A 144,179-nucleotide genomic window follows, 5' to 3' on the forward strand; every position below is an offset into this window, starting at 1 on the left:
TACCTACATTTAGTAGTATACAAATAATGAATGTTTATGAGTTGGATGGTTAGAACAGTGTTAAATAGAGAAGTGATTCTTTCATTGAATGAAATATTCTCTCCATTTGACATACTGTATAAAACACACACACCTACTGTTCTGAAATAACGTTTTATTTATTGTAAATTATTGACAAATGCCATTAAGAAAGCGATCAGATTTCTGTGAACATTTTGATCATTGGTGCGCGCCGTCTATTACTGTTTTACTTCGTGCTGAAGTTGGAGCACAGCATTTTTAATGGCCTAGCATTCGTCAATGATTTATGATTGAATAAAAGTCACAATCAAGTTAATTATACACCTCTTTGGTTGTACTATAGTGTCTTTACTGGCGTGGGTATTAAGTCCTTGTCTACAACCGATTCTAGTACCTAGATATTCCACTATCAAAATTCCATGATGCAGCCTAAAATGGAATTATTTAAGGTTATTGTAAATACAGCATCATGTGACATTATTCCTATGATACAGGCAACACATGTGATATGTGTATGGCACTGTATTTGTTTATGATAATGGACAAATTGCAGATGCAGTACTCATACATATCTCAGAAGTGGGTTTGTACTAGAGTTAGTACGATACTTAATAGATAGAATATAACATGCAAGTAAAGCTGTTCCAATTTATGTATGTACAGTTAGTATTTTTTTCTGTGTATTTTTGTTGTTTTTGATGTTTTATGTAGACCTAATATCAAAAAGTTATATAAACATGTAAATTATGTACAAAGATTGGGCGAGACCCAACAGATGATTTGATATCTTGTAATTTAGAAGAATCTGAACTGATGTGGAAATCTTTATCAAGTTTTCGTGGTATGTTCTAGGTACATTGTCTAGAAAAGAAGGCAAAACAAATATTTTAATATGTATTAATATATCACATTGGTTGTCCTTTATGCTAATTAGAATTATGCTAAGCTCCAATCATTTATTGTCATTACTACCATATTTATTTGAATAAACGCTCCGGGGCATTTACTGTTCGGGAGGAGTTTATTGTTTTGGGTGTATAATGGGAACCTGTATAATCTACTAAATTCTCCTTACACATGAACAAATACAACACAATTAATATCAAGAAGTGATAAAAGACGGTATAAATGCTTGATCAATGTAGATCATGGAAGTCGATGAATTCCACTACAAATAGAAATGTGTTTTGATACAATATCGTGTGTATGTTCATGTGGCAAATAGGGGTGAACAGGGGCGTTTATTTGAGGGGAGTTTATTCAAAGCGGGGCTTTTATTCAAATATTTCAATTACAATATTTCCATGTTGAAAAGATAATGTTTTTCCTTACTCATCCTTGACTTTTATGGCTTCATTTGTTTTTTTTTTAATGATTTCTTTGCTTTAGTATCTGTTAACAAGAAGCTTGTGTCAATTGCAATTTATAATATATGCCCAGCATTATCAAGAATATTGACATGTAAAGTAAAGACACTTTTCTTGAGTTATCACTAGTAGCAATCCTAAAGACTTCAAGCGATTATTATTGTAGTTTTCTTGTTATTCTAGGTTCTAGATGGCGATTCAGCTTAATATTAAAATTTAGGCACATATGGCATGCCATACCTGTACTTGAACTAGAATCCCCAATCTTGTTATATCGATCTAAAATCAAAACATTCATAAAGGAATACTAAAAACGAAAAGAGTAAAACAAAACAATAGGCATATTTGACTGTTCATTCGAAAAATACCTCACAGTGAGTGAGCTACTCCCACTGCTTGCATATTAAAAGCAAGGAGTTTTTTCCGCTCATGAAAATATTCTATACTTGAGAACATGCATACACGTATATAAGTACAGTTGATGTTGATATAAAATATGTTTTTGTTGTATGTATGTTTATACTAGGCTATATTTTATTGGGATGTGCCTGGTGCATTAATACAAGCGGGAGAATTTAACAGTGTATTCTTTAATAGTTTAAATGAGGGTGTTTATTAAGTATTACCATTTTATTTTGTTGATATAAGGAGTTTATTGACCATATGTAAAGCACACAAATATATATGTTGAAAATGAAAATCTACAGAAAAAAAATGTAAAAAAAATTTAAAAAACCAAAAAAAAAAGTGAAAAAATATAAAAAAAATGTTGGACATGTAGCAGGTTATTTTAAAAAAGCAAAGTATTTTAATCATGATAAAAACTTTGCCCCAAAATGAAAATACTCTGAACTTTTCCATTGAAACTTTGATAAATATATTAGAACATAGTTTAGTGTATTGACATGGGTATAAGCATATTGTTACCATGCGTTTTTCCAAGTAGGTTTGACCCATACATACTGTTCCTTGTGACCTAATACACATTATGGGAAATTCACCGCAATAAAATGTTAATTTTGTGTTTGAGTGGGTTAAATTTATTCCCAAGTCTCTAAGATAACAACAGTATAGCGGGAACACTCCTATTCAGGTACAATTTCCCATGAAACTAATTATGGAAATATATGTTTTTTAACATAATGGACACTTTTACTATGAAACAAACAAGAGGGCCTATTCAAGGGACACTTTTACTATGAAACAAACAAGAGGGCCTATTCAAGGGACACTTAGTTGGGTCTATTCTATGAGCATGCAATGAAGTCACCTTATATTCTGACTACAAAATCAAGGCAATATACATCATTGACTAGAACTGATTTGTCATTTTAATGTTAAGTCTTATGTGCAAATATTCTGACATATATTGTATATGTATATCAAAGTTTTAATAAAGTTCTTGTTTTTTCAACATTGTTTTTTTTCTTTTATTGAAATATCATCATTGTATAAAGGCTGCGACACACTAAGATGATCGACAATGGATAAACATACATTTTATTTGCATAAAACAAAAGCAATTCACAAAAGTAATCATACTAGAACTAATAGGATAACCATTTTGTGCTGCCTTTGATAAATATATATTTTTGATTTTGATCAATAAGAACAATAAAATTGTTATATCATCACGATATTACAGTATTTCTCTTATTTATCATGACGTCATTTGATTGGACGTGTGAAAATATTATTTTCTACAAAGGCAGCATAGATTGTTATCCTATAATTCTATAGTGAAAACTTTTTAGATGTATTTTGTTTTATGTAGGAAGAATACGTATTTATTGTCGATCTTTATAGTCCTAGTAAATGGGTCTTAATGCTAACTATATTTTCTTTCCAGGTTTTATCATTGTCCAGTTACACATCAAAAGTTTGATATGTTTGGGCAGCTTTCACGTTATTACGTTTCAGAATGGTTCCAAGTTGATTTCCCGGTCCAACTTCCACTGTAACTGGAAAGTTATCCTTCGGTTTGCGTTGGTATATTTCGTGCATTGACTGTTCCCATTTGACCGGCATTATCACCTGCCGTTTCAGCTGTTTACGAATGTGCTTGGCATGTTGGTACTGTTTACCATCAACGTTTGAATGCACGGATATTACCGGTATTTCAAAGTTTATTTCGGACAATGCTGCGGCTAGTTCCTCTTGCGCTGGTTTCATCAGGTCTGTATGGAAAGCTCCGCTTACTGGGATTCTTTTGGCACTCCGGAGTGAGAATTTCTTAGAATTTGTCTGTAGAAAGTCCAAGGCCTACAAAGAAATAATTGATATTCAACTTTTTAAACTTAAAGCAAAATAATTTCTCTAACTAAAGGTATTTAATATTGTTCTCAAACCTAACTGGAAACTCATGGCAATCAGCAGTGCAGCGTCTACCAAGATTAGCAGAATAGTGTATAAAGTTCTTTTACATGCACTGTATGTACATGGGACCAACAGTTTTACGTTTCATGAGAGTAAAGCATCTTGCAACCAATATGGCAATGACAGATACATGCTAGTCTGTTATCCCACTCACCTTTGCATGACCAGCAATAACTCTAGCATTTGGGAACATGTAATTTGCAATTGAACAGACTGGATCTTGGATGCCTTCTTCACTTCTACAGTGCTCCTTTGCTTCTTGACAAGCTATTTTGTAGTTTGTGCTGTCACGGCCAACCACAGACAGCATTCCACTTTCAACGAGATTCGAAGCATATTGCATTGCTTCAGCACGCACTTTTATTAGATAGACGGCTAAATAAAACAAATACTTAAATCTTTGATTAAGCCATCCCTAATCCAGTCCTAATCCAGTGTAATGAACGACAGTACATAGTATATTACTTTAATAATAATTATAACATCCTGGATTTATATAGCGCCTAATGTTCTGAAACCTCTAAGAACTGAACATTATTATCCCAGTCATTTTTTTAATCAAACACCTATAGAAACATACTCCCATAATGCAGCTAGTAATCAACGCAAAGTTGTGTCTTGATCTAACCGGCTTCCTATTTATACACCTGGGTGGAGAGAGGGAAACGTAGGTAAAGTATCTTGCCTAAGGATACAAGAGAGAGTTGGGTTCAAACCTCGGTCTCACGATCAGTAGTCGAACGTCCACACACTGTGCCACACGCCCTTATTTTGTGTGTTGGATGGTAAAAATGGTACTATATAACATGGGTGGCATCATTTTTTTCACTCATGATGACTGGGGCTGTGACTAAAGGTATGCTATGTTGACACGGAACTGAAAGGAACACAACTGGTCGACATACAAGTGCTCTGGGCAACTCACCACAACCATATGGGTAACCATGATCAGTTCGGTGATACCATATAAGCGCTCACGCGTATTGTTTCCTATACAACTACGAATTGCATCATGCACACGTCAATTTAACCACAACTAGTTACAATCAGTTCCAGTGCTCGCACACTGGTTCCTTTCAGGTGCCTGAAATTTTACATACGCTCTCATGTGCAACTAGTTCCTTTCAGATTTAAATTCCTTTCAGTATCCGTGTCAACATAGGCTAACTACTGTTTTGGTAAATGAAAGTAAAAAGAATAGAACACAGAACCTAATAATAGGTACTGACGTAGCTTTTGATTAAAAAATCTAGGAATAATTATGTACATGTTAATGCATTGTGTGCATGCAGTGACATTGGCACATGCTTTCCATGCTCTGCGATTCCTTGACATAGTTTGCGTGAATTCTAAACCTAGACGATGACCACCATGATATGCGTAGGTTGTCGTAAATCGCAAGCTCCCTATTCAAATCTACAACATGATATGCGTAGGTTGTCATACATGGCAAGCTCCATATTCAAATCCACAACATGATATGCGTAGGTTGTCGTAAATCACAAGCTCCCTATTCAAATCTACAACATGATATGCGTAGGTTGTCATAAATCGCAAGCTCCCTATTCAAATCTACAAACCTTCTTCAAATGATAAAGCACCAGAGAAGACCAATGCAGTAATTTCACCAACACTAAACCCAGCTGCAGCTACACAATTTTCAACAAGCTGAAAACAACAAATCATAGAATCAATAAATTTGAAAAATTTATTTTGAAATTCTTGGTTTTCAATCTAAGGTGTAGGCTTTCTTACTGCCACCTGCAATGCATAAAACAAGTAGGACCACTAACATGGAGAAAATAATACACGAATACCCTTTTAAACAATTGATGGTGGTGTGTTGGGTTGCTCAGGATGGCACCATTGTCTGATGTGTTCAATCAACTGTTATGTAATTGAGCTCTCTTCTATTTATGCAAGTAAATGGAACTCACGGACCCCTTCTGTTTATTTCACTTTAGTTCCATGTGGACCTCCAATGCCCAACACAGCCTCCCACGCTCCCAGGGGGGGGGGGGGGGGGGGTTCAATAAATAAGACAATAAACTATAAACCATTGACAATCTTTATTCTTTTTACAGTTACTTAATACCTTTGGATTTTCATGTTTTAATTTTTCAACAGCTGCAAGTGATGTGATGACAACTGCAGGCTGACAATGAATGGTTTGATTCAACTTTACTTGAGGACCATTCAAACACAGCGACAATAAATCATAACCTAAAATTTCTGAGGCAACCTCAAACATTTCCTTTACATTGGGATACGATAGGAGTGCCTTTCCCATCCCGACAAGCTGTGTGCCTTGCCCGGGGAATAAGAAAACCGACATGTCTTTTGGGTCAATGAAAGTGCGTTTTCTGGCAACTGTCCTTTTATCATCTGCCGTTTCAAAATCATCTTTCAGCGTTTGTGTCTGAGCTTCTTCTAGTAGTTCTTTGACCCTTTGACCTCCAATAAGCTTGTCATATATTGGAACTCCTTTATCTTCATCATCACTTGATACATAGTCATCTTTCTCTACCTCTCTGTTTTTGTCTTTGTCATCATTAGAGAAGAATTTCCACTGCTGTAAAGATGTTTCTACTAAGCCTATACTTTTTTGGAACAACACCTGCTTTTTATGTGATTCAAAATATTTTATGATACTTGACCTAGTAGAATGATGAACTTGTCTGCTATTGTTGTGTTTCAGCTCACATTTAAACATCCTGCATGTTTGTAAGCGTGCTTCAACAACCTTTCTTGATAATGTTCTTCCAACTTCCATCTGAAAAAATTAAATTTCAAATAAAATGTTCTCTATTTATTAGCACTGCTGCATGCTGGTATTTTAAAAGGTATAATAATTTAATAAATAAAGCAAACACAATCATGAACACTATTAGTATTTAAGATCATATTATACCTAGGCTTTCAACCTTTTACCGATTTTGTTAACTCATACCGGTTATAACCCCATTCAGTTTACTTACTCCACATACTGTATTACACCTAGTTTTACCATTAGTAGTACAGTACTACCATTAGAACCGGTCTGCCTATACGGCGTACTATATACTAGCTATGTGTTATGCCATATGCAGCCTAGCTTTATATTCGTAAAAAGTAGACAATAAATCCACAATGATAATTTTTTCCCCATAATTCTTACGACTATGTATCTAATACAAGATTATGGCATAGTTATTCCCTAAATTATCTACCTGAAAATGGTGGAAATATAACATTTATTTTTTAAATAAATAAACCAAAATCCATCAATCAAAACATAAACAAAACCACATGGGTTTTTATTAGTGCGCCCTCATTTTTTCAAGCGGGTATTTTGTTGATAATTTCGATGATACGACGACGATAGATGAGAATACGCCGCGAGGAAACGATCCGAAGAGAAGACAACATTATCATCAAACAACAAATTAATTGTATTTCTCCATAACCTTGTGGAGGCACAACAACACAGCAATGGCTGCTGCTGGAGTTGCAAAGTCCGGTCTCCTTGAGGTTCTTGCCAGAGAGCAATGGTGTAGGGTTTTAGCCACATTAGAGGAGGAGGTTTTAACCATCAGCCTTGAAGATTCTCTGGACTCAAATGGGGTAACCAACGGGGGACAAGACGCTAGCCGACACGACTCTCTGCGGCGTTCGGAATACATCTCTGTGCAAGATCCGATCCCCGACGCGATAGCTAATCAAAAACGAATCGTGAAAGTAGTAAAGCAAGAAGTAGGAGGCCTAGGAATTAGCATAAAAGGAGGAAAAGAAAACAAGATGCCTATTATCATCAGTAAAATATTTAAAGGGCTAGCTGCAGATCAAACGGAAAGCCTTTATGTTGGGGATGCTATATTAGCGGTGAATGGTGAAGATTTGAGAGATGCCACTCATGATGAGGCAGTTCGAGCCTTGAAAAAAGCAGGAAAAGAAGTTGTATTGGAAGGTAAGTGAACATTATTAATGAATAACAATAGAAGTACAGTAAGAAGTATTGCGAACTAAAATAAAAATCAACAAAATATATATCATGTTTAGGCCTATTCGTATAAATAAATGCCTGCTTTTAATAAATGGAACAATTTGATAGAAAATCAAATGATTGATAAATGATAGTGATTCCTTTCAATTTGTTCATGTTTAATTAAAGAGTTGGTATCACTTTATTTCAAAATGGTAGCATAAATCAATGTTCATGAACTATTAAAAAAAATAGTACTTTAAGAATACTTACAAAATATTTTGAGGTGGTTTCCTCCAGGGGCAATGTCTACAAGTACAATTTTAAGATTATTATTTTGGAAAGCTTTCAAGGTCATTTCATAAATATTTTTATTAAATAAATATTTTGTTTGCATGTTTTAATCATAAGTAATTTTTCAAACATTACAGTACTAGTCATTAGTGTATCACATTATTATGCAAGTCGGAATCTATGCAATATATAGAAAAAAAGATTTTAAATATTGTCATTGATATTGATAAATAAAAGTTTAATTGACGACAATGAAAAGAAATGTCAACTCAATAGACACGTTTCGCGCTCGCGACCAATCAGAAATAGTGGGTATAGATTTGTAAACAAACCGAACACCTCTCGCCTTGTGCGTGTTGAAGCATAGCGAAATGGCGACTGCCGAGTGCTTTTGTTGCAAGGTGCATCATAAATGTTGTATATGTTGGATAAATCGTGAATTTAACTACACAAAATCACTGAATAATATTCCTGTTTTTAATTTTCAAACACTTGCTGAGTGGTTTGCGTCGGCTCCGAAGGATAGTGGCGCAAAATCTTGGAAATTTTTCAAGGAAAGGTACGTCCACGATTTGCTCGAGTCTCTCCGCCCGGCCCGGTGGCGTTGCCTGATGCGGTACTTCGTCTACTACTAGGCCTAGGAGGCTTGGGTGTCTGTTTAAGCGCCGAAGAACATCACATAATACATGGAAGATGCAATAGGAGCATGAAGAAGAATGAAAGATAATAATTAATATATTTACGCAACATTTGTAAATAAAATCAACAGTTAACATGTATTAAATGCACCGTAATTACTAATATATATGTGTCAAACCAAAAATGACAATACATTACATAAATAAAGTCGATGATTCCGAACCAAATGCCCAAATAATTCTACAGTGAATATAAAACATAAGTTTAGAAAATAAATAACATCCTTACCATGCCATTCCATCAAAGACTAGTTTTGACGATTGCTTTTTAAGACGATCATCTCTCAGTTCTCCCATGCTTTAACATACCTCTCGCTGTGTTTGTTTACCATTGTATACCCACTAAAAGGTCAAACTGACGGTGACCTCGCGAGCGCGAAACGTGTCTATTGCACACCATCCAAACAAACGGACCGGACCTTACTGATACTAGTTTACATTGCCAGTAGAGAACTGGCATCTATTGAGTCTTGATTGGTTTGTATGCATGCCCATTTTCACAGCAATCTGACTCGTTTGACAAGCCTAGTGATAATGATGCGGTCAGTGATCTGGATGATTGTCGGTTCTTCAATCTCCTGGACAAATTTTGACATTTTTATTTTTTACTCTTTCAATTCATCGTCTTGAGGACAAAGGTTAGGCAGGATTTACATAGAGTTTTTTTTTAAAGGATAACCAAATCAAAAAAGTATTAAAGTCTTGAATGGTGGGGATTTTTTAACTACAGTGCAGTATCCAAAAGATATGGTTTTAGTACAGTACATTCTTTCCAAGCATGATTGAACAGTAAACCACTAATTTGCAGTAGTTTTGAGATCAGTGGTTTTTCACTGGTGTCAGTCAGTGTAAAGATTAAACAAATATAAATTATTGACTGTGAAAATATACAGAACATCTATACTGTTGCAAAACAATTTAAGAGCTTTTCTTTTACTTAACAGTGAATCTTATGAAACTTGTTTACATGTACAATCTAAAGTAGTTTGATTTGGTCATTATTAATGATAATATTATCACAGGCATTATTACGCAAATTTTGACCTTAAAAAATTGCATTACAAAAATATTAACTGCTTTTGAGTATGTTTTAAGATCAAAGAGAAGTTTGTTAATGTTATAATATGTAATGCATTCAATCTGAAACACCATATTTAGAATGAAAAGAGTGTTTATCCAATCCTCTAAAGAGTTCTAACTAACTGTATATCAAGCATATTAAGCAACAAAAGAGCTGCAGACTTCTTTTAAAGGTTTATCAAGACTAGTAATATCAATTTCGTTTATACTGATTTGGTAGATTCGTACTCACTGTACCTTTTACCTTTTTTTTAATTATTAATTATTTGCAATTTGTTTTTTTCTGGTTTAAAAACCTTGTACAGTAGACGCATTTTCCATATGCTACATATAATAGGTTTCATTATCATACTATTATCACTAAATAACTGAAAACGACTCGAGAAACAGTATTTTTAGTCGTGATTAGTGATTATACTGTATCATGTTTCTGTAGTTTGGTATAAAATGACAGAATTATACCTACAGTAGCAATTATGCCTAGTAATTGATAATTAGTTTTAAAATGCAATATCGTTATTGGGAGATTTTCAATTTAAACCAAATATTACAGTAATATATAATAATTACAATATGCTATTTGACAAAATTAATAAATTGAATAAAAATAAATAAAATATATCAGTTGATAAAGCATAAAATATTTTCCATTTTTTTTAAAGCTTGAACACTTTTATTGTATGCAGGTTTCCTCCAGGCAATTTCTACAATTTTAAGATTATTGTTTTAGAAAGCAAATTTCAAGGTCATTTTATGAATATTATTTATTATTGTAAATAGTTTTAGGTTATCATTGTTTTGCATGTTTTGATAAAATAATACATTTTTCTGTTTTGTCATATTACATGGGAATCTGATCATTCCATGCAGATCATGATTTTATGACATTGTTTTTTAATTACTGTATACATGAGACAGTGGGTATAAAATTTGGCCAAAATTGGACTGTGAGATCATGGAGATAGCTCCATGGTAAGATTAATACTCAGATTGTATTTTGTAATCTACCAATGACACACTGTATCAGTGTTCTCCCCAGGATTCATATCAAGCGTCACGCTTCGGCATTCCGACACTAAGTACTTGAGCCACAGCCCCACCATGGTTGGGCGATTTTTGGTAATTTACACCCTAGATGGCCGGAAATGGTACTCTCTCTGGTTTGGCCGGAAATAACACTTATAGCGCGCTAGCAAACAACAAAACGATCGTAGCCAACTTTTTCCGCCGGTAAACATACGCGAAGAAACATTTTTTGCGTTCATTACGAACGTCAGGGGGAAGCCCCAATGAAAAAAATAGGCCTAATCTATTAGCCTTCTCATCAGTAGGACAACTCTAGTTGGCCGAAAACGAAACTTTATAGCGCACTAGCAAACAGTAAAACCATCGTAGCATACTTTTTCCGCCAGTAAACATACGCGATAAAAAAATGTTTTGCGTTCAATACGAACGTCAAGGGGAATTCCCCGATGAAATAAAACTAGGCCTACTCATGAGTAGGACAACTCTGTAGTTGGCCGGAAAAACACATAGCGCGCTAGCAAACCGCACGATCGTAGCCTGCTTTTTCCGCCGGTAAACATACGCGATAAGAAACATTTTTTGCGTTCATTACGAACGTCAAGGGGAATTCCCCGATGAAATAAAAAATGCCTACTCATCAGTATAGTTGGCCGGAAAGGACACTTCATAGCGTGCTAGCAAACAGCCCGATTGAGCCTACTTTTCCGCAGGTAAACACTGTATGCGATATATGAAAATAAAAATATGCCTACTCATCAGTAGGCACCTCATAGCGCGTTAGAAAACATTAAAACGATCGTAGCCTACTTTTTTTTTTCGCCGGCGGGTAAACATATGCGATAAAAAAACATTTTTTGCGTTCAAATACAAACATCGGGGGCAAGTCCCGATGAAATAAAACTAGGCCTACTCATTAGTAAGACACCTCTAGTTGCCCGGAATTAAGACTTCATAGCGTACTAGGAAATAGGAAAACATTCGAAAGAGAGACATGGCAGTAACAAAACTCGTGCTTACATCTCTCGGCCGGTGAAAGCACCATGTGACATACAGTATCGCAGTACTGATATCACAATACCATGTGACATCCCTTGTCACTCGACTTTCTCACGAAGTAGGGCCTAAAACATTCTAGCACCGATGTACAAATGTACCTTAAGTTAAGTGAAATAAGACTTTAGCGCACTAGCAAATAGGAAAACGATCGTAGCCTTCTTGAATGTATTATACGACCAAAGCAGCTAGCATTGAATTGCCCCTAGAAATTATTTGATGACGTGCGTATGTTACCGACGAAAGAGTAAATCCCACCGATAGAGTCGATTAATTCAGTGTGATATTGAAAATAATAATATCATCGATATTTATTTTTAATACATATAACATTTTTACAAGAAAAACAATACAATCAATCATTTACTTTATTTACAATATACAAGTTACTACATTTTAGACAACAGCCAAATACTAGAGATCGAAAGAGAGACATGGCAGTAACAAAACACGTGTTTACATCTCTCTCGGCGGCGGCCGGTGAAAGCGAGTCTCCGTTGTTTAACACTTTGTTACGCAGCCTTTTGTTTTTCGTCTAGTGGTCATGTCACGTGTCTCGTATGCATTAGGCTCTTTATGCATGCCGCGCCTCAGCTCTAGAGAAAAAGTACCGTACCTGCCTGTTAATCTATTTTTAGATTGTTGTGGTTGATATTTTTAAGCGTCACGGATAAGGTTTTAAGCGTCACGGCCAACCATAAAGCGTCACGGTAGAGAACCCAAGCGTCACGGTACCGTGACGCTTCAAAGGCCTGGGGAGAACACTGTGTATGTTCAAATGCAGCCTGTTATAGGAGTGGAGAGAAGGGGTGTTATTACTTGTGAGTTTGCATCAGTGGAATTCAAAATTTGTAGATTGGTATAGTAGACAAGTTTTAGTGTATAATTTGTATTGTTTTTCGATGTATGCGTTAGTTTTGTTCTCTTGTTAAATTCTGCTGCTTACTTTTTTTCTTTAATGTCTTTTACTCGTGTTTTTAACACAGTACTAGAGCAACTTAGGCCCTGTTCAGACCCATGGCGTTAGACCGTTTTAGCGTACGACGCTAAAAGAATGTGTGTCTGAACAGTTGGGGATTAGCGTACAACGCGTCGTACAACGGTTGTAGCGTTGTAGTGGAAAACGGTTGATAGTACCGTTTTAGCGTACGACGCTACTGTAAGTCAACGTTGTATCCAATCAGAACGTTTCCTGTTATGACGCGATACAAGGTTTGACCTAGGCTGACATCTTGTATCGTCAATGTGTGAGATGGATTTCAATAACAAAAAGGCCAGAATAAATAAGGCCTAACTACACTACAAATACAACTGTTACAAAGGCTACAAACTACTATCAACTGATTACCATTATATTTTCTAACAAATGACATAAATACATGCACCTTGTATTTAAACATAGGGACTACGATCCCATCCGCTTTTAGGCCTAGCTAGGCCTAGAGTCATTCACGGATTTCATTCAAGCTAAAAACTAGCGTGGGACATCAAGTCACTCATTCATATACAAGGCAGACTAGACTGGACAAGTTTAATGCTGAAAACCCCCTAACTCCTAAAAAAATCAGTAAACAAACAAGGGGAGCTGTGTCCCTTTTATTTAGCAAGTTAAGGGTTATTTAAAACCTACTGGAACAAAGAATATATATCTTTGACTGGACTGGATAGACTAATCACAATCAATTTCTTCATCATTAGGAGGCCTGCTTTATTTTCGTAACACAAGAACCTGGGGAAAATGTTTTTTAATACAAAATAAAAACAATAGAAACAGAAATTTGGCTTTACTATATTTTTCTTAAATAAATGCTGAGGTATGTTGTTTTATTTACGGCAAATTTTGTCATAATTGTAGGGCTGAGATCTAGGCCTATACACAGTGGAAATAATGATGAAAACACTTGGGTAAGAGCACATGAATATGCAACTAGAAACAACCTGAATGACGTACTTCCGTTGTAACGATAATCGTACGCTATGGGTCTGAACACCTCGTTTTTTTCTCTGCGGTTTGTAACGTGACCTTGCTAGTAACGTTGTACGCTAAAACGGTCTAACGCCATGGGTCTGAACAGGGCCTTAAAAAAAAAATCTGTCACGTTATAGAATTATTATTAATGCAAATTTAATGTATGAATAAATATGTGTGAAATGGGAATTACTAATTCTCTTTACTAATTAACATTTAATGCTGCTGGTGGTATTGGTAATGACATTGTACAAGTATTAATTTCTTTGCGTAATCACTTTTTACACAAGAAAAAAAATGCTATTGAGAATGATCAGTTGACAGGTTTACTTTTACAATATGTTTTACACCGGAACATGTTGCTGGCATCAGAGAAATTCTTGAATCTAGTCAGCCGTTCATGAAAATTGGACGGCACCACCAGAAAACAAATTGAATCGCTACAAAATCCCAAAGGACCAGTGTGCAAATTTGCCGGGTCAACTCCCACCTCCGAAGCCCCGCTAAATTCACACTGACAGCCATTAAGAACTTGTTCTGATTAACTATACAGTATACTACAGTAGAACACAGCAAAAATACAGCAGTCATGTACTGTCCACTTCTATGCAGAAGCCTATGTACAGTAACTCATGTCGGACAAATTTGTGTCCGTAGTTAGACCCCGCAATCCTTTTTTTGCCTCTATTTTTTGTTGGTGGGTGGTAAAGAAACCCCCTTTGAAATCAAATCACCTACACAGTAATATAAACATACACTTAAACACTTCATAGACAACATTTCAATCAAGATTTCCCTTCCTTCCGACGAAGCCCAGCATCTTTAAAAAAAATTGTCTACTCTGAATCTCATCATCATTCTTAGAACCGTGTTTCCGATCATCGTTGCGCTCAATTTGATCTTGATTCACTGTTACCTGACAAAAATTACAGAATTGCGTCGTTGCTATCATTTCAGTCTGAAGTTGAGCTATGTGATTAGTAGTGTTTGTTTCGTTTGGAATTCATTTCCTTTCCTCGTGTTCTCCTGGGAAACTCTAAATGTCAAGCATAGCATACTGTATGGTGTTTGCATGCCTCTTCTCTACAGTACTAGAGCCTAGGTAAATTCTACTGTTTACCGATATAATGGTAACTGTACCTATTCCCTGAGAGACAGACAGTTTGCCAATTTGTTGCTAAATGTAGTCAACAGCAAATAACAATGCACTTTGACCTGAATATTAAAGAATGTTGGTAAAAATAAGGTTGAAAATGTTATTGTAATGTAAATTGTTGAAATTACTGTAGATGAAAGAAAATAATTATAAGATAGAATGAAGTACTGTGATTAAAGAAACAAACAGGGCTCTGTCATCCTTAAGATTATTTTTAACTGGCCCCCTCTGAGTTAGTAAACTTATTTTTTTCAGGCCTGAATTTTACTGACCATAATAAATTGAACACAAGACATTTTCTTTCAAATTGACTGGCCAAAATGGACAGTTGCTAGAAAGTTGTGCAGTAAACCTAAATCGAATTCTGTTGTTTTGGTTTCTGGTTAAGCTTATTTTCCACTAGGCGAATTTGTTCGCGCGAATTGAAAGCGTCATGCTCTGCGCATGCGTATTCGAGTTTCTGTCTGTCATACTTCCTTCTGCGACGAATTCTAGTTCCTTGATTTTTTGCTGCAGCGAAATTTACTAGTTGGAATTGTTTCTACTTTTTGCGAAGCGAAATATTGCGCAACCAATCACAGCTCAGGAAATGAGCTATGACGCTTTCATGAGCAGTCATGCGAATCGAAATGCTCAGCAACCACGCTAGGAACATGAACGTCGCAGCTATTCGCCCATGTAGTGGAAAGAGAGTAGGCGATTTTTTTCTCTTCGAAACGTTTGATTCGCGCGAACAAATTCGCCTAGTGGAAAATCGGCTTTTAAAGCTCAGGTACAGGCATGAATTTTAAATATAATATCTGGTTAATTGTACATAAATCAAATATTTGTAACAGAAATCAAGATGAAAAACCATGAATTTTCCCTAATATGGTCAAATACAAAATTTGGCAAAACCAGGAAGACTTTTTTTTCAGTAGTTAGGTAGTTAACATAATGTAATAACATGTTTGGTGACTCCCTAGAAGGTGAAAAAAGATGGTGGATATACGGTGGATAATTTTTGCTATAGCATGTAAATAAAATTCTGAAGTTGAATACAAATAACAGAAATGTAAAATTCAAGTTATATTACCTATATTTAGTCATCTGATAACATTTTTTACCACACCGTTTATTTTTCATAGCTTTTTAAAATGCCTCTCTATTTTCAAAATTTGTGTAAAAAAGAATAGAGATTTTACTGTGTAATTTGAACTATCCCCCCACTGATATGAAAGTGCTAATTTTCAAAAAGCTCCTGCAACACAAATAAAATCCCAAAAATTATGAAACATAGGGGAAATTATAGATCGATAATTATTGGAATGTATGGTCAATAGAAATTTTTTGCCCGCACCTGGCCTTTAAGCCAGCAAAACTTTCCTCAGTATTTATAATGTAAATGGAGTATTACTGTACTATAGTAGAAGTTTGTGTCCCAAAAAGGGAAAACTGTAGGAAATGTTCAGAATATCTTCGTAATGACGGAAAATGTTGAAATCATGTTCAGATACTGTTATACTGTCGTAAAATATTGTTGAAATAAATAATAAAGAAATCTTTTGCACTTCTGTATTCAGAACAAATTGTGATTGAAAACAAGGATTCTACTATTTGTATTTATTCTTATTTTCGGACAGTTTATTTATAATCTAGAATTTCATCATGATCCATTAACATCAGAAGTAAAGCATGTACTTTATTGACATTTTGGCGTGGACCTGCAGGCCTTTAAATTAATTCAGGTATCACTTTGAGTCATAATATCCGTTTATGCTGTCACATATTGGCTTTTACCTACTGGTATCAATACTCCCAGGTTTGACGAGCAATTCACCTTTAGAAATTATAAATAGTTTGAACGCTATCTATTGATCGCCTATCATAACATCTATGCGTGTAATTAAGTCCCGGGGTGACAGCCTGAAACCAGACTGAAGCCGTATTCAATTTGGTTTAATACCTTTGTTTATGATTTTAAAATATAAATGAAAATGAAAAACAATAATATTGTGATAATATTTAATTACGATTTAATCATATTGATTCTAAAAATAAAATACCATCTGATGGTATTTTATTTTTAAAATTAGTTTTAAAGTAAATAAACTAAAATCATTACATTTTTATTTTTCAATTACAGCTCAAAGTGTAAGTATGAACTGATTTTTTTTTCAAATGTAATTATTTTTTTCCTGAATTTTCAATTACTTTTTCTTTATTCTTATTTTGGTTTGAAAATAATATAATAATAGGGATTTATCCTAAAATGCAAAGTAAGAATCTTTTCACTGTCACTAGCTTTTACAAAAAGCGGTCCCTTGATTACCTACTTACTTATCTGTACTATCGTATGTTTATTTTAGATACTAGGTTCAGATTGTAAGTTTATTCATCGATAATTTTAAGGCCAATCGAGAATTAAATATTGGTTCAACGTCACTATCGGACAACCAAACCAGTAAAGATAATAGCATGGTTTAATTGAATATTGCATTTCGTTTCTGCAAAATACTTTGATTTACAAAAGGTATTTAGATCGTTATATATTTAACATAAAACATTGCAATTCCCTCAGGTTTGAACTTAGCAAATACTGTACAGAGTTTTTATTTCAATTTAATTTAACAGATTTAAAAGAAATTAATAAATACTAGTGGAAATTTTGAATTACTGTACAATTAGGAGGTCGTAGGTTTAATTCACAAAAGGCATGCCATACTTTTGTTATGTTTTGAAATCAACCTGATATACATACATGATCCAAATTATGTTATTTAAAGTCAACTATAAAATTATATTATCGCCACGAACGCTGGACATAGCGTCCTTAACAAAAGGACCAAAGTGTGCAACACTTTACGCTGGACATAGCGTCCTTAACAAGACCTAAGTGTGCAACACTTTACGCTGGACATAGCGTCCTTAACAAGACCTAAGTGTGCAACACTTTACGCTGGACATAGCGTCCTTAACAAGACCTAAGTGTGCAACACTTTACGCTGGACATAGCGTCCTTAACAAGACCAAAGTGTGCAACACTTTACGCTGGACATAGCGTCCTTAACAAGACCTAAGTGTGCAACACTTTACGCTGGACATAGCGTCCTTAACAAGACCAAAGTGTGCAACACTTTACGCTGGACATAGCGTCCTTAACAAGACCTAAGTGTGCAACACTTTACGCTGGACATAGCGTCCTTAACAAGACCAAAGTGTGCAACACTTTATTTTTTTTCATATAATATCATTCTCTATTTTTATCCTATCATTCTCTATTTTTATCCTATCATTCTTTACTTTTATCCTATCATTCTCTATTTTTATCCTATCATTCTCTATTTTTATCCTATCATTCTCTATTTTTATCCATGTTATTTTTGGTGGTCCTCTTGGTCTCTTGATTTTTTTCTTACTTGGATATCTGAGTCTAGACGAAGAAGGTGACCACACTGCTCCACCTTCCCTCGTTTGTGCTGGTATATAAATTAATAATAGATTAAATTTGAATTCATTTGATTTCTGCTTCTCTAAAAAGAACACTCCGAAATAATGTACTGCCCTACTGTACAAAAAGTGTAAACTTTAATTTGCCAGAATGCCAGAAAGAAATGTCAAATGTAATTTGTTGCTCTCGATTTAAATTGCAATTCGTTTGCGAGATTGCAGTTAATGAGCATATCATATTTGATTTTAAATAGATATTACATAGCATGATATTTGCAATGAGAATATCAGAAATGTTATACAGATTATATTATAATGCTACTATAGTCACGGCCATGATAAAATTCCTACTCATATTGTGTGTATATGTACTATAATGCTGTTTTGAAAAATTTATCCTTTCATTTTCTACTTTTAAAAGTACCATTGAACTTTATATCATATGAATATATAATTCACAGGACACACCTATTCATCGGACACACCTATTCATAGGATACACATATTCATAGGATACCCCTATTGAAGTCTGTCACACTTTCCTGTGGAATGAACGACAGACAACATATATTGTACAGAGGTCAAGTTCAATATTGAATATCGAAATGTGGCAGGCTATAGGCGCTTGACCTTTGACAACATCGCCTAAAATTTATAAATTAAACTTACGATACTTATTATTGTATATTCAGGAATAGCCGCTCCATAATCTCTTTGCTTTTCTTCTTTATATCTATATTTTATTTTTTAATTTATACTAACAAATATATTTTTATTAATATTATAATCATAACAATAAATATTTTAAAAATATATACCATATAAAATATTATTTATCGCATAACATACAGTCTAGGATAATTATTTGATATACAAAATCATTACACCCAACTACTATCTTCATCTCCTATATGCGGAACATCATTTGGATAATGGAACAAATCACACATCTACACATAATCAAACATCGTATGCTCTATCTCTAACAATATTTCAATCTTCTATCGACTAAAGCTGAAGTATAGTCGTTATCTCGGGACCGTTCTATGGTCACCACCAGGTAGGCTTGCTTCATCAAGGCTTCTATGAATGGATGTACTGGTTGGGAGCAGAAAAGCTAGTAGACCATACCCAGTACCGTTTTGATTACGATCAATCGGGAAATTACCTCACGATGTACAGAAGCCAACCCCTATTCAAAAGTATCCCCTTATTATGGGTTTTTGTACTATGTAGTGATATAAATGATTAATAATATTACCGTATATCCTCCGGTATAATCCCACCCTCTACTTTATGTCTGATTTCACAAACAGGCAGGTCCCTGGGTATAGTCCCAGTGTTGACTTTTGGTCTGGATTTCAGGTCAATCTACACATTGTATGACTCACACTTACCGTTTCGTGTAAGCTTTTCAACTGTATATAGTGGGGAACCTAATGTTCCAAAAATCAGTTCCGTGAGATTTTAATGCTCAAGTTGAGTTCTTGGCAGTTTTAGAATCCTTGGGACCAGCAGAATTCATTGCAACTGGGGGCCAATTTTTTCAGACCCTATTTTGGCCGCCATCTTGACTATAAAATGCATACATTATATACGTTTTTAATGGCGGCCATCTTGGAATTCAATATGGCTGCCATATGCTATTATTATAAATTGTACCATTGGACTGATTTATCATAATATTGTAAGATTTATCACACAAATTACGTTCGTCCGTGGTTTAAAATAGGAGCTACTGTCAGTTTTGAGTAAAAAATGGGGGCCATTTTGAAATCCAAGATGGCGGCCAAAATGGGGTCGGGAAAAATTGGCCCCCAATTGAAATGAATTCTGCTGGTCCTAAGGATTCCAAAACTGCCAAGAACTCAACTTGAGCATTAAAATCTCACGGAATTACATTAGGTTCCCCACTAATACCAAAACATTTTTAGCAGAATTTATTTTATCAGATTTTGAAAAGTCAATCAAACATGATTAAAATATCAATGATTAATTTTGCTCTTGAATTGGTGGTGAACGTGTACAAGAATTATTTACTACATACATTACTAATAGTAGTAATCCCATAGTATTAGTATTAATCCCATAGTAGTAATCCCATAGTACATAGTAATGCGATCATTAACAGTTGTGTGTTTTTTATCATTTTAAATTCATATTGAAGATTGAAACACAGTGTGAAAATGACAATGTTCAACTCGTGCCAGTTAGTTTTCAAGTTAATGCACTCTGATAGGAATAAATCTTGGTTCCTGCCGGCATTATCCATGGGTGTTGAGAATCTCTTTTCCGGTTTTATTCTATTCCAAATTCTTGGGAAATATTAGTTATATCATAAAGTTTGTACCTCACCAGACTTGGTTATCCTTGAATACTCAACTTGGGAGGCAAGACAAGAGAGCTTGTACAGTACTAGTAGAGAGGAGTGAGATCAGGAATAGAGTTGTCAATGATGGCCAATGACTTTAGTAATGCACTTTATCAATGGCTTTTCTTGCAATATCTTGGCATTGCATGCATTGATAGCAAGAAGTTAATTATATAAATTATGTTATTAATATTGTATAAAAAAAGCATTGTTGGAATATTTCCCATAAATATATTAGGTAGTCCAGTGAATAGAAATACTGTAATATTACTGTACAGGTATACAACCCTTTTTTGCATTAAAATTGTTAATTATTGTTAGTTTTCCATGAAGAGAATAGTAACAAAAGTATTAATTTTATCAAATTACTTGCAGAAGACTGATTTACTGCATAACTGCTTTATTAGTATTTTTTGTTTCCCTGTCTTTTGATTTTTCTTAAAAATTTGAACTTTGAAAATGTGCTTACTTTTCAGTTACAAGTATTTCTATACTTTATTAAAGATTAACTATTATAGAAAAATAAACACAATACATCACACATTTTCAGTAGCTGACACGTTCGGATCATTGGATACTGTTTGCCAATGTATTGTTGGGAAAACTGTGAAACTGTTTTGTGTCGGTTTAGTGTTCTTAGATGAATAACTGTAATCATGAGTAATTTTATTACTTGTTCTTCTGAATTCTTGTAGATAAATGTATTTTGTAGCCTTTTGCTTTTAGTTTCCTTATTTACAGTATAACAATATCTCCATTGTAGGGATAAGGCCAGGGGAAATACATGTGGTTCTCTTGATGTCAGTAAACTGCAGTGGCATTATAATGCAGGGGACAAAGACCCCTAGTTTAGCAATCCTAAGAGGCCCTCCAATTCTGATGCTGCTCATGCTCATAACACAATTACATGATGTACTTGGTAATGCATATTAAAACATAAATAATTCATTAGGTTGTTAATGTTATGTACAGTATGCAAATTACTTTGCTCGCAGGAGTATATAAGTATAGTACAGTTAGTGTGATGCATATTAATATCTCATGGCCTGTTTCTGCCGCTTAAAGCCAAATAAGGTTTTTTAACGGATTTAAACATGAATTTATGTAGTTACATTGGCTGCATTTCTCACAAATTTGTGATCCCAAAAAATGTTTTAATCATTGCAAAATAATTGAAGTAAGGTTAATGACAGAGTTTTTTGGCTTTTAGCTATATATATTTATATATATTACATAATACAAAACACACAAACGATTGTCTGTTTTATTGCCAATTGCCAATTAATCAGTTTTTGAAAATTTGCCTGTTTCTGCTGCCAAAATTGTAATTTATTCACATCGATTTATATGCTCATTTTTTTGTTCAACAGCAGAAACAGATCCTAATAAAAGTTTATCTAAAGTACCGTATGACTAAAATTTGATTTACATAGTCGTTACCAGAGCATTATTTCTTGTACCAATTTGTTCCACAACAGCTTCTATCCACTGCTATAGGGCACTAAACGTTTTGGTTGGTTTTCTTTCCTTCGATTTTTATTTTTATACTATGTTTTATTTATATTATGTATTGTTTCTAATAGAACAAACAAACACAGTCTTTATCTATTTTGTGCCAGTTTACCTGGATAAACCAACATTTGTTCTTTTCTTTGGAGTGAGAGAACAATACCAAAGGAAGAATATTTTTTATTGCAAACATTACCCTTTTTAGTTGGAATATCCCACAAGCATATCACTGTCATCATTTCTTTTTTTACTGATGAATGAATACATTTTTACATTAAACTACTAATAATACAGATTGTGGGTGGTAATAAAAAAAAAGAATTTCCAATTATTACAGTATTTATATCAAAATATCACCCCACATGTTTATCTTAGTTTAAGACCAATGTGATGCAAGTTGTTTTGCAATCACCTGAAATATGGCAGTACAGTACTGTACAATAGTATGACAGTAGCCTACAGCAAATTCATTGATACAAACAGGAATTTCAATGCTAGTGGCTTGACTAACAAATTATGGCATTCCACGAATTTCATGCTGTTATTCCTACCGTTCTCGGACCTAGGCTCACTCATTCATTGCTTTCATATCACTGCTAACGTTGAAAGCACAAGGCAATGTTAGAGTAAAATAAATAATTTAAAAAATCATTAAGAGTTTTGCCCGCTGGAAGGCAAAATATTTCTGTGTCGGTCCAAAATGTTGTTATACTGTTCAGTTCTCAAGCCTCTAGAAAATCTTATTTTTATATTAATAATTATTTGTGACTGATCTAAGAAAATTAGTATAATTTGCATGCAAGAATTTAGTTGATGTTAATTGTTATAAATAGAAATCGTAAAATATTTATATTTAAAACTATCAAACTATCAAGAAATAAGTAATTTTTATTTGAAAAAACCCTAAATATGTAAATTGTAATCATAATCATCCTAAAGCTGTAACTAACAGGAAAGTGATGACATTTTGATTAGGCTCTCTAAGGACGGTCCCACATGAGGAAATGTTTTACGGCCTTGTCCATTGTGGTACGCAGGTGCTTTTAACTTTTTGTGTAAGCCATCCCTGGAGAGATTTGTCTATTATCGGTTTTTCCAAGTAAGAGGCACTGATCATATACCATCAACACCACTTTTGGTTTGTGTATTAAGGCATGAGGTGGAGAAGCATAATTAATAGAAGTATTCACATTTTTTCTAAGTTTGTCATTTATGTTTCATTAAGATAGAGGTAATTGAATCCAATCTTTTCTGTACAGTAGCTTTCTAAATTTTGTTTTAAAATCTTTTAAAATAAAATGTTGATCTTGGTACAAGATATGTATCAACCTTTTCTTTAATTCCAAGCTTTATTTTTGGAACACCATGATGCAGATAGTAATTTTTAAAAATAAAATATATCAAAGGTTCTTGTTATGTTCTGTATCGCCACTCTGAAACGAAAGCCTGCCAATATTTATTTGCATATCTTACAATTCAGTGCTATACAGTAGTACATTGCTAATTTGTTTATGGGGAATTTGTATATATTACCTAAACAGCCCCTCACTTCAATCACAAGAGTATGTAAAGATTGGGTAAAACTTGTCAGACTGTTTCAACGTTATTCAAGTAGAGTCATGGGTGCCATGTATAATACGTTAATGTTTAATTCATGGTTATTGATTGCAACTGTTGAAGACAGATGGAGAAAGCATAAAATAGGTAGTTTCACTGTATAGACAGATGGGTGCATACAAAATTTGTTTAACTGATGACAAATTTGTTTTTTTGCAAAACCAATAAAAACTTTTTTTTTAAACTGTAGGCATATCTATCACTATAAACTTTGTTTATTTTTCTTTTTAGCCTTGCATCAACATTGTTATTGTATTAATAATGTTGATTATTAATACTGATAATACTGTACGAGTGCCCCTATACAAGACATCCCAGTTAGAGCCTCTCAGTTCAAGCTAACGAAATACAATGTTAATATCACTAGACTAGTTTGTTTTTTAAATTGAGTTATAATTTTCATGGCACTGTCCTATTTCTTTGCTATAAAACATGCCAGTAGTCTAGGAAATTTGTACTGTAGTAGAAAAAAGTTTTAAAAAATAAGAGTGTGAATCTCCAATCAGAATTTTCAGTTACAACTTCTATTAAGGGGACGCATTCATTTAACAGGAAAGTGTCCCGTTAACGCCACAGTAAAACCTACAATACTACTATAATACTACTGTAATATACTACTGTATTACTTTGTAATGCTTTCTTGAGCCACATGCCTTGTATAGCACTGTAGCAGTTTCCGCAGAGCCCCTCCCTCCCTTCCTTATTTTCAAATTCTTTGATTCGCAAAATTACTGCTATATTTCAATTACAAAAATGAATTTCATTGTAGAGTTGTTGTTGGCCCAAACTACTACCCTTGTATAACTTAACTGTGTTTGATTACAGTATTCCCAAACAAACTGTTAAACCCCCTTTTCAGCTGACTTATTCCTGTGTCATTTCTAGTTCGCTTGTGTCTGTTTATAGATTGACAGCCTGTCACCTCACCGATATAAATGTGTTTTCATTCATTCATTATTAATATGACTAGAATTCCATTCTTACGTTTGTTTTTTTACCGGATTATTCACTATTCATTCATTTTTCAATTTAATGTTTGCTATTGGATAACCAACTTCATTTTAAAGCTGTTGCTGGTACAGTTTAATTAATAAAGTTGATTTCATGTCTAGTATACAGTGTTATATAATTATAGTAATAATCTTCAATGTCATGTAAAGGTCAATCATTAGATAGGCTGTTTATCCATTGAGGTGAAAATTAATCTGATATATTAGCCAAAAATATACATAGATACAGAATATTGACTACAGTACTTGCTCTACTGGTATAAATAAGATTATTGGCCCATTCCTCTTGATAAAAAGGATTTGAAGCTATAACTGATCTACTAAAGCTCTGTCTACACTATTAAGTATTTAGAGCTTTAGTTTCCAAAAACCCCAAATTTATTTGGCAAAAGATTTTCTGTGGAGCAATCTAAATGTGACCAGATGTTGTTACTGTGGAATAAAGATTTGTTCTTTGTGGATAACAACGACCACCAAACTGAGAAAGCAATTTTATTTAGTAAATATTCAGCTGAAATCAGCATCATCAGGAACAGGTCCTTTTCACCACACTACCATTAGGTGCAATAATATACCTACATACCCCGGCCTGGTTGTTGAAATCCATGCCCCTACCCCCGAGTGCCACCGAGTCAATTAATTTATAATTAAAACATTGTAAAAATTATTCTGTAAATTATATCTTTAATGCTGATTTAAATAATCTTAGTTTCATACAGTATCTCCTCTCTCACCAAATTTTAGAGCCTGATTAGATTGAATGCATCATCTTACAGTATTCAGTAAAAAGAAATTGAAAGATCATAATAACTTGCCAAGCTTTCCAAGCCCCGCATCAAAAACAATTTTAAATCCCAAGTATGAAAGTTGGCAGTTTATAATTGTGTTGCTCTCTGCATAACCATGTTCTGTATGCTAATTGCTATGAAGTATACCTTTCATTCTGTTTACCTAACAACTTAATAAGATTACTTTAAATTCTATACAGTACAATGATTGCAAAGAAAATATGAAGCCAATTTAATAGTGACTGACATTGATTGTGTTAGGTCATATCACTTTAATGCTAACTGTCGAGCTTAGGTAATGTAATTTAGTTACATTATTTCTCTAAGCGTTGATATAGAAAATTATAATGTTGACATTTAAATGTAGAATAAATATTTAGCATATCATTATTATTAGTACTGTCGTCGCCACTGGTGTCATTAATTGCTCATACTGTAGTATTTTCAGTTTGTAGATACAGTATTGTTTCTTGCCATCAATGCCAATATTATTGTTTTCAAAGGTTTGCATGAAGGATAAAAACTAGTAAAGTAAAGCTTGGTTCATACTAGGACGCAACTAAAGTATTTCTTGAACTATCATCATTGGTCAACTGTCTTGCGTCACATACTTCTTGTGTTCCATCCTAGTGGAAACCAAACTTTAGGTTTGCCGCGGTACACCATGCTTTTCTGATGTTATGATGCAATCATCTTCTAAAGTGACTTATTATTGTCAATATCATATTCAATTCTCCATTGAGTAGTTAACATTGTTTTCCAATGTTGCGTAAATACATATTAAATATAATAGTTATTTTATATTTAATAGAAAAAAAAAGTACAGATTTTTTATTGAGTACAAAAGTTCTTGAGTTGAGTATGCAAATTAGTATTAGTAGTAATCAATATTAATATTAATAAATTATCAGTAAAAAATGTCATTATGGGTATTTCTCTAGTGAACTATTGCCTTTTATCCTAATGTTGCAGTCTTCTATCCTAATGTTGCTTCTTCTATAACACCAAGAATGCATGTATAATGGACTAACCTTCATACAAAGCTTGGCAGACTAGATAATGCCACAATATACTGTAATAACTCATCTCCTGCTTGATCCCGAACTGCGATCAAACAGCGCTCATTCATCTCTTCACGATAATCGATCTTTTTCAAAATTACAGAATCAGAATTACAACTACAGTAACTCTTCTGATTGATATCCATGTTTATCTCGCACAAAGAAAGTACATTTACTTCATAATTGAATACCTATCTTTAGACTAATGACTTGGGTAAATGAGGAGTAGATATTATTAAGCATGGTTTCAATTTTAATGTATTAACAGATAATACTTTAGCTTTCGTTGTAAAGTCATCTGAGACTAATTCACGATTTTCTGGATTACCAACTATCTTCTATTTTGAGTAACTCTACGACAAAGACACTTAAGGATGCCTTTAATTATTTATAAAACTTTAGCATCTGAAAAAGCAATTTGTTGCTGGTATAAAGATAGATGGTTTTTTTTTTAGATTTTGATATCAATCAAGATTGAAATCAAAGTAATAATATTATTATAAGTTATTTTTACTGATAGATTGATTTTATTTGAAATAGAAGCACAGGAGAAAAAATCTTTTGAAACTGCATTTTGTGAGACAAGTACATTTAGTAGTAGAGTTTTAGTGCTGGACAAATCCTAGTAGTACCTAGAGAATAGAACCCACAACTTGTCCTGGAAAGAAAACACTAACCACAGTACCACTGTAATAAAATGCAAGCTGAGTAAATAAAGACAAATAAAAGAAAATGTTGGTTCATGTCAGGGATTTGAAATGTTGTTTTTATGAGGGCTTTTATTAATACAATATTAGCTATATATGAATTATTTATATGGATATTAAAAAAATACTTTTACTTTATACGAATTTTATCTTTTTAGTAAAGTACCTACGAGAAGTAACGCCATACTTTAGGAGGAGTACAATTATAGGAGAAGTAGGTTGGGAAAACACATCACCGTACGTTATCAAGGAACCTGGTGCGAATCCTCGAGCAACTCGTAATAATTGGACCGAAATGAAAACAATACCTTTGAAGCTTTCTTATGTTACCACAAACTTAACAATGCCCGATCCTGAACATAGAACAATTGAGTTACATTCCCCAGACGGTCGTAGCTCATGCATTCTTCGTTGCAAAGACAATCAAAGCGCCATTGAGTGGTGCACCGCCATCCAGGCAAACGTGTCTCTGTTAAATTGTAATGCGATATCAGAAGCAAACACGCTGTTAAGAACGTTACCGGGAGAATTGGAAATACATCATATGGGATGGTTAAGTGAACAGGTAAGGAATTTAATGAGTTTTTGAATCAAAGAGAAATGGTTTCCGCATCATTAGGATCTCGCGGCATAATTAACGATAAATGCATTAAAAAGTACCTGGTGTATACAACAACCATTTCCCTTATGAGAGCCCAGATGTTATTTTGAACATTTTGTTCACTTAAACGTTCATTTAACCATCGTGTACCTGCGATATGAAATACTAGAGCGTCTAATGTGCAATAGAGCGGTTATAATAGGTTAAATAAGGAATTAAGAGTTTAACTACCCTAATCAATAGAGCATGAGCAAACAGAACAATTTGCATTGACGTAAAGTCGTTTAAGAAAGTTGGTTAAATGAATTAATGTAAATGTACAATGAAGTAAAAAAACAAAAACATTAATCATGAATTTTATTTTTAGAAACAAGAACATAACAAATAATGAATCATTGTCTATAGTAAATCTAAATATGTAAATTTTAAAATGTCTTGTGGGTAAAAAGGAATTTAATATTACTGTATACTTATTGACAAAGGGCACATCAGGCTTATTAATTAACCCAGGTAAGTTGGTGTCCTACCCATCAAAGTTAGCAAGAACTGTGTCCATGAAACCAACTTAGCAGGTAAATTAACTTATCCTTAATCTTGACATCAGTGAATACAGTAGCTTGACATCAATTGTGTGAAATAGAAACCTACAATTTTATTTCTCATTCTGTGTCTGAACATACCCTTAAGCTTGACATCAGTGGATACAGTAGCTTGACATCAATTGTGTGAAATAGAAACCTACAATTTTATTTCTCATTCTGTGTCTGAACATACCCTTAAGCTTGACATCAGTGGATACAGTAGCTTGACATCAATTGTGTGAAATAGAAACCTACAATTTTATTTCTCATTCTGTGTCTGAACATACCCTTAAGCTTGACATCAGTGGATACAGTAGCTTGACATCAATTGTGTGAAATAGAAACCTACAATTTTATTTCTCATTCTGTGTCTGAACATACCCTTAAGCTTGACATCAGTGGATACAGTAGCTTGACATCAATTGTGTGAAATAGAAACCTACAATTTTATTTCTCATTCTGTGTCTGAACATACCCTTAAGCTTGACATCAGTGGATACAGTAGCTTGACATCAATTGTGTGAAATAGAAACCTACAATTTTATTTCTCATTCTGTGTCTGAACATACCCTTAAGCTTGACATCAGTGGATACAGTAGCTTGACATCAATTGTGTGAAATAGAAACCTACAATTTTATTTCTCATTCTGTGTCTGAACATACCCTTAAGCTTGACATCAGTGGATACGGTTGCTTGACAACAATTGTGTAAAGTATAAGCTATAAATTTCATTTCTCAGTCTGTGTCAAATCCCGAAGTATGAGTCTTGCAAAACATTGCACTTGAATCATCTTTAATACAGAATAGCTAAGATAAAAAGGTGATTAATTGAGATAAGATGTAGCTATAGCATCAACATGCTTCATTACACCATTGAGTTTAATACTCGTCAAGTGATCAAACCCAAATTGAATTCTCACCTCACTTGCGTGACTCTTGCATTCACGTTGTGAACATCAACAGCAATGTGACAAACACAGTTCACATATGGCTAGAATGTGATTAACTGTCATTTACAGTTACACTAATATGTTTATTATTATCATTTTCAAATCAATTTATAGTACATAAAAGAATTGAAATTTTATGTTTTTTTATTTTTTAGGAGAAAATTATAATTGCATAGGCAAATAAACAGTTTTTATTTAATTAAACAGAATTGATTTAATAATACAGTACTTTTTTCCGTCTTTTGAATACCAAATTTGAAGTTTAATTCCTTAATTTTGTACACATAATTTTGGGTTTTGTTGCGCCAATAAATGCAAAAAGAAATTACGTACTAAAGTAGAAGTACTCCCAGGTTTGTCCCCAATATTTATGGATGAATAGGCATGAGACTATCCTCTTGGTTGTATTGAAGTCAAGCCTCCAGAGTCAATGCAAGGGTATCCAGACAACCCCACTAAAATATAATAAATTAAAATATTAATTCATAATTTTCCTTTAAAATGGACCTGAAATGGAATTTCGATTTTCAAGAAATTCACACATGTTATTTAAATGTATCAAATTAACACAAACCCACACAAATAAAAACAAAATGTATAGTATTTTGAGTAAAAACGAAATTTTAAGATACCATGATAAATTAGCGAAAATTACTCACGCCATTGCAATATTCTATTTCAACGGCCGTCGGAAGCCTCTATATTCACGACGTCACATACATACGATGATATCGAGAGCGTGTATGCCGCCCGATAGTCAGTGAATGATCGACGGCCTGGAAAGATACGCGAAGCGTTGACACTAATACTAATTTATTCAATATCTAATGATGTTGAAATATAGGTCCCTAAAATGTACTTCGTTTGTTCTAAAACCCGAATTTAGAAGGCCTACCTCCCAAACCTTTACTAGGCCTAGGCCCCCAATCCAGAGCGCGGAGTCGATCCACCACCCACATCATGCGGCGAGGCTCCGTTTCATGTGTATCCAAGGACCAAGCGATATCAACAACTTGCTGCGCTCATTGTCAAGCCAAAGTAAAATATGAATAAAATTCGTTTTCGAACTGCCTGATTCGTGACAAATAAATTATCATCTCATATTACTAATTTAATTCTGCTAAACTAAAAACTAAAGAAACTAACAAATTTTAGCAGTATAAATTACGAACGATATACAAAATACACGAACGGAAAATATGGATACGCATCATTGCGCACGGAGCTGTATCCCGGACAATGTTGCCAGGCCAGAAAAAAACCGTTGATTTTTAGATTTTAAATCGTCATTTACTCGATGAATAACCGTTTATACGGTAATAATTTTATCTAAAAAAATTCTAAATACGTTTCTGCAAATGCACAAGCATTTTTTAGAAAATACTCCATAGATTTCAAGAGTTATAGCCAAAAAACTGCAAATTTTCCATTGGAGGGATAGGAATATATTCGCAAAGTGACGTCACCCGCGAATTTTTTTGATTTTCAAATGGGGCTTTCCCCAAAAGGGCCAATTTATATTTTGTAACAATATACATTCTAGCAACACCTAATAGCCCCCAAACATCATTCTAAAATGAAAAAAATCGAAAATCCATTTCAGGTCCATTTTAAAAATGTTGGGCACCAGAAAAAGTGAATGAGTGGCCGAGCGGTTAAGTCAGTGGAACTTGCTCCATGGTTCTGGTGGTAGAACAAGTCTTCTCGGATAAGGACTATAAACCGTAATTCCAGTGTACACATAGCTCATGTGCACTTTAAAAAACTTAGTACATCTTTCGAGACGAGTAGGGGGTTACCCCGGTGTACTAGTACACCACAGCCACTGTCACACACAGTCACTGTGCAATTGGGACTGGAACGTTTTTAGAGGTGTTTACCACCTGTTGGTCCCTATCCTTTACTAACAGTGTTAGTGAGAAGTTAAATATAAATTCTTATTTAAAAAATTAAAAAATGATCTTGACTGGTAGCGCCAATAAAACAAATTCAGAAATTGAATTGGTGACTAAATCGGTTCTTCTGTTACATTCTCAAAAAATTTCATCTGGTTTCAATGGATATTAAATAATTAAATGTTAACTTTTAGCTAAACCAGTTGACAAGTACTAACTTGATACGTTTTTATTTATCTTCTGTTACAGTTCCATACTGCTGCCTACATTTTAATGTACACTGTGTGCTTGCTCAAAGATGAAATCATATGAACAAACCTACAACAAATTAAACATTGATGGCGAATACATTCTAATCTAACCAACAAAAAAGAAAACAAAAAACAAGGCCATATACATGGCTGCAGTCGCGTGCTTAAGTTAATGTTTACCAACCGACCGACTGACATAGTAAGCTGTAGAGTCGTGTTGCACACGACTAAAATGATAAAACATTAACGGCAAAATACCTTTTAACCAACAAAAAATAAAACATTGACGGCCAAAATACATTTTTTGATCTATTTGAATACACCCTTTTTTTTCACTATAAGAAGTATTCATCCATCTCTAACACAATTACAGCTCTAAAAATTATTCACTGATATTCCTGTAAGCAGTCAAGCATGGTTCCCACTAGCGACGCAACCTACGCAACATAAGAAAATGCCCTTCCAATAATTGTGTTTTCCCCCGCCTACGTGAAATCAAACCTGCTTGCGCATCAACTATGACCTGGTTCAGCCTGCGTATTTGACTACGCGCTGTTTTCCAGTGTTCTTTTACCTTGCGTTGTTGCATGAAATCTAACCTTAGCGATGTTTTCAGCACTGTTGCGTCGTCGGTTCCCATCGATACGTCGCTACATTGCGTTCTAGTGCGAACCATGCTTTAGTTGTTCACTGCTATGCCTTTTCCCAAAATGTTGAGCATATCAAAACGAAAAAATCTGTCTATATGGGCCAACATTTAAAGGTATCAAAAATGTTATTGACTTCGTTGTCATTAACATTAAATACAGTTAATTTTATAAACAAACATACCCGTCCTTTTAAACACTGATTCTTTATGTGGTTGTTTATACTATATATTTTGGAGTAATCTAAATAATATTTTAGATCTCATAGAGTGTCCATTTTGCCTGCTCTGTTGGCAGCACTTCTAGAGATTTCTAGTTCTTATAGTACAGCCCTACCAAAGCTGAATGCCTTCACTTACCAAGAATTTTATTGACTTTGTTGTCAAATACAGTTAATTTTATAAATGTCTAGAGATTTCTAGTTCTTATAGTACAGTATGTCTATGGTTGGATATTGATCAATATAAATACTAACGTGGCAGAATTATTTTCCTCTTCTAAAAGTATGGATGCACAGTACAGTATGCAACTGATCAATGCAATTAATAATTACTATAATTAATCAACAATAGATGTGCATTCAAGCGTACTACAATTATACATACACAGTCTTTATTGTCTGGATAATTTATGCTTGAATGCTTTGCTTATGACAATTAATTGTTTTAATTTAACAATGTGTATCATACAATTGGTTTTACAGTTAGTATTGATAATATAATAGTAGTTAAGTTAGAATTCCTTTAGTTATCAATAGCAGGGAGTTGTTATTATTATTATTCTAATAACATTAACAACTCCCTGCCAATAGTACTATTAGTATGAATTATGAAATATTCAACATAGTTATATCAGGGAGTTGTAAACCTGGTTATATCTCCCTGGTTTTATTTATATATGACTCAAAAGTTTCTCTATATTTATCATATAACAATTTCAACTTATAATATATACTTAAAATATTATACAGTACTCTTTTTTATTTTCATGAGGAATTTCAATTTTAGAAAAAATGAATTATCTTTATTCTACTATCTAAAGAAATGTAAATAATTTCATGATAACAATTTTTTTTAAATCGTTTTATTTTGTACTGTAGGCATTTACGCTAATTGCGAGTGATGTGTGTGTATGTGAAAAGAGTCATTTTAATCCAATCATTCATTTATTGTTGTTTTTATGAACTGTGTAGTCAATAATGTTAATCGTATGAGTAAAACCTATAATTTTCTAATAGAAAAATCATTAATACACTTCTGAATGTTATATAATAACAGCTGCATTAGACATTAAAGACAGATTATATTGAACCGAATAATGATAAGTGACCATGATGATAATTAACGTAAAATTAGCAATAAGGACGTCATTGTTAAGATCTCAATAACATTCCCACACAATATCTTTGCTTTTTTTTTTTAAAGGGACAAATATTTTCACTATAATAATGTGAATACAGAAAATAAATTTAGGAAAATTGTATTTTATTGGTAAAAATCATAATCACACTGGAAGTAATGTGTTGTACTAAAATTGCTCTACAGAAACCATTGCCAAGAAACACAATTTTTCTTTTTTAAATACTACGTTTTTTACAAATAAAGCATCTATATCTCTATATTTCTTAATCCAAAGCAAAGGCAAATTACTGAAAAATAACAATGCTGTGGATATCAGTGGCTGGATCTCAATGGAGATACAAAATGACAATGCTGTGGGTATCAGTGGCTGGATCTCAATGGAGATACAAAATAACAATGCTGTGGGTATCAGTGGCTGGATCTCAATGGAGATACAAAATGACAATGCTGTGGATATCAGTGGCTGGATCTCAATGGAGATACAAAATAACAATGCTGTGGGTATCAGTGGCTGAATCTCAATGGAGATACAAAATAACAATGCTGTGGGTATCAGTGGCTGGATCTCAATGGAGATACAAAATGACAATGCTGTGGGTATCAGTGGCTGGATCTCAATGGAGATACAAAATAACAATGCTGTGGGTATCAGTGGCTGGATCTCAATGGAGATACAAAATGACAATGCTGTGGATATCAGTGGCTGGATCTCAATGGAGATACAAAATGACAATGCTGTGGGTATCAGTGGCTGAATCTCAATGGAGATACAAAATAACAATGCTGTGGGTATCAGTGGCTGAATCTCAATGGAGATACAAAATAACAATGCTGTGGGTATCAGTGGCTGAATCTCAATGGAGATACAAAATAACAATGCTGTGGGTATCAGTGGCTGAATCTCAATGGAGATACAAAATAACAATGCTGTGGGTGTCAGTGGCTGAATCTCAATGGAGATACAAAATAAAAATGTGCAGAGCTTTCAGGAAACACTAACCCTTCATCAGTGGAAGTGAGAGACAAAATTGAGAATATTAAGTCTAAAATACAGTATGGTTTTTACCAAAATCAATGGAAGAAGATGTTAATAAATCAATTCTTTCATCAGAATTAGAAACAAGCAAGCAGCTTTTCACATTGAAATGGACCTGAAATGGATTTTCGATTTTTTTCATTTTAGAATGATGTTTTGGGGGCTATTAGGTGTTGCTAGAATGTATATTGTTACAAAATATAAATTGGCCCTTTTGGGGAAAGCCCCATTTGAAAATCAAAAAAATTCGCGGGTGACGTCACTTTGCGAATATATTCCTATCCCTCCAATGGACAATTTGCAGTTTTTTGGCTATAACTCTTGAAATCTATGGAGTATTTTCTAAAAAATGCTTGTGCATTTGCAGAAACGTATTTAGAATTTTTTTAGATAAAATTATTACCGTATAAACGGTTATTCATCGAGTAAATGACGATTTAAAATCTTAAAATCAACGGTTTTTTTCTGGCAATACCGAAGTTGGCCTGGCAACGTTGTCCGGGATACAGCTCCGTGCGCAATGATGCGTATCCATATTTTCCGTTCGTGTATTTTGTATCGTTCGTAATTTATACTGCTAAAATGTGTTAGTTTCTTTAGTTTTTAGTTTAGCAGAATTAAATTAGTAATATGAGATATAATTTATTTGTCACGAATCAGGCAGTTCAAAAACGAATTTTATTCATATTTTACTTTGGCTTGACAATGAGCGCAGCAAGTTGTTGATATCGCTTTGGTCCTTGGATGATGCACATGAAACGGTGCCTCGCCGCATGATGTGGGTGGTAGATCGACTCCGCGCACTGGATTGGGGGCCTAGGCCTAGTAAAGGTTTGGGAGGTAGGCCTTCTAAATTCGGGTTTTAGAACAAACGAAGTACATTTTAGGGACCTATATTTCAACAACATTAGATATTGAATAAATTAGTATTAGTGTCAACGCTTCGCGTATCTTTCCAGGCCGTCGATCATTCACTGACTATCGGGCGGCATACACGCTCTCGATATCATCGTGTGTATATGTGACGTCGTGAATATAGAGGCTTCCGACGGCCGTTGAAATAGAATATTGCAATGGCGTGAGTAATTTTCGCTAATTTACCATGGTATCTTAAAATTTCGTTTTTACTCAAAATACTATACATTTTGTTTTTATTTGTATGGGTTTGTGTTAATTTGATACATTTAAATAACATGTGTGAATTTCTTGAAAATCGAAATTCCATTTCAGGTCCATTTTAACTAATGGCAATATTTGTTTTCTCCAGCAAAGTCAATCTGAACCAAGGGGTGGAGTATGGAAGGCAATCTTCATGGCAATTTCAGATGAAGATGTTCTTATGTACGACAATGTACCCTTCACAAAGGATGAGTGGCTGAAGCCTTACAGGTCCTTACCGTTAATATCAACAAGGTAATGTACAACATGTTACATTTGTGGTATCAAAACTTCGCAGGTAGACTTTCAGACATACCATCAATGTAAAAATAACTCCTTTAACCCCTATGTAACCATATGAGACTTTTTTGGTCAGAACAACGCATAAGATGCTTACCGTTGTGAACAAGATTGGTTAAAAGTGTGTAGGAGAAGTTTGGTAGGTTGTGAGAAGGTAACAATATTTTTTTTTAAATAGCGCTTATTGCACAATTTTTCTTCCCTGGTCGTTTTTTGGATGAAACACGTATGGAAAAATACTCCCATAATGCAGCTAGCAATCATTGCAAAGTTGTGTCTTGACCTAACCAGGTAGCCATCTATACACCTGGGTGGAGAGAGGCAAATGTAAGATTCTGACGATCAGTAATCCAACGTCCAACACATTTCACCATACGCCTTTAGACAGAGGGAATGGCAAGAACACAGTAAGTTCCACGGTTAAGTTCCACGGTTCCTGCATAACTTAATTATACAATTGTCAAGGGCATCAATTACAATATTTCCTTCAAATCATTATGATAGGTATTATAGTTTAATATTTATGCAAGGCTGTGTAATCTGTCAACTATTGGATAGGAAGCAGAAGATGTTAATGCTTAGATGGATCGGATCAAAATAAAATATATCTGAATGTTAATAATGTGCTCAAGCAAAAAATAATTTCTCTGCAAAGAATGCAGTCATCTGTAGTGCAATTTATATATTATTACTTTTAAAAATTAAATAAACAACTCGGGGACAAGTGGAACTTCCCATTGGATCTAATAATTGTGGGGGTTTTTCAGAAAGTCAAGTTGCCAGATGCATTTTAACTAAAGGACAACTTGACTGAGGACCATATTTTAACAACATATAGGGATGTACATATGATTTCAAAACCATCGCGAAATTAAGGATATCGCCGCACACGCTCGCTGTACAGCCGTCGCTGTAAATTGCTGTGACGTCACAGGCGCATCGCAAAATTTACGTAATGAGTGCAGCGATATCCTTAATCTCGCGATTGTTCTGAAATTATATGTAGGATTCCTAATACGTTGTAAAAATATGGTCCTCGGTCAAGTTGTCCTTTAAGAGTATCCAATAATCTAGAGCCTATAATAAGAAAGTTGAATGTAATTGCTACAGTACAGATTGTTAGTGCGAGGAATTTGTTTGTGGAAAACATTTTATGAATATTTGAGGATTTCGACTTACTGATTTCTTACAAGAATAATGAAAAGCGAAAACATGTACTACAAATGGAGAGAGGCATTATATACCAATAGATAAAAGTTTTGGTCCTCTCTCCTTCATCTTTTTTTTTGTGTAATGTATTATATGGACAATTGTCTGAAAAAAAAGTTGAATTGAAAATTACATGGAAACACATGCAATAATACATACTTTAAATTAAAATTTCTTTTTACATCTTTCTTTTCAAATGTTTACCATATTCTTGATGTTTACTTTTTTTTTATTTTACAAATAGAAGTTTTAACAAATGGAAAAGATATAGTTTAAATAATAAAAATCATTCATTCGTAGAATCTGTATTTCAATTTACTACTTGAATGAACTTTTGCTTTTTTATAATTGCCTTCAGCGCTTTAAGATTACTGTTAGTAAAAACAGTTTAAATCATTTAATAACCTTTTAAAGTTAAAAAAAAATTCCAATCCCTGACGTGAAACTAAAAAAGAAAATGTTAATTTGACCTTATAGTTTCTCATTCTCAAGTACATAAAAAATATGGGTATGGCTACTTCACTATCAATACTTTATCATAAAATGTTTACATTTTTAAACGGTTGAAATTAATCAGGCCTTGATACAAGATTGTTGGCATTTAAGGAATTACTTATCAAGAGATTATAGTATTTAAAGCTGATGTTATGAATCATCCCTCTCTCAGTCTCATCATGTGATCCTGTTTCTTGTGTGAGCAGTGATAACTGATGTATGCAATGGGAGGCCCGTGTTCATCCAGGTTAAGATATCAACGTCCTGCGACCCATTTCTGTTTAAATTCTGCTGAAATTTATGACTAATAATCTATATTCATCTAATAAAGTTATAAATGAAAACATCCTGACCTATTTCAGGTTCTTATAATGTGTGATTATTAATTTAATAGTCATGAATATCAATTAATGTTGAATGGCAGAGGTGGCAAAAGCATAGCCATTAAACATCTGCAAATTTGCAGCAAGCAAGCTTCATAAGAACATGTACTAGAGCGAGTCAAAAACAAAAGGTCCATCAGAAGTGCATGCATATGTAGTAAAGTGACGGACACCATACTAAAGGCAACTGGACAGGTTTGACTGGATGTACAGAGCTGTTTATTCCTCAATAAAACATAAATAATCATCAAGTCCATCTTACGGTATGGATGTATACAATCTACAGTAAGAAATGAAACACAGAAGACTTAAATTTCTCTTTAGAAATAGACAATATCTAACACCAAAATCTCTAAAATTGCTTGCCTCCTCACTTATTCAGTGTTATTATGACTGTTTACTGTATATGGTTCAAAATCTTAAAAACAAATTCCAAACATCCCAAAATAAGGATCAGATGTGTTTTAGGACTGGATCCTCGACCTCATGCCAGTAAACATGCCAGTCATCATCAAACATTTTAGAAATTAATTATGCCACCACTAGAAATGGTGTTTGTCCTAAAATTAAATTCTTTTTAGATAAAACCTATTATAAAGCTTGATCAAATACGTGGTAATGGTATGTACTGTACATGAAAAACCCAGTTCATTTTTCAAGACAATAAGGGGGCTGACCCCAGCGTACTCGTCCATATAACGTCGTGGCTGTATGGACATGACCCTTTTAGAAATGGAAAATTACATGACTCATTTAGCAAGGGGACATGACATGACACTTTTAGGAAGAGGACATGACATGACCCTTTTGAGAAGTGATCATGACCCATTTAGCTAGGGGACATGACCCTTTTAGGAAGGGGAAATAACATGACCCTCTTAATAAAGGGACATGACATGATGCTTTCAGGAAGGGAACATGACATGACCCTTTTAGAAAGGGGACATGACATGACCCTCTTAATAAAGGGACATGACATGACCCTTTTAGGAAGAGAAAAAAAGCAGTTATGATAGATAATGTTCTACAAACTTTAGGATTTCCTGGCAACCGCTTATAAAAGGCACTTTCTAATCATAAAGTAATCATTCTACAATATTCCATTCTCTAACGATGCAAACATTCTGTTGATGTTTTTGAAAATGTCTGCACTCTATTTTAAGTGAATGTAATTATGTAAAGTGAACATGCATCTATTAGTAAACGCATCAGATGCATACTGTTGCATTTTATGAGTTGGAATTTGGAATGTTATACATCAAAATGAAATTCCAATATTGACAAAGCTCAACAACAACTAATACATTAACTTTGCATTATCTTGTATGTAAAAGCATAAATTCTAAATGTCATTCTCTGTGTTTTTGTGGCTGCGATATTTCTTGGTTGTTTTAGCTCATTGTTAATCCTTGCGGGATGGTGTTGTGTGAGCCTAGCTTTCATCTTGGTTTGAATATCAAGTGGCTGGGGATTACAATGAACAGCTGATGTTGATCGTAATAAACGACTACATTTACAAAGGTTTGTCACTAACCTACATTAAGTTTCATTATTCAAAGGAAGTTACACATTCTGAATTCATTCTACAAAAGTACAGTAGTAAATACCAAAAGATCAAATAATTATTTTTTAGGATGAGAGTGTTAATGTTATTATGATAATTTTACAGTATTCTATATAATTGTCAAAACGTTTCTCAAGATGTTTAAATTTAAAGAAATTATAGCATCCTCCTAATTCTCCTGATATTTACTGTCATTTTCCCAAGTATCAGCATTATAAACATACAGTACTGTTCTTTAGGATTTAATGTGCAATCAGATGTTCTAAAAATAAACACAACATTTTATGATGAAACTGTCGGGAGAAATTATACAAAGCTATAGAAGATGATTAGATTCTCAACCATGCATACAATTGAACGAAACATAATAAATATGAAGCCTACAATATTCAAACTGTGTGTATATAGATAGGTATTCTATTCTTAAGCCTTGTCTACACTATCAAACTTTATGTGTCAAAAAAGTTTGATGTGCCTATATATGGTAGTGCTATGCTTAAATATGGTAGTGATATGACATCATCATGTCCATATATGGGCACATCACATTTTTTTGACACATAAAGTTTGATAGTGTAGACAACGCCTTACTTGGAATTAAGGACATTGTTATCATGAGATTCAGCCTGCCGTATTTATACAATAAACTATATTACTGTACTAAAGAGTAAGTAAGACTAGAGTAAGTTTATATTCAATGACATTTAGGACATTGTCAATGTCATGATGTTAACATAATATTATGATGAAAGATTGAATTGACAACATAATTGGTTTTCATTGCATCTGGGTCGATCTCCCTACTAAACCGCAACCGTAAATTATATCTTGAAATTTATTTTTAATAACATTTTCATGATATCTGTGTCATTTATTAAATTAGAGTACTATTGCCGGTACCAAATCGATTCCACAACATCTCCCCATAAAGCACACAAATGAATATCATAGTTTTCATTATAATTAATCGGCTAAGAAATCTGACTGATGTACAGTAATGTCAGTTACTGTACATGATTACCAGTTTCCTCAGTTTTTAATGTCTTACAAAGTGAGGGCAGTATTTTGTCAAGTACTGTTACAATTTTAACATAATACATAAACAGATAGATAATCTAACATTTCTGTATTTGTCATATTAATTAATTCTTTAATTTCATTATTTTTATTTCCTTTGATTTCATTATGTATCCATGCCATTTGATTGGTTACTTTAGTATAATTCTATTCAATTGTAAAAGTGATTTTAATGGTTTCTATTCAATGATAGTGTTATTTAATGGTTCTATTCAATGGTAAAAGTGATATTTAATGGTTCTATTCTACAAAGTTATATTTGATCCTAATCAATTGTAATAGTGGTATTTAATGATTCTATTCAATGGTAAAAAGTGGTATTTAATGGATCCATTCAATTGTAATAGTGGTATTTAATGATTCTATTCAATGGTAAAAAGTGGTATTTAATGGATCCATTCAATTGTAATAGTGGTATTTAATGATTCTATTCTGTTTGAACATAACTGATCTACTCTCCACGGCCAAAGCTGGAGCGTTGTCTTTAAATGGTGTAACCTTGAGTATAGCCTTTGACATCGATTCAAGATAGAAATATACCTATTGTTTTTTTTCCTAAAGTCCTTTGAATTCTTTTTATTCAATTCAGTTTCTTTGAAAACAGATTTAATTAATTATTTACAATAATCAAACCTTTTAATGATGTGTGGACGGTCTTAGAATCTAACGATCGATTTTTGTTTACAAAGTGCTAAATGTCAACGAACTGCATTAGGTGTTCATTTATTGGCTCAACTGTTCATTCTCATTAAATCATGATAAGTGTGCTCTTCGAGTTGCCTATGTGACAGGTATAACAGTCAGCACCTTTAGGGGACGTGAGATGACCGATTGATATTCAATAATGTTATCATCTACTTTGAGATCAATAGTTGAATGGTTAGCTATTAGGTTTTGAAGTTTTTGCTGTTGTCAGTTTGTCATGGCTGGATTAAAGATGTTCCACCATTCGAATGCATAATACTTGAACTTGGAATTTTAATAATGTATTCAAATGTAAAGTTAAAATTTTCAATTAAAAAAGATTGAACAAAAACAATTTTTCGTTAATTAAAACCCAAATTAGACACTGCAAACTGTCCTACTTTGTAGCTATAATTATCTAATCCTCATGATATTCCTTTATAACTATCCAATGTATTACCTGTTTCAACTTGAACTCATATCATGACCATACTAAATGGGGCCAACATCTGACTACTCTGTGTAAATAATAATGACACCATTATATAAACCAACCACAATTTTTCACTAAATGAGAAACCGGTTTTGGTTTGAGTTGAAATTAGGCTGCATTAACACATCACTAAAAACTGGTTTCCATTCAATAAACCTATTCTTTTGAATTTTTTCTATAGAAACAGGCCCTGAGACTCTGAGTAAAATGAACAAAAACTTGATGAATTATAATAAACTATATTAAATCGTTGTCAGTTGTCGTATTGGATTGAACTATATGTGGCAATAGACAAAGTGAATCTAACAGGCAACAATCTGTAAATGAATGCATTGAATCTGCTAACTGAATACATTCAATTAACAGAACCTGACACATATAATAATATCAATGATAAAGAAAAAGCCTCCTTCAGTCAACAGACATCTCATCTTTCAAGTATTGACATTCATACTGCACTATCACTGCCTACTTAAGTAATGCATTGTAACAGTCAATTCATTGTCATTCGTTACGGACAATTATGGATTATTGCTATCTTGTGTTATGTACACATTAAATTAAGCTGTGTTCGTACACACTAGATTAAGCTGTTTTCACAAAATCTAGATTTAGTTGCGTTCACACTCTAGATTTAGCTGTGTTCACACACTCTAGATTACACACATTAGAGTTACCTCAGTTCTATTCATGCTTAAGCTGATCCAAATCAATCCTGACATTGAAATGCTTGTGTGATTCATTAACTGTCTTATGCCTTCATGTTATTATTCTTGTCACTACAATAGGTTTTATGTACATCTCATATAACTTTAACTTTGACAGGTTTCAGACAAGCGCTTCACATTGGGGTATATCGGATCTTCTGTAAAACAGTGTAATATTTGCATTTGAACAAGCTATACCGTAACGTTACTTTGATGGAAGCTCATTTTTAAATGAGTTAAAACTCTGATAGAGAAAATATGTCAACAAAGCAGTAGTGTAGTGTAGTGGCTGGCATAGGCCAATGGTAAATAGTAAATAGAACCTCTCCTTTGGGACATTCCTATTTAAAAGACAACCCTAGAGTACACTATATACTGTATAGTGTATCTTATACCTTTAGTAATACTTTCAGATACACAAGTTAATATATTATATAATGCTTCATTCTATTGTATATTAAATATACAATAAACTATTACAATTATTAAATTGATCTGGCAGGTTGTTGTATTCCGGCAATCAAAAGGGTATGACAAGTAATAAAGGTGTGGAGTTAACGTTTGGAACAAGAACAGGAACACCACAAGGAATAGAAGCCCACCTGTTTAAGGTCGATTCCAGGCGTGATTTGGCTATGTGGACCAGACAGTTTGTGCAAGGGGCGCATCATGCAGCTGTTTCTAAAAAAGAGATTAGCTGTTGTAAGTGAAAGAGTTACCCATCATACCTAGAAACTAAATAGATCCAAATATATATAAAATCGGAAAAGCCTTTAACACCACCTAAGATTTACCTACATGCCCAACATGAAAGTCAGCCTATGTTTTCGGGATGGCTATGGATAAACCTACCTGGATAAACCAACAATGGCCTTTCTCTACGGAAAGAAATATAACTATAACTATACCCCTATTTATAAATGGTATACTCTTATTAAAGATAAATTAGAGCAATAACAAATTGTTCCTATTTTGGTATATCGGCAGTTATACTGTAGTAATTATTTCTATTTCATCTTTTATGGGTAGCTGTGAAATGGCAAGGAAGAGAGGCTAAGCTTGTGATACACTACGAAAACGGTTTTACCTTGACAACTAGCCAGAATGGTAACAAGCCAGAGGTCATGTGGTATTACCCATTTGATAAGTTACGGTTTTCATCAGATGATGGCAAGAAATTTCTTCTACTAGACTTTGGAGCAAATGAAGGGGAATATGTAAGTTCACCATCAATAAAGGAAATAATCATGACATGTTTGGTTAGAGCCAATCAATACATCTTTTATTTAAATGCTGCATCTATATTTTGAAGATCAAAGTGCTTGTGGATTAGTTTTTAATCCATTCTATAGTATGCTGCTTCCCCAAGGGTCTTGTGTTATACAGGCACCGATTTCCTATCCACAACAAAGTTAATATAAATATATCTACACATACAAACAGAACAATGAAGTCAGTCGCAAACCCATGCCGTCATGACACTCAGCTATTGACATGTTCCAGGCTGTTTACAAATTTCTTAAACACGCACATCCTAAATCTGTAGTACGCACTACATCAAACGGCACTCATTTAATGTGCTGCTGCTGTATTGTTAGTGCTCTTTGTACATTTATTTTATGTCTTGTGTGTTTTCTTTTAGGAACTTGATGTTCAAGAATGTCCAAAACCAACAGTATTCATCTTACATACGTTTCTCAGTGCAAAGGTCACAAGAATGGGTCTTTTTGCATGACATGTATTCAAAGGATTGGACCATATCAAAATAATTCTACTGCAGCTACTTCAGTAATCATTCCTGCTGCAGTAAAAGTCCCTCGGTTGCTGCAATTTTTTAATCAGGTTTTTTTTTACTGTATTCAGTTTTGCTTTGTGGGCTCTAAATGTTACCGAGTTTCGCTACAGACAATAAACAGATACAACCATATAGCTAGCACTATTAGCATTTTGTTGTGTCTATAACGACACTGATTGGCACAAAACATTCTGTTACATTTCTTGTTAAATGCAGAACAAGAGGTAGATAAGAGAATGTGTAGGTTGACAATGAATACTGTACACCATTCCTCTCTTTGAAGAAATGCATTGTCGATTCACAATGTGCCACCAAGGAAGGAATATTTTTCCTACATGAGGATATAAATTGCGTTGGCTGAATTCTTGTTAGATTAACAGTGATTATAGGAAACCATGCAGAGCTGTACAGTTGTTAAGAAAGAAATAATATGTTTGGCAGCTGTGAAGAAAATTTGTCACTGTCTTTCATCCAAAAGATCCAAAAACAGAAGAATGTTAAAATGACATTACATACACTTCATATACAGTAAAATACTGTACTACTAAAATTAAGATATGGTATCTACCTAACAGCAGTAGATTTGATGAAATTCTGTTATGATTTTGATTTGATAAATAGAGATCTGTATATAAATAAACTAAACTAGTAATGCATAAATGTATATTAAATTTGTAAATATGTATATAAACATACATAGAAATATACATGTATTTGTGAATATTAATTCAAATCTGTATGCTATCTTCTGTGACTTTCTTTTTATATAGAACTGTTTCAATTTACAACATATTTACTTTTAAGTTTTATTGTTTTACTTAGATAACAACACACATAACCAACTTGTTACAGAGAAGTAGATTTCTAGATATTAAATTATATTATGAGTCAAAGTCTTTTTTGCATGCTGAGAAATAATGAAGAGACTTTTCACCTCAAAAGCTACATAAACACATTATTACATGAATCCCTTCAATCAACAATTGTAAAATTTTATTCGTCAGATCAACAGGCAACCATTGATTTAACAACAAAAAATTATGACATTCTAGCCAGATTTTCCACATATATTACAGCTTAAGTATAATTTATATTAGGCATAATAGTGTATTACATATTATATTATTATACTGTCTAATTGTTTAATAGTATATTTTCAACTTTAGCCACAGAATAGTTTATCAGGATGTGGTTATAGCTTACCATACATACTTTTCTAACATCAATATTTGTAATAACTACAGTATTATGGTTTAATTTTGTAAATATGAAATGCAATTTAATATTTTGACATTTTAAAATTGTAAAACAATAATGAATGCAATTTAAATGAATATGTTATGTTTACGTTTACTGTATTTGTTTATAAAATTAGATTAGGTATTATTATTATTATTACAGTATTATTATTATTATTATTATTATTTAGATTAGATATTAAATTTCAGTAATTTTAAATTAAAAAAGACCAAATAATTACCCAAAATGAATAAGAACCACAGTCAAAATTATTTCTATAAGTTTAACTAGCTTAAAACTGCACAAAAAAGTAACATTATGAGAAAAAAAAACTATTGTAATGTTTATTACAAAGGTAATTCAAAATACAGTAATAATAGGACCTTCATTTTACGTACCTAAAACATGGGATTTGTAAAATCCAGGTTGACTTAAATTGACCCCCAAATACTATAGCTAATGTATTCTAGGGAACGTAAAATCAGAGTACATAAAACCATTTTATAGTGAACTATGATATCACTGCTAAAACAAAGGATCTACTGTAAAGTATAATTCAGGAATGTATTAGTTATAGTAATTGCTTACCATTTTAAAGTTTATTTGGCTCTTCCATAGGTATGAAAATGTAAACAAAATAATTTAAAAATATTTCTCAGATACATGACAATGAAAATCATTTAAACTTTTAAAAATATTTGCCAATTTTATACGAAATGACCAAGGTAGTTTATTTTTATATTTAGCTATTGTTTATCATTCTAGAAATAGATTATTATTATTTCAAACATTAAAGGGTCCAATAAGAACCAACATCTTTATTATCACTATGTAATCTTGTTATATTCTCAGTTTTTTTTAAATTATTTACATAATTCAATACAAATTGTGAATATTCATTGTAATTTTTTATGTAGAAATATACAATTAACAGTGTAAACATTACTAGTTTTGCAAACAACGATATTTAGCCAAACTCTGACATAATTTGTACCAAATTCTCATTAGTATGCATATAGTACTTAGCACTATACTTTTTTGGTAAAGCTCTGTCTACACTATCAAATGTTATGTGACAACAAATGTGATGTGCCCATATATAGACACAATGATGTCATATCACTGTCATATTTGGGCACAGATTGATAGTGTAGAGCTTTAGACTTTCCAACCAGGTAAGTTTACTATGTGAACAAGAGCCAATTAACTTTCCTGACAGCAACTTCACTAGCCTGATACATCATTACATACATAGTCTGCCCATTGTGATTTACAAACTTGTGATGGTTACCTATAGACAAAAATTAATTTTGCTGATAACTAATAATAGTAATTTATAAAGATTTTGTTAAGCGTACATATCCTAAGGAAACCTAAAAAAACAACCAAATTCAGAAACAAAATCAAAACCATTACACCAAGTTGAACAGTGAACCCAAATAAGCAGCAAATACTGCACGGACATGATGACAATTTTCTACTTAATAAAAATGGTTACTGCCTTAAAATAATCAACACAAAAACAAGACAAAACATCTTATCAGTTATAGATAATTTTGTGAATGCTCATATAATATATCAAACGTTAGATTAGTTGATTAATTATGCAATTAATAAAGTAACACTTTATACCCAACTGTATTGAATTCATAATTTATAATATTGAATTGAGAAAAATTGAATATTAATTCAAGATGTAGCCTCAAGCTGTTCCTTAATTTGATTCAGTAGAAGCCTCCATTGGTATACTTGTATTCAGAGGACGCCTTTATTAAGGGGACACAAGGGGATATAATATTGCGGAAAACCCCTTTAAGGAGTCCCCACATTTTAAAACTCTATGCAAGTTGACCCATTAAGAAAAAAATATCTTTCCTGGTTAAAATCATTTTAACGTGCAGGGCCCTGAATTAGACACATGTATGTCCGTGTACTAATACGACCAGTGTCTCCTGAAAATGGGTTGATTGTTGATTGAAACCTATTTTGCCCTCATTCTTTGACCAGGAAAGTGTACCCTGAATAGGGGTGTCCCAAAGGAGCTGCTCTATTTCTACTGTGTACTTTTGTTAAAATATCAACAAAGGCAGGATCATATTTGATGCAATGATAGTCATTTATGTTATTGTCTACAATAAAATGGCATGGAATGTTGGAATAATTTGATATCGGCTCTTGTTAGTTTTATATTTTTTGTTTTCTCCTACTAAATCTATAAGATCTAAATTTCTTCATTGTTTTCCTCATCCGTTACCACTAGTAAACGATCTCTCCACTTCTTGTTCTTCATTGTTTTCCTCCAATCCTTACAAAAGATCCCACTAATAGTTACTCATCCTTTACTACCACACTGGTAAACTATCTCTCCACTTCCTTGTTGGGTGCATTGTTCCTCCAATCTTTAAAAAAGTTCCCTTTAACAGTCAATCATCATTTAGCCTACCTACCGACAGACTATTCACTGACCGGACATTTTGCCAACAGGAAATTTCGTCAAAAATAATTTTGCCGACAATTGACCGACAGAACATTTTGTCGACTGACAATTAGCTGACAAGGCACTTTTCTGCCATTTATACGGTTGGCCGACATACAATTGATTGGCAGATAATAGATTTACAGGCTACATTTTTCCAACTTTTCCAATAATATCTATGGTCATAATCAATACTCGAAAACGTTTTACATGTTACAAACACCGGCAACCTATACATTATAAAGCCTTAACTTAACAATGTCATGGAATGTCCTGTCGACTAAATATGTCCTGTAGGCGAAATATCCTGTCGGGTAATTGTGCTGTTGGTGAAATGGCATTTGGCAAAATTTTATAACCCTGGACGGTATACTTTCTACTATCTCCAATTTTTCCTATTTCTTCATTGTTTTCTTTGAATGTATTCATCATTCGCGGTACTATATACGTACCATTTATTTGTATCAACAACAAAATAATACAGTATTTCTTTCACAAGAATATTTCTATAAACTTATTTGATACAAAACGGGTATGCAATGAGCCGAAGCTCTTAAACGCATTACCCTATAATACAGATATCTAATTAGCAAATAAAACAATAAAAGTACAAATAGAAATAAAAAGTAAAAGTAACAAAAGTGAACTCTACATGAGTGAGTATTTATTTATTAATAGTTGTTGTATTTCCTTTTTAAATTTTCCGATTTTAGTTTCACACTTTATGTTTTCAGGTAAACGGTTCCAAATATTTGCCCCTCTATAGGCAATACTTCTTTGTCCTATATTTGTTCTTTTTAGAGGAATACGGAAATCACTCTTCTTCCGCGTACCATACTCATGTACAGATTCCATTTTTGTAAAAAAAGAGTTAAATGAAACTGGTAAATTGCCCATACGGAATTGAAACATAAATACAGCAGTGTACTTTTCATACAAGTCAAAAATATTCAATAGGTTTTTGTTATAGAATAAATTTGCTGATGGATGCTGATAATGCACTTTACATATAATTCTGATCGCTCGTTTTTGAAGTATATGTATTCTCTGTAGCTTTGTTGCCCCCGCAACTCCCCAAATAGTTATTGCATATATTAGGTGAGGTAAAATTAACGAGTTGTACATTATTAACAAAACATCTGATTGAACAATATATTTAAGTTTGTTCATTACACCAATGACCCTTGCAATTTTCATAGTAATGATATCTATGTGATCATGGAATGTTACAAACTCATCAAGAATGACACCTAAGAACTTAATTTTACTAACTCTTTCAATTTCAACATCATTAATAAATAAAGTATAGTTATTGGTATCTTTTTTCTTATACATGCTTCTAAATTCGATAAACTTGGTCTTCTTTGTATTCAGACTCAATTTGTTTGCAGTAAACCAATCACTTAATTTACTTAATTCTGTATTTAAAGTGTTAATTAAAAGGTTTATATCTTTGTGCTTAAAAAATACGTTAGTATCGTCAGCAAAAATGACAAATTCTAAATATTTACTACTTTCAACAATGTCATTTGTATAAATTATAAAAAGTAACGGCCCAAGAATTGAGCCTTGTGGTACTCCATATTCAATCAGTTTTAATTCTGATTTACAATTTCCCATGTGAACATATTGTTTTCTCATATATAAGTAGCTCTTAAACCATTCAAGAACAATGCCCCGAATACCATAAAATTTGAGTTTTTGTAAGAGAATCTCATGATCTATCGTATCAAATGCCTTAGAAAGGTCTAGGAAGACGCCGATACTTATCATTTGTTCATCTATTGCTGAAGTAATTTTTTCTATTGTTTGTGAAAGTGCATGACTCGTAGAGTGGTTTTTTCGAAAACCAAACTGTGATTTATTAATGATGTTAAGTTTGTCAAGGTATTGAGTCGTTTGATCATACACAACCCTTTCATAAATTTTAGAAATACAAGGCAAGACTGAAACAGGTCTATAATTTGTTATGTCATTTTCATCGCCACCCTTAAATATAGGCACAGTTCTGGCAATCTTTAATTCATCTGGAAAGCAACCAGTTGTCAATGATATATTAACAATATGTTTAATCGGTATTGTTAGGCATTGCGAAAATGGTTTAATATAACGAGCACCAATTCCATCATTACCAGGTGACTTACTTATATCTAGATTATCAATATATTTCTTAATGTCATGTTCATTTACTGGCCTAATAAACATAGAATTGGCGTAATTGCCAGACATTAACGTTAGTGGATCTATTCTATTACTTCTTTTATTTTTTATATCAGTTGCTATATTTTTGCCAATATTAATAAAATATGAATTCATTGCTTCCGCTTGATCTTGTTCATTGTTGTAATAGTTTGTATTTAAGAACATCTTTGACGGTTTTCCCGAATTGTAATTTTTTCCTAATAAATTGTTAATATTTCGCCATGTTTTTTTAGAGTTATTTTTATTTTTCTCAAATTCTTCATTCAGGTAATTAGTTTTTCTTAGTCGTATTAGTTTAGTTAATTTATTTCTGTAGTTAGTGTATTTAGATTTTCTATAAAGTGTCGGATTTTTTCTATACAAACTGTATAGTTTTTCTTTCTTACGAATTGATATTGCAATACCTTCAGTGATCCACGGAGATTTATTTATATTTGCTCTCACGTGTATATTTTTTAAGGGAAAGCATTTATCTATCAGTCTATTTAGTGTGTTATGAAAGTTAACGTACGACTCATTTGCATAACAGCTGCTAATTACATTCTCCCAGTCTTGCCGTTCTAGTTCAGTTCTGAATAGTTCTTGATTGCGACGGGAGTAGCTACGCTGTAACTTATATTTGTGTACATGTTTTGTTGGAGTCTTAACCGATTTATTTATGCAAAAGATAGGATAGTGGTCTGAAATATCCGTATAAATTATTCCTGATTCTATCTGATGATATTGCTGTGAATTCGTAAGAATATTGTTGATTATTGAAGCTGTGTTTGCTGTTACACGCGTTGGCTTGTTTATGATAGGGATAAAAGAATGTGAGAAAAGGGTATCTGTATGCATCTGTACGTTACTTTCTGTGTGATTAGCTAAATCAATATTATAATCTCCTACGAGATATGAATCTTTATTTTCACTATTAATAATGTCCATAACTGTACCCAATTGTTCGTTAAACTTTTTAGAACATTTATCCGGGGGTCTGTATATGACTCCATATACAATGTTCTTATTTTGATGTTCAACTTCAACAAATAGTGATTCTGATTGATCCATCATAGCCGAGAGATCTTCTCTTATAGCATAGTATGCATTGTCAGGTAAGTATAATCCAATTCCGCCACCCCTTTTATTATGTCTGTTTTTGTAGATAAATCTGTAACTTGGTAGGCTATACATATTAGGTATATCATTTTTCGTTAGCCATGTTTCAACTAGAGCTATACAAGAAAATTCTCGGTTTAATGAGGATATAAACTCACTTATGCTATCAAACTTGTTTACAATACTCCGACAATTCAGACATAGTATTGAAATAAAATTTTCTCTATCAATATTAAATTTGGAGACAAAATCGTTAACAAGATAGTAATTAGTTTCTGTAGTTCCTATTGTTTCATTTTCGTACTCATGTAGACTATTATAAAACATAACTTAGATGATTATTCCTACTCTATATAATTGTATAGTGAATAACCTTCTCTGTGATGTATTTAGTCTCGAAAAGACAAGTTAAACGGTAAGTACAAGGTAATAAGAGGTAAGTATAAACATAATACATACATACATACATACGTACGTAACCCGTAAAGATACATATACATACATACATACATACATATACAAACACTCATATATTCTCTGATTGGTCAATTGCTGCAGCAATATTCGATAGTATTGACCTTTTTTGAACTTTGATTCTAGTGTCCACACTATCAAACTTTATGTGACAAAAAGTAATGTGCCCATACATGAACATGATGATGTCATATCACTACCATTTAAACATAGCACAACACTACTATCAGTTAGTCCTGGCTGGGCTGGATTATTGACCAATCAGATTTGTGCACCAATCAATCAATAACTATGTTATCTACATTGCTACATTAAGTAAATTGAAATAAAAGTGGGTTGGGGGTTTTTAGTAATAAGCTGTGTTTATCAGCTGATTTTATTTTATTTTATACACTTTTACTATATCTTGTTTTGTATTCATTGTGTAAAGTAATGATCTACTGTATATATCGATGTAAATTGGGGGGGGGGGGGGGTAGGATATGATAGTTGCTTTTGCCTTTTATTACTTTTCTGTTAATTGTTATATTTTATATTGTGAAGGATGCACCTTTGTGCTAAGTGTGCCACCGATCTAAAGGTGTAATTCCAAATAAATAAATAAATAAACATACCGCCCTCTATATGTGACCCTTAATTGACCTAGTTGACGTCATCGTTATTTATTTTTGTTGCGGGGTGAAGTGACTAATTTTTTTCATGTGATTTTGACAACTTATTTTGAGAATTGTCTGGAGTTTCCCAAAATAATATTATCAACAATTTAAACTTGAGTACTTAAACATTTATACAGGTACTAGTAGACAATCATGAGTTTTACCAAATTCTTCGGAGGAAAGAAAAAAGAGGCCTTGCCTAGCACCGGAGATGCGATACAAAAACTGCGTCAGACAGAGGAAATGTTAACCAAAAAACAAGTATTTCTCGAGAAGAAAATTAATCAAGAACTAAAAATAGCGAAAGAAAAGGGAACAAAAGACAAAAGAGGTATATTATGTTACATTTGTATTGTATATTTATTAAGGCGTACACATTTATACGTTAGTTAGGCCTAGACTTATTAGCTAGGCCTAGGCTATATGTTCAAGTCAATGTTGCCTGGGCAAATTATTACATTTTTGCCGGAAGTGTGATTAGTTGGACGTTTGGTCCATATTTTTACATAACAATGATTGTGTTACAGTACCTACAAACTGTTTTATGATATAAATTGATATCAAGTATAAATATTAGACATGCTCTAGGCCTAGATAAAGTTGTAAAATAACTTATAATTATAATAGGCCTATATTATTGTTATCAAATTAAAATATTCGTATTTTTCATTACATAGCTTCAATGCTTTCACAGAGGGTGCTTTTAGCCTTTTTGGAATAAACGTACAATTAACATTGTACACTGTAAAATATCGTCATTAAATATAATGTTAGCATGTACTTATGCACTTGTCAATTGTATGACCCACTATACGACCCCCGGGAGAGGTGCGTCATTTGTCCGATGTGCGTCGACCTTTGAATACCATGACGCACCCGTGCGTCAAAAATGTGACTTGCTTTTAGGTGACCATGACGCACCCATTTTGACGCACTGTGAACATGTTGTTTATGATATGGTGGGTGGTAAAGTGAAGGACATTGACACACCTTGTTCATTGATGTGACGTACCATCTAGGTTTTTTGACGCACCCCTGCGTCAGTAATTATTTGTAAATAACGCACCTCTCCCGGGGGTCGTATAGTGGGTCATACAATTGACAAGTGCATTAATAACATTGTAATTATTGTAAATGTAATTCATAAGACCCCTATTATTGGGCGATATCGTTCATAGATTAGTATGACCCAACGATACATACCAATACAATTTTTTATTTATATTTATTTTTCTTGGAAATTGAGCTAGAAAAAGTGTTGTTGTTGTCTTTTAGCTGCCTTGAATGCATTAAAAAGAAAGAAACGTCTAGAGAAACAACTTCAGCAAATTGATGGTACATTATCTACAATTGAGTTCCAAAGAGAAGCACTAGAAAATGCCAACACAAACTCAGAAGTATTGAATACAATGACATATGCAGCAAAAGCTCTGAAGTCAGCACACAAGTCCTTGTAAGTTTTACACCAGGCCTAGACCTAGATTTCTTGAAAAGTATGTTTCAACCCTTGTCGATAGAGCAGCCATTTGACACACATTTTATGTGTTTTTTCGTTTGTTTTCATTTTTCTCTGCAGAGATGTGGATCAAGTTCATGATATGATGGATGATATTTCTGAACAGATGGAATTGAGTAATGAAATTGGTGAAGCAATTTCTAGTCCGTCTCAATATGATGACGTTGATGAGGTAGGTGTGATAACAAAAACATGTTATCTTATTCCTTCACATAGAGCAGTCTGGAGTATCGGTAAAGGATATCTGATTATCATGTGAAAGGCATGGGTTTGAAACCTGTCTATGCCATATTACTTGTATCCTTAGGCAAGGCACTGTACTTTCATTGCCTCATCCTGGGACATATGACTGTTGGTCCAGGGTAAATACACACTTTGTACACTATTTTTTAAATATTAGGGGATGGTCTCTCAGTTTTTGGTAATTAATTTAATTAGTTTACTATTATACTAAAAAAGTTTAGTTAATTACTTTGTAAAATATAAAGTAATTTTGGTACAGGGTACTTAGTTATTTTCCAACAGAGCATTTTCCGGAAAATTGATATATTGGTGCCGAATTCTTAAATAGCGCTCCCTCTCTTTCGGTCATTTTGTCAGGTATTTCCGTCAGTTTCTGATCGCTCAGTTAATTTATTTCTGTACAGTAATTAGTTAATATTATAAATTCTTTTTTAGGATGACTTATTAGCTGAATTAGAAGAACTTGAACAAGAAGAATTAGATGAAAAGTTATTAGATGTTGGACCATCAGTAACTGATAGATTACCTGACGTACCTTCAGAAGTACCACAACCTCGTAAGTTTTATTTATTTTAGTAATTGAGAAGAGGCAGAGAGCAAGTGGGGTTACTATAATGTTTATTAAACCAATTGACTGGTAATTATATCCCCTTTGATTCTAGGCCACTAATTATCATTCTCCCCCTGAAGACAACTACTATGTGAGGGTAGCATTCCTAAGGGGTAGTTGTCTGGGGAGTAATTATCCAGGGAGTAGTTACAATATCTGGTTTTGGTCCTTGTGGTAGAAAAATATACACATTTGAGTAGTATGAATTTGTTTAATGAGTAATAGCTCAGACTTTTGTGTCATATTAATAGGGAGCTTTAATTTCCAACAACTATGTATATGGGAATATTGCGATGTGTGTCCTCTCTACCCACCTAGACACAATTTTAAGGATTTTTAGGTCCAGACGACCAACGACACATAGATTCACCTGGCCCAGTAGTTAGGTCATCGCAAATTGAAAGCTCCTTATTATTGATGAGAATAGACAGTGATATGTGCAGGGTTACATCTGTTTTCAGGCTTTGTGGATTCAAGCAAACAGTGGTTGAGCCTCTACAAATTCTACAGCACACTGCTCTCTCATTCATTATTAATTAAATTAAACCGTCAATCAAGTGTATAACCTAGACTATTTTTTTTTTTTTTTTTTTTTAACCATATTTAATGAGGGTGATCCATCCAGCTATTGCTGATCATTAGGAACCCTCAGAGCTTCACAAGACAAACATATACACAAGATGCTCTACATAAACAAAGTCTTATTACAAGTCTTTGGGAGTGGAGTAATTTGGCCCTTAGAAAAAATCCTGACATGTGACGGGACTTGAACCCAGGACCCTTGGAGTGGTAGACAAGCATCATAACCACCAAGCCACAACTCCACTCCACTCTGGTAACTTATTATTATATGTTCTTTTATTATTATTTTCTTTTTTTTATCCTCAGAAAAATCAAAGAAAGTGGTTGAAGATGAGGATGATATGGCTGAGTTGGCAGCCTGGGCATCATAGACATTGAAACATTTCATATATAAATCACTACAAACTAATATCTCACAAATGCCACATTGGTTTCGTATGATAGATATTTATCTTTTGTCTGTACCAATGGGATCATAATTATATATTAGCTATCTAATTATAATTAGTTGTGATTGTTTCTTTTTTTATTATAATATAAATATTTGATATGTAAATATTCCTAGTAATGTAGTCGACACATTTAGAGGAACACTTATTTCTTATTCACACTTGATGTATGAAATGTTGGCTGCACAGTATGAACATTTTTTAGGGCCTGTTCAGAATTACAAGTTACAGGTTTCATATTACATGGAAAAACAACTAGGAAAAGATTAGTGGAAGCCACCTCTTATGACACTGAACTTTCATTACTTACGGCCGAAAGCTCAAGGTACAAAATGACGGTATGATGCTTACGATATAAAAACATGCATCAACGATTTTGATCTCCAACCAATAAAATTTACTCTTGCTTACTGAATGTTCTCCCCAATCTTTAACAGTTTGTAACAAAATCGTTAAAATCGTGTATGAATGTTTAGCTGTTTCGCAACTATTTATAATGGTAAGACGCTACAAAAGCTTAATCTTCATATAGAGTGTGAATAGACCACTAGAGCGTGACAGACTGGAGGATTTAGTTCATCATGTTATTCCTGTGCTAATAGCTAGCAAATATGGTCAGCCGAAAAAATCTAAAGTATTTGCTGATCAACATTTGATTTGAACTCTGTGTTTAATTTGGTATTTTTTCCCATTAGAGAGGGTTAGATATAATGTGGTGAGATTTTGTATTTTTAGTACAATCCTAAAAGTTTTAAATGAATAGAATCTATTGTAAAAATAAATATCTATTCTACGACAAAGGAGAGTTGACAACAAATGATGTCACATGATGAGTTAGTAAACTGGTTGACAGAGAGAGCATGGAAATAAATAATTTCTTTGAGTTTCGTTGAATGATGATCTTTTTTTCAGAATGTCTCAAAACTTTATGTGATTTATTAACAATAACTAAACTTTAAATTGTTAGAAATTGTACACTTTACAAAAAATATTTAAATTTGAAATAGCAAATCAATATAGGCCTAATAATAGCTACAAAAGCAAAGGTTTATATTTGTCCATACCGCAAGCAAATGAGAAGTCTGTGTGAAACGTAGGTATGCATGATTGAGCAACTGTAAAAAAATATAAGAATTATAAAAATTTGTTTACTGGCTGCTTTAGGGTGGGTACAGTGTGCCATATTTAATACTGTCTGGAATTTTGTGTATTTAATTTTGTAATACCAGTTCTACAGTTGATCCTTTTTTTTTTTTTTAAATATGATGGTTCAAATCATGCTCTTTTTACATTTAACTTTATGTAGATTTACAATAATCGTACATCTGACTTTTTACGGGTGTACCATATATCAGGTTTCCTCTGGAAATAAATGACTATTATTAATTATGCACTCGACTTCCTATCATTAGGGTTTAACCATATCTATTTGTTATTGTTAATAATATTAGTAGTACTGTAGGCCTATTAGATATTGAGTTGGCCTCTACAGCTTTTATTTGCGTACAAAACGGGCCATTGTCCTTTATTCTCATCCCAGTTTATTAGGCAGTAATTATACATGACATGATGTCATATCACTGCCATATTTGTCTCTAGCATTACCATATTTGGGCACATCACAGTTTATTTGTCAGTTCGAAGTGTTGAAAGATTTTTAGAACTTGTAAAACGAAGACGAATAGATCTGTTGAACAATACACTGTTTTGTGTTCTATATTCTTTCAAATATATGTGTACTAACTTGGAAAGTAGGACGTGTTTTGAAAGTTGTTTTTGAATTATATGTCATCATCGTCTTTAGTATAGTATAGGTCATGTTGGCGACTCATCGATGTAGTATACTACTACTCTACTATACACCGAGTAGATTCACTAATGCCTCTACCTCATATTTCGTGTTGTACAACCCTAAAAACGTAACACAAAAAAGACAAAAGTAATTGAAATATGTTTTCTTTCTGCCTTCCATTGGAATAACGTTGGACAAATCATTTTTTAATCCGGATGTATGCACCGTCATCGACTATAGTATGCTATTTATATTGATCAGCATAAGTACATGTAGGCCCTATTTACAATATATATATTATAAGCTACATTGAAGTATAGGCATGCTTAGTGATCGTCGAGGAGTTATATAGGTCCTACATCGTCAACAAAGACATTTTGACTCGCAAAACTAGAATTATAAGTATGCCTTTCATTTTATAAACTCAACTGTGATATGTTATGGAGGATCGACGTGGACTCGATTTAACTCTTCCAAGCAAATCACCTTCTCACCTGAAGTATTATGTAAACGTGTTACCTAACTAAGCTTTGAAATGTCTACTGGTCCACAAAAGTCACTAAATTTACAGGTGGACAAGAAATCAAACAATTAAATTTATTTAATAGCCTAATTAAACATGGAATTTTTTTTGTATGTATTTCACTGAAATATTATTTGAAAGATTTCATTTCTGATCTTTTATATTACAATTGATACATAAAAATATCTTATCTCCCTTGGAATTGTCGGTTGACACACGGGCCCCTTATAAATTGTTCTTTACAAATCTAAATTGTAGGTAGCACTCAGTGACGTTTAAAGAGGGTCAGGTGGATTTGGTTAAAATAGTCATTCAGTTTTTTTTTCGCGCATTTTTATTCATTTTAGTTTATTTCGTCTCATAGGCCTACCACTGGTAGTCTACTACCTACTCTCTATAGACGCGCCAGACCGAACACAATCCGCAGAAAACCCCTGATTAATATTTTGGTGTCCCTACAGCTTCTGCCATAATAAAAATGCTGAGAAAATTAAGCCTTATCGTTACCTTACAGATGGAAAATCGTATTATTTAAGATTTGTTCGATTTTTGCAATCTTTTAGTCCATTTTAATTGTAATGAATCGTCTTTCTCTAAAATGCCGCGAGATGTTTTGCTTGTTCGTCTACAATCGAAGGCGGAGATAAAAATCAAATTTTTAAAATTCAGATGGCCCTTATAATAAAGTCAAAAAATAAATTTTACATGAATTCACATCTACAACTCATTACTCTTTATAATATTAATAAGTGAACAAAAAAATAGGGGGTCACCAGCCATCTCGGAGAGCTATAATCGATTCAAAATAGCCATATTTTTTCACAAATTTGCCTAAAATATTAACCATTTTTAAGCGCATGATTTCAAAGTTTGACGTGCACGTGTGTCATTATTTTACATTCATAATTCATCACAGAAACTTATCATAAAAGGTATACAGAACAACAAAGTGCAAAAATGGTCTGTCTAAAAGCAAAAGCGCGGGAGATTTTTTTTTTTAATGTGAAATGCTTAAAATGTCCTGCATGAAACGTGTAGAAAGTTGATTTGAAATTGATTTTGAGCATTTTTAACTTTCAAAGCACGCGTACGCGCGAAAATACCAATGTTCAAAATGTTGCTGATAATACAGGAAGATGACCCTTGACGACACGAAGCATCCGTATTTCCAAGTTTCATTTGAAAAATGCTGTTAGTTTTGAATTTATAGTCAATTTAAGAATTTCAGAAAATCGCGCTACAGAGCGATAGCCAAAAAATACACTTTTTCCTCAATGTAAACAAACACTCATTTCGACAAAACAGTCTTACTGTAATTTTGTAGCCAGTGACTCCAAAGAACCTCGGCCCTCGCAATGTCTGGTTTCTGAAAACAATACTATGCGGGGATCGAGGTTCTCGTACATAATGGGTTAGACACCTCGTATACCAATTTTATTTATTCGACCCAACGACCTTAAACTCACTTCGAAACGAACGCGATACACCTATACTAAGAAACTAAATCAACAGTTGTTGAATGCAACCGGCAAAAATAAACCGGGAAAAATTGAACAGTGAGACACTCTGTTCATTCTAATTCTCGTTTGTGTTGTCTCACACTAGGCATTATTCGTACATAAGATAGCGAATGATTTGCTTTGGTAGAGTGGAAGCGAACTCAACTTTGATAAGTCTTTTCGGTCAAAATAGTCGCGAATAAACAACCTAGAGAGATGTTTCAAAGACCGGGGAGTATCGTTCATTAATCAGGTGTGATCTTAGAGGCTCAGCTGCCATTGCTGTCATAAAGACAAACAACAATTGATCCTTTAATCACAACACTCGCTGTCTCTGATATGTATGATGGCAAACCAATCAGAAGTGGTAGGAGGGTAAATGGGTCATCTCGACTGAAACCTAATGTCCAGACGGCTCCATTGCTAATCAGAATCCTCAATTTCTCGCTACACATGCTGTCTGGCTTCCAAATCGTTATTGAAGAAGCCTTACAACTTCAACAAGACGTATTGCATAGGTGTTTCCCCACTTTCTGTCTGCGCATTTGGGTTCGCTCCATATTTAAACCATTTCCGAATCGCACTGTGGCACACGCGCGCACACATTGTTTCCGATTTGTGTTGGTACGCTCGCGTTTTACTAGTGAATGCGGGTCAAATTGTACTATGGAAACGGCAATAATAAACATTCAATTGAACAGTTAAAACGAACAAAATCGTTATACTGACCACATCTGCTATTATTAACTAGAAATCTAAAGAGAATTAATAAATGGATATGCCAAATGGTAAGATAATTTACTTATGTAATTTATTATATTATGGTATTGTAATTACATTGCTTTTTTTTTGTAATTTATACTGTGCAACAAGTCATCTTAAATGTTCTTTTTTTTTTTTTATTAAGGTCCTGTGCATAAGTCTAGGACCCGCCGTAGAGTGCATAAGTCTGGGACTCGTCGTAGACACGAACCGAACAACCGAGAGCGCTCTCTCGAATTACCGTCATCGTTTAGAAGACCTAAACAAGTTCCAGTAAATTCAACAAATGATTCTGATGCTGGAACAATCAGAAACTCGCTAGAAAATGCCCGTTCTGAGATTCAACGGTTTACTGATCTGATGTCCGATTACGTCGACTTAGCCGATAGACGAGTTAAAAATGTACAAGAACCACCGGCTGGTGCATTCCCCGGAGGAACGATAGATGAAAAAATACAATATTATGAAAATAGACGTCGGATGTATGCACACGCATACGAAATGAGTTTGAAATCAAGAAAACTTGATGAAAATGCGAAGAAGAATTTACAGATTTTCCCAGATGACGATTTTAGAGAGAGATATTTTCGGAGAAAAGAAATTAGGATGAAAATGAAACACGAAGCGGAGGAAGAATTTGCACAGCTATGCGAATATATAGTTGAAATCAGGCAACGTAAATTTAATCGTGCTAATAGTATAGCCGATGTTCAAGAAGTAGGAAATTCCCGCCAAAATGATGAATCACAAGCGTTACTGACTAGACGACAGTTAGTTGGGAGCGAACATAGAAATAGAGTAATGAATCATAGTGCTGGTGATGGAGCAACGAACCAACACCAAGGAGATGTAATGGCACATCGTGACGAGACCACGACACCAGCCATCGATGGTGATAACGCAACAGTAGGCATGAGTAATCAACAGGAAAGTACTATTGCCCAACCTCGCCGCCGCCGTTGGCGAATTCGTGTGCCGTGGCTTCGACGGATCTGGCGATGGGCACGCAAGCATCGACGGCGAAACAGCAGAACTATCTCGGATGCTGCACCAGACAATCAATAGTGGTTTTTTTTCAACTTTTATATTTTATATTTTATATATGTTTGTATTTCAAAATGTGAATTAAACAATATTTCATAGCAAAACGAGTTTTATTGTTCAGAAACAAGAAGCTGGAAATAATTCCAAAATCAAATGCTTAACATTTCTTTTTCAAAAAACTCCTATAATAAATAGAATGGTATATAACATATCCCCATACAATACAAACTAGATTTGAACTCGTCACGGTGACGAGTTAAACTATCGCGCAACGCATCGTAACATGCACATTCTATTTATTAGGCTTACAGAAGGCTACACTACTGCGCTGCGCTACACAACGATTGTACAAACAGCATAGCATCGATCAAAATCATTCAACAAGCGTCAACAGTTGACGGTATTGGCATTGTAAACGGTTTAGTTGACGGTTATTTTTTGTTTTACACCACTCATGTTTATTTAATTGTTTGAATATGATGACCTTTTCAAATTAAAAATAAAGTTCATATGTCTGAAGGAGAATGGTTTGAGTAATATAACAATATTGAAAATTGGAAGAAAATTGATAACGATTATGCGATATTCGTGTCGAAAGAGATAAAAATCCAATTTTTAAAATTCAGATGGCCATATGATGACGTCAAAACATACCTACGGTGTAAATTTCATATGAATTCATATTTACAACTGATTACTCTTTTATAATAGGCCTAAGTGAAAAAAAATAGTGCGTCACCTGCCAGTCAACCCGGAGAATTTGACGTGCGCGTGTGTCATTATTTTACATTCATTTTACAAGTCATCAAAAATTAAAGGAACTTATCATAAAAGGTATATACGTGCATCTGCTGGCCAAGTTACAACATAACTGCTATCGCCGTTTTCGAGATCTGCGATCAACAAAAAATGAGCCGAAAAAATGAAATTTTTGACAATAACAATAGGCTAATACACGGTTAGATTCAACAAAAAAACCATTGGCTGGCAGCCAATTTGACAATTTTTTTGCTTTAAATTACATATTTTCAGGTAAATATTTTTTTCCCATCCAATTTTTGGTTAAAAGTGAATAACTATGTGACAATAAAATGGCATATTTAAAATATTATCTGTAAAAACATTTGAAACTGTCACCCGAACAGTACTGTCATGATGTAGCGTAACAAATACCTTGCGCATGCTTGAGGTAACTACTGACCAATTAGAAACGGTATTCAATCAATCCATATCTCTCGCTCTCGAACTTGAATCTCAACACGCGGCGGATATCCGCACATCGCGACGACCGAGCAGCAGCTGCACAACATCAAAATGGAAATAAATACAATTAATAACGAAACTAAAATTGTAAGTTCAATTATAATTTGTCATACTGTAATTATAAAATATCAGGACGACTGACCTACGGACCTACTAACGTTGCTATCATGTTTATAACTCAGTATCTCTAGCCTAGATTTAGGACTGAGTTGGCCTAGGAATAGGCTAGGCTTGTTGTATGAAGATGATGGGTGTTTACACTCCTAGGGGAGGGAGCGAGAGCGTCGCCTACAAAATTTGTCTTCGTTTGCAGGCCGATTTTGTAGTTCATTATTAAAGATCTTCAAGATTTTCATGCTGGATTTTCCTCTCATTTATACTTCCTTGTCTAGGGGCCATAAAGGCATTTTTCCTCGTACATATTGAATTGTATGTTTTTGAGTGTAATTAGCCCTTTCAGGTAGTGAGTTAATTTAATACTCTGGTTATTACGTTAGTTAATTTCCATTTAGGCTTTTAAATTTTATTGATAAATCATGAGTGATTTAAACCGGATTCAGATGTCAAGGTGTAAAAAAATAAAAAGCAGTTTGGTTATTGATAAACAAATTGTTAATGGATAGGGATGATACAACATTGTATGTACTGTACTTTCTTGTAATTGTCTTCTAATCCTATAATTGTGTCTGGGCTCGGCCTTTATATTTTATTTTTTGTGATTGGTCAAATTGCCTACATTGCATGTACGTTCTTGTGCCAAGTCTTTTGGGACCCCTCAGGATACAAACCTCCGGGTTTAGAGGGTTATCCTTTGCTCCTACTCGTTTTTTGTTGTTGTCTTTGTTCTGATTTTGTTGTTTGTTAAGTCTGCAACTTTTGATGTATATATATATTTCTGTACCAAAGTTATTTTTATATGAGCAAGAAATAAAAACAAACAAACAATTTGTGATAAGCAAGATTCACCAACCAATAAAAAAGTATCTTCAATTTGTTAAAATCTGATTTCAGTACTTTATTTACAAACAACATAAATATATACAATAGCAGTAGCACAATCCAATAAAACCATTGAATTGAACACATTATATAAACAGCAAAATATAAAAACTCTAAAAAAAATTAATACTACAATTATATACAGTATGTACATTTTCTACGATATTAAATTGATATTTACTGTATTAAATTATTGTATATACCGTAATTTAAAAATATCAATAAAGTTGTATTCGTTACAATACATTGAAATGTTTATTAGTATCGTACACAATTTACAGTATTATTCACGTTTTTTTTAAGGAACTAAATATAAAATTATGTTGATACATGATGAAAAGTTAAAAATAATCTACATACATTTTAAAAACATATTTTTGGAAATGGAAATCATAAAAAAAAAATTGTATTATTGAGTTTCAAGTTTTAAATTTTTGATATTTTGTTTTTATAAACAGAAATTCATTAAAAATGTATTGGAGTACTTTTTTCATTCATTCATACCAATATTTATTACATATTAGTAATTGATAAATTTTTTGTTCTACCGTAGACAAATTAAATAAATAATGTGACCTTTACAACATACAGGTAAAAGGACACTTTGTTGTTCAAGGAAACTAAAATAACAACTATATACAGTACACTAATAACAACTTGTCAAGCGCTGCCTGACCAACTCAAAATCTGATCAATTCTATCGATTGTTGACATTGCACACATAAGTGAATAGTATAGTGCCCCTTTTAAAATGTTAGTACAGCAGAATTTTTTTAAATAAATAGATATTAATAAATCAGCTAAAATTAGGATAAAAATGTTGCACAAGCCTGACAAAGTACATACACATTAATAATGATTCTAATGTGGTTTTAGTTGTTGATTTAATTCATTTTCTTTTTAGGAATTTTAATTTTGGCCCAGTTTTATTTTCTAGCAAGATACTGTACATAACCCGGTAAAATTACTGACTGACCCTGTACTTTTTAGAAGTTGGGAGCTTGCTGGGCTTATACATTTTGAGGTTGGTCTGTACTCGAGTACATAGTACAACGGTATAAGTTATTGTTACTATTATTAGGATTGCACTTTTATTAGGTGATCATAATTTAATATTTTAGCATCATCTTTGAAATAAATTTCTTCCATCTGTTCCAACGATTGATCTGCATCCACTACCTAGAAGAAAAAAAAACAAGATTTGTTATTTTATTTTTCTCCTTTCCAAGCCCTTCATCCAATAGCAACCATTTGAAGATTTGTTGCATACATTTAGATCAATATATGCCCATTACTGTAGCTGATGCGGTCAGTCTAAAATTACCGAAAACAAATTTGTATAATTTTTTTTTAATATCACCCTCTACTTATGGGTGTTTCTAGACTGAACCCATGACACGAGAACATTATTCAAATTTAGTCCACATAAAATTTTAATTTGCAAACATAGATTGTCAGATCTGAATATGAACCAAAGCACCCTGCAGTGCTCTGATTCTAGGTCACAGTACAACATTTTGAACAGAAAGGCCAGAGTGATGCTGCATATGTATGCACAATACCATTGTCTTAAAGTGATGTTCAAAGTTTCAATATGTTCTCTACTAAATTAGAAAGGCCTATTTGTTTATACAGGTAAGGTGATGAATTGACTGCAGTTTGTATGTCAGTTTTTACAATGTATTGTACTGTACTTACTATAACGTTTGAATTGGTGTTTATTGTAGAACCCTCTATTAGCCATTCCTCGTGCAAGTCATGGATCTGTTGTAGGTATTCCAACGGGATGCAGTTTTCCTCATTCCGGCAACGCTTTTTGATTCTTTCATAACATTTCTGGGGTGAAGTTCTCAAGTAGACTAAGTAAAACATACAACAATTAAATATTATTATTATTACTCTGCAAAAACTTTATTTGAACTGGTTAAGTAATCAGGCTAGGCCTATAACTGACTAATGAACTTGCACAGAAAATTATAAAATTTGATTAATTTAATCAGAAAAAACAGTATAGGAAATGAAAGTGTAATTTTCATCAGTTTTTTTAGTCATTTGAGCACAGAACTGTGCATTATATTATGTTATATATACTGTAAATAAATCAGCTTACTTTTTCAATTCAAGTTTAACATTAAGAATCATATTCGGAAGCCCTAATGATACACATCTGCTGAAATGATACATTATTGTATTCATATTTTCCAAACTTACTTATTTGGTCAACATTAAGGTTCAAGTTTACAAAGATCCAATCAAACCATTCATTGATTATGGCATATTCCGCATCTGACATTTTATTGCTACAAAATAAGAAAAATTATGTTATTATAATTAATGATAAAATTATAGTTGGTCAAGCAAAGGAAAGACGCTGCAAACCATAGCCATTTTGGCTCAGGTTCAAGGTACTGTACTCATCAAAAATAGTTTTCTCATAAGGAATTTAAAACTGGAGGTCCAATTATATAGGTCTGGCTTGTGTCTGTGGAAAAATCGAGTGCATCTTTCAAGAGGTGGTGTTCTGGTACAAAAATGATTTGTATTATATTTTGTAAAATGTATCTTTTATCTGATTAAATAATATAATAATAATATAATAATCACTTTCTTGTAAGTATCTTTTAGCTTACCTTCTGTACAAGTTCTCTACAAACACATGTCTAGCACTAAACAGTGACCGTTCCATTAGTTTCAGTGGTTGCTTTGTTGGACATGTGTGGTTTTGTAACATGGTTAATTGTAAGTATGACTGAAATGCAAAACTCCAACGCGCTGGATCTTCGTACATCAAACCCTATATAAAATGTTCAAATTTTGTATTAATTTACTTAAAATATAAAATTTTAGCCATTTAAATTAAAAATGTTAGGCTACACACAACTCAAATTTAAATCAAGCATATCAATTTATTTTATAAAAATGTTATGCACTTGTCAATCCCCTATACAACCGCCGGGAGCTGGTGCGTCATATGTCCAATTTGCGTCATACTGTACCTTATGAATACCATGACACTGCCTTAAGGTGACTATGACGCACCCATTGTGATGCATTGTGACCATGTTGTTCATGATGGTGGGTGGTAAAGTGACAAACCATCATTGTTCATTGATGTGACGTACATCTAGGTTTTTTTGACACACCCCTGTGTCAATAATTATATTTAAATGACATTCCTCTCCCAGGGTTGTATGGTGTATAGTATTGACAATTGCATTATATTAAGCAGGATGTTTAGTTATTTACCAATGTATTATGGCCTCTGACATTTTGCCATTTGGACACAGGTTCAGTCAGAACTTCTACACCATAGGGAACTTGCTCTTGGAACATTTCTAACATTGTGGTCTTGCCGCAACCGATGTTTCCCTCAACACATATCTTAGTTTTAAAAAGAAATAATCAAATGTCATTATTTATGTCTGCTGTACCTGTACACTCATCATTATGAAATGTAGGCTTCAACAAATAAAATCCACCACCACATGCATACACAATATTGTATTAACAATTTGTTAAATCTATTTGTAGCTGAAAGAACTTACTCATATATTGACAATGACATGTATCTACAATTTACCAAACATTTTTATACAATTGTCACTTCTTGATATTAATTGTATTTGATTATATCATAATAATTATCATTACTAACAATTAAACGTCTCACAGTCACATGCCAGGGCATTTAATATTCGATTACGGTAATAAAATTTATAAACTGGCTAATGTCTACTGCTGCTGTTAGTTTTAATGTGCTGTTTTGCATCATGGAGCTACTGTATCTAATTTATAGACCCATGGTTGCATCTTTTTAAATTATATTATAAAACAGTTGAACCTCCCGTCAGCAGCCACCTTCGGGACAGGGAAAAGTGGCCGCTTACAGGAGGTGCCCGTTTATGGGAGGTTCTGCCGACATATTATGTTTTGCACAATATTTTCGTTTTTACGCAACATGCCTCTAAATTCTCCATCATATCGTATTAGTTATTACAGTATTTATGATTTTCGGACAAATTTAAATTTTTGTAGTTTTCTCATCTCAAATATCTAAAAAACACAGGAATGTTCTTCACAGAAATGCTATTAAAACCACTTCAAAACAAACTATACTAATAGGCTATATAAAGCACAATAGTTTTAGTAAGTATCAAAATTGTATTTTTGTTGTCAAAAGTAAAAAAAACACAAATTTTTCGGGTGGCCACTTACGGTGGGAGGTAATTTACCACACAAAAAAATCTAATTTTTAGTAAAAAAGTGTTTGCAGCCGCTTTTACGGGAGGTGGTCGCTTTATGGGAGGTGTACTAATTGCACCCTATATAGCCTACTACTACTACTACTTTACTACTAGGCCTATATAGAGGAGGTGGTGAAAACTGAGCAAAATGTTTAAAAATATGCACACACATAGGCCTAGCCTAGGCCTTTTTAGCATCCTAGCCTACCTACGGTACCTACACATCATATCATATTCATACGTAGCCTACAGTACGTGCCATCATAATTATTGTCATGTAAAAAAAAACCTGTAAATAATAAATTCATTTTATGACTTCCAATAAAAAAAGACACAACATGTTTTGATTATCCTACTTACTGTTGCTTTTGAGTTTCTAGAATCTGACATGTTGGCTAGATAAAATATTGAACAAAAACGTTACATACAGGAGGATCGAAGGCGCAAAAGAAAAACACACCCAGCTGCTGGCGATTCGATTATCGACTGCTGACAAAAACAAAATACGAATTTCGCGCCTGTGACAGTGGTTGCCGCGATAAATAAATTGTTTACCCTTTCTGTACAATTATTAACAGTGGAGATTATATTTCACGCACAAACAAGCCCCGTCGTCTGCTCTTTGCATGCTTTATAAAAAGTAGACAAATGACATGCATGTTGTTGTTGGCTCAAATTTGTTAATTTTAATTCTAAAATTTATGTTTATCCTCTGCTAAAATGACCTCTTCAAACATGATAAATCAAGGTGCAGAAGCTAGAGTTTATGAGGGCGAATTTGGTGGCCGTTCTGTTATTGTGAAAGAACGTTTTTCAAAGAAGTATCGACATCCGACTCTAGATGAAAAGCTAACCAAGAAGAGGATGACACAGGAAGCAAGGGCCATAATGCGGTGCAAGAAGGCTGGTGAGAATCTAGGCCTAGGCCTAGCTTTTTTTTTTGTAGAAAACTTTGTTGTGTTGTAAAATATAATAATAATATAATATGTATAATTTAAACTGCAGTAGCGCCTTTTTGGCGCTACTGCAGTTTCGCACCACACCGTTATATCTTCAATTTCTCACCTAAACTTTCGTTTTTTACACTCACAACATAATATTATGTAACATGTTTATACGATTCGACCACTTACGAAGTAATTTTTTTCAAATAACAATACTTTTCAAAACATTTTAAACAATACTGAACTCGCTGTCAACACACTGCGAAATGTTCGCCGTCTTATATTTATCACTTAATTGCCAGAATTTATGCTTCATTTTACCCCAAAAATTGTAGAAACTATAGAGGGCAGTGTTATAAAATCCGATTACACATATAGGCCTACCCTATTTAGTTTTGAAAAGCAAGAAATGTTTTCAGCTGGCGAAATAAAGGTTAAATTAATATTTAATTATTAGTATTACTATTATTATTTATATTAATGGTTCCTATCAATGTTTTATGTACGGACTCATATCGTCGCCGTTTTGATATGTACAGTTGGTTCTTTATAAAACCACTCTTTGCAGTTTAAAAATAAAAACAGAAAATAAAACATACATTGATTTCTGGCAATTTTCTGAATCTAAAATGGCCACAGTTCAATCGAAGTTTTCGCGAAAAAAGGAGCTGTTTTGAAAGGCATTTTTTATTGTGATAAAGGTAATATAACGGTGGCTAAATCATGGGAACATGTTACATAATGGCCCAAAATTGTATGATGTGAGTGCGAGAAAAAAATGAAGCAAGAAATCCAAGATATAACAGTGTGGTGCGAAACTGCAGTAGCGCCAAATTTTTAGGATCAGGTGCCGTTTTAGGCCACCTCGACTTATATGGACTATACGATAGTTAGTATACCATTAATTATTATGATAGTAGGGTGGTAGGGGTGTGGTGTATTATATTATGTTATGTAGGCATGTTATTATTATTAGGCACTGTGTTACGGAATACCAAGATTTTGTAACAAGATTACTACAGTATATTAACTAGGCCTATATATACAGTACTTACTATATATAAAAACTAACCTAAAAACTATAGTATAACTATAATCAAAATTAAAACATTAAATACTATGTAACATTGTTAGTTATGCCTATCTTGATTTCAACACATTAAATTGTAGTACAATCGGATTCGAAATTAGAAAATCTTAAATACTACAGTACAATCAGAATCAAAACATATTAAAAAATACAGTACAATCGGACTTAAAACATCCTAAATACTAGGCCTACAATACAATCGGAATTAAAACATGTTAAACTACAAAACAACTAAACTAAATATCACAATCGGAATTAAAAAATCTTGCAAAGGATAAATCTCAACATCGTTGATTTGAACCTAAGACCCTGGTATCGGTAGACGAACATAATTGAAGATTCATTAACATAATTATATGTTTTTTGTTTGTTTTACCTCACCAGATACATTTACATTTAATGCTAAGTGTAAAACAAATTGTAGATAGAAACAAAATGGTAACAGATTCATTGACATAATTATATGTTTACAGTATTTGTTTTACTGATACTACTGATAAATTTACATTTAATGTTAAATGTAAATAAATGGAACGGATGTAGACAGAAACAAAATGGTAACAGATTCATTAACGCAATTATAATGTATGTTTGCTTTAGGCCTACTGATCACCTGATACATTTACATTTAATGTTAAATGTAAATAAATGAAACGATTGTAGATACAGAAACAAAATGGTAACACTAACAGATTCATTGACGACATATGTATTTTTGTTTTACGACGACTCGGCTATAGTTGGATACGATTATGCTCTGTACCTTTTCTGAGATTATTCGATTTACCGATTATGGCAACAATTTTCTTGAAATAAACATAAATAAAACGAAAGAAATAAGAATTGATTTTCGAAAACATAATTGGTCTGACAGTATACATAAAAGGAAAGGAAGCAGAGATTGTTAACAATTATAAGTATCTGGGAGTAGTGTTTGACTAAAGCTTAAATATGTAGGTGGACATATTGATCATATAGTTAAGAAGTTAAATACAAGGCTGTACTGCTTGAGGAAACTCGGTTCTTTGGGGTAAAGCAGGATATTTGTACTATAGAATGTTTCTATTTGAGGATATTGTATGTTGGGCTTGGAAAATTTAGTAAGGGAATGTGTGGATCACCGAATTGCGAAGGTGCTTGGTAGAGCGGGGAAAGTATAAATTGGTTTGTCTATGCAAATGCTTGACTCGTTCTACAACGGCTTGCCGATGTATTCCATGCTATATTGGAAGACATGAATCATCCTCCTCATGGCGACATTATCAGCCCCTATTTTCCAATCTTTTTATAATGGTATAGTCCATTCAAGTCGAGGTGGCCAAAATCGGCACCTGATCCATTAATAATAAAAATACTTGGCCTAGGGCCTGGGTCTAGCCTAAACGTACAAACAATTTACATTCAAATAAAAAATGAATCCATGTATGATTGACACATTTCATTTTAATTTTTAATTCCGTGTTCTTTCCATTTTTTTAGACTGATTTGTTTTATATTAAAATAATACACAGTCACAGTTTTCTATCAGCATGTGGTCGACGCTGCATATTTTTCATTGACATACATAAAACGCATGCACATAAATTATGTTTAAAGAACAATTAGGCCTATATATTATATTTAATATTATATATTATAAGAAAAATAACTGCAGAAAAGGAGGAACGATAACAAACATATGCTATACTTAAATGAGGTTCTGCACAGTATAGGATGTCAATGATCAGATGATGAACTTGTTTTTTTTTCCCACAGGTATTGCTACTCCGGCTATTTATTTTGTAAATTATGAGACCAATCAGATTTATATGGAGAACATTAAGGATTCATTAACTGTAAAAGAGTACATTCAGGCTCTACAAAGAGAAGGTGGAAAGGATGAAGAATTAAATAAATTGGCAGACAAAATTGGCAACATCCTGGCAACCATGCATAACATTGATGTAATCCATGGTGACCTGACGACGTCGAATATAATGATAAAAAGACCTTTCGAAGAATTGGGCCTTGTACTTATTGATTTTGGTCTCAGTCATGTGTCTAGGCTTTTGGAAGATAAGGGCGTTGATTTGTATGTCCTAGAGAGGGCGTTGTTAAGTACACATCCAAATACAGAGGTATTATTTGAACGTATGTTGCATAATTATAGCAAGAAATCAAGGCAATCAAAGGAAGTTCTTGCTAAGTTAGAGGAGGTTCGAATGAGAGGAAGAAAGCGTCTTATGGTTGGATGAATTCTTATTGCACATTACAAACTGTGCGCCCTCATTCTATTTAAGCTTGGTTCCCACTTGAACCCAATGCAAGGATGTAAACCCACTGCAATTATTTTGACCAATCAAGCAATAGATCAGATCATCTGTCACTTGTGATTGGTTAATTCACTTGTGTTGACAAATGACAACCAAGTTTTAAACATGACAGCTCAAATTCAAAGTGTGGAAATGATTAGTAGTCTAGTTTCTACATATCTTAATTTTGGCACACATGGCATGTCATAAAAATGCTTGCTGGTGGTGCCACATAAAACTGCAGAGACATGTTGCAAGTCTATGAAATTATTAATGTAGCCAGGCTGCCTATTAAAATAAAATGTATCATACAAAACAAAGTGACTTTTACAGTTTTGTTTTATTTGTTATATTTTGCATAATATAAAGTTTAAATTATTCAAATAATGTCATTAGTTTCTAAAATTACTTTTAATAATTATGTGAACTAAAATTAAATTGTAGATATTGCAGATTCAGCTATTTCAGAACCTAAATCAAGTACTGTATTTTTTGTTGTATCCGGTGATACTACTGGTTGTTCCTCCAGATAGGACCATTAATTGTCCTGTTATTACATAACTATTATTAGCCTAGCTGTTATTCTGCCGGATAGGACCATGTAATGTATTGTAACATTATAGCCTAGCTGTCATTCCTCCAGCTACGATCATTGTTTCTCCCGTAATGTATGTACTATCATCAGAACAAAGAAATGCTACAGCTCCAGCACATTCATCAGGCAAACCAATTCTAATAAAAAAGAACAATTTTGATAATTATCAGTTGTTTAGATGGTAAAAACAGTAGCTCCTGTTAAAGCTCTATTGTAAAGTGTCTGCTCCCAGTGCCGCAGCCATGAGAAATAAAGTGGTGTGGTGGTCGTAAGAAAAGGGAACAATTGCTGTGTGGGTCGCAGGGTTGTCAAGTGCCTTGAAACCTTGCCAACTGAACTTTAGACAATCAACATGAAACATACAGTAAAAATGAAGTACTGTCAATATTCATCAAACTCGGGCAGCTAATTTTAGTATTAATGTACAACTTGCCTTGCTATCGGTAACATCTTGGTAGACTGTTTTAAAGCTTTCTCATTACTCCATAGCTACAAAATATTTAGTTTACAAAGAAGAAATATCAACACTACTCATACATTTCAAACTTCCGTCCTCAACCCCCAAAATTTGCCAGAAATTTCCCAACCAACAGGTCGAATTGTCTTCTCGGAGTGATTCATTATACTGTACTTCATAACATATTATTAATCAGTATGCAAAGTTTGAACAAGACAGTAACCTAGAGCATGTGAACTGTGATGTGACCTTTAAGGTGTGCAGAACACTGCTTGCTGCCGTGGGTTCGTAGAGTGCATATTAAATCTCAATTTCCTTAGTTTCCAGTTAAGCTTAAGAGGACCAGTATAGCTAGCTAGGGCTCCTTCTAAATTTTCTATAATGGATTTTTAAAATAGCTTACTGCTTCGCTAAACTTGGTTTTGATAAGTCCAGGTGCAAGACCGTTGACTCGTATTCCAAGACGAGCATGTAATGATAGCATATAGTTAAGGCTATGGTATTGTAAGTATAGAGTGAGCCCTCTATAGTTAGTGTACAGTTGAGTGAGCAATGCCTCATGGCATCACTTGATGTAGGAGAACCAAGATGGTTGAGATGTAATAAATGAAACACTAATCAAGTCACGACTACTACCTATCTTTATTAAATAAACAAGTAACATTACATGGTGTCAGAAGTGGGATTAAAACCTCCAGAATCTTTGAAAGTAAGTGTCAGTAATAATATGGCAGAAGAATGGAGAAAATGGAGTCAACGTTTTGGGTTGTACATTACAGCTAGTGGCCTAGATAGAAAGCCAGCAAAGGTAAAGTGTAGTACACTATTGCATGTAATAGGCGAGGAGGCACTAGACATATTCAACACATTTGTATTTACAGCTGACGAAGATGCTGAAGATGTAGAGGTAATTCTTCAGAAATTTAAAGCACATTTTGAGCCCCAAAGGAACATAACGTATGAAAGGCATAAGTTTAATACAAGAATACAAAAGGAAGGTGAAGGGTTTGATCAATTCATAACTGATTTAAGAAGTAAAGCAAGAACGTGTGAATTTGATAATTTACATGATAGCTTAATAAAGGACAGAATAGTAGTAGGAATTCGAAGTGATACTGTAAGAGAGAGGTTACTTCGTGAAAATGATTTAACGCTACAGAAAGCAGTAGAAATATGCCAAGCTGCAGAGATTAGCCGCAAACAAAGATGTGTAATGAAAGATGCATCAAAAACGGGCAACAGTGAAGTGATAGAAGAGAGTGAAATAAATAAGCTTAAAACAGAATATAAGTACAAAAAAGCTAGTAGTAGTGCTGCTAGTAGTTCATACAATAAAACTGGTGTTATAAGGGATTGTAGGCAATGTGGTAAAACTCATGAGTATAAGAATTGTCCAGCATATGGCAAACAATGTAAAGCATGTGGAAGAAATAATCATTTTGCTATAAAATGTAGGAGTAAAGATAAAAGAAAGCCATATAGGCCTAAGAAAAAAAAAATAGAAGTACTAGAAGAAATAGATAGTGATAGTACAAATAGTGATGAAGAGTTCCTAATGGATACATTAGAGAATAAAGATAACACCAAAGAATGGTCTGTAAATTTAAAGATCTATAACCGTGATAGCAAACATAAGGTAGTAAAGTTGAAAATTGATACTGGAGCTCAGTGTAATGTGATAACAGAAAGTATAGTACAAGAATTAAAGATTCCAGTAAATAAAACAAATGCAAGGCTTATAACATATTCTGGTGAAAAGATAAGACCAGTTGGTAAAGTAACACTACTCTGTGAAAACAAACATAAATACTATGAATTAGAGTTCCAAGTCATGAATAAAGCAGTTCATCCTGTATTGGGACTGCAGGCTTGTGAAAGACTAAACTTGGTGAAGAGAGTAGAAAGAATAGAAACTAATAGTGACTACAATGATTTGAAATCTAAATACGATGTATTTAAAGGTTTAGGTTGTATTGGGGGTGTACAAAAGTTGCATGTAAAAGAAGATGCAAAACCGGTAATTCATCCGCCAAGATCAGTACCTATTCCAATAAGAAAGAAAGTATTAAAGGAGTTGAATAATATGGAAAGTAAAGGGGTAATAGTGAAACAAAATGACCCTACCCAATGGGTGAGCAGTATGGTAGTAGTTAAAAAAAAAAATAAAGATAGTGTACGTATATGTATAGATCCAAAAAATTTGAACGACGCTCTTGAAAGACAGCATTACCCAATGAAAACGATAGAAGAAGTAATAACTAAGCTACCTAATGCAAAAGTGTTCAGCACTTTAGATGCCAGTAGTGGGTATTGGCAAATACAGTTAGATGAGGATAGTTCAAGGTTGTGTACGTTTAATAGTCCTAATGGAAGGTATAGATACACTAGATTACCTTTTGGTATTAAGTCAGCCCCTGAGATTTTTCAAAGAGTAATGACCCAAATGTTTGAAGATTTGGAAGGTACAGAAGTCATAATGGATGATATTTTAGTATGGGGTATAGATAAGAAACAACATGACGAACGACTTGAGAAAGTTCTCAATCGAGCAAAAGAAAGAAATTTAAAATTAAACCCAGAAAAATGTAAATTTGGATTAGATGAAGTAAAATACATTGGTCACACATTAACATCTGAAGGTTTAAAAACAGATGAGAGAAAAGTTAAAGCAGTACAAGAAATGCACAAACCTAATAATAAGAAAGAGTTACAACAGTTTCTTGGAATGATAAATTATCTTGGTAAATTTATACCAAATTTAAGTAATGTAACCAAACCATTAAGACAACTGTTAGAGAAAAATACTATGTGGCAATGGCAAGCAGAACATGATATTAGTTTTGGACAGTTGCAGCGCTTAGTAACAGAGGCGCCAGTTTTACAATATTATGATGTAGAGAAACCGGTGACAGTAAGTGTTGACGCATCAAGCACAGGTATAGGCGCAGTATTATTGCAAGATGGACATCCGATAGCGTTTGCATCAAAAGCGTTTACAGAGCCTCAAACAAGATATGCACAGATAGAGAAAGAATTAGCAGCTGTAGTTTTTGGATGTGAGCGTTTCCATCAATATTTGTATGGCAAAGAATTTATCGTAGAAAGCGACCATAAACCCTTAGAATCGATAATGAAAAAAGCACTAGCACTAACACCACCAAGACTACAGAAAATGTTATTAAAGCTACAGAAATACAAGCTGGAACTAGTTTATAAGAGAGGCAAAGAGTTGTATATAGCAGATGCATTGAGTAGAAATCATCTACCAGATATAGAAACAGAACAGTTTAGCATTCCGCTTTACATGATTAACAACCTACAAATGACAAAAGAAAGACTAGTAGAAATAAAGAATGAAACAGTAAAGGATACAGCTTTAAGTAAATTAAAGGACGTAGTAATAAATGGATGGCCAGAGAACAAAGCTATCCTAGAACCAGATGTTAAACCATATTGGGATTATAGAGATGAAATCTTAGTAGAAGGAGATATGCTATTCAAAAATAACAGATTAATCATACCAGCGACACAACGTAAACTGATGTTGAGTAAATTGCATGCTAGTCACCAAGGTATTGAAAAAACAAAGAAACTTGCACGAGATTTAATCTTCTGGCCAGGAATAAATGCCCAAGTGACAGACACAGTAGGAAAATGTGAAATATGCCTAAAACACCGAATGAAAAACCAAAAAGAACCAATGGTAGCCCATCAAATACCATCAAGACCATGGCAGAAAGTGGGCATGGACCTATTCACACTAGAAGCTGAGGAATACCTAATAATCGTAGACTATTATTCAGGATATTTCGAAATAAACATGTTAAAAAGCACGAAATCTAGCTCAGTTATAAAATTTTGCAAGCAACAATTTGCTAGACATGGGATACCAGAAGAAGTAATTTCTGATAATGGACCACAATTTGCGTCAATGGAATTTCAAAATTTTGGCAAAGTGTATGATTTTAAACATACAACAGCATCCCCATTTTATCCGCAAGCAAATGGAAGAGCCGAAAAAGCAGTTCAAACCGCGAAAATGATACTCAAAAAAGCGAGAGAAGATAAACAAGATCCATATTTAGCGCTATTAAGTTACCGCAATACACCTAGAGATGGATTACCATCACCAGTACAAATGCTAATGGGCCGTAGAACAAAAACACATTTACCAACGTCTACGAAACTGCTGAAACCAAAAGTAACAAACAACATGAGACAATTAAAACAAAACAAAGCAAAACAAAAGAACTATTACGACAAAGGAACAAAACCGCTAAAGACACTTAAAGTTGGAGATAGAATTTATGTGCGAAAAGATTGTCAGTGGAAACCAGCAACAATCGTTGAGAGACAAGAAAGTCCACGATCATACACAGTTGAAAGCGATGGAAAATATTATAGACGCAATCGCAGAGATATCATTAAAGTAACAAGTTCGCAGGATTCACAGACATCACATATAATAGAACCAAACACCACACAAGAAACACGTCGCTACCCTAAACGCAACAGAAAACAATTGATAAAACTAGATTTGTGAACTAAGGGCAGAATAACCCCTAAATTGTGTGCCAGAATAGTCTACCTCTGAGCACAACATAAACAGCATTATATGTAATGTACTGTATGTATGTTAGGAAAGAGCTTTTGCCTGTTGAGGTTTTGTAAATAAAGATTGTTAGGATATATGTAAGAGAAGAAAGATGTAATAGTTTTTGTTTTGTGAACAAAGGAAAAGATATTGTTAGAGTGTTGTTAGTTAGTAGATTTAGATGAACAGTAATTAACTTTATAATTTAAAAAAAAAGGGAGATGTAATGATAGCATATAGTTAAGGCTATGGTATTGTAAGTATAGAGTGAGCCCTCTATAGTTAGTGTACAGTTGAGTGAGCAATGCCTCATGGCATCACTTGATGTAGGAGAACCAAGATGGTTGAGATGTAATAAATGAAACACTAATCAAGTCACGACTACTACCTATCTTTATTAAATAAACAAGTAACATTACAGAGCACACTGCGGGGCTAAAGCTTTGGTTAAACCAAAGAGAGCGGTCTTGCTCACTGAATAAGCACCTATTAACTGATGAAAATAAAAGATAAGAATTCTTAACCAAACTGTATTCAAAGTTTGCAAATGAGTAAGGCTTTAGTTGAGCCACAAACAAATTTAAATGAAGAAATCTGGATAGCACTATGGTAATAGTTAGCTGTCGGTTTTCCATTAAGTGAATTTATTCACAAGAATCATCAGTGTTGATTAATGCATTACGTATTCATATTTCCATCTAATTGTTGTAAACTGGTGTTAGATGCCTGTGTGTAAATATAGCCTCAGTGGAATTATATTGATCATAAAGAATGAAATGGTAATATTATATTAAAGAAAGGTATAGTATATCAATGACACTACAGTGTTTACTGTATATACCTCCGAAGGAACATATCCACCAACAGATGAAACTATCACTATAGAACCACTACTATGAACAAATATAAAAATATGTATTTAGAAACAATTACGTTTTATGACACATACTAATTTATTACCTGGCCGCTTAAAAAAGGAAATTGTTTGGAGTGGATTTGTATAGTAGTAAATTGCCTCTATCTACTGTTTTTGATTTTCCCATACCAGGCATGTTTTTTGTTCTTACCCTCTCTTCTTCATGTGAGTTACAGCATCCTTAATCAAAAGAAATGTTGCTTTTACATTCACATCAAATATCTAAAAAATAATGATAAAATAATCATACATATAATCAAATTTGTGTGATCTGAATGAACTTCTATAGTTTTTTTTTTAAAAACTGTCTGCCCTAAGCGAGGTATTTCTCTTGCTAATTATTTCACTTAAGTCAATATAGATTTAAGGATTAATATAGGAGAATTGCTAAAGTATTTCCTTAGAAGGGTGAATATGACCACTGGAGTTTCTAAGATTTTGTAATAATCTGTCAGCCAGGGCATTCTCCTAGGCTTCATTTCATGACTTTCTAATGTGTGAATCATTTAAAAAGCCTACCTTATCCCACGCTTCCTCAGGAGTCTGTAAAAAAAAAAGAATTTAAATCATGAATTTAATTATTATAATGTATATCATACAAGGCTGCAGCGAGAGGTTAAAAACAGAGCAGGCAAAGATGCTATAAATATATTAATGACGATCTGTGCTGGAGAATTTCAGACGTGGCAAGTGTCTCGTCTGCCTCATGCTGGCTACGGCCCTTTTATATTTAAGAAAGACTAATTCAGAATGTTATTATTCAAAGCTATCCCAAAAACCAGATTTGCTTTTGGTTCAAATAGTCCTAATAGTCCTAGATTGATTACAACTTGACTTGACCAGAGTGTTTCATTTACAATTGAAACTTACATCAAGTATTGGACCATACACAGGATTAACAGCAGCATTAGATACAAATATATCAATTCCACCTTGTTGTTCTACTGTCTGCAAAAGAAAACAACTTGTCACTGAATTACTTAAAGGAAAAAAATAGTGCAAATACTGAAATGGTATTAAATTATAGGGGCAGACATTGTTTAGTCTTAGTCTAGCCTGAATTAGTAAGATTGTTGTTTTCACTTAGTTTAGTAGATAGAATCTAGTCCGACTCTTTGAAACTCAGAGGCTGTCCATCTGAGGATCACATGACTAGTAACTGTAGAAGGCTGTCCATTAGGAGCGCATAACTACTGCAGCCTGGCTGTCCACCTTAAGATCACATAGCTAGTGTAGACTAGTCTTCAGAGTCAAGTCCTCCTGATCTAACTCTCTTTTGACAATGACAATATGAGATAATGTAGATAATTAATATTCTAAGCATACTGAATTTATAAGGCGTTTTCGATGCTCTTCTTTTGCAACATGGCACACCATTCCAGAAACTTTAATGCCCTCTGATTTCAATTGATTTACTGCTTTGTTTACATTGTTTTCTTTCCTACTGCTCACAACAACATGTGCTCCTTCTTGACCAAGGCGTCTTGCTATTGAAAACCCAATTCTTTTTTTCATTTTGAAAGAAAATGAGGATTTATATTATAATTATTATATTATACTAAAATGCATTGCTGGAGTTCTGATATGGGTTGTGTTTGCCAAAATCAATGATTGCCTTTTTCTTGTGTAGTTTTTTTTTTGCATTTGTGTTGTGATAATATTTGATTTGATTGTGAAGTAGTTGAGAGTATTGCAAACAGTTTAGATACAACAGGCTAATATAAATAGTAAAAAATATCCTGAAACTTAACAATTCGATGTGACCACTGGGAAGCGAAGTGCTTTTTAAAACCTTATGATAATTAACTGCTTGTAAATAGCCTGACTGAAAAACAGCCAACTCATGTTTCCAATTTGCATGATGTCATCACATGGGGTGTAGGAGAGGTAGCACAAACTTCTTGCTGGAAAAGCCTAGTAATAATATCTACTGTATTATTAATATTAACAACATTATAAGCATACCCATCTGTTGAAGCCGTTACAATGGCCACTTTCCCTTCTAGTCTTCTAGCCTTTGGAGCTGCAGCCATGCTTGATGCAAAATTATACCAGCACTTTTAGGCGTTACTGCAGTCAGTGCAAAGATAAGGCATATTGTAAACAGCAAATATAAACAGTGTATAGACAGTAAACTATGTTAGCCATTATATAGGTTGATTGATAAGGCATAGAGATGATTGAGGGCACTGTTTGGTTTAAAATTTAGGGGCCTGCATAATCTATACTTAGGCCTACAGAATATTGATATAATTTGCATACTGTAACACACACATGCATATGAAATGAATTGATGCCAAGTAAGGCAGCAACAACACTTGATTTAGGTCTGTCTGACATAATATATGTCGGCCAACATATACATGGCAAATAATTTGAGCATGCTAATCAAAAGATTGAATTTTATTTAGAATATTTGTGTCAAACAAAAAAATATAAACAAAGCGGTTCATATGTTTATTTTATTTAGTATTTCTTTATAAATTATATAAACTTTTTAAAAATGAATGGTAATGAAGCACTATAAATAGCAATCAGTTATAGTTTTAAGATGGTATATGAAGAGGACGTTAATTTATGGGTATTTATTTTCATTTTCCATACAAAATCTCATATAGTAGGCGTTGTCCTCAAATATCCAAACCAATGGTCATAGTTATTACTCTTGAGCACTGTATACTGTAAAATAACCTTAAATTAGTTTAACAATTTCACATTTAGGTTTCTCTATATTTCCCTGAGATTTATGCCAGTAATGAAAATCTCTTTAGTATTAATCTCACATATTCAGTGAATGTATTTCTTGCATTTTAAAAATCTAATTGTCATTCTTTCAGCTTGGACCACTGATGGTCCTATATTATATACATTACTACAACTATGCCATTCTGCCAGCTAGGACCATATTGTAACATTATAGCCTATCTGTCACTCTGCCAGCTAGGACTGCCTGGCTGTCATTCTGCCAGCTAGGACTGCCTAGCTGTCATTCTGCCAGCTAGGACCATATTGTAACATTATAGCCTATCTGTCATTCCTCCAGCTAGGACTGCCTGGCTGTCATTCTGCCAGCTAGGACCATATTGTAACATTATAGCCTAGCTGTAATTCTGCCAGCTAGGACTGCCTAGCTGGCATTCTGCCAGCTAGGACTGCCTCGCTATCATTCTGCCAGCTAGGACTGCCTCGCTGTCATTCTGCCAGCTAGGACCATGTAATATATTGTAACATTATAGCCTAGCTGTCATTCCTCCAGCTACGATCATTGTTTCTCCCGTAATGTATGAACTATCATCAGAACAAAGAAATGCTACAGTTCCGGAACATTCATCAGGCAAACCAATCCTAAAACAAAAAACCAGAAAATGTAACTTTTTAGATGTTTGCTGAAGAGGTCTCTGTCTTACCATGTGCTAGTTCCTACAGTAATTAATACACCTATGTTGGTTCTAATACTACTAGGCTCTTATTTGTTGCGTGGCATTTTCTGCCTTTAACACATTTACATCTGGTATGCATTGTTTATAAATATCAAAACATTTTTAAATAGCATCTTTTATTGTTTGATGTATATCTATAAATCTTCATAAAGTTCCCCAATATTTAATTTCTTGTTGCTGTTTTTTATTGAATGGTAATTAATGAATAAATATGACCTTACCTTCCAATTGGAATCATTTTGTTGGTCTCTTCTAAAGCTTCTTTATTATTCCATAGCTGCAAAATTCAAGAGACATTTTTAATTCACAGTATGAATATATTAACTTAAGTTGGTGTAACCTAATGACTTGCTGTTCCTCCTGGCCTAGCTTAAACATCAATCAAGCACTATTAAGTGGTTGATAATTTAAGGTGGCGGCGCTGCAAGCCATAAAATGGAATACTGTTCAAGAATCTCCTTGATCAAGTCTTCTTGGATAAGGACTTATCCAGTGACACGCACCTGGCTTGTGTACTGTACATTTTATAGAACCCAGTGCATCTTTCGATTTATTGCTGTGGACAGAAGAAGTGTCGCTTGGTGCCAGCTCAAAACACAAGGGACTGTTATTTAGGGAAGTTAAAAGTTATTGTATGAACATCTAGTTCATTGATCTTTGAGACGGGTTCATATAATAAAGCGCAATATAATATAAACATCCAATCCATATCTTGATTCATACAGTACTTACTGCTTCGCTGAATTTTGTTTTGATGATGCCAGGTGCAAGAGCATTGACTCGTATTCCAAGACGAGCACACTGTGGAGCCAAAGCTTTGGTTAAACCAAAGAGGGCAGTCTTGCTTACTGAATAAGGTCCTAGTAGCTATAGAAATAAAAATAAATTCAACATTTATTTGGTCACTCACATAAAAAATTAAAAAGATATATTGTTCCCCTGAAAAATATTTTTTTTAAATGTTTTTGCTGAATATGCCATTTTAATTTAATATATTTTATTACTTTGATCAAAATTGGATCAGCAAAACAAATATTTACATGAAAAAACTAATTTAGAGCAATAACAAGTTTAATTGTCTGCTAGACAATGACTTTTTGGGCTAAATTTTACTGTTTATTTTGTCTTTTTATAAGTGAAAACTTTAATGGCCTATTCAAGTCGTTTTTGTAATTAATCATCATTTTTCATGTTTTTGGGGATAATAAATCTTTAATATTTTTGTAGGAAAACAAAATTATGTAAAATTCACATACCTCAAAAGGAACATATCCACCAATAGATGACACTATAACTATAGAACCACCACTATGAATAAATAAAATACAATAACAATAATAAATAAATAACAATATTTATCACATTCAAGCTGGGGCCCACTGTGAAAGGTCATGCCAAATTCAATGAACCCTAACAAAGGAACTGAATGTGGGTGGAGTTATGAGTTCTTCAAGTTTTCTTACCCTCTCTTCTCCATCTGAGTTACAGCATCCTTGATCAAAAGAAATGTGGCCTTTACATTCACATCAAAAATCTATAAAAAAAAACATTTTTTAAATAAATATGGATGGGAGGTCAGTCCGGACAAATTACACCAGGTTGCAAGTTGATCAAATGCCACGTTAGGAACTACTGTAGTAGGCTTTTTCCCAATTGAAACAGAAAGTTGTTCGGAAAACAGAACCTGACTAGGTAATGCACGTTGATAGTCTCCAGGATCTTGATACATCTTCTGAGCCCCATTCTGCCTAAGAATTCTTTTGACAGGCCCTGGATTCCAACACTCAGTATTTTCTTAAGGATTTCTTGATACAAAATAGGCTTGGCTCAACAGCTACTTAGATTCAATTATATTTTGAACTGTTTTGCACCATTTGATAAAATATTTTTGGCTCAATTAATTGAAACACTTACCTTATCCCATGCTTCCTCGGTGGTCTGCAAAATAATTATAATATTTTAAGATAAATGAAAATAGCTTATAATCTAAATCAAGCTACAGTCACAACATCAGTTGCTTTTTAATGAAAATTCAGATCTATGGTATTTTTAATATATTACTTACATCAAGTATTGGTCCAAAAACAGGATTAACAGCAGCATTAGATACAAATATGTCAATTCCACCTTGTTGTTCTACTGTCTGCAAGGGAACAAATTTAAGGACAGTAACAATTTAATATATTGCATAGCATATTTGCTATATTTTTAATGACCATAGATATATATCGATCAGGATTTTAAATGATTACAGAACATTCTAGGCCACTTTTAAAATTTAAAAGCCTAGTTAAAAAATGTGTATTATGTAGGAAAGGAGTACCCATGTTCATGAGAGCATAATTAAATACACTTGTTAAGTGATAATAGAACCCACGATCTCCAGATCACTAGTCTGGCGTTCGTACCTCTAAACCACCAAGCTTGCACTGATGGCTAGGGTTGGGATTCAAGCCCAATATAAGAGAGAAGATTTCTGGATGGTGCAGGTTTAAATTTTTTTATTTCAATGCATACTGAATTTATAAGGCGTTTTCGATGCTCTTCTTTTGCAACATGGCACACCATTCCAGAAACTTTAATGTTTTCCGATTTCAGTTGATTTACTGCTTTGTCTACATTGTTTTCTTTCCTACTGCTCACAACAACATGTGCTCCTTCTTGACCAAGGCGTCTTGCTATTGAAAACCCAATTCTTTTAAAGAAAAAACATAGTTTATAAATTTGTATATGATTATAATGTATGACTGTGACACCTAGGCTATGATGTCAGTAGACTTGTCACCCGCCGGAACCTATAGAGGAAGAGACCACCACTTTTTAAAAAACAAATTGGGATTGATCTTTGAACTAGTGACATATGGGACACATCTTGCAATTCAATTCAATTTAATTCAATTCAACTTTATTTCAGACAAACTGTCCATATGAAATATATAAATACAATAAAAAATAATACAAAGCATTATGTGACAACCGTCATGGAGAGAGGACTAATAATTATTTGTTGACATTATAGTGCCTCTTATTCTTAAAATGTGGATTATGTTTTGGCAATGATTGGCATTACTACATTTTTGCACCTACCGAGATTATCTTTAAGTTAAGCCAATTTTCCAATTACTGTGTCAGTAATTATTTGTAAATGACGCACCCATGATGCAACTCTCCCGGAGGGTCGTATAGTGGGTCATACAATTGAGTACATTAATATGCATGCGCACAGAGGGATTTAAAAGATCAAAACATGAATGGATGCATATATAAGCTGATGCTTGCGATTCGCGCAAACATATTCCCCAGATTCGGCTTTAGGTTCAGGTCTCAACAAACACTGTACTAATTTATTTAGAGTTGCCGTTACCTGTACTTCTAAAGCTAAACCCTAAAATAAAAAGCGATAATTAATAAAAAGTGAATTGCCATGGCAATAGCACCAACATATCAAGCAGTATCAGACACTAACAAAGTTTTTGCTGAAAGGCTTGGTATAAATTGTTTAGGATTTTAGATAGTTTCATACAAATAAAAGCCATACATGGCCTAGGCCCTAGGCCTAGCTCATAATATAGGAGGCCTATCTATGGAGTTTGATGCACACCCACCCATCTGTTGAAGCCGTGACAATAGCTACTTTTCCTTCTAGCCTCCTCGCCTTTGGAACTGCGGTCATATTTGATGTGTACCGTGTACAGATAATACCAGCGCTTTTGGGTAGATTTGCTGCAGTTCGTGAAAACATAAGGGCAGCTTGTCTCATCATGTTTATAAATTGTTCAGCAGTTTTTGTTTTAAAATATTGTTAATGATTACGATTAATCACGTTTCGAAGATGTCCAAAAATAAATAAATCCAGGCACCCGATATTAGGATTGAGGGCGCTGCTCTATGTTTTTATTTTTAGATCGTGTTTTTTTGTTCGCCGTGGTTAGGATTCCGGCACCGGAACTCAACTTCCCAGCGTTAGGGATTCCGACACGCTATTGCGCATGCCCAGAGCGAGGTAATCGGCAGCGATGGATTATTTCATAGCTGCGCCACACGGCGAACTAGCCTAGATGCCTTCTAATATGGGATCCACTAATCTAGGCTAGGGCTACCAGTTAGACTACGTGACCAGTGGGCCTATAGTATTTATTTTGTAATTAAAAAGTGGTTGCTTCATTCATATATAAAATTCATATCATTATGAATTATATAAATACATGACTAGTTTTATGATTTTTCATAACGCATTATACTGTACATATACAACATGCAATCACAAGTTGATTTGTTGACGGCAGCCACCGCGTGGATGTGAAAAAACTGTTCGGGAAGTCAGGGTCGCAACGCTAAAAACAGCATTACGATTCTTAGATAGATACTGATACTTATTAATATCATAATTATTTTAACGCGTGGCGTAGTCATATTTTAATTATTAATTCATGTATGGCATAGGCCAAGTTTCATCCATCGCTCTCTCGCTCGCGCAACGACTATCTAGGCTACAGTAAATCCCTATAACACTCCGACTCTCCGTGGTGTGGCACTATTATTAGTGCAAGCTATAATTCACTTCCCAGAGCTCTGGGCATGCGCAATAGCGTGTCGGATTCCCTAACGCGACGGTGGGCAGTTGAGTTCCGGTGCCGGAATCCTAACCACGGCGTTTTTTGTTTACATGTTCGGACTTGCGGCGTGCGGAGATTATTATAATTGAAATGATTTTATTTTTATCTATTCCACAGTTTAGTGAGCCATTAACTCACTTACTATCTGGTCGTGTATTTACAACTTTAATAAACGGTGGTTTTTCCCAAAGAAAAAGGCTTTTATCGAATATTTCTAGTGTAGGCCCTCAATATTTGTGGAATCGTCAACAATATCATTTTTCTCCCCGACTTTATTGTCATCTTTCTGCAACATCCAGACACACAAGGCTGGGCCTATTATCAAAATATAGTAAGACGCAATTTTACTCAACTAGGCCTAGTAGTACTAAAGGAAGTAATATGTTTGAAAAACCAATTGTTGTAAGTATTATTCATTATTGACAATTGTATTATTTGAAACAAATTTAATTTTAATTATAAATTATATTATTATGTTATTATTTAGTTTATAATAAATAAGCTTCTTTTTCAGGAATCGAACAAGATGAATTTTATAATAATATTAAGGAGCTTTCGATTTGTGGAAGCAAACTAGGCCTATTATAATATTATGTCATGTTAATTTATTGTGCGCCGGGATATTAGTACCGGTATGTGATTCCTCGCTCCACGCGTCAACACATTTTTGATGGTTTCTATAGGTTCAGGTGACAATCAACGACATATCGATATCACAATAAGCTAACAGTGAACTTATGAGAAAGAAACTATACATGCGAAAGGATCATTAATTAATGTACTTTCACACACATGTAGATAGTCTTAGTAGACGAGGTAAATCGGCGCTCTGTGCATTAGCGCCAAACTGTCGCATCTGGTCCGATATTTGATGCACTGTTTTATGAAATTGAATTATCTGGTATTGTTTTCTGGTGTAACCCTTGTAACAAATCATGTTCACTACGTAGCTGTAGAGTACAAAAGTCTTTTTTTTAGCATGCGTAAACTGACTCATTACCACTTAAAAGAAATATTTATTGAGGCAGAAAATTACTACTTTGCTTAGGCCTTGGCAGAACACAAAATGTACTGAAAAAACAACAAATTTGGAAACCCAATTAAAACTGTTGGAATCAAATATAAATTTAAAAATATGTGGAAGTGTCAAATTTTATGTTTATTTGACAGCAACTTTCCTGGGAATTTCCAGTGGAAAATCCAAATATATGCTAAACTATGAAATGTACATTAGTAAACGTTATTTTCACTTTGGTTGTATATCCAACTTGGAATTTCCGGAATAACAATGCCCTTGATTTACAGAAGCTTTCCTGGGAATTTCCAGTGGAAATTCCAAATCTATGCTGAGTCAACTATGTACATTTTAATATTTGAACTTGATTTTTAACTTGAGCAAGTATCTAAATTGGAAATTACAAAGTTGGATGACTAATTAGATTATTGAACAAGATTATAAATGTCATTGATTTCCTGTGTGTTCCTAACTTGAAAATTCCAATGTGTGATGATGAACTACTTTATTTAAACAATTTAGATAAAATACTGTTTAGATAAAAACATAGTGTTGAACTTGATTTTAAGGGCTATATGAGGACAAAAAAATTCTATTGATCAGACATTCCCAATCATTTTCGATCTATAGTTTCCCCTATGTTTCATAATTTTTGGGATTTTATTTGTTTTACACGATCTTGCTGAAAACAAGCACTTTCTTATCAGTGGGGAGATAGTTCAAATTACACATTACATCCTTCACTAAATGTGTGTACATCATGTACATCTTATGGAAAATTTAATAAAAAATAAATAGTAATAGTGTTTACCCTCTAAAAGTTTTAAAAATAATAATAGTTAATAAACATAAAGATTATTACTGAAATTTCTTTCCAGGTTGCCGTTGAAGGGAACATTGGTAGCGGTAAAACTGTTATGCTGGATTTCTTTGAGAAAAATGTTCCAGAAGTTGAAATATTGATGGAACCAGTACACAAATGGCGTAACTACAATGGACACAATTTACTAGTAATAAATACTTTCCATATAATTACCACCATCACAATACACAAAACGTTTCATACATAAAATGAGATCAAAGGTAGCAACTCCTAGGCCCACTCGACCCCAGGCCTTACAAACATGTTTCTCTTTACATAAATTTGCGTAAATCTGGGAAGAGATAAAAAGTTATTTTAACATGCTCCACAAGGCAATGAATGTTCCTTCCCATTTTTTGATGTTGATAAGGGTTAAACTTTATATGCAAAATCATACTATGTTAACATTTTCTGGTGCAATATTTTGTTTGGGGATGAACCTTTCGCATAAAAAAAGCATTTATATTACTCTAGGCTGTAGGTAATAATCAGTAATACTGCACCCAAATTGTATTTAGTGTCATTTAATTTCTTTGTATCAGGGCATGATGTACAAAGACCCTGAAAGATGGAGTTTTACCTTCCAATCGTATGTTCAGTTAACAATGGCGGAAAGCCACCAGACAAAACAAACCAAACCAGTTCTGATGAGAGAACGCTCTATCTTTGGTGCCAAGTACTGCTTTGTAGAAAACTTATATGAATGGTGAGTATATACTGCCAAAGCTACACACCTAACTTCTAAAGAGTAGGTAGAGGGTTACCCGATGTACTGGTCTATCAGCTCTTAATTCATAATAGGTGTTGCACTCTGGCTGCAGTGGGTCTATAGAGGACCTAATCCAAATATGATGAAACAAAAAAAAGAAGATCCATATCAATAAATATGTTGCGTACTATAAATTGAATATAATTGATAATTTTTTTTTCAGTAAAAAGATGTCTAAAGCAGAATATGATGTGTTAACAGGCTGGTTTGATTGGATAATTGAAAATCAAAAACCAAAAATTGATAGAATAAGTATGTATTGATTTGTTCACCCTTTATAAACATGTTACATACTGCTATAACAAGTCATTTTACTGTATTTGTATGGCAATACACCGTATACCCTAATAGAACAAAACGGTAACATGTTAAACACCATGGAATATATATATATATATATACAATTCGTACTGAACTACCCGTGTGGGTATAAAATAGATGCTTTATAGTGTGTTTTTATCACTTATCATTATTTTTTTCTTTTCAAAAGTTTACTTAAGGACAACTCCAGAAAACTGTCAGCTCCGCATTAAGGAACGTTCACGTAATGAAGAAAGTAGTATTCCCATTGAGTATTTACAAGATCTTCATCAGCTACATGAGGATTGGTTGGTGAATAAAACAAGGTTTTCATTACCAGCACCAGTTACAGTAAGTTGTTATTTATTCTTTTTATAGTTATTTGCTAATATTTGTTCTTATAGAGATGTGTTGTCTCTCAAAACATGCTCTCTTATAACTTATACCAAGCGTCCGTGACGCTTAACTAATACACTGAGTGAACAAATATGTAAGAATAGACTGTATTAGAACCCTTCGTTTCATACATCGCTATTCACTCTCCTGGGTAGCATATGAGAAGTAATATACTATTACTACGGCCTAACCCTATGGACCACCCCAAGGGACAAGCCTCTTCAAGAAACACCCCTCTTCAATGGATACCCCTCTTCAAGAAACACCTCCTCAAAAAAGACCCTCTTCAATGAACACCCCTCTTCAAGAAACACCCTCCTCAAAAAAGACCCTTCTTCAATGGATACCCCTCGTCAAGAAAAACCCCTCTTCAAAAAAGACCCCTCTTCAATGGATACCCCTCTTCAAGAAACACCCCTCTTCAAGAAACACCCTCTTCAAAAAACACCCCTCTTCAATGGATACCCCTCTTCAATGGATACCCCTCTTCAAGAAACACCCCTCCTCAAAAAAGGCCCTCTTCAATGGACACCCCTCTTCAAGAAACACCCTCTTCAATGGGTACCCCTCTTCAAGAAGAACTCCTCTTCAAAAAAGACCCTCTTCAATGGACACCCCTCTTCAGAAAACACCCCTCTTCAGAAAACACCCCTCTTCAATGAATACCCCTCTTCAAGAAACACCCCTCTTCAAAAAAGACCCTTTTCAAGGGACACCCCTCTTCAAGGGACACCCCTCTTAAAAAAACGTGTCCTACCATAGGACTCTACTTATATTTCACAATATTAAATTTGACCTTTTTGACCTTTGGTTTATGACAATTGAACCAACTGTATAGTAAACACTTTACATTTGTTTATTTATTGCCGTTAGGTATTAGATGCAAATTTACCACTTGACCAGATGTTCAAATTATACACTGATGATCAAAACGAACTCCTGACAGTCAGGTGAACATACAAATATAAACCAATGAGAGCCCCAAACTGTGGATAAGAGAAGATGTCCAGCGTTGTTAAACTTGCATATCATAATCTAGGTGTATAATAATAGACTCAATATAAGAGTTTATGTAATTTCTATTTGTGTATGTTGCATGCGCCATTTATTTACAGTGTTGGCTTTAAGAGAACATTTTACACTGGCCTGATACTTCACATATAAATGCGACAAGCTTGTCTACACAAGTCCAAGAACTTAGTTTTATTTTGACAAACAGTTTGTTTTCAGTACAATTGCGAAAAAAGCAAATTATGATGAACTATTATTTTTATTTATTTTTTTTATTTATTCGACTTTTCACTAACTCAGTTAGTGAAGGATCTGGACCAACAGGTGGTAAACACCTCTAAAACGGTCCAGTCCCAATTTGCACAGTGGTTGTGTGTGACAGTGGCTGTGTTTGTGTGGACTAGTACACCGGGGTAACCCCCTACTCATCTCGAAAGATGTACTAGGTTCTTTAAAGTGCGCATGAGCTATGTGTACACTGGACCTACGGTTTATAGTCCTTATCTGAGAAGACTATTATGATGGATGGATGGATGAATTAATTAAATTAACTTTATGTTTGCTTGTTCTATAAAGCATACTATAATGTCAATAGCACATTTTGGCAATGCATAACTTCATGTGAAAAGTGGCAATACATATTAAAGACACTTAGACCTACGTTTTTTTTTTACCTAATTTAAGGTCACACACTACATTTTATGTAAAAATAAATACTATATGGGCATATTCCGATTTTTTTAAACGGTTAAAATGTTGAAAAATAAATTGATTCTAATCATTTTAGCGGCCTGCTATAAATCCCAACATGCATTGCGCGGATTGTGATGAACCTATTTCGACTGATCGCGTGAAAGGATAAATAAATAACCAAACCGTAACTTTTCAGCAAAATTACCAGGTACAATTACAATTTGTATAAACGGATTCTTCCAAAAAAGAAAGACAATTAATTTAGCAATGATACAACATTAGGCTAGGCCTAGCTAGCGTACAATATTCGTATGTTACCTCTCTTTACCAGCTAGGCCAACCAAACTAAGCCTAACTAAGCTAGGCCTAGGTCTAGAAACGTCTTTCGACACGAGCTACTTAGGTAGTGCATTGTTATTCTCTTTTTATCATAATTAACCTTAGAATGCACATTTAAGACAAGAATAACCTGGGTTAATGTTTTTTTAAAGTTATATTTACATGTGAAAAGTGCACTGAGGTCAAATGTACATGAGATGCAATACCTTAGTCGTACTGTAGATAGTGCCAGGTCAATAGTTCATCAGTCAAATTATTAGAGCCCCCCCGCCCCCCATTTTACATGATGCAATGACATAGGACTGTTTTGGGTCAAAAAGATTGTGCTTAGTCCTTGTGTAGGTCAACAGTATACAAATAATATTTATAAATGCAATGGTACAAATAATTTCATTCAGTGATAAATTTTGAGGCCAAGTGAAAATAGATCAGTTCATCTTTCACCGAATGAAACTATTTGTGCTATTGCATGAATATTAAACATTCATGTTTTATAACACACCTACTACTTTTAATGACAGGCTAGGCCAGAACGAAACCATTCGAGAAGGCAGCAATCCAATTTTGGATGTGGAGTAGAGCGCGAGACTATGTTGATTTTTTAACAGCCTAGCCTTGTGTCACATCTTCCTCTTGCTCACTGTGTAACAAGAATATTGCACTTTGACTTGAAGGTTCAATATAGTATTTATTGAATATCATGTGAACCACAATTGTCCAATCAAATGACCAGAATCTATTCAGCTATGTTATAATACATGATGCACTGTATGATTTACATAATTTGTTATGTATAAATAAGGTGGTCAAAGACTTATGTACATTGATGAACAATATAATTCATTTAATTCAGCAACGTGTTATAATGCACACAAAATGGTAAAAAGTAGAAGGTGCTCTTAAACACCGCCCTTAAACGTGTCTTGTGTAACATAGTCTCGGCAGGGTATGCCATGGTAGCAAAGTTACTATTTGTGTAAAAATAAAGTCATTATTATAAATAATTTATTAGTTGTTGTTTTATATTTTATTCATTGGACTTGATAATGACCCCATGATGGAGTCGAAACGTCGTTATTTTTTAAGCGTTATTTTTATATTATGTATCAATATTAGTTGTACAAATGATATTGTAAAAAGTTTACAATATACATTTTAAATGAACAGTACTTTTTTGTATACAGTATAATTATTTACTCTTGTAAATGACATCATTTATTATAATTTGTTTTCATTGGTATATTCATGTGATAATTGACATCAACAGTAATATTGTCTGTTTATAATACAGTATAGTAAGATTTTGTGCTACACCATATGTTGGGAAATAAAGTATGGTTGAGAATGTCAAAATTGCAGTTGTTACGATACAACCATCTTCTGGAGAATGTGGTATTAAAAAATACAGTTCCAATGTTGTCCCTACTACAGTACTTTAAAATGCTCCAGAATGTCTCCGTTGAAAGTAGGATATGCCTTACTGTATTTGTGGCCGAGCTATGTTTTGCTAAATGAGTTATTGCCGGTAATAAAAATATATAATGTATTTTTAAATACTGTAAAAATAAAAATAATACATCAAATAATATGTGTCGCACTTCTTTTCCTTATGATTCCCTGAACAACTATTTCTGACAAGTATCTTACGTCTAGGACAACTTTCCCTTGGCTTAACTACCCACTAGGACAAATAACTACACAATAAGGAAAACCACCACTAGCAACGCGACACAACTATCCCCTCGGACAACTATCCCCTAGGACAACTATCCCCTAGGACAACTATCCCCTAGGACAACTATCCCCTAGGACAACTATCCCCTAGGACATCTATCCCCTAGGACAACTATCCCCTAGGACAACTATCCCCTAGGACAACTATCCCCTAGGACAACTATCCCCTAGGACAACAATCCCCTAGGACAACAATCCCCTAGAACAACTATCCCCTAGGACATCTATCCCCTAGGACATCTATCCCCTAGGACATCTATCCCCTAGGACAACTATCCCCTAGGACAACTATCCCCTAGGACATCTATCCCCTAGGACAACTATCCCCTAGGACAACTATCCCCTAGGACAACTATCCCCTAGGACAACTATCCCCTAGGACATCTATCCCCTAGGACAACTATCCCCTAGGACAACTCTCCCCTAGGACAACTATCTCCTAGGACAACTATCTCCTAGGACAACTATCCCCTAGGACAACTATCCCCTAGGACAACTATCCCCTAGGACAACTATCCCCTAGGACAACTATACCCTAGGACAACTATACCCTAGGACAACTGTCCCCTAGGACAACTGTCCCCTAGGACAACTGTCCCCTTGGACAACTATCCCCTTGGACAACTATTCCCTAGGACAACTATACCCTAGGACAACTGTCCCCTAGGACAACTGTCCCCTAGGACAACTATCCCCTAGGACAACTATCCCCTAGGACAACTATCCCCTAGGACAACTCTCCCCTAGGACAACTATCTCCTAGGACAACTATCTCCTAGGACAACTATCCCCTAGGACAACTATCCCCTAGGACAACTATCCCCTAGGACAACTATCCCCTAGGACAACTATACCCTAGGACAACTATACCCTAGGACAACTGTCCCCTAGGACAACTGTCCCCTAGGACAACTGTCCCCTAGGACAACTGTCCCCTTGGACAACTATCCCCTTGGACAACTATTCCCTAGGACAACTATACCCTAGGACAACTGTCCCCTAGGACAACTGTCCCCTAGGACAACTATCCCCTAGGGCAACTATCCCCTAGGACAACTATCCCCTAGGACAACTATCCCCTAGGACAACTATACCCTAGGACAACTATACCCTAGGACAACTGTCCCCTAGGACAACTGTCCCCTAGGACAACTGTCCCCTAGGACAACTGTCCCCTTGGACAACTATCCCCTTGGACAACTATTCCCTAGGACAACTATACCCTAGGACAACTGTCCCCTAGGACAACTGTCCCCTAGGACAACTATCCCCTAGGGCAACTATCCCCTTGGACAACTATTCCCTAGGACAACTATCCCCTAGGACAACTATCCCCTAGGACAACTATCCCCTTGGACAACTATTCCCTAGGACAACTATACCCTAGGACAACTGTCCCCTAGGACAACTGTCCCCTAGGACAACTATCCCCTAGGGCAACTATCCCCTTGGACAACTATCCCCTTGGACAACTATCCCCTAGGACAACTATCCCCTAGGACAACTATCCCCTAGGACAACTATCCCCTAGGACAACTGTCCCCTAGGACAACTATCCCCTTGGACAACTATTCCCTAGGACAACTATCCCCTTGGACAACTATCTCCTAGGACAACTATCCCCTTGGACAACTATTCCCTAGGACAACTATACCCTAGGACAACTGTCCCCTAGGACAACTGTCCCCTAGGACAACTATCCCCTAGGACAACTATCCCCTCGGACAAATATCCCATAGGACAACTATCCCCTAGGACAACTATCCCCTTGAACAATTACTTCTATACTTTAATGACTACTCATAGAAAACAATAATTCTCTATAGAGCAACTATCAATATAGGACAACTGCCTCTAAAACAACAACTACCACTAGGACAATTAGTATAATTATCATTAACCTATACCGCTAGAACAACCCGACAACACCGGGGCCTATAACTAAATTAAAAACTTTGAGAATGTTACGTTTAGTTACTTTCACAATTGTTCCGTTTCACGAACGGAAGCCGATACCGTTCTTTGTAATTATGATTTCTATTGTTCGTAAAGCTTGGTTCCCACTAGAACGTAACGCAAGGACGTAAACGCAACGCAAGCGTTTTAACCAATGACAAGCGAAGTTATAGACAGTTAGCAATCACAAGCGAATAAGCCATCGCTTGTAATTGGTCAATTCACTTGCGTTGCGTTACGTCCTTGTGTTGCGTCGCTAGTGGGAACCACGCTTAACAAAGCGCGTCGCCTTCTCCGTTTCGTAAAACGGAACAAAAGGTAATGTCGCCCTATGCAGTAACAAATGAAACAAAACTGATATAATTATCTGATTTACATTATTTATTTAATATAACTTTATTTATTCACCATTTATTATTTATGTTTCTATATATCTCATAATCCATGTGTTTTGCTTACGTATGTAAATTAACATATTCACTTTTTCATAGTTTACATACTAATAATAATGCATGAAAGTGTGTATAATTTAAGCAAGTAATATTTTTCTAAATTCTGTAATTATTTAAATCAAAAAGATAAATATTAGTATCCAATATTAATATAATTAAAATAATATTTACGGTCCAACCATGACGTAATTGTACTGAATACTCAGTATATATAATCTGGAGGTCGTAGGTTCGAGACTTACCGAGATATTTTTTTTTTCACAAATCCGAGTAATCGGTACACTTGTGTCAAAGTAAAATATTTTATTTGATTCCATGACACAAAAATTAGTTATTCTTGTTAATAACAATTAATAATTAACATACTACTATAAAAAATGATACTATTACTCAGACATGATACCATAATTCTCCATTCAAATCATGAATCGTTTTCACTCTATTACTACTATACTTTTACCACTACTCAAACTTAGTTAATAAGTTAACAATAAAATAAAATTTAAAAGTTTGGTTATTAACAACAAATTTGATAACTTTGTAATATAACAGCACAGTACAGTAATACTCATTCTATTTTACAATTACTTGGGTAAAAATTATATTACAATTTAATAACAACAAATTTTCTAAACCCTTGTTTTAATACATAAATTTGACAATACATATAATAATAATAATAATATAACAGCAGAGTACTACGTACGTTGACTATTATTCATTCTCCTTTCCTACTAAATATATTTGTATGTATGTAAACTTCGTTAAAAATTATAATATTACAATTTAAAATGTTAGGTATTAACAAATGTTCAAAACCCTCGTTTTAATACATAATTTAGATATTCACCAATACTTCATAAGTACAGTACAGATTACTGCAGATACGGTTAGTTAAGTCTAAACACTTCGTAATGTACTAGAACCATAGCACGTATTCAATTTTTAATAAAAACAAATGTAAACACCGAATTGTATTACATTATCTATTGATTTCAATTAAAACGGAAAATGAGAAACTATACCTTAGATTAGGCATATAACATCCCAGAGAAAAGTAGTTGTCCCAACCGGGGAATCGGGCTCGAATCCGATGAAACGTTTATGACCATCGATAATTTTTATTTGAAAATGCACTAAATAGTATTTAAAATTCACCAAAGAAAGTATAATTAGTAGTTACTTATTATTGACGTATCAATCCTATACATTTACAACGAGGAGATAATTTTATTTTTAAGTAGCCTTTATTATCATATCTGTAGGTTATACCATGGAGGTATAAAAATATTTTTAAACGTCCATGGTTAGGCCTATACCAACTATTGTATTTCATTTGTTTTTTCATTGGTTTTGCACAATTATATAGTACATTCCAAAGACATATACAGCAATATCAAACAAGAGAGTCTTTCTCCAATGACTTGTTTCTTCTGATAAACAGAATACGCTGTTTAGACGGCAATTGTATTTGGTATATTATCTGGATGAAGGACAGTGTAAGAAACAGTTCGAAGACGATTTCGTTGATCAATGATCCCGGCAACTTTCTTCAACTCGGATCTAAATCTGAAACACAAATATTTATTGAATAACTGAAAAGACCATACCAAGACCATATCAAAATGTTACCAGGCAGTTGTCAGTTATCTACATTTTGTTTACTCAACCTGTGTATACAATTGTTTGCAGTGACTGCTGCATAAACTTCAATAAAAAAAAATCAATAAAATCGAACGTTATTGCATAGAAAATGTAGTTTTTTATTTTGATCTGCCTATGCAGCTCTTTGATTTAAACCCTATGATACCAGTTGTCGTATACATAACTGTGATTTTCCTGAGTTGTCAGGTTGAAAAAACGGAATTGCCTGGGTAGTTAAGAAATATGGAATCACCAAGCATTGGTTTGATTTAAAAGTCTGATTTACCTGGGTATAATGGTTTTCAAAGACGAAAGATATGGATTGTAATTGTTGAATTTCCTTGGTACAATTTGGAAAAATGGATTAACCCGATATTAGTCTGATTAGATATGTGGAAACACGAAAGAGAATTAACAGCCATATATATTAGGGTTCGTTTGGTACCAAGCACTGGGTTGGTAAACTCAGCAAAGCCTACAGCTATTTGGAAAGACGGATTTACCCGGGAAAAGGTGCTGTGAATTTGTACCAATTAAGATAGTCCGGTGGCAGGAGGGGCGAATCACCACCCGAAAGGGGACAAATTGCCATCCAACTTTTCTAGAAGGTAATCGATCAGGATAGGAAGCGGTTTCGAGATATAAGGGTTCAAAGTTATAAATTGACCAATTACAACAATGTATTATGTTTTTTATTATAACAAATTTATTGAAGCACAATTTGGTCTTTTATTACATTATTATGATTATGGGTATCTATTCAATCACTTTATGAAAAAAAATCTCTTTGTGATTAAGGGAGGTCGGTCGGTTTGTCGGTAAACACTAACTTGAGCACGCGACTGCATCCATGTAGGAAATATGGACCATATATTATAAACAGGTTTCCTTTCTCTTCAGAAAACAACATTTGTACTACTGAAATTTTGAATTGAATTGGTGAAGTTAACCTACTTTTGCATTGTCGAAATTAAAGGTGGGGGTTGTGGTGTGGTGGGCTGGGCTGGGCCATCTGGATATGCCTATGCCCTATCCTGGTCCTGTATTTGGTATTCTCTCGTTCTGATGAATTATAGTAGTTTATTGTCCAAAAACGAATATTGTAGCGCTAATAAATGCAACTGTGTTGTGGCAAATCAGCGTAACATTTTAACATCATAACATTTTAACAGACATAATATTAATTTTAATATTTATTTTACAGTATTATAATACATTTAAAATAATGCGCACTAGAAAAAATATTAAAAATACCATAAATTCACTGATCAAATAACGTGATTACATTTATGACCATCGATCTTATACAGTACTTTGAATAACTTGCATTATTTAGTAGGGCCTATATCACTTGTTAAAATATTGACCTTTGACAACTGGTGTAATGATAGATGTCCTCCTTTGATTTTGTATGATTGATTGATGTCTTAACAGAATAATAAAACATAACATTTTGTCTTAAATGTTAGCTTTTATTTGGTTTTATAGGCAAATTTTGTGATTGGTCAATATTTACATTTGATCTTTAATTGCAAAGTATTTGTTTTATAGGTGACTGAATAGATACCTATAACCATACAAATGTATTAAAAGACCAAATTGAACTTCAATAAATTGGTTATAATTTATATGTATATAATACATTGTTATAATTGGTCAATTTTGAATTTGACCCCTTATATCTCGAAAACACTTCCTATCCTGATCCAAGTCTGATTTGATTAAATACAGTATTATAATTATATTAATCAAAATTATAATGAAATAACATATAACTATACTGATTAAATAATTTGATTACTTGTAAAACCATCGATATAATAGTTTGGACAACGTTGCATTTATTTGGTAACTAATACGTATATTAAAATGTTGACCTTTGACCTTATGTCAACTGATAAAATTGACCTTATGTCAACTGATGATGTATTCGCCCTTTTACATTGCGTATGATTGATTAACATGATGAGAAAACATCCAATTTTTTAAATTAAATATTAGTTTTTTTTTGGTTTTATAGGTACGTTCTATGATTGGTCATTATTGACATTTGACAATCACAATCACAATCACAAAAGATTTTTTTTTTCATAAGATGAGTGAATAGACACCTATAATCATAAAAATGTAATAAAAGACCAAACTGTGCTTCAATACATTTGTTATAATACATATACATAATACATTGTTGTAATTGGTCAATTTTGAACTTTGACCCTTATATCTCAAAAACGCTTCTTATCCTAATCGATTACCTTCCATATTCGTAATCTACGGAAAATATTGGTCTAGAAAAGTTGGATGGCAATTTGTCCCCTTCGGGTGGTGACTCCCCCTCCTGTCACCGGACTAAGATGGAATTTCAAGAGAGTAGGCCTTGCTGTTTTATCCAATGGATACCTATCCACAAAATAATTTAACCTTGTAATTATCCTTGCAGTAAAGAAAGAAATTAAACTTACTCTTTCAATGCATCGACACAGGCCCTGTTATACATATACTGTACATCGAAGTTCCCAAGACTGCTAGATTTGAACGTGCTTAACGCTTGAGTTAAGGTCATTATTTTCAACGTATCATCTTTAGTAGGTAGTGTTCTTATAACATCAAGTTCAGTTCGAGGTTTCTTTTCATTAAAAAGAACAATATGTATAAATATACGATATTGGAACATTCCGCTCCCCGTTTTTCTGGTTTCTGCCCCTATACTATCCCAGTAAAAACGTTCTCGTGATAATCTTCTCTGCGATTTCTAAATTTTAGTCTAACAAAAAAAAAGATGTGTACCTCCCCACATCCTTGTGGCCCTTTATATTCAATAGGAGTCTGAGCCCATTTGTGACCCCAATCTAGATCAGACGCAGCTAGTACGATTTTTCATCTCAGAAACAGTAGAGAATACCTTTACAACGTCATTGGTTGTGCTGACACAAATACGAAAAAAGTAAAAAAAATTTTAGGCCTACCTTATTGTTTGGAATACTTCCTCGTAAGTTCAATGGAAAATTTGGTGTAAAAGCGCATTGTTCATACGTCGGAAAGTTAACGGCTGCGTGGTAGGCAGAAGAAATAAATATTGTTGTGGTAAATATGTCAACAATTTGCTCCAAATCGGTTATTCCAGCATTGTCATCTCCAGGCACATCCTGTCAATGGAAATACACAGTATATCTTTTTTTATCCCTCATGGGGTAATTAACAAAAGAAGGATGGATTACATCATCTTACAATAAAAAGTACAAATTAAAACATCAAATGTAAAATATAAAACTCTTAGAAAGCTAAAATGTTTAAATTACTATAGTAAAAAGTAAAAAAATGTTACCAAAATAAAATTAATAATGGCACCCAAATGATTTAACCGTTGTCTGTCAACAAAAGCACAAATTCCTACTTAGAATGGAGAAACAAACACAACACTATTTAAAAGTTTAGAAATAGTATAAACAGGTGTCGTAGTTACTTGCCTTCAGTCCACATCCACCGCTTTCTACAGACTTTGTTAAAGTGTGTCTGAAAAGATGTAATTCGTTGTCATTTTCAATTTCTTCTTGGCTATCTAGAACAAAATAAAATCGCATATATTTATTTCCTTTATTTGTGTATTTTGCAGTCTTTTTGAGAAAACTGCATTTCGAGGATTAATAAACAATGTCAATTTTGTTTATTAGTTAGTTAGTTTGTTTATGAAGTACAGTATTTATTTCGTAAATAAAAGAAAGGTTAATCTTCCGATATAGGGTTTATATTCGATGACATGAACTTAGTATTAATACCAGATATTTTGCATCGCATCTATGTGAAGTATACCGCTATTTTTTTTATATTTTATGCTTGTCATGTTTGTCGTCTTCATAAAATCAGTTCACGATGACCGGGTCACCTTCTTGGAATATGGTGAAATAGACAAAAAATAGTATTTTAAAACCTACAAACCGTAAAAATTCTCAGCAACCCGATAAACATAGCTTCGAATGGCATTCCAGATCAGAAGACCATCGTCTCTGTAGTAGAATTTTGGCAGAATCTTTGGGTCAAACAAACCACGTTCTTTCAGGTCGTTTGGCAGCATTCCATTCTTTTTGAACGACCAGTTTGACAAGGTATGTTTAATGAGTTTTGAAGCATCTTCTGCGCCGGCTTTGAATGATTTTTCAAAGAAACCAGACTCTGGATCCAACAAGAGCTTGCGTCCAAGCCTAATACAAAGAAAAATAACAGATTTTGCTGAAACTATTTCAATGTCACATGATCGTCATCCACAACCGATCACACTTGTCAGCAACACTGTCAACTGTATTTATTAACCAGAGGCGTAGCACTAGTAACGCACACCAGAAGAAACACAGCAGAGGTATTAGGCGTAACGATAGCTGTTTCAGCAGTACCAGAGCAATAGCACCTACTTAAGAAACACTGCAATCATCCCCACCGGCGTACTAGCATGAATAGCATTTCAAAAGTAATTTTTTTTATTTCATACGCATACGAAAACTAGTAACTCGCAAATTACAGTACGGATGAACTATTGTATAATTTAATGCACGTCAACATTACCACAATGAAAAAAAAACCCTGCCAGCACCAGCAACAACAACACAAGTACGCCTACTTCTGTACATAAGTATGCTATTATATCTGAGCTGAATTGCAAAAAATTAAATAAACAACTAGCGTCACTAATAACATTTCCAACATTAACCCATCACTTCATAAAGTGCAATATCAGACTTTTTACCAGTTAGTGTTCAAGACTTTTTCAATATGCGGCTTGACGAGTCTTGAGAGAGGATGGGAAGGTGACAGATGGCGATGTATGGCAATGGTAATAGTTTCCAGGATAAAATGGGTAAACGATAAATGAGCGCATATCTCGTGGTAGTTGGAATCAACAACACCGAACCAAAGTTTAGCAATTATCCAGGTATATTCAGGATCACTCGGAACAAATACCTTAAATGAAAATGTGTGATATGAATTAGTTAATAAAATGTGACCTATTCCTTGACACAGAGCACAAGTCAATATTTGTACAGTTAAGTTTCAGTTTGAATACATTTGAAGATCTTAAACAATGATAAGTATGTCCGAATTAATGGAAAGTGTTCACTCTGGTGGTATCTCCATGAAAGATGTTCAATTTGGTGTATCTCAATGAAAGATGTTCAATTTGGTGTATCTCAATGAAAGATGTTCAATTTGGTGTATCTCCATGGAAAATGGTCAATCTTGTGGTATCTCCATCGAAAGTGTTCACTCTGGTGGTATCTCTATTGAACATTTTCACTGTGGTGGTATTTCCATTGAACATGTTCACTCTGGTGGTATCTTCCTAAAAATGTTCACTCTGGTGGTATCTCTATGGCAATTGTTAACTCTGGTGGTATCTCTATGGAAATTGTTCACTCTGGTAGTATCTCTATAAAAATTGTTCACTCTGGTAGTATCTCTATGAAAATTGTTAACTCTGGTAGTATCTCTATGAAAATTGTTAACTCTGGTAGTATCTCTATGGAAATTGTTCACTCTGGTAGTATCTCTATGGAAATTGTTAACTCTGGTAGTATCTCTATGGAAATTGTTAACTCTGGTAGTATCTCTATGGAAATTGTTAACTCTGGTAGTATCTCTATGGAAATTGTTAACTCTGGTAGTATCTCTATGGAAATTGTTAACTCTGGTAGTATGCATTTCGCGAGTTTATGTTTGTTTGACGTACACAATCCCAAAACTTTCTAGCTGAATGTTGACGACCTTTTTTAGACATCTAACTCATTTTGAAACCTAAATGATTTAATATAACAATAAACTAAACACTGAAATGTGCCTAAAACACTTTCTCTTGGAGTCTATTTTTAGAACTTACAGGATTTGTCGGCGACTTGGTGTGTCTGAGCTGAATGGCCACCGGTACCAAATCCTCGGCATCATTAACGTAGTACAGACAAATCGGAGCATGTAACTGTAAACGAAATTATTGATAAATTATACAAATAATGTAAGATAATGGACCGTGTTATTTGCCCCTTCAGGCTTTAGTTATTTACCCGGTTGGTTTATGGGCCAATGTTGGTGGGTTGGTCACAAAACTAACCAGGTGAATAACTAAGCCTGGATGGGCCCTTTTATAAATGGTATAGCCTACAGGTTTTTTTTCTCAGTACAAACTTACGTTGCTAACATTTTCGAGATCTGCGTAATCACTAATAAACAATCTTTTTTCCTGTATAGCTTTTTCCAAAGTAACATCTTTCATGGAAGGCTTTACCATGTTGTCGGTTACCCCAAAACTGTTATAGATACAAAATGATTTGTTTCACAATAAATGTCACTAATACAAACAGCGTGATTTATTACGAAGTATGAAATCTTATTATGTATGTCTTCAATGGTAATATTTGTATTATATGACCTACTTGAATATTATGCACTTTTGTTTATGGTAATAAGCTACGCTATAGGCCTAGATGCGTATGAGATTATTTCGTACACATTTTATTGTCGACTATTTAGAGGTGATTTATACTAAAAGTCCTTTTCCCACAAAACGTGCAAACGTAAGCAACTGAAGAAAAGATAGATTTAGGCATAGCCTACTAGTTGAACATAATTGTGACATTGTAGGCCCCTACTGTATTGTCATAAATTATGTTTACTAGCACTTTTGCTTCTGGTTTCTAATTTGAAAGGCACTTTCAACCCACCGCTTAAACTTTCGAAGTTTAAAAATGGAAAGAACGATCTAAAGCATAAGTTTTGGTCAGACCCTAAAAATGCCAATACAATTTGAAATACCACTGGCACATATTTGGATTAAATAATTCACACTTACTATTCTGGAATTTTGGTACACAGACGTAATCTGGTTGGATTACCACCAGTCAACTGTAGTCGGCCGAAGTAACTGTCAGATCGCCAATGGTCAAATGCCTAAAAAAAGGTAAAATAAACAATATAATTAGTATTAATTACCCCAAACGGTACGATTAAAGTTTTTTTCCTCTTTTTTGGCGCAAACACCACTATTATTCACATTTATATTATCTCATGTAATTACATGAAATCATATTATCTAACATATTTTTGTTAGTTCCAAATTTTACAATTTATCAGTAACATTTTTTACATTTTTGAATTCCGTATTACCTCCTCCTGTACGATTAAAGTTAGTTATCTCTTTTTAGTCGCGTGGACGCGACTCTATAGTTCACTATGTCGGTCGGTCGGTCTGTCTGTCGGTCCGGTATCACTATGCGTTTTAGCACGCGACTTATGGCTGTTGGCCTTGTTATCTTAGATGTCGATGATGTGTAAGTGGTGAAATAGGAATACAAATTTGTTTTTAAAGATTTATCATTTATTTTAGATCACTGTAACGTAACAGTTTGGTGACTGTTTCAGGAATACCTCATCAAGGAAAACTAGACTGATAAATTAAATAATTAGTAGAATCTCTATTAAAGAGACATCGGGGCCCAACAAAGTAATAATAGACGTGTTTCCTATTTTCAAATCAAAAATAAAAATAAAGTGATTATTAAAAAAAAATGAATATTAATAATATTATTTACAACACTTTTCTTTTCATTTGAATGGAGGATTGTGGATCACATGATATTTCATAGATACTCTATTGAACTCTATGTTTGAGCAACCGGAACGCGCGACGTGACGCAATGCTGCCTTGTCGTATGTTTTAGGCATTGGCATATCCTTTCGTTAAAAAAAATAGGTATGTTATAAAACAAATAATGAATGGTTTTTTATAATTAATTTATTTCGAAGAAACATTAAATGTTCTATTTTCACATCATGACATTATTTGTATTATTACACACATAAATTAATTATTTGTGTACTAACCGCAGGTTTTGAGTAGCAATATTTGTAAACACTATCCATTTCTGCAAGCGATGTGAACGGTTTTGTAGTACAACTGATTAGCTTAGCTGCCATTTCATTTTCAACAAGCAAGTTTTTAATCATTGACTGTAGAAGATAAAGTTTGTATATATAATTGTCCACTCGATTCTGTAGGCTAATCTAGAAAGTGAATATCGTAAAGTCATCAGCTACGCCTAACTGATGGAGACCGGCGAAATACAATAAACCTGCTACTCTGGTTTCCGGGACATTGTCTGTCGTAGGTACTGTGTTGTCTAATAACAGAGATACGGTGTATTGAAAGTATGTAATGTAGAAAGACTCGTTTCTAGACGGCTCTATCTAGTGACAGTTGCATAATCTGGTACAATGTCTATAAGAATATACGAACTGTAACATTTACCATGAGACCCCCCCCCCCCCCCCCCACACCCCGCTACAAGAAATTGATTTCAAGATTCAAGAAATTGTATTGATCCACTTAAGATATATAATAAAAGAAATTAAAACTAGAAGAAAAATTGCATTGTGAATGATTAAAAGTAGCAAGTTGCTCTAAGTTGCTCTAGGTCCTTGTCATAACATTTTACAATGGAACTTTACTTTTGCTGAAAAATCTGGAACTTTTTAGTATAGTTATACACAAAAAAGTTATTGTTAGATTAATTGACTACAAATAAAAACATTATACACCTAAATATTATAGGATACCCACCATAATAGTGTGATGCAATAAAGAAACATAACATAAACGGAAAGTGATTGTTTCAAAAACCACGGTAAACATTATAATTTGGAAAATCGGACATAAGGCTAAGCTATACGTTACCCCATCAGGTTTCTCTTCAAATGGCAGATTTTGTAACTGAAAGAAAATAATAATAATAATATGTCCACACGATGATACATATCTTTACCAGTATGCCCACACGATAATACATTAAATGTATTTCCACACTTTAATACATATCTGTAATAACTAATAGTACATATCTTTTTTACAGACTTGCAAAGAGCGACAAGTCAGTATTATGCGTACAATTTTTCGCCCATGTTAAAGATACAGATTACCCGGGAGACAGCCAGCAGACTTTATCCCATTGAGATTATACTTACCAATGGTGTGACGCCTGGAAACAGTGCGTGGAACTTGTAAGTGTCTCTCATCAAAACAAGTTCTCTTTTTCGTTGGTCAATCTCAGTATCGTGCTGAGGTAAGCAGGTATCATATCTGGCCCATCTTTAAAACAAAAACAAAAATACATTTTTTCCATGCCCTTATATTTCAACCAAATAAAAGTTCATCAAATAATGTATACATGCTTTGCATAATATTTTTTATTTGTACTGGGCATATAAGGCCATGGAGATACAATACAGAGAATCGTGTGTCAGATTTCAACAAGAGAGACAAACTACAGTAGACGTGTCTTCAATTTCATGGGTAGTTTTTCCTCTTTTACTTAACCGATTAAGATATTTTACTGTAGGCCTACTTCATTTTCCGTTAGTTTAATGTAGGCCTACTACGCATTTTATAAAAGCATCCAAAATGTCTTCGTATTTGTTATGAAGACGAAATAGAATTTCTTGTGTGAAATGTCGCTACCAATTTCTGTTCATCGAAAATTGTTTTTCGTCTTTCTTAATTAGATAATGTATTTGATTTAGGACTACCTTTTTGTTTCACCTGACACCATCCATCTGTTTACAGGGAACTCATATATCTTCCTCTCAACTTTATCAGCAATCAAAATCCACTCCAACCCCCAGTAATCTTTCCTTCCGCAAATGGCACCTATTACTGTTCTCTTCAAGGTTATTTCAATTTTCTCAATCGAACCAAAGTCATGAAATTCTGTCAACTCAAATGTGTTCCGTTGCCCTTCTTCGAAGTCATCTCGATATTGGACATCGAGATTAAAGGCTTTTGACTTTTTTCCATTTGAGTTGATCAACGTTAGTAGAATATCATCATCTGTACCAGCGAACTTTTGGTCGATTGTCTTAACAACAACTTCGTATTGGCATTGTTTTGATTCCTTGCCTCCCATCTTTGAAGAAATGCAGATACGAATAGAAACGCACCACCTAACTCACAACTGATGTGCCCGAAAGTGGTTGAACTTTTCATTTTATTTCGTTACTTATTTACAATGATTGAGATGAAATGCTGGTAGCAGCAATGCCCGTTTACAGGTTATTGTATTTATTATGGTACGATGTTTATTTTAATTATTGTTGAAGAGGATATCAAAACCTGGCAACAGATGACGTATGTCATCATTTCGTGATGTCTGCCATTATTTCACAAATAAATGATAACATTTCTTACAAATTTTGTTTAATCACAATATGATTATTTGAAAGTTGTGTAAAATAAACACGAGTCATACAGTTAATAATACTGTTACGTATAAACTGCCATTTAGTCTTTTACAATGAATTCTTGGCCTTTAGGCCTATATGTGAGCATTGATAAACTCGATATTTTTCTTGGTTTTATTCATTTTCGCAAGACAGGAATGCCCCATCCCCATCATTTTTTACTAAAATAGTGACTATAATTACTACAATTAAGAGTAAGTAACTAATTTCCCTTTATTGAACAATTCGAAATATGAATTTACATGCGCAAATCGATCAGTTCAATTCGTTCACACATTTTGTATCGCAGGCAAAATGTACTTTACTTTGAACTCCTGTGGATGTTTTGTAAACGTAATACACTTACTCAGCCTTTTCATGTTTAATTTTTTGTAGGAAAAAAAACCATTTAGTTAGTAACGAGTTTAGTGTTTCCAAACAAGAACAAAAGTAGATTCATTCACTTTGTTGAAATGTACTAAATAGGACCTAACCTACACCTGTCGTTAAGTCGAACGGAATTCATGTAGGATAATTGTTGAAGTCTACTTATAAAGCTAAAAAGTATAAACCGCGCGAGTAAGTTAATAATTGATTAAGCTTGACATCGGTTAACTCTCTCTGGGACATCCAATACAGTTTTTATAAACAATGCAAAATAAAAGAATGTGGTTTGTTGCAGAATAAAATATTCCAAAGCAGATTACGGGTCCTGGTTGATATGGTTTTAGGTACGGTGCGGTGCATTACTAGTAGGCCTGTTAAGTCCTTCAAATTGTGATAACATTCTGAAACTTTGCACAGTTATTTATTAGGATGTCAAAAATATGAAATGGAAGGGTTGCACAAAATTTGGTCAGTGGAAAGCCGCCATTTTGGATTTCAAAATGGCGGACCCCAAATGTTCACTTTTCAGGTATATCTCTGCTAAAGAGGCGCCTACAGTTCTGATTTTAGGTGCAAATTATATGGTAATGGGGTCAGCAAACATATTTCAGTGTATTTAACTAACATATTGATTGCATGGCGGCCATTTTGGATTTCAAAATGGCGGACCCCAAATTTTCACTTTTCGGGTATATCTCTGCTGCTAAAAAGGTACACAGAGTTCTGATTTTAGGTGCAAATTATATGGTAATGGGTCACCAAAAATATTGGTATTTAACTAACATTTTGATTGCATGACGGACATTTTGAATTTCAAAATGGCGAACTCAAAATGTTTCAGTACAGTACCTAAAGTTATAATTTTTGGTACAAAGTATAATATGGTATTGAGGTCAACAAACATATTGGTATAACGTCTTTGATTGCATGGCGGCCATTTTGAATGTACTGGCTTTACATTTGCTATTTACATTTACTATTTGTTTATGTTTATAGTTACATGCATTTAACACGGACACAATTATTGTAGGTCATATTTTCCCTGGCAACCACACAGCTCTGTACATCGTAAATCACTCTTTCTGCATTTACAGCGTCCAAGGTCACAATCGGTGTGTCCACAGCGAATTAAAACCTTTGTGACATCTGAAAGTTCCGGCAATGAACTCCAAACTGGACTAAATTTGTTGCCGTCCTTTCTTCATCCCCAGTTCACTGGGTCCTGTTCAACCATGAAGGCATCTAGACAGTTGTACCACTTCCTGGCTTGTAAAATAGACCGTTTCACATGTTCTCTTAATGCCGCAGATGTTGGTGGGATATTTTCAATAGTCTTTCCTCTTCTTGTAAAAAGATATCGTCTTGCATCATTTACCTTCTTTCCATTAAATATTCTGCAGTACGTAGTTACAACAAACTGTTCTAGATAATCTGTGTCTGTTTCACTAACATCCCCTACAGACAATGGAGTGTGAAGCACTGTGGCGCAGTAGTTAGAGCATTGGATTTGCAATCAAGAGTTTGCAGGTTCAAGCCCGGCCGGTCACTGCAGTGTTGAGTCCTTGAGCAAGATTCTTTATCCACATTGTTCCTCCCCACCCAGGTAATAGAAATGGATACCGGTATGTAAAAAGTACTGGAAATGTAAATCAGACTCGTTTGTGCGAGAGGAGTGTCGCACCCTCACAAACATATACACTTAGTGGAGTCTGGCCCAAAGCTAAAGAAATGGAGATGGGCACCACGTCTCAATATTACGTTATATAGGGGTCTCTGTTTTCGAGATTTTCTCGAAAACAGAGACCCCCTATATAATGTAATATTTAGACGTTTTAGTGGGGGTCTCTGTTTTCGAGATTTTCTCTAAAACAGAGACCCTGGGTCTCGGGTCTCTGTTTTCGAGACACCCGCGTAGGAAGACATACAAATCTCATGAGATGAGGTCATGAGAGGCTCAACTACAAAAACAATCTAGCGCGTACGGCCGTACGTGCTAGATGATAAAATATTTTAACCACGTGGTTGGTTAGATGTAATGAAAATTAAAAATAGTTGATCTGAAGGGAATGATATGATATGTAAATAAACAAACACTCAAAAGAATTATGTTTACAGTTCAACTATTGTCAGAATAATAGTTTATTCTTATTTGCCTAACTTTATTTTTCCCCGGCACTTTTGTTTGCCGACGGACGCGATGATGTGCCGATCCGGTGGTCTACAGGGTTGGGTAGGTTTGGCCAGTATGCGTACCTTTTTATGGCCAGCGGGCGTCCCGGATGCGATTTTTTTAAAATCTAAATAAACATGAATAATTCATCAGTTAAATTTTTTGTTCCGTGTGTACACCCAAGCGTATAGCAACAAGTAATTACAACTGCGATACGATTCTTTCTAGGCCTAGGATTCGAGGTCAATTCATGTGATTGCCTTCGCGCACTCTTCTTCAAACACCACTGGCACTATGCATAATGTGTCGAGGCTAATCGACAGCTAGGCAAGACATTCAACTAAGTAGTAATTAGACGGGTGTCACGAAACCTAAGACCACGAAAGCTAAGACCCCCTAAGACCTAAGATCACGAAAGCTAAGACCCAAGACCTAAGATTACAAATATTTATCTTTCGCACCTGCCTTGTATTTTAACTCCCAACATTTATTCTGAATACCACACCTTAGAATTGGTACTTTCATGAAAAAGAATCACATAAAAAGTAACAAATACATTTTTAAATTGATGATTTTACAGACGTTTTTCTCGCACACAAAATGACTAGCCTACAGTACAGTAGGCCTACCCCATGTTCAATGTTTTTGTTTCTATGGAACGTCAAAAGAGCAAACATTATATAGAGGGCTGAAAACTCTGTGGAGTCCATCTACAGTGTGGATGGAACAATGTAAAATTAAAATTGTAATGATAATAGTATAATCAGGCAAGTACGAGGAAATAAATACTGGCAAATAAATTTTAATTAAAAAATCATGATAAGTTTTTTTTTGTTTCGTTTTCTTTCTGTTTTTATACTTGTACTATTATTGTTGCTCTTTTGGCGCTCCATAGAAACAAAAACATTGAGCATGGGGAGCTCGAGGAGTTACATTACAGGATACAAAGTCTCAAAGAAACACATCTGTAAAATCATAAATTTAAAGGATTTATTTGTTATTATGTGTTTCTCCTTCTGAAAGTACTTATAAGTCCTAATTTTAAAGTGTGGTGTTCAGGATAAAGTTAGTCAACAAATTTGGAGTCAAAATACAAGAAAGGCAGGTGCGTAAGAAAAAAATCCTCTGAACCAACACAATGGAGTAAATATATACAAACAAACACCCCGTCAAGTTTGTTTGTTGTAAAGAAAAAATATACATTTACTCAACGGGCGAAAATAATGTGAGTTTATCTATGTTTTGCGGTGGTATTAAATTATATTTATGGTAATAAATGAAACCTACTGTGTTTAAAATTATGTATGGATAAACAAGTATTGTTTTTAAGCTGTAGTATATCTTAGAATTTGTAATCTTAGGTCTTGGGTCTTAGCTTTCGTGATCTTAGGTCTTAGGGGGTCTTAGGTTTCGTGACACCCGTAATTGGACATAGCCCATAGAAAGCTTAGACCCACAAGAAGAATGTATATAATTTGTTAATTAATTTTTTAATTCTGCTATTTTATTATCAAACAATATGCATGTACTCAAAGGAACTTTAAAAATGCGCGTATATGAACACATGAGATGGAAAGATTAGAACCACGAGAATAAAAAATGTATTTTTGTGTAATGTAATTGTTTAATTTTGCTGACTTATTTCTCGGACTGTGTCATACCTAACAGTAACACACACGTCACACCAACTACTAGCATAGACATGGGCTTTAGAGACTAATAATCAGGCCTAATAGTATTAATAGAAACTATAATTTTAACACGTAATTCTTTAGTACTGTAATACATTATATTAAAAACACTATCATAAACAAGGCTGATTATTTCGACACAGCGGAGATAGGCCCAGAATCGTATCGCAGTTGTGTCGTGTAATCACTTCTTGTTGCTATACGCTTGGGTGGACACGTAACAAGAAAATTTAACTGATGAATTATTCATGTTTATTTTGTGACGTTTCATTAAGGGGTCCCTAACTTATGTACGAAAAAAAAAATCGCCGCCCGCTGGCCATATTGCGCACAATATCCGGGACGCCCGCTGGCCATAAAAAGGTATGCATACTGGCCAAACCTACCCAACCCGTATCGATCCGGTCCCCCCACTATCCACTGGCCGGTCGTTCACTCTTACAAGACTGTCTTTTCCCACGGTTGGTGGGAGTGTTGACAAAGTGCGAGGCAGCGAGGCACGCGAGGCAAGCGGGGCATGCCAAATATTTGTGCGAGGCATCATTTTATCATTTCCAAAAGTGCGAGGCATGCAAGGCATATAGTTTACAATTTCAAAAAGGTGCGAGGCATATCTTAACGTGCTATTATGCTATATTATAGGCCTAATAATCAATCGATACAAGCGTATCTAAATAGATTCGTGTATACACTCATCATGTTGTTTATTTTTATGTAACGATTGTTTTTTTATTCAAGTCATATCGTGTCAAATTTTACTTTTACAAAAGTGCCCAAACTACGGTTCAAAAATCTGAACGACAGTCTTCAACTTTCGATAAACAATAATTGTTATAGCGACACACTCATCAAATGACTGCAATGTTTGTTGGCATTTCGAGCGTGTTCACTCACATGTCTCTCGAACATAGCAGAGTGAAAGTAATATTTTGTCACACCCCTGCGCCTAGATCGGGTAGACCCGAGAGATGGAAAATCCCTCTTTACTATTTAGCAGGTAGCGGAATGATTCAGCCCTCAGCTAGCTCAGAGGATTGTGGGGCATTCCCCTCCTATAGCACGTGGTTTCAGCAGCAACGCACAGACTTCTCTCTGAGCGGCGTGCCAAAGACATTTTTGACATTCCATTCTCTAGGAACAACACGTGTACCTCTCTCGCAAATAAGGTGAACAGCGATTGCCAGGACAAGTTCAATAACTGGCGGTGAATAAAAGGTAACTGATATGGCGATCCAATAACATGCCGCAAAGAAAAAAATTGCGACAGAATTCTGGAGCGCGTGTGAAAAAAGACTTACGTCCGACAATTGTAATACTAGGCCTAAAATTAAACTTTAGCTAATATGCTTAGCCCTAACCTAGATAAGAGGCCTATTTAGAAAATAATTTAATCAATTTTGATATAATAATAATTGGTGTAATATTTAATAATGATACACTATTCCTGTTTCAGTAAGCTAGGTATATATTACGAACGATTTTTATTTATTGTTGTCCATGTACGTACTAATAAACCTGGCGCCAGTTTCCTTCGCTTGTATTTTTACTCCAAATTTGATAACTAACTTTATCGTGTGAATACCACACCTTAGAAGTATACCTCATGAGTACTTTAATGAAAGAATCACATAAAAAGTAACAAATAAATCCTTAAATTAATGATTTTACAGGCGTGTTTCTCGCACACTGTTCGCGAATTTCACTTATTCAATGTTCAATATTTTTGTTTCTATGGAGCGCCAAAAGAGCAACGATAATAGAGGACTAAAACTCAGTGGAATGCGTCAATTTCTCATGCATTTATTGGTGAAAATTTATTTCAATATATTTGTTAATTTGTCAATAAAAATGCTGTAATATGTTACTGCTGATACTGTTCTGTTTTCAAAGAATAATAATCGATCCTAAATCAACATCACTAACTACCTAGTCTAGACCTAGGGCATCCTACTAAGGATATTATGATGAATTTTTTCTATTTTATTCTTTAAAAGGTTAACGAAACCGTGTACATTATCAACAGTAACATTTTTCCTTACTGACAGTGACAAAATCTATTGAAATTGTACTTGATTTTCACCAAATAATGCGTTAAATATAAATGGATTCCACAGAGTTTTTAGCCCTCTAATTAATTTTGCTCTTTTGGCGTTCCATAGAAACCAAAATATTGAACATTGAGTGTGCGAAATGCGAGAAAAACAACGTCTGTAAAATCACCAATTTAATGGATTTATTGTTACTTTTATGTGATTTTTCTTCATTAAAGTAGGCCTACTAATTCTAAGCTGTGGTATTCAGGATAAAGTTGGTTAAAATACAAGGCAGGTGCAAAAGGAAACTAGCCTAGCGGGCCTAGGCCTAGGCTACTTCAATTTCGGTGATTTCCTGCCTTGCAATTTTGAGAAATGATAAAATGATGCCTCGCATTTTTTGATGATGGTAAAACGATGCCTCGCAAAAATTTCTGACTTGCCTCGCATGCCTTCCCTGCCTCGCGTGCCTCGCTGCCTCGCACTTTGTTACTACCCGGTTGGTGGCTGCCTAATTATGCATCTTGCTTTTATCTTTGTGTTTAACATTTTAACCCGCCGCCGCCAACGGGACATTGACCTGGTGGTGCGCTGTCTGGTGTCAGTCACTGAAGACATTATCCGTGTTATCGAATGATTTATAATAAATCAAACATACCACTGTATAATAATTTAGGTTAGACACTGGAACAATTATATGTCACAGGTTCAATTTACCTTACCGAAAATCGTGACCGCCCCTCTTCCTCTTCAAAATTCCAAACATTTTATTGTTTCACTTAAAATGGAAATTCATTTGTTTGGGATATAACGTAAGACAATACAGGACAATACAACTTCAAGAAAAATACATCAAATTGCACAAACGCTATAGGCTAAAGTTAAAATACGGTTAATAAGCCAATGTTAAAATACCGTTAATAAAACGATTAAAAATGATTAAAATTCAAAACAAAAATTACAGTATAGAGTTACCGTTGAACATTTTAATTATACATATGAATGCTATTTACAACACAGGACTTCCTAGTTCTACATACTGTAGATTGACTTGGTCGTGGTCTAATTGTCATTATTATAATTGTCTGCTATCGATAGAAATATCTACAGAATTTGTTTCTATTAAAATCTTCTTATTATTTTATTTTAATGTTCTCTAATACAATGAACAATTAAAAAATGTATTTATCAATTTTATTTTGTGGCTTTACTAAGCTAAAGTTGATCACAAGTATAGGCCTATAAACTTAAACTTGTTATACTACAATAATAATAATCAAGAAGGGTAGAATTGTAATCGTTAGAACTATTGCCACATGTCTATGAAACGGTGTCAGTTAAAATACTAGGCCTGTTACATTTAAATGTAATTCAAGGGTGCAGCTTTTGAGCAGGGTTTGGGGTGGTGGTGGTGGAGGTGGAGTACTCACATAATGCGCGCATGTTTGCCGCCTTGGAGATTGCTCGCACACCGCACGCGCCTCACGTGTGTCCATAACAACGCTCCTTTGGTACTACTGTGACAACGAAACATAACAAACGTCCATTGAACTTCTTGGAAGCAAGTATAAATTTGTTGCTCTTCAATAAAAGTTACTTATTATACTGATTTCGAATACTGTACATCATTTGTTTTATTTAAAAAATACAATGCCCACATCTGATACAAGGTGAGCAAGACTTAAAACTAAAACTAAATATTTTGCGTCTGGGAGCTAGGTCGTTGAGTAGTCCCACCAGGACCACAGTTATTAGACAGACAGAGTAGAGCAAAACATCTGACCAATTAAGAATTTTCTGTTTGTAGGTCTAATGTTAATACTAAACGCGTATTGACATTTTAATTTCAAAGCATGTTTTAAATAAAATAATTATTTTAGAGAATATTATGATTATTACAGATCGGGACAGAACGTTGGATCACATCAGCGTAGATCCATGATTAAGCGCATTTGGACGGCTGTCCTTGCGCTATTTTGCGTCAAAGCAGATGGCGACAGCGATGTCCCTTATGAAAAGACGAAAGCTAGCAGTGCCAGCAACAGAGATGATGACAATCCGATTCGTCTGTCAACAAATCAGAAACCTGATTCTAAGTCTTCTCTCAAGCATCACAGCATTAGGCAGGACATCATACAAGACATCACCTCGAATGATTACAAAGTCTGTTCCAGTAGGTCTAGGCCTACCTCTAGAGGCATATAAGAATGGCTATTCATCAGCACCTGGACGAATGTCATTAGGAAGCAGCAACAGTAGCTGGTATTCGTCTGTTTCTGGACAATTTAGTATTCATATGGATGCCTCTTTCAAATATCTCGATTGCATTCTGCCTCAAGTACCATATATAGATTCTTCAATTATACCACCTTCTCCTTTAAAAGAACTTGGAAGCGGAAGTTATGGACGTGTGGACCTAATGGAAATAAGTCATCAAATGGTGGCTGTGAAAACTGCATATCTGAACAGCAGCTATGAAGATACACATAAAACGAGGTTGAAATTGTGTATTGAAGCACGGATCATGAAATATCTGGAGAATGATTCAACATTTCCACAAGTGTATGGAGTTTTTCGAAAGGAAGGAAAGTATATGATGGTCATGGAATATGTAGCAACACCAGGAGAAGATAAAACAACCACACTGAGAGATGCGCTGGAAACTGGCAACTTCAATGACATCGAATTAATTGACATTATACTGGTCGTAGCCCAAGGATTAAAGAAAATGCACAGTCTAGGATTACTACACAATGACCTGGCTTTAAGAAATATACTTGTGTATAATAATGGTTTTAAGACAACCGCAAAAATAATAGATTTTGGGATGGTGTCAGCCATTAAGGAGCCCAGGCCAGGAAACATGTACAACAAAGTATTTCAGCAGATGGGAGATACAGTAGAATTTGTAAACAAATATCCCGACATCGCACCAGAACGCGCACTGCATTCAGCCCATGATTCCATAGCGACGGATGCGCGCACTTGGAAACGTCATTAACCAAATTGCAAACACCATTGGCAGTGATCATAATGTCAACCCTTAGTAGTCTTTGCCAACAGCAAGACCCAACAAACACAAGACCTACAGTTGACGCCATCATTAAATATCTACATATGATTCGTCAAGTTCAAATGCTGACCCACAATCATTTCTGATGATTTTCATATTAAGCAGTTGATTTAACAAATATTTTACAATATCAATTTTAAATTTAGTTGTACTTTTAGTTTGTATGTTGTTTTCAAAAACACTTTTAAGTTTAAATGTTACAACAATACACAGGTATTTAAAACAAAGTATACACACCCTAATTTGTCCATATTAACGATCGTCACATCACCATCATGTAGTACCACCAACAATACAAGAAAATTCACTTGCACATTGTGATTGGTTATTAGTTTGTAATGACGTCATCTGGTAAGGCTCGATAGATTTGACATTTGATGACCCCTCAATGAAGAGCATACAGTGTCCTGATTGGTGCATGTGTTATGTATGGAAAGCCAAACCCGCCAAAAATACATAATACATACCATCCACCAATAATTAATTCGTACAAAATTCAAACCATCCAATATTATCTCATGCAGTTCAATGAAAACTTAAACCATTCACCTAGTATCTACACCATCCAATACAATGTGTGACCATCTACCACTAGCCCAAACGACAGTACGCCGAACAAACTACCCATAACACAAACCATCTAAAGAATGTTGAGCCCAGGCAGCAATAATTGAATTAATCTAACGTTAATACAAGTATATATTAGCCAACTCATTTATCAACATTTCATGTTGTTCATGAACATTTCAAACAAAGCATCTTAATTATAGTTCATCGAATTCTAATTCTAATACATTGCCTGTTTTATACACCGTTCGTCTGTTCAACAGTTTAAACAACTGTTTTGCACACGATACGCCCGTTCGTGAGTTCAAACCATGATATTTGAAGCATCGACTTTCCAAACAGCGATTTTTCGCACCGAACGTATTTTCTTGAGTTAAAGTGGTTGCATTTCAATCACTTACTTTTGATTGGCCAGTATTACACACCGTTCGCTTGTTCGTGATTTCAAACCATGATATTTGAAGCATCGACTTTCCAAACGGCGATTTTTCGCACCGAACTTATTTTCTTGAGTTAAAGTGGTTGCATTTCAATCACCTACTTTCGATTGGCCAGTATTACACACCGTTCGCTTGTTCGTGATTTCATGTGATAACATTTCATTCGACAACTTTTCAAACGTTAGCTTTTGGCTCCGCTTACGTATATATCAATTGATATACTATTTTTTAATTTTCATACTTTCCATACATCAGTTTTGTACATCATTCGCATTTACGCATGTAAAGTGTAGATATTCCACTCGACAAGTTTTAAAACGGTAGTTTTTTTTTTATTGTTAAATTGTAACTGTTGGCGCCGATTTTATATTGGGGGGGGGGGGGGGGAGGTGTTCGGTACTGAATGTGAACAGTACACATTTTTAAATATGGTATCTCTACATGTCCGGAAATTACACTCTCTCAAAAAAAGGGGGTGTAAGTGTGTAATATTAAATCAACCACAACCACAACCGTAAGATGAGAACATTTTAGGAACAATGGACATGTTAATTGTAACAGGCCCACAAGCTAAATTATATTATTTCATTCTGTTTTTTTTTTTCATTATTTAAGTTTGTGATAATGTGTGTAACCAGGGAGATGTAAAATAAATTTATAAATTAGTTTACATCTCCCTGTGTGTGTAACGTAGGCCTAGGCCTAAGTAAGTGTCATACAGTCGTAAAGTTGACATTCACCCCCCGCCCCTCAATATTAAATCGGCGCCAACAGTTACAATTTAACAATAAAACAATAAATGTGCGAACAACTACCGTTTAAAACTTGTCGAGTGGAATATCTACACTTTACATGCGTAAATGCGAATGATGTACAAAACTGACTATGGAAAGTATGAAAATTAAAAAATAGTATATCAACTGACATATACGTAAGCAGAGCCAAAAACTAACGTTTGAAAAGTTGTCGAATGAAATGTTATCACATGAAATCACGAACAAGCGAACGGTGTGTAATACTGGCCAATCGAAAGTAGGTGATTGAAATGCAACCACTTTAACGGGTGTGTAGAAAGCGACGACCTCGAATTGGACGACCCCAACGACCCGGGCGACCTCGAATTGGACGACCTAGAATTGGACGACCCATAACACGAAACCGACGACCCTAGCCTAGCCTATAGGCCTAAGTGTGGTATAACATCCCGAAGCCGATTAGCACACGAAATACCAGGTCAAAACGGCCCCTTTTTCAGCGGCGGGTGAGAAGGTTTGACCGTATACAATGCATGTGTGAAATGTAAAGCTTTTCTTATGGCCCTCCCCCATGCACATGTTCGCAACACGCTGCTTGGTAGGCCTATAGTGTTCGTTATAAGAAGACCAGATGTAATTATACGTCCATGATTTAACCATGTAATGTATAATATTTATTTCTTTTTAATTTATTTTTAATATGTCGAATGCAGTTTTAATGATGCACTCTTGGCGTTCCATATCTGTTCGTTTGTTCGTGTCGACACATTCAGTATGAAATGGCGATATTTCTGTATTTTTTCAATCAATTGCTTGCTTGCGAGTATAAGGTATGGTTTAAAGATCTTTGGCTATGTTCGGCTTCGGAATGTTATACCACACTTAGGCTAGGCTATAGGGGTCGTCGGTTTCGTGTTATGGGTCGTCCAATTCTAGGTCGTCCAATTCGAGGTCGCCCGGGTCGTTGGGGTCGTCCAATTCGAGGTCGTCGCTTTCTACACACCCCCACTTTAACTCAAGAAAATACGTTCGGTGTGAAAAATCGCCGTTTGGAAAGTCGATGCTTCAAATATCATGGTTTGAACACGAACAAGCGAACGGTGTGTAATACTGGCCAATCGAAAGTAAGTGATTGAAATGCAACCACTTTAACTCAAGAAAATACGTTCGGTGCGAAAAATCGCCATTTGGAAAGTCGATGCTTCAAATATCATGGTTTGAACTCACGAACGGGCGTATCGTGTGCAAAACAGTTGTTTAAACTGTTGAACAGACGAACGGTGTATAAAACAGGCAATGTATTAGAATTAGAATTCGATGAACTATAATTAAGATGCTTTGTTTGAAATGTTCATGAACTACATGAAATGTTGATAAATGAGTTGGCTAATATATACTTGTATTAACGTTAGATTAATTCAATTATTGCTGCCTGGGCTCAACATTCTTTAGATGGTTTGTGTTATGGGTAGTTTGTTCGGCGTATTGTCGTTTGGGCTAGTGGTAGATGGTCACACATTGTATTGGATGGTGTAGATACTAGGTGAATGGTTTAAGTTTTCATTGAACTGCATGAGATAATATTGGATAGTTTGAATTTTGTACGAATTAATTATTGGTGGATGGTATGTATTATGTATTTTTGGCGGGTTTGGCTTTCCATAGTTATGTTTATCTTGGGCCAAGCATGCTTTCGTCGTTCACTCGACCAGACTGTCTTTTCCCATGGTTGGTGGCCTAGTTATGCATCTTGCTTTTTTCTTTGTGTTTAACATTTTAACCCGCCGCCGCCAACAGGACACTGACCTGGTAGTGCGTTGTCTGGTGTCAGTCACTGAAGACTTATCCGTGTTATCAAACAAAATGATAATAAATGATACTTGACTTGACTTATAATAAATCAAACATACTACTGTACTGTATAATAATTTAGGTTATATATTAGACACTGGAACAATTATTTGTCACAGGCTCAATTTACCTTACCGAAAATCGTGACTGCTGCACCTCTTCCTCTTCAAAATTAAAACATTTTATTGGTTCACTTAAAATGGAAATTCATTTGCTTGGAATACAACTTCAAGAAAAAATACATCAAATTGCACAAACGCCATAGGCTAATATTAATAAGCCAATGTTAAAATACCGTTAATAAAACGATTAAAAATGATTAAAATTCAAAACAAAAATTACTGTATAGTGTTACCGTTGAACATTTTAATTACCCATACATGAATGCTATATACTGTAGATTGATTTGGTCAGTGGCGTATCCAGGATTTTGAAGTTGGGGAGGGGGGGGGGGGGGGGGCGGGAATTGCTAATTTGCCGACAAAATTAGTATCATTCCTGTACATACACCTGATCAATATATGTTCTAGGATTGCATAGTCATATTGTCTTATATATGGGATAACGATCCAAAATTAAAACCAAACCAACATTATCTGTTAGTATGTTGTATTCATATTACAATAAAGAAAGAATTCGAAATATAGGGTCTAAAACACCGCCGAAAATGATCGTTTTTAGCCACGAAAGAAGTAAAATATAAATTGTATTTGTATAATCTGTATTTAATATCAGTCACATAGTTTATTTTATTGCTAAGGTCAAGTCTGAGGGTCACTTAAATTGTATTTGTATAATCTGTATTTAATATCAGTCACATAGTTTATTTTATTGCTAAGGTCAAGTCTGAGGGTCACTTCATCAGCAAGTGAAGTGCAGTGTGAAGTATCATGGGACTCATAAATACTGTACCAGAAATGCTTTGGGATTTGTCGTTCGGACTCTTTTCCCAGACGTTTTGTGGGCCCATCAGCTGTTACCTATGAATTATAGTCGAGTATGCATTTTCGCATTTCTGTCATCCTTAGATAGATAACTTCTGCTTACTTCCGGTTTATTACTGAGTCATCCTCCTGGGACGTAGCGGGCTAAAGTAGCAGCGTGAAAAATTAATGTGTCCATATTAACAATCGTCACGAAAAACATCACATCATGTACATGGAGAAATACAGCAAAATTCACTTGCACATTGGGATTGGTTAGTAGTTTGTAATGATGTCATCTGGTAGACTGGATCATAGATTTGACATTGAAGAGAATACAGTGCACCTGATTGGTGCATCTGTTTGTTTAGCAGCTTTGCCAAGCAAGCTTCATTCCTCCCTACAATCTGTACCCATTTAAAAAATAACATGCTTGATTCGCGAGGTCAAACCACTCTGCGCGGCCGGCCGACTAACTGTGTGCAGCATGCACATGATGTGCGTTTAGTTGTTATGTTTTGTTTTTTGCGAAGTGAGAGTACTACTACTATTAATTATGAGGAGCTCCTTAGGTGTTTAGTAGAGGACTGGAAGACGGAATTCTTGGGGAAAGTCAGTTTTTGCTAGCTAGCAATAATGAATAATATTCCCTGTGTAAATCTAAGCGAGGTCCGGCCTAGATTGAGCTCGGAGAGAGTGTAAAGTTACAACAGGTGGTGGGAACAAAATGGCAAGCAAGATGAGGACGGCGGTTCGGTGTTTTGATGCTATGGAAGACATGATGGTCAGAGCTAGGCTACTATAAGTATTATCGGCCTATATGAGTCTTGTGAGTACAAAATAAACATAAACAAATGCCTCCGTAATTACTTACTGTGTAAATAATAAGGTAAGTACTGTTTGACATCATTATATTTTAGTCTGAGTTTGAAAGGCAATGTATATTTGTTGTATTTTCTTTATTTAGTTAATCCATTGACCCCTAAAAGTCTTACTAAGTTTATTTTGCTAAAAAGGGACCTAAAAAGCATAGGTTGCATAATTAATTACCCATAACTTTTGACAGAAATTTAAAAAATGAAAAAAGAAAAATAATACTAAGGACATTTTCTTGCCGCTAAAAGTTGTACAGCAATTGAATGGGTGTTTTTAACCATTATTTTTGCACTGCCATTTAACTGGTTATTAGGGAGGTTTCGCAACCTTACGAATACAATAACGAAAACGGATACGTCATACATTTGTGAAACTTTTGAGCTGATCCCCATTTCGTATTCGTATTCGTGTTGACGAATATCACCAGTCTTATTCGTACATAACTACAAAACGAGTATAGTTTTTGATCTATTTTGCACATTTTGCATTTGAATCAGAAATGATTCATGATTATAATATAATTATAAATTTATTGAAAGTAATTTACTAAAGTAATTTACTAAAATGTCAATTTTGATAAATAGCAGTTTTTAAAGTCCTCATTCGCTTTGATGTTACGCTAGGCCTAGGCAGCCAAGCACCAAGCAACACGTACCTGCGCTTCGCTCAAATTTACCGCAGTCATATTTTGGACGCGCCTCAATATTTCGCTGCTATGCGAAACAGATTTTTTTATGGCTTACGAAAGCGAATACGTGTGCGTGATGTTTTCGTTATCGTATTCGTAAGATTGCGAAACCTCTCTATTAAAAAATTCTGCTCCCAAGAAATTAGGTTAATTTATTAACACCGTTTTTAACTGGTTATTTTTAAAATGAAATTACCCTGCCCTGTTTAAACCAAATAAATGCGACAAATAATTTGGACAAATGAAGTATTGAAAGTGGTAAGAAAATACTGTAAATGAATAGATAAATAGATGGATTATCCTAGTTATTGGATACAGTACTGTTTGCTTGAAATTACATTTTTTTTCAGGTAAATACATTTTTTTTCAATCCAATTTTTGGTCAAAGTGGACAACTATTATGTTGCATTAAAATGGAATATTAAAAAAAAAAATTGTTTTCAGGGGGACAATACATCTTTAAACAAAGTAATTATTACTCAGAACATACAGTAAGCAAGTCAAAGGTGAAAAACATAAAAAACGTTCATTTTTTACTTTATTATTGCAAACAACATCTGGTCACTTCTTTGGGTTTCTATAATTTATATAGATGACCTTATTACTTTAAATTTATTTTTGCATTTTACTTTACATTTTTGCACTTTATTATTTTGTGTTTTGTTTACTTGAAGATTGATTTTGTTTAATTATGTACAGGGTGTGCTTTGCTATTTGTATTTTAACTTTAATTGTTTTCCTATGACAGACAATTTGTCTCATTGATAATGTATTATTTTTGTGTTTACCTAAATGATTGATTTTTAGGGATGCTTTGTTATTTTAACCTTCACTTTTTGGTGTTTGTTGACAATATGCTTTTTCATTTATTTCCACAATATTTTATAACATACATACAAGATAATAAATGCCAATAACAACGTAGACATTAATTGGTGTTTTACAGTGATAAAGATTAGGCATTTAAATAATGAAGAAATTAAAAAAACAAAATATGTGTAACAATAACATAATGTAACTTCTATTATAAGTTATAAATTCTAAATATTGGGACTTCTGTAAAGAACACTGTTAATATATAGGTCACCCTTTCTAAATACTGGTTTCTTTCCTTCATTGAATGCTTTAATTATGACATCCCGAAGAGCTCGCTTCTTCATTAAATCAGAAGATATTCTAACACGTGCATATATTCTTTATTCAATTGGCCTTTAAGCTTTTCACTTGAGATATTACTGCAAATTTTTCAGTTCTGTATAACAACCGTACAATAATTTGCCTCTGCTTATCCTTCATAATTTTAACAATGCGATGAGCATATTCAATATTAATATTTGTATCCTCCATTTTTAAATCTTGCTGGATTTTTAGGCGGCATTTCGAAAATATAAATATACAATAGTGTTTAAACAACAATATTAATCCAGGATTTTTTACTATTATGGAGTTAAACCAGCCAACGCAAATAATGTATCCGGAGAGGTGTGCAGATCACGTCTTAACTCAATCGTCGCCATTTTGAACTAAAATGGAATAGTTTTGAAAATTAGATTAAAATTATAGTCTAGGATAGGACTGAAAAAACAGTACACTAACTAAATACAGTCGACTCCGCCTAAGTCGAATCTAATGGGACCGGTATAAAAATTCGAGTTACGCGAACTTCGACTTACAGATTTGCCAAAAAAAATATGCTAGGCCTAGGTTCACTCACTAGCCGCCCTATGGCTAGGCCTAGTGGACCCTGCCCTGTCGCAATCGCGGCCCACGCGATGAGCCTTCTTGAATTGAGTTTGCTTAGCTAGCTAGCTAGCTAGGCCTAATAAATGCTAAGCCTCTTTATCGGCAATGATAAACTGTATTTTCTTTTATGGTTTAAGCCCGAAACAATACAAAAACGTATAATAAATACATTTCGGTTTTTATTCGAAATCGGTATCCATTGTTTATTGCCATCTGTCTAGCACAAAATAGGTACCCACAAAACGCCGCTCAAGTTCTCAACTCTGAAACAAGTCATACACTATACACTAGCGCGAGTTGTAGGACGCCGCCTATACTATACAACCTGCTTGAGAGAACCGATATGGTCCCACATTATCCCCTCTGTTGTTTGTTTATCGAAGAATTACGTACGTTTCATCGGCTTTTTTAGCGCGTTGTTGCCGCGTAATTTGTGACTTCGACTTATACGATATAAATCACTAAAGAATGTGTGTATTCGGACCGCAAAAAGACGTCGACTTAGACGAATTTCGACTTAGAAAAATTCGACTTACAAATAAAAATTACACAGTAATATATAGGAAAGAATTGGGACTTTCCAAAAAATTCGACTTTCGCGATTTTTCGACTTACGCGAATTCGACTTAGGCGGAGTCGACTGTAGTTACTACTAACTAAATAGTTACTAGACCCCTGACTTATTTAATTTATCTTAAACTACTTTGTAGATGCACCTCAAACCTTTTATTTTTGTTTGGATATTTTGGTGCCTTCTTTTTTAGATGGCCAAGTTCCAATAGCTTCGCGAGTATTTCATTGTACACTCTAATATTCTTTATATTGGTGGTCCTCCAATTTCCTATTTCTATTTTGTCCCTATATTCAGGGCTTCCCCACAGTGAAAGTCGCGAATTTCAGATTCTTTCCACTGAACTCGCTTTAACATACTTTCTATCTTAACATAAAGGGAAAAAAAATACACGCTTCTCAGTTCTTCAGATTTATCGGCGAGGACTATATGCTACTGAAAGTTTTTTTGTGTAGAGATTGTTCTTTGACCTATAGGTCAAATTCATTGTTCACGTCATCGCCATGATTGGATACAATATACAATACGTTGAATTACAGTAGCGTTGTCAGGGCTCGATTTATCTTTTTCATGTTGCTAGCCCACTGGGCTAGTTCACTGTAGATTTCACTAGCCCATACATTATTTTACTAGCCCACTCATATCGCACCGTGATAGCAGGGCCACCATATAAATGAATACAGGCATTTTGTACAATCTTAACGATCGGGAATTGCTACACATTTACATACATACTGTAATATTTCTTGAAAAATTACACAAAATTGTATTTCTTTATTGTTCACATAAAAATTAACTTTGCGTCGCATAGTCTATTTCATGCTCACCACATTTACAGAATTGATTTATTGAGGTCTTTTTGTTGTTGGGCTTCAACTTAGCTGAGAAAACTTTTTAGATTCTGTCTACCTTAGGCCTAGCCTAGCCTTAACTAACCTGGCCCATATTAGATAACTGTAGTAGGGTAGCTAGGATAGACCTACCTAGATTGCATTGGAGCACCTGGCCTACTGCTACCAAAATGGTAGTACCTAGCTGCTGAGCAGCCATCATGATGCCAAATTAAACAATACAAACTCTTGTGTCTTGAGACTGCATACCGAACCTATTTTCTTATTGAAGCTTACAGAGGCCTTTTATCACTAAATGATTTGTTTTTGGTTTTATTTTAAACAAATTAAAAAATACCAAGCTTTTTGGCTTTTGATTCTATCTAGGCCTACGCATTATAAAATATGGCCTCCATGGCCTACCTACAGCTGGTATAGAGCTAGACTTGCCCCAAGTCTGTATTTATTGTCTTTTTTTTTTATTTATTTGTTTTTATTTCGACCGCGATTTTTGTCTGAAAATACAGACTTGTGAAACACGTATAGAAATCGATTTGCAGACCGCAAACCTCCGATAAGAATGACGTAGGTTATCATACCGTATTTGGCTATATGGGGCGGGCGGTATGTAAATATGGATTTTGAATCAACCAATGATCATTTTGTTTCAAAATGAAAAAGATCGAGTACGTACAGTGCTGAATGTACTATCGAGACTGAACAACTGTTGATGAAATATAAAATCGTGTTGCCAAGTTGTTTTGTTTATTAATTGTTTAGTCCTCCTGCGTAGGGCTACTCAACTCGTACGTATGACCTGCCAAATAAAACGCCAATAAATAAGGTACATACCACCACCGACCGGCACACAACAGGGCTACACCACCACAAACACAGAACAGGACAGGGTCTGGGTGGGAATTATAAAATCAAATTATCTCCGCATAATATGATCCATTCAATGTTTGATTTGGCGGAGAAGCTAGCCTATCATATCAAGACGAGTTTTCATGTTCTTGGGAAAAATCCCATCAAATGTTTACCAGACTACTAGGCATATAAAATCATTTATAGCCTTCAGAAACTTTCATCAATGTATACCCAAGTACACATTGTCTAAACGTAGCATAGCGCATGCGTATCATCTTAGATGTTGAGTCTTTGAAATTCTGAAATATGAATATTAAAACTGCCTGCGAGTGAGTAGCCAATGGCATGCGGCTGAAACTAGTCAACTGGATAATTTATGCACCAAGAATTCTTGGTGTCAAACCACGTGACTTATGCGTGTTTCCCCAGACGGAGTATCCAAACTCAAGTAATACATGTATGAAACGCCATATGTGCAAAAATATTTATATTTTTACTAATATTAAGACAAAACTCCGTCTGGAGCCCAGACTAGTATAGAGCCAGCCACCCAGCCCTACAAAATATCCCTAGCTCTGATCTGTGACAACCAGGCCTGACAAGACCAGACAAGTTATTTTTAACATTGACAAAATTCTACTACATTTGGCCAATCACAGTTCTTTATTTTGGTCATATTTTTGTGAAGTGTAACAAAAACATAAATGGCCAATCATAATTCGGGAAATTTGCTTGATTATGAGAGGCTCCGCCTACTTCATCTCTTGTTATGGCCACAGCAGCGCGCGAGTGGTTTTTTTTGCTGATGTTGCCAAGGCATGTCTTTTATGCTGGAATTATTTTTATGAGGTCATTTCGTCCCAATTTCGAGTTCCCACAACCTACTAGCCATCCGGGCTTAAAGGAAGATACTTTAGGTAGCCCGGAGCTGTTTTTACTAGCCATTGTACGCCGGGCTAGCACTAAATCGAGCCCTGGTTGTACACTTAAACGGTACCACCAACCGTTTTTACAAGCATCATACGACTACGACGCGTTGTACGCGCCTCCCCAACTGTTCAGACATATTTTAGTTTATTGTCGTACGCTAAACACTCTAAACGCCATGATTCTGAACAAGGCCTAAGAAAAAGATTCAACTCAATTTGTTTTCATTATTACACAGCTGAATGAAATATTTATCACTTATGGTATTTTATACATCCTGAGACATTAACCACAATAATATCAATGTTTCAATGCCTACAGATCCCAAAAGATAATTTTGTCATTGTACACCCTGTTAATGTTACACAGTGTAATACACTAGTGCACTAAGGCCAAGTGTTTGAACTCACTATTTGATAAACCACTATAAAACTAGAACTGGACTTTTCTAATCATGTTATATTAAGTTAAATTAGGTCAGTACAATACAAGTCAAATATTGTTTACATTAATTATTATTTGTCAAATCGTGTTTTGTTTACTTCAAGATTGATTTTGTTTAATGATGTACAGGGCATGCTTTGCTATTTGTGTTTTAACTTAAATTTTTTTCCTATTTTTTTAAAAATTTTGGTTCACGGACAGACAGTGTGTCTCATTGATAATGCATTATTTTGTATTTGGTTTAATGATGTACAGGGCATGCTTTGCTATTTGTGTTTTAACTTTAATTTTTTTCCTATTTTTTTTTAAATTTTGGTTCACGGACAGACAGTGTGTCTCATTGATAATGCATTATTTTGTATTTGGTTTAATGATGTACAGGGCATGCTTTGCTATTTGTGTTTTAACTTTAATTTTTTTCCTATTTTTTTTAAATTTTGGTTCACGGACAGACAGTGTGTCTCATTGATAATGCATTATTTTGTATTTTGTTTATTTTATAGATTTTGTTTGATTTTGTATGCTTTGTATTTTAATTGGTTTTATTTTGTTGACACCCTGATTACAGTCTCTCTTATTGATAGTGTATTCATTTTTAGGGTATGCTTTGTTATTTGTATTTTAACCTTTTTTTCCTCATTTGTTTCATTCTGGTTGGCACCATTCTGACAACCAATAAATAACTTAATAGTACAAACACAAGGGATTAGTTACATGATGGAGGTGCAGGCATGGGTAAAACATACCAAGGATTGTTTCATTCTGTTTAGCACCAATGTGTGTCACACAAAAAGTGACAACCAATTTAAAATACTGTAGTACAAAAACAAAAGAATGCAGTTAATTATAATAATTGATGGAGGGCCAGCCAGGCATGAGTAAAACAGACACCAAGGACCAAAGCATTTTGATAACATGCTAATACTATACAAAGCTGTCAGTAAGGGGGGGGGGGGGGGTAGCTTTTGAACTCTTCATTGCATATTTTGGGAGTATATTTTATCTTTTTCATCAATTATGAAACATAGGGGAAACTATAAATCAATAATTATTGGAATGTATGATCAATAGAAATTTTTTGCCCGCACCTGGCCTTTAAGACAAAATATATTCTGTGGTCCCTGTAATAGAAGCCGTCAATAGAGCCTATGCCAGTTGAAACCTGGTCCTGAATGCTTCAATTGTACAGTATCTTCTTTCGATGGCTTTACATTAGATGCGATATTTTTTGGTAGATCAGGTCTGCCTACATATCGTTCACCTAATACAATATCTTTATCATTGCGTCGAGCACATACACTATTCATCAGCCTTTCTCTAAAAGGAAATGTTTTCTTTGTGTAGATTTTCTTCACTACCCACTGTTTTTTTCGTTTTGGGAATGCCAAGCCAAACCTGAAAGTGAGCGCACTAAAAATACAAAAGTACACTGTTTCTACAAATATTCTACTTTCAGAATATGTAATAAAAAATAAACTTCACCATGTAGTTTAGAATCTATGACTGTTTTAAAAAAGGCATAATTTTGACGTAATTTTAAGTCGAAATTGTTTAAAAGTTGGTAAAATTACTAGAAAGGCTAAAAAAACAAAAATCACGCAATAAAAGATATTTTTAGCGCTAAAAAAAAAATTGTGTGCGCGGGGGAATTTGTTACATGCTTAAAATGACATAAGCGTAGAAAATAGATTAGATATTGATTTTTTTCGCATTTTAAATTTTTAAACGCGCGTGAGTGCAATTTAAAATGTTTATGGTTTTCTAACTATGTTAAATACGCAAAATTCCTAAAATCGCGCGTAACTTACGCTGCGTGACTCTAAGGTAAAAAAACGAAATGTCCTGTACATCTACAGCTACAGGTCAATCTTATGACTGCTTTTACCGCATTATGTTTAATAACTTTACTCTTTAATGTTGGCATCATCACATCATGTATAGCTTGGCAAGTTTCCTTGACCACAAAACAAGCAGTAGCCGGAGAAACTCCGAACAAATGACCAATAGTGCGAAACTCGCAGTTGGTAGCCAAATGCCACAATGTTATTGCAACTTTTAACAAAACACTTAAAGACTTCCGGAAAGTGGAGTCTGGTTTGTAAAGTTCATTGTGTAGTTGTGCACAAAGATAAATAAAAGATTCTTTGCTCATCCTAAAATTTCTTCGCCAATCTTCTTTCGTAAAACTATCTTGAACAATCGATTGCCAAAAAACTCCTACCATCCTTTTTTTAATCCAAATGGATCGATCTTGACCATAAGACAATGGCTTACCCCCACTAAAACTAACTGAATCCAACGGTGCCGCCTTCTCCAAAGGGCCAATTTACATCGACCCTGCATTGCTCTACGGAATTCCTGCCTACTTCTTCTCACTCGACGCCGGGCCTAGTTTCTTCGTTGAAATTAAATTGGTGATTTGATCTACTACTATTCTTCAGAAAACGATGTGCAAACATTAGTAGTTAAGCAATAATACAATTGTTTTGATCCATATTAAATACCGTTATTTGATGCTTTTTTTGATAAAGTTCGATAGGCCTAGTGTAGATCGACAACGCTTAATAATAATATTAACTTGAGCGGATATGACGTGAATTTATCGAAATCGTATCATCGAGCACAAAGATGTGCTGCGAATGGTTTAGCCTCTTCTTTTAGTTCTTTAACCTTGCCCACCTTCTTTTCCTTCATCATCCAAGTTTTCAGTTTTGCTGATGGTGGCGCATCTGACCTCTTTCTTCTTTGATTTAAGTCTACTTGATATGCTGCACGCTTCATTGTCTTTTAGGCAAGACCATAATTCTTCTTGTAAAGTAGAGTTGCATACTTCATCTTGACATGCAGAGTTGAGGCCAGCAGACGTTTCATGTACAGATCTTTTTTGTTTCTCTTCTTGTTAATCAAATTTATAGTTGTCTTTAGTGATTCTGTGGTGAATTTCAGAAATATCCTTGATATGGGAGATGTTATGATGCCACTTAGTTTGAGATATTGTCTTCGTTTTGGTGTGGTTTTCGTGACTAAATGGGTTATTACCTCAGCATATTTTTTACTTGTTCTTGGCAACGTTTTCTTAGCCCGTCTGATTTAGCAGATTTAGATGTAGATGGAGAATTAGTTGTTGTTGCAGGTGCTTCTGCAGCTGGTGTTTTTATTTCTTCTGCTTGATGTTTCTTTTATTTCTTTTCTGCATACTTTTTTCTTCTTTGGTTTTCCCTACGCTTTGCCCGGTATTCTCTTTTTGCTTTTTCCGTGATTCCTGTAGCTGCTACAGTATACACCAACTCGTGTTTTTGGTTTGGTTTGGGTTAGGGTTAGGAAAAATTGGATAACAACCAAACGTAGGCCTCTTAGATATGTATGAGTTGTTTTTTTTCTTTGTTGACAATTATTAAAATATTCGATCAAAGTTACCTTCGGCATCCAACAAATAGTCCGACCTTCTGGCATTGCTTCTGACTTCGGTGTATGTTATTTGAAACAAGTTCTGGACGCTATCAGGGGTAAGTTTAGTTGATTCACTTTTTATAAACGCCTTCCGACATGCTATCGAATTTTCCCATTGCATGTTTCCAATCCAGATAGTTTTCTTTAAAATAAAAATATTTATGTTTAATAATTATGTGTTATACTGTAACTGCACTGGAGTGATAAAATTATTTTTCATTAATATAAATAAATTCTAATCAAATTATACAACTGATTGTAAATATACAGTCATAGAGTCTGATGTATCAATTTAACTGATTGAACCGCCCGAACGACGATTATATATTATTATGTTACCGTTTAAACAATGTTTTTAGGAATAGGCAATTCATGAAAAGTTCAAAAACAATTGTTTACAAACCTTTAAAATCCGTGTTCTGTCTAAAACATAAACTTCACCGCGCTAGAAACAATATGAGTTTTTGTATCCATTGCCGTTATGTATGTATTTATTCCTGATATATTTATTCCTGATATATTTATTATTTATTTATTTATTTATTAACAATATTTAACCAGGGTGGTAGAATCAGTCAAAAAGACTGGTCTCCCTTGGGGCCCATGGTACAATAGTACATTTGAAACTAAAATATAAAAATAACAGTAACACAATAAAACTTAAACTACAGTAATGCCTTAAAGTTACTTTTGAAAACATTTAAATTACATGACAATTTAGTTTCTTCACTTAATGTGTTAAAAAGATCAGCACCTTTCCATTTAAATGAATGCTTATAGTACTCTGTTCTACATTTTTTCAGGGAAAGTGATTTGCAACTATTTCTTGTAAAATGATCATGAATTAAGGTATTCGGGTACATCTTCATTTAAACACTTAAACACTAAAGACGATCGTTTGAGATCAAATACATCACAAAGGTTTAATGTGACATAAGAAGACGTGTGCATAAGAAACTTGATATACCTTTAAGTATAAAAATAAAAAGAACCGAATCTGCAGTATTTCAATATTTAAACATGTTTACAGTTTATATATTTCTGTAACCAATCTACATTGCGGCACTGATAACCGGTTCCTGAAGGTATACGATATATAAGTTATATACAAAACTATATAATTAACCAGTTAAGAAAAGTAATAGGGTTAACCTTCTAAACGGTCATTAACCAAAAATAAAAAGTATCATCTATAATTTAGAGAAAAAAATATTGGATTTAGACGGTGAATAAAAAATAATGCAATATTTGTTCATGTCATTTACATGATATATTGATAGTGACATTCGTAAATATGTTTTTATAAAAGTTACAGCCATAAAAAAAGTTTTCCAATTAATCCCACACTTTATATTCAGAATGAAACAATAGTTTATTACACTTACGGGGTTCGCATGAATGTAGAAATTCTTCCAATCGGTGCGGCCAGATAAAGTATTGACCATATAGGCCAAAAGATACAAGTGGGTGTTTCCATAAATTAAGGGGCCAGTGGGTATTTTAGTATTGGTGATAGTTAGTTTGCTGTTTACTCTAAATTGGTAATAGTTATTTAAAAAATAATTTTATCATATGATAGAACAATAATATGGATTAATACTATTACATGTTGGAAAAAAAAAATTGCAAAAAAACCCGATTAAAAAAAAAAAAAATATCGTGATGTCTAGCTCATTTTATTAAAATATGTGTGACATTTAAATACACTGACATATCAGAGTTAAAAAAATATACTACAGCAATAGTTATTTTGTATTTATTTATCATCACAATAGAGTACAAAGCAACGTTAAATATAAGCTAATTACAATTTCCCACGATTTTTTGTTTTCCACACAACGGTCCACGGCTACGTCCAGCATCACAACGTAACATTTCGTGTCTCACTTTGTTACGTTGTTAGTACGATCTTTATTAGTGAACAGACACAAGAAGTACCACTATAATGACGAAAATCGAATTACATTCACTACAACAGATCACTGAAATTTACCTTACACAATGTTCTACAAAATGGCGATTTTATTTAGTCAGTTACAGACGAAAAACTATTTTTTTAGAACATTTCGTGTCTCGTATATTTGTTACGTAGTTATTCATAGACCATCGGTGGTGAACGCCGCAAGAGCTATTTCTGAAGTTGAATGTCACATGATTCAAGAAGCAGGCGAACTAAAGTCTCGGCGAAAAAATCATCGCTAGGATCCGCGCTAATTTCGAGTTACAGCGGTAGAGACTTTTCGTGTCCCTCTGTTACGTTGTTTCAACTGTTACGTTGTAAATAACTTCTACGCGCTTCATTGCATGTAAGTTTTGTGTATTCTTATTTTGTTAGTTTTTAGAATTTAGAAAATAGTGGGTTATAATGAAAAATACAAGAGGATTAAACGGCAAAACTATCTTCGTACTCTAACGTCAACATCATAGTCAAAAACTGGGTGTCGTATACACAATAAGACACGGTTACGTTGGTAGTTTGTTGATACTATATACGGTAGTTGATATTTGTTTTAATGTGGTAGGAATGTTGTTTATCTCATAGCAGCTTCATAATGTATACCCAATGAACAGATATGTCTATAATTGATTAATATTTAACAAATTAATGAGCAAAATTGCAAAACATTTTCCACTAGGCAGGTTACAGCGTAACATCGTAGAAGATACGCCGTGTCTTGTTACGTAGTGTACTAGAGTGTAGTATTTTGCAAATAATTAGCAATTAGTTACCATAAAATCTTTAAATTTTACATTATGTGTTTGCTATTTGGTTATTGCTTCTATATGACACAGAAAAATAAAAAGTTATTTAATTATTGTCACAAGAAATAGGGATAAAAGTCCATAGTTTACAACCACTTTGAGAATAAAAACAAATTCGTCGTTTTTGACTATTCTATTTGTTACTGTGGGAAAAAAAAAGAATTTTAATTGGTTCATTTCAGTTATAATAAAAAACATATTACACAAAATAATGTGTAATATTAGTACATAATTTTGTTTATTTATTTAACGTTGCTATTCGACAAGATAAAATATGAATTAAATGTTTACTATAATATACATTTAAAATACCCTCCACAATAGTGAGCGAGTCCAAGCAACTTGGTTGTCGCGTATGCGCGCCTATCATATTTGGGCGATTTCACTTGATGTGTAGGGAATATTTAACTTGTTTCAATTACAATCTACGGAAGATATACTAAGGTTTTATAAATTTAATAATAATTAATAACTTTATTTAAATTGATAAAAACAATCACATATAATATAAACGCAAGGCTGTGGATAACAATTTATTATGAACGAAATCAAATCAAAACAACAAAGAAAAATAGGTTCTCCTAATAGTAATAGGATAGTATTACCACGTGCTTGGGCAATGAACTCTGCTCCACATTGCGATAAATTTATTTTTAGCTGGCTCGGCGACTCCGAAGCTGAAAGGGGTGACTGGTATTTCTACAGGTCTGTTAGATAATTATTAAGGGTTTTCCAAAATATCACGTGCTTGGCTAATGAACTCTCCTCCACATTGAGATCGCGTTTATTTTTTAGCTGACTCGGCGACTCCGGCGTTATTTCTACAGCGACAGTGTATATACTCCATGTACGTACGATGATTATTAATAGGGTTTTCCGAAACACCACGTGCTTGGCTAATAAAATTCTCCTCCAAATTGAGATCGCGTTTATTTTTAGCTGTTCAGTTTGATGAATCTTTATTTTTTAATTTTTATTGAAAACCAACGTGATTGCTGGCTCGGCGACTCCCGGTGCTCAAATGGGGTGACTGGTATCATTTCGGTCATGGTTCAGTGAACCTTTATTTTGTTGGCCAAAACCCACACGCTTGCTTCGTCGGCTCCCTACAAAGAGATCGCGCTTAGTTTAATGGGGAACCTTACTCTTCGTTTTAAATATATTCCACAGACTTCAACATTATAACTAGTCTACTGTTTTCCCGATGTGGTTTAAAAACAATTATAAAAGAATGAGAAATAAAGTCAACAGACATTTTACAACATTTAAAAATAATACGTAAAAAACATTTATACCCAGTATAACTAAGACAATATTATCAGTAACATATTAATTTTATTATAATAATAAAATGATAATAATAAATATTTGATAAATAATATTATTATTTTAAACTAATAATCTGAAAAGAAAGCCATAGTTTTAGTCAAATCAATTTATGAGCATAACTCAAGAAAGACAAATATATACAGTGTTCATTTATTGTTTTATAATTAATAATAATAAATATTATAATCCATCAACATAAGATAAGAAAACACTTTCTTTAGTATAGTAGGCCTAACATATTTTATAATAATAATAGATATATTTATTTTTATTTAAATTTGTATAATTTATATTATATTAAAAATTACATACTTTATATATTTCTATATGATGATGAATCAAATTTAACCCAGATGGGCAAATCTAATGTTTCATTGTCATTTTTTTCATCTATATAGATCAGCAGTTTATCAACAATGTTACCGTTCCAATTGAGAACTGCATTTAACCCCAAAAATAGAGATGCTGCATCAACAAAAAGACCAACCAAAGAAACATCAGCCCACAGACGGTTCTCGAATACACAGTAATTTCAGCGTAAAAAAAAATTACATAACTCAAATTAAATTATTAAACAGGGTTACATCAGGTGGTTAAAATCAGCACTGAAAGTACGAACCAACTTTATATACCATTGAGTAAACATTTTAGAAGTAATGCGCGTTGTCACACTTTAAAAATAATGTATTTGTTCTTGTTGACTTATTTAAGTGAACTTTTTGGTGTCTCTGTTACACGTGAAAACTTCAATTTTTTATTGCATGAATTATATTGTTTTATTGATTAAAAGATAGTATTTGATATACTATTTTTACCAGTTTATCAATTGTATCAGGGCTCGCAGAATCCTAAAATATTTGGTTGCCCTTCGGGCAAGTAGGTTTTGCATTTTGGTTGCCCTCATCATTTTTTACTTGCCCACCATTTTAACGTTTTATACCGCGACTGCACCGCGAAAAAACGTCGGTGAAAAACGCCTGTGCTTAATACACTGTGGTGATTTTTTCGATGGATTTTAAGTAGTGAAAACAATTTTTCAAATTTTTTCAATTACACAGTGATGTAGGCCAATCTTTTAAGAACATTTTACAGTAATTTATTTTCTCATACGATCCTCCGTGCAAGAGTTGCGATTGTTTAATTAACATGGTGTCCTGAAATCCCTTGAAAACGCTATGTTATTTCTGTCGGTTACGCTTCGTTGCACGGCATTGTTTGTCATCGATCGAAGATGTGTTCCCTTTCGTGAATGAAAAAGGCGTATTCACGTGGGTTTACTTTGGGAGCAAAAACGTTTTGCTTCTATTGTGCAATGACATTCCGAAATCAAGCTATTTTGCGATATTCAAAATGTAGTGGCCTAGATATGGCACTAATTGTCTTACAATTATTTAATAGATATATCTAAAATATTGCCTATAGAAATGTAGGCCTAGGCCTAAAAAGTTTAAACAAAGTACTTATGAAGGTGATGAGCTTGCCGAAGTCTAGTTGAAATCATAGAGAAGAAAAAAAAAAAACATCAACTGACGTCCGTCTTAGTGACGTGAAACAATACGCATGCGTATAGCAAAAAACCTCACAGCAGCACTGCCTGCCGTACGTAGGAGCACATGTGTGGAGAGTGCGGGCTTGTGGAAGTTTACTTGTTGTTTCAGTAGAAGCTCGCACAGGTTGGATGAAAACAACAATCTGCTCGTACAAGTTGGTGATTGAAAACAACACAAGGGAACTGTGCCGAATTGTGGTGAAAACCACGTGCTCCGCCAAGTTGGAGTTTTTGAAAGTTCAACTCTCGGCGATACCCGAAGAAGTGTATTATTTTCAATGTGGATAATAAAAAATAAACTAACTATTTAAGTATTCAATGTATTTATTAAATTAAATAAATTATTAGGCCTATTAAATTTATATTCTGTAATATTTATAAAAAAAATGGTAGGCCTACTTGCCTGTGTTAAAAACATCGGCCGCCGAATCCAACTCCCGGTGCCTATTTGGCACAGACAATTAAAATTACGTATTTATTATAATTTAATAATATGTATTTTCAATACAAATGTACATTTGAACAATAATTACAGTAATTCAGCAAATTATTTATTACACACAAAATACATAACATGAATGTAATTAAACATAGGCCTAATCTACTATAGGCTGTATAGGCCACATAATTAATAAATAAATATTACCACCGTAAAATGATGTCGATAATTGAGAAAAACAAAAACATACTAGCCCCTATTTTTTTTGGTTTATAGTATAACTAGGGAGTTGTTAATTAGAAACTCCCTGGTATAATAACTTCAAATAAGTTAAAATAAGCCGAGAGTTCAACGCTTCCTATTTCGCGATCAATGGATGCCGCAAGAGACCGCGTGCTATATGACAGACCTGGAAACTCTATACGCAACGACTTGATACGCCCGACTGCATAGAAACACATGTTTTGGCTCCTGGAGATAACGTTCCATACCACCGATCCATACATTTACTTAACAAACACTACACTGGTCTCGACGTCAAGAGAATTCGTTCGTGCGCGACTATTATTTTCATTGTTACAGTATTTCACAACCCCTGTAAAACATCGTGGACATTTTCGGTGATTTTAAGAGGTTGCCCGTCGGGACATGACATGTTAAGTTTTAATTGCCCGAGGTATTTTTTTGGTTGCCGCGGGACGTCGGGCAAGCGATTCTGCGAGCCCTGTGTATGCAGTTGTAATCACATTTGTTACACTTTAAAAATGGCTGCATATCAAACCATTACATAAAACATTGTGACGAGTTAAAGTGAACATTTGGAGTCTCCGTTACACGTGAAATCTTCCATTTATATTTCATGAACCATATTGTTTTATTGCCACATAGAGGTATGATCCTGATTTGACTTGTTGCTAGTAAATGTATACTTGAGGTATATTCTGTTCATTTCTGTATTGTTTACATGTAATTTTTAAACAGCAGTGACTTTACAAATCTTTTAATAGAAATTAAATCAACTTTAACGGCTTTGCATAATTATGTCATAAGCTATTTTTTAAATTTGAAAAGGTGTGATTTAAATAATATTTTTCTGCATTGAAGATGTTCCCAAAAGCTATTTAAAAAATTCAATTTAAACAGTTTTAGGTTATTAATAATAACTTATAAGAGGGGTAGATAATGTGATTTTGGTGTCTCCGTTACACGTGAAATTTGCTATATAAATGCTGTTACATAGAGACAACAGATTTAATGTGTATTTTGCTTTTTTTTTAGTTCAAGTACATGATATACTACCGTATTTAGAATTGATTATTAGACTTAGAATGTCACACTTTGAAATTCTGACCCTAATGTCACACCTTGGCCCCTTATTTATGGAAACACCCTTATATTTCACATTATTTCATTAAAAAAATTTTTTTTTTTTTTTTTAATATACAAATATAATCATTTTATTCTTTATATTTACATAAAATTATTTATAATATTTGATTTTTATAGAGATATTGAATTACTTTAAAAAATGCGATCCACTAATTAATTTTAGTGATTAATTCCATGTTTTTATATATAGCGCCACCTACTGTCCGACTTCTAAAACATTTTGGTACTTGGTATTTGAAGCCCTCTATCAGCCATATCCACGTGTAGCGGCCATTTTTTTTTTTTTACAACTATTAAAAATCAAATTTTGGGTTACTTTTACACATTTTAAATAAGTTTGGTGTAGATTTTATAGACCTATGACCTTATAAGTTTCTTTAAAAACCCAAAATCATGTGTGACCTTGAACTTTACCTTACATAAATTATTGGTTTTAGAAGCGATGTTCATGGAAAATTGTAATTTTTGTTGGTTACCCAGCGACGTGACATCGGTAATGAATAATTCATGAGGAAAAATTATTTGATTGGTCAATATTTTATACATATTCATAAGTAAACAGTGTCACGTGTCCGAGTACCAACAATGTCCGAGTAGCGCGCCCTCTACCCTAGGCCTATATACAGCAGTATGTGTAATCGGATTTTATAACACTGGCCTTTATAGTTTCTACATTTTTTGGGGAAAATGAAGCATACATTCTGGCAATTAAGTGATAAATATAAGATGGCGAACATTTCGCAGTGTGTTGACATCGAGTTCAGTATTGTTTAATAAAATGTTTTGAAAAGTATTGTTATTTAAAAAAAATTACTTCGTAAGTGGTCGAATCGTAAGTGGTCGAATCGTAAGTGGTCGAATCATATAGACATGTTACATACAGTACCGGACAGAATTATTGCAGATTTTGAACGCATTCAACGCATTGTTAAAGTGTTGACAAGGCGTTGAAACTGCGTTGTCCGTTGGCGTTGAAAGTGTTGAGTTCGTTGAACTGTTTATTCAACCAACACAATGTGTTGCGTTGAGTTTGCGTTGAAATAACGAACAATCGGATTCGTATGGTATTTACAGATTGCCAGTGTGTATTAGTAGTAGTAGTAGTAATAGTATAAAATACAGTATTACAAATAATGAAGAAAACAAACATAATGTGTATTTTTCCGCGGAAACCTAGCTTAATATATTACACTCACTAGGCTAGGCCTACTCGTTAGTAGAGTAGTAGGCCATGTGTGTATATGAGCCGCGTCTGCCATCGCAGTTAAAGTAGTGGTCATGTCCTCAAATACTGTGTGCCTATCTATATTAACTGGAGTATTAAATACCAAAGTTAAGGCGCCGGTGAATCTTGGAGGCTAGGTCACATCGTAATTAATTATTTCCAAACTAAAAACTTCGCAGTACTGTACTACATTTTTCTCAATTATTTATAAAAACAACGTATAGCCTACACCCGCCGCCGTGGAAGGCAACAACACACCACCAACATAACGATCCAGCATGGTCGTCGTCTTTTTCACGCATGCTTTTCGTGACGTGAGGGACGAACTGATCGAAAGGTGAAGAGTTCATTCATTATGAAATAACGCGTAATTAAAAGGGAAAAAATCGTTTAGTTTTATTATTATCCATAAATATATCATTATCATGTATTATATTATAAATTAATTATTGTGATGCCTAACGTAACCCATGCAGAGAAAAGCGCTAAATATAACCAAGAAATAGGAATGACCAATCTGATGACAATAGGCAAGGTTAGGCGTTTTCTTTAAAATCAAAACCTGTGCCATACCATATTATTCACGCCTAGGTGTAACCCACAAATATTTGAATAACCAAACAATTCAGAATAAAGAACCACTTTATTCTGATGCAAGACAATATATTATTATAGGCGAGGTTTAGGCGTTTTCTCTTTAACATACTATTGTTTCTTAATACTGTATAATTATATTGGCCTCCTCCTGAAACTGTATGAATGGATGGGAGTTGCGAGAATATGCGAGCGAACAGCCAACATTTTAAACAGTTACAGTGTGATGCTTTTCAAAACGCGCAACGTTTTCAACGCGTTCAACGCTATGGAATTCAATTGTTTAACGTCGTCAATGAACGGTCAACGGGTTCAACACATTCAACACGCTCTATTGTTAACGTATTCAAAACGCTTGTTGTACTTAAAAATGTAATGTTGTTCGATTTATAAAGATTTGGTTCATGGGTGTCGGACACGTCAAATTGTGTAGTTCTTTCAAATTACATTACAACAAACAATAGGACAATTATAAAATAAAAACCAAAATAGAGAAACAATATTTTAACTTTATCTCTTGAATCTCGAACAGCTAAAAAATGTAGGCCTAAATAAAATTAATTACTTCGTCGTCATTAACGATCGTTAAATACGTCATAACACACGTGGTGTTTTTCTTGAGGAAACCGGGGTGGCGGCCTCGTGTGTTGATGTCAGTAATTTCCACGTTGTTTGATTTTACGACGTGAGATCGTGTTTTCCCCCGGAAGGCCTACAGTACAGTGTTAGACTTGGCATCGACCTTATTATTCGATGTTTTCCTTCACTAAACACTGGGAAATATCACTGTGTGTTTTATTTGGTAACTGTCCGTTCAATACTTAAAAATATATCTAAGCTTCATATATATTTTATTTATATTAAAATATCTGGTAGTGACTGCCAATAGGTATTTTGCCTGTTGTTGTTACTGATCGGCCAGTCTAGTGCTGCAGCAGCTAGCGTTGAAATAACTCATTGTTTACTTGACATGCTGATAATGACTTTCGTTGAATAAACAACTAAACGTTGAAAGCCGTTCAACGCAACGCAAACACAACGCAACGACAACGTGTTGAATGTTGAGTGTGAAAAAGAAAAATTTAGGTGAGAAATCGAAGATATAATGGTGTGGTGCGAAACTGCAGTAGCGCCCGAATCGTCTCGGGGCCGAATCTTCCCGGGCCGAATCGTCCCAGGGCCGAATCGTCCCGTTACCCAAACGACACTGTGTGACTGTGTGTGAATTTCTTATCAAAATTGTTTTTTACCTGCATCGTAAGACGACCCCTTACTATTCTGCTTCGACATTTTCCGGCTTGTGTGGGGCTTGTGTCAAGCTTGTGTGAGTATCTCTCTGTAGCTCGACTCCCCCTCGACTCATGGAATACCGTCGTGTTCGGCCGCATGTATTTAGTAGTACAGGCCTCGAATTTGGGGATTTTAAGGGCAAGGCCATTTGGCCTCCGGTTTTCATTGATTTTAGGGGCACCAAGGCCAAATGGGAGGGCACCAAGGCCATTTGTTTTAAATCAAAGGGACACCAAGGCCAAAATTAAAAAATATTTTAATAACTAGGCCAAAATTAAAAAATAGCTTTTTTTCCGGTTGAGGGTGGAATTTTTTTCAAAAAAAAAAAAATCTACCCGCAAAATGTTTTGAGGATTTCCCCCTATTCATCAGATTGCGTAGTAGTAGTAGTAGGACTGTCTACAATACATCTTATCCTTATCTTTTTGTATTTCATATAAATATTACGTGTATTTACGATCCATATAAATAATAAATAGGTACAATGTTCAGCGTTTATAGTTTACCGTCCTTTGTTGAATGTTTTAAATAATGCGATAAAAAGGCATGTGAAGCCAACCAAGCAACCCCAGAACAGGTAAAGACCCTAACAACA

General features: G+C 34.1%; 11 protein-coding genes across 14 annotated transcripts; 5 read left to right on the forward strand and 6 right to left on the reverse strand.

The window, feature by feature from the left end:
* Positions 1 to 2,669: 2,669 nt before the first annotated feature.
* On the reverse strand, positions 2,670 to 13,331 carry LOC140057301 (malonyl-CoA-acyl carrier protein transacylase, mitochondrial-like). Of its 2 annotated transcripts, none has more exons than XM_072102896.1 (5): positions 13,260 to 13,331; positions 5,860 to 6,537; positions 5,345 to 5,432; positions 3,919 to 4,139; positions 2,670 to 3,650 (listed from the first exon to the last, which is right to left on the reverse strand). In XM_072102896.1, exons 2-5 carry the CDS (start codon positions 6,535 to 6,537, stop codon positions 3,255 to 3,257), a joined length of 1,383 nt encoding a protein of 460 aa, XP_071958997.1. In that variant the 5' UTR covers positions 13,260 to 13,331; the 3' UTR covers positions 2,670 to 3,254. The 2 variants fall into 2 exon arrangements, with proteins under 2 accessions (XP_071958997.1, XP_071958996.1); XM_072102895.1 differs by lacking the exon at positions 13,260 to 13,331 and adding an exon at positions 6,974 to 7,038.
* On the forward strand, positions 7,150 to 45,432 carry LOC140057300 (beta-1-syntrophin-like). The gene is made up of 6 exons (XM_072102894.1): positions 7,150 to 7,710; positions 27,652 to 28,058; positions 36,084 to 36,229; positions 43,389 to 43,588; positions 43,916 to 44,103; positions 44,529 to 45,432. Exons 1-6 carry the CDS (start codon positions 7,236 to 7,238, stop codon positions 44,619 to 44,621), a joined length of 1,509 nt encoding a protein of 502 aa, XP_071958995.1. The 5' UTR covers positions 7,150 to 7,235; the 3' UTR covers positions 44,622 to 45,432.
* Positions 45,433 to 49,044: 3,612 nt separating this feature from the next.
* LOC140057669 (uncharacterized) lies at positions 49,045 to 51,771 on the reverse strand. The gene has a single exon (XM_072103388.1). The coding sequence runs from the start codon at positions 51,769 to 51,771 to the stop codon at positions 49,045 to 49,047; it is 2,727 nt and encodes a 908-aa protein (XP_071959489.1).
* A 1,068-nt stretch (positions 51,772 to 52,839) lies between these two features.
* On the forward strand, positions 52,840 to 57,922 carry LOC140056683 (charged multivesicular body protein 4b-like). The gene is made up of 5 exons (XM_072102137.1): positions 52,840 to 53,157; positions 54,102 to 54,279; positions 54,403 to 54,514; positions 55,021 to 55,141; positions 56,084 to 57,922. Exons 1-5 carry the CDS (start codon positions 52,980 to 52,982, stop codon positions 56,146 to 56,148), a joined length of 654 nt encoding a protein of 217 aa, XP_071958238.1. The 5' UTR covers positions 52,840 to 52,979; the 3' UTR covers positions 56,149 to 57,922.
* A 2,826-nt stretch (positions 57,923 to 60,748) lies between these two features.
* LOC140057670 (uncharacterized) lies at positions 60,749 to 61,867 on the forward strand. Its single transcript, XM_072103390.1, has 2 exons — positions 60,749 to 60,828; positions 60,948 to 61,867. The coding sequence occupies exons 1-2, from the start codon at positions 60,813 to 60,815 to the stop codon at positions 61,865 to 61,867; spliced, it is 936 nt and encodes a 311-aa protein (XP_071959491.1). The 5' UTR covers positions 60,749 to 60,812.
* Positions 61,868 to 64,400: 2,533 nt separating this feature from the next.
* On the reverse strand, positions 64,401 to 68,852 carry LOC140056489 (thymidine kinase 2, mitochondrial-like). Its single transcript, XM_072101872.1, has 6 exons — positions 68,713 to 68,852; positions 67,355 to 67,489; positions 66,739 to 66,902; positions 66,320 to 66,408; positions 65,807 to 65,967; positions 64,401 to 65,287 (listed from the first exon to the last, which is right to left on the reverse strand). Exons 1-6 carry the CDS (start codon positions 68,740 to 68,742, stop codon positions 65,186 to 65,188), a joined length of 681 nt encoding a protein of 226 aa, XP_071957973.1. The 5' UTR covers positions 68,743 to 68,852; the 3' UTR covers positions 64,401 to 65,185.
* Positions 68,853 to 68,969: 117 nt separating this feature from the next.
* LOC140056497 (EKC/KEOPS complex subunit TP53RK-like) lies at positions 68,970 to 72,996 on the forward strand. Its single transcript, XM_072101880.1, has 2 exons — positions 68,970 to 69,259; positions 72,142 to 72,996. The coding sequence occupies exons 1-2, from the start codon at positions 69,073 to 69,075 to the stop codon at positions 72,618 to 72,620; spliced, it is 666 nt and encodes a 221-aa protein (XP_071957981.1). The 5' UTR covers positions 68,970 to 69,072; the 3' UTR covers positions 72,621 to 72,996.
* A 113-nt stretch (positions 72,997 to 73,109) lies between these two features.
* Positions 73,110 to 81,373, reverse strand: LOC140056069 (dehydrogenase/reductase SDR family member 4-like). Of its 2 annotated transcripts, none has more exons than XM_072101304.1 (10): positions 81,205 to 81,373; positions 80,566 to 80,743; positions 80,110 to 80,187; positions 79,759 to 79,782; positions 79,391 to 79,461; positions 79,165 to 79,213; positions 78,744 to 78,816; positions 74,133 to 74,194; positions 73,706 to 73,761; positions 73,110 to 73,409 (listed from the first exon to the last, which is right to left on the reverse strand). In XM_072101304.1, the coding sequence occupies exons 1-10, from the start codon at positions 81,270 to 81,272 to the stop codon at positions 73,295 to 73,297; spliced, it is 774 nt and encodes a 257-aa protein (XP_071957405.1). In that variant the 5' UTR covers positions 81,273 to 81,373; the 3' UTR covers positions 73,110 to 73,294. The 2 variants fall into 2 exon arrangements, with proteins under 2 accessions (XP_071957405.1, XP_071957404.1); XM_072101303.1 differs by having other exon boundaries at positions 79,165 to 79,216.
* A 291-nt stretch (positions 81,374 to 81,664) lies between these two features.
* LOC140056068 (dehydrogenase/reductase SDR family member 4-like) lies at positions 81,665 to 86,541 on the reverse strand. The gene is made up of 9 exons (XM_072101302.1): positions 86,285 to 86,541; positions 85,197 to 85,374; positions 84,745 to 84,822; positions 84,594 to 84,617; positions 84,143 to 84,213; positions 83,936 to 83,987; positions 83,412 to 83,546; positions 82,901 to 82,956; positions 81,665 to 82,584 (listed from the first exon to the last, which is right to left on the reverse strand). The coding sequence occupies exons 1-9, from the start codon at positions 86,440 to 86,442 to the stop codon at positions 82,470 to 82,472; spliced, it is 867 nt and encodes a 288-aa protein (XP_071957403.1). The 5' UTR covers positions 86,443 to 86,541; the 3' UTR covers positions 81,665 to 82,469.
* Positions 86,542 to 87,367: 826 nt separating this feature from the next.
* Positions 87,368 to 94,246, forward strand: LOC140056424 (thymidine kinase 2, mitochondrial-like). Of its 2 annotated transcripts, none has more exons than XM_072101792.1 (6): positions 87,368 to 87,697; positions 89,189 to 89,320; positions 89,715 to 89,878; positions 90,105 to 90,193; positions 90,432 to 90,592; positions 91,511 to 94,246. In XM_072101792.1, the coding sequence occupies exons 1-6, from the start codon at positions 87,386 to 87,388 to the stop codon at positions 91,589 to 91,591; spliced, it is 939 nt and encodes a 312-aa protein (XP_071957893.1). In that variant the 5' UTR covers positions 87,368 to 87,385; the 3' UTR covers positions 91,592 to 94,246. The 2 variants fall into 2 exon arrangements, with proteins under 2 accessions (XP_071957893.1, XP_071957892.1); XM_072101791.1 differs by having other exon boundaries at positions 93,202 to 94,246.
* A 2,535-nt stretch (positions 94,247 to 96,781) lies between these two features.
* On the reverse strand, positions 96,782 to 108,451 carry LOC140056495 (polyunsaturated fatty acid 5-lipoxygenase-like). Its single transcript, XM_072101878.1, has 13 exons — positions 108,028 to 108,451; positions 107,467 to 107,590; positions 107,180 to 107,215; positions 106,330 to 106,455; positions 105,299 to 105,396; positions 104,639 to 104,756; positions 104,333 to 104,428; positions 103,205 to 103,419; positions 102,403 to 102,665; positions 101,934 to 102,025; positions 101,433 to 101,612; positions 100,929 to 101,092; positions 96,782 to 98,391 (listed from the first exon to the last, which is right to left on the reverse strand). The coding sequence occupies exons 1-13, from the start codon at positions 108,402 to 108,404 to the stop codon at positions 98,277 to 98,279; spliced, it is 2,004 nt and encodes a 667-aa protein (XP_071957979.1). The 5' UTR covers positions 108,405 to 108,451; the 3' UTR covers positions 96,782 to 98,276.
* Positions 108,452 to 144,179: the final 35,728 nt, after the last annotated feature.

This window comes from Antedon mediterranea, chromosome 8 (genome assembly GCF_964355755.1).
Source record: "Antedon mediterranea chromosome 8, ecAntMedi1.1, whole genome shotgun sequence".
NCBI classification, from domain to species: Eukaryota; Metazoa; Echinodermata; class Crinoidea; order Comatulida; family Antedonidae; genus Antedon; species Antedon mediterranea.

Coding starts and splice junctions, on each gene's coding strand:
- LOC140056424 (XM_072101791.1), top strand. CDS start 87,386: ATGATTTTATTTTTATCTATTCCACAGTTTAGTGAGCCATTAACTCAC. Junction 87,698..89,188: donor TGTTTGAAAAACCAATTGTT/GTAAGTATTATT, acceptor ATTTCTTTCCAG/GTTGCCGTTGAAGGGAACAT. Junction 89,879..90,104: donor GTAGAAAACTTATATGAATG/GTGAGTATATAC, acceptor TTTTTTTTTCAG/TAAAAAGATGTCTAAAGCAG.
- LOC140057669 (XM_072103388.1), bottom strand. CDS start 51,771: ATGTATAGCCTACCAAGTTACAGATTTATCTACAAAAACAGACATAAT.
- LOC140056068 (XM_072101302.1), bottom strand. CDS start 86,442: ATGATGAGACAAGCTGCCCTTATGTTTTCACGAACTGCAGCAAATCTA. Junction 84,823..85,196: donor GAAAACGCCTTATAAATTCA/GTATGCATTGAA, acceptor GTTCCCTTGCAG/ACAGTAGAACAACAAGGTGG. Junction 82,585..82,900: donor AAAATGATTCCAATTGGAAG/GTAAGGTCATAT, acceptor TTTTTGTTTTAG/GATTGGTTTGCCTGATGAAT.
- LOC140056069 (XM_072101303.1), bottom strand. CDS start 81,272: ATGGCTGCAGCTCCAAAGGCTAGAAGACTAGAAGGGAAAGTGGCCATT. Junction 78,817..79,164: donor GTGGATATGTTCCTTCGGAG/GTATATACAGTA, acceptor TATTTTCATCAG/TTAATAGGTGCTTATTCAGT. Junction 73,762..74,132: donor AAACCAAGTTTAGCGAAGCA/GTAAGCTATTTT, acceptor AATATTTTGTAG/CTATGGAGTAATGAGAAAGC.
- LOC140057301 (XM_072102895.1), bottom strand. CDS start 6,997: ATGTTATATTTCCACCATTTTCAG. Junction 6,538..6,973: donor TATATTTCCACCATTTTCAG/GTAGATAATTTA, acceptor TAATTTTTTCAG/ATGGAAGTTGGAAGAACATT. Junction 3,651..3,918: donor TTATTGCTGGTCATGCAAAG/GTGAGTGGGATA, acceptor ATTTCTTTGTAG/GCCTTGGACTTTCTACAGAC.
- LOC140057300 (XM_072102894.1), top strand. CDS start 7,236: ATGGCTGCTGCTGGAGTTGCAAAGTCCGGTCTCCTTGAGGTTCTTGCC. Junction 28,059..36,083: donor TGGGATGGTTAAGTGAACAG/GTAAGGAATTTA, acceptor TGTTTTCTCCAG/CAAAGTCAATCTGAACCAAG. Junction 43,589..43,915: donor TAAAAAAGAGATTAGCTGTT/GTAAGTGAAAGA, acceptor TTTTATGGGTAG/CTGTGAAATGGCAAGGAAGA.
- LOC140056495 (XM_072101878.1), bottom strand. CDS start 108,404: ATGGGAGGCAAGGAATCAAAACAATGCCAATACGAAGTTGTTGTTAAG. Junction 103,420..104,332: donor CCAAGTCGCCGACAAATCCT/GTAAGTTCTAAA, acceptor TTTTCATTTAAG/GTATTTGTTCCGAGTGATCC. Junction 102,666..103,204: donor AAAGTCTTGAACACTAACTG/GTAAAAAGTCTG, acceptor TCTTTGTATTAG/GCTTGGACGCAAGCTCTTGT.
- LOC140056683 (XM_072102137.1), top strand. CDS start 52,980: ATGAGTTTTACCAAATTCTTCGGAGGAAAGAAAAAAGAGGCCTTGCCT. Junction 54,280..54,402: donor AAGTCAGCACACAAGTCCTT/GTAAGTTTTACA, acceptor TTTTCTCTGCAG/AGATGTGGATCAAGTTCATG. Junction 55,142..56,083: donor TTCAGAAGTACCACAACCTC/GTAAGTTTTATT, acceptor TTTTATCCTCAG/AAAAATCAAAGAAAGTGGTT.
- LOC140056489 (XM_072101872.1), bottom strand. CDS start 68,742: ATGTCAGATTCTAGAAACTCAAAAGCAACA. Junction 67,490..68,712: donor CTAGAAACTCAAAAGCAACA/GTAAGTAGGATA, acceptor TTTAAAACTAAG/ATATGTGTTGAGGGAAACAT. Junction 66,409..66,738: donor GTAGAGAACTTGTACAGAAG/GTAAGCTAAAAG, acceptor CTTATTTTGTAG/CAATAAAATGTCAGATGCGG.
- LOC140056497 (XM_072101880.1), top strand. CDS start 69,073: ATGACCTCTTCAAACATGATAAATCAAGGTGCAGAAGCTAGAGTTTAT. Junction 69,260..72,141: donor AATGCGGTGCAAGAAGGCTG/GTGAGAATCTAG, acceptor TTTTTCCCACAG/GTATTGCTACTCCGGCTATT.